We start from the raw sequence: 144179 nt of genomic DNA on the forward strand, positions 1-144179 counted from the left end.
TTACATGGTTGAATAAGAAAGGGATCAAAAATATCTTTTCAGAATCTAGAAACATGATCATCTTAAATCTTGCAACCAAAAATTATTCTCAGGGTATATAATTTTAAAAATTAGGTTTACAAGGCTCATTCAGCTTTTATTAGTCATTGCTTTAACTAATAATATCAAGATAATAAAAGTTAATCCATGGACAGGTTAAATTTCTCACTTTTAAGTTTTATTTTTTGCTTGGTGTCATTCATCTAGTTTTTAGATAAATCTACATTCAATGTTTAAGAGCTCAGACCTAATGAATCACATCCTTAGAAGTGTTTTCCCTCTAGTAAAGTCCAATAAACTATTGAAGTATTACTGCCTCGAGGAACAAAATTTTTTTTATTATACTTTAAGTTCTAGGGTACATGTGCACAATGTACAGGTTTGTTGCATATGTATACATGTGCCATGTTGGTATGCTGCACCCATTAACTCGTCATTTACATTAGGTATATCTCCTAATGCTATCCCTTCCCCCTCCCCCCTCCCCGTCCCCCCACCCCACGACAGGCCCCGGTGTGTGATGTTCCCCTTCCTGTGTCCAAGTGTTCTCATTGGAACAAAAATTTTTTATCCTAATAATTAAAATAACTTAGGAATAGAATAGTTAAGTACTGGTGTGTCTACTAAGTTCATCTCCCAAGATGAGATAAGAAAGAAAGAATAAAAGTGCTTTGTTAAATTCCCTTTGTCAGTCTTCACAGATTGGAAAAAAAGAAAAGCGTACTTTGGAAAAGCTGATATTAAATATTGTACAGACCACATATAATTTATTTATCTTTATGTCACAGGATTTAAATAGAGATAAGATACTGCAAATAAAATAATATCCAATCAAAATATTTGCCACATTTTCTAGTTAACCCTATCCATTCCCATCCTTCCTAAATTCCTTTTCTGCTTTAACAGTATATCATCTAAAAAATACTGTTTTATTTACTTATGGTAGTACATCTTAAGTTAAATGTTTTGATTTCAGCTTCAAAGGAAAAAAGAAAAGAAAAGAATTGAGCACTCGAATTTTAATAATAGAACATATTTTCTTAAATTTCATTCCAATCCTATTTAGAGTTAACAACATTTTATCAAAGACTTACACTTCAAAAAATATATGTTTCAGGCAAAAAATGGCAGAGGTTCTTAATCCTGAGTTCTAATTTGATTGTACTGTGGTCTGAGAGACAGTTTGTTGTGATGTCTATTCTTTTACATTTGCTGAGGAGTGCTTTACTTCCAATTATGTGGTCAATTTTAGAATAAGTGTGATGTGGTGCTGAGAAGAATGTATATTCTGTTGATTTGGGATGGAGAGTTCTGTAGATGTCTATTAGGTCTGCTTGTTGCAGAGCTGAGTTCAAGTCCTGGATATACTTGTTAAGCTTCTGTCTCATTGATGTGTCTAATATCTCCCATTATTATTGTGTGGGAGTCTAATAGGCCTCTAAGGACTCACTTTATGAATCTGGGTGCTCTTATATTGGATGCATACATATTTAGGATAGTTAGGTCTTGTTGCATTGATCCCTTTACCATTATGTACTGGCCTTCTTTGTCTCTTTTGATCTTTGTTGGTTTAAAGTCTGTTTCATCAGAGACTAGGATTGCAACCTCTGCTTTCTTTTCTTTCCATTTGCTTGGTAGATCTTCCTCCATCCCTTTATTTTGAGCCTATGTGTGTCTTTGCACATGAGATGGGTCTCCTGAATACAGCACACTGATGGGTCTTCACTCTTTATCCAATTTGCCAGTCTGTCTTTTAACAGGGGCATTTATCCCACTTACATTTAAGGTTAATATTGTTATGTGTGAATTCGATCCTGTCATTATGATGTTCACTGGTTATTTTGCCCATTAATTGATGCAGTTTCTTCATAGCGTTGATGGCCTTTACTAATTGGCATGTTTTTGCAGTGGCTGGTACCGGTTGTTTCTTTCCACATTTAGTGCTTCCTTCAGGAGCTCTTGTAAGGCAGGCCTGGTGGTGACAAAAATCTCTCAGCATTTCCTTGTCTGTAAAGTATTTTATTTCTCCTTCACTTAAGAAGCTTAGTTTGACTGGATATGAAATTCTGGGTTGAAAATTATTTTCTTTAAGAATGTTGAATTTTGGTCCCCACTGTCTTCTGGCTTGTAGGGTTTCTGCCGAGAGATCAGCTGTTAGTCTGTTGGGCTTCCCTTTGTGGGTAACTTGGCCTTTCTCTCTGGCTGCCCTGAACACTTTTTCCTTCATTTCAACCTTGGTGAATCTGACAATTATGTGTCTTGGGGTTGCTCTTCTCGAGGAGTATCTTTGTGGCATTCTCTGTATTTCCTGAATTTGAATGTTGGCCTGCCTTGCTAGGTTGGGGAAGTTCTTCTGGATAATATCCAATACCACCCCCATCAAGCTACCAATGACTTTCTTCACAGAATTGGAAAAAACTGCTTTAAAGTTAATATGGAACCAAAAAAGAGCCCACATTGCCAAGACAATCCTAAGCCAAAAGAACAAAGCTGGAGGCATCATACAACCTGACTTCAAACTATACTACAAGGCTATAGTAACCAAAACAGCATGGTGCCAATACCAAAACAGCATGGTACTGGTACCAAAACAGACAGATAGACCAATGGAACAGAACAGAGCCCTCAGAAATAATGCCACATATCTACAACCATCTGAGCTTTGACAAACCTCACAAAAACAAGGAATGGGGAAAGGATTCCCTATTTAATAAATGGTGCTGGGAAAACTGGCTAGCCATATGTAGAAAGCTGAAATTGGATCCCTTCCTTACACCTTATACAAAAATTAATTCCAGATGGATTAAAGACTTAAATGTTAGACCTAAAACCATAAAAACCTTAGAAGAAAACCTAGGCAATACCATTCAGGACATAGGCATGGGCAAGGGCTTCATGACTAAAACACCAAAAGCAATGGCAACAAAAGCCAAAAATAGACAAATGGGATCTAATTAAACTAAAGAGCTTCTGCATGGCAAAAGAAACTACCATCAGAATGAACAGGCAACCTACAGAATGGGAGAAAATTTTTGCAATCTTCTCATCTGACAAAGGGCTAATATCCAGAATTTACAAAGAACTCAAACAAATTTACAAGAAAAAAACAAACAACCTCATCAAAAAGTGGGCAAAGAATATGAACAGACACTTCTCAAAAGAAGACATCTATGCAGCCAACAGACACATGAGAAAATGCTCATCATCGGTCATCAGAGAAATGCAAATCAAAACCACAATGTGATACCATCTCACGCCAGTTAGAATGGCAATCATTAAAAAGTCAGGAAACAACAGATGCCAGAGAGGATGTGGTGAAATAGGACCGCTTTTACACTTTTGGTGGGACTGTAAATTGGTTCAACCATTGTGGAAGACAGTGTGGTGATTCCTCAAGGGTCTTGAACTAGAATTACCATTTGACCCAGCCATCCCATTACTGGGTATATACCCAAAGGATTATAAATCATGCTACTATAAAGACACATGCACATGTATGTTTATTGTGGCACTATTCACAATAGCAAAGACTTGGAACCAACCCAAATGTCCATCAATGATAGATTGGATTAAGAAAATGTGGCACATATACACCATGGAATACTATGCAGCCATAAAAAAGGATGAGTTCATATCCTTTGCAGGGACATGGATAAAGCTGGAAACTATCATTCTCAGCAAACTATCACAGGGACAGAAAACCAAACACCGCATTTTCACACTCATAGGTGGGAATTGAACAATAAGTTCACTTGGACACAGGGAGGGGAGCATCACACACCGAGGCCTGTTGGGGTGTGGGGGTCTAGGGGAGAGATAGGAGAAATACCTAGTGTAAATGATGAGTTGATGGGTGCAGCAAACCAACAAGGCACATGTATACCTATGTATTAAACCTGCACATTGTGCACATGTACCCTAGAACTTAAAGTGTAATAATTTAAAAAAAATTTTTAACTGCCAGAGGTTTGTAGACATGATAAAAAATAAAAGGCATTCTGAGTCTGAAAGACTACCTTACATTATAACATTTGATAAGACTATAATGTATATTATATTTTATTGAGAGGAAGCCTGTCCTCAAAATGACCCAGAACTACTAACCTTCCACACAAAAACTTTATTTTGCCAGTCTCCCTGTTTTTCTGCCCTAGTCACTACAATTGGGGTTGAATACTCGTTAAAACAACTAATCCATTCTTTCTCTTTAAACATATTTCCCTCCTCTTTCTTGAGTTAGCCAGAACTCACCTGTATCAGGGTGTCTCTAGATCTGTGATTAAGAGCCTCTTGGCTTTTTCTGATTGTATTTTATTCCTGTATGCCTTTCACTGATCACCAAATTTTATATGTAAGCTAGATCTTTAAATATCCATAGGAAGTAAGAAAAAATAACCCACAGAGTGTCCCAGAAAACAGATGAAATAGACTCATACCAAGGCACGTCATTGTAAAATTTTAGTACAGTGGAGATAGTGTTTCAGAGAGAAAAAATAGGTCACATAAAAAGAATTAAAAATCAAAATTGTTGATATTTCACACTGGAGTACAGGAAGTTCAAGGTCATTGGAAACATGCCTTTAAAATTCTGAGAGAAAATGACTTGCAACCAAACATTTTATACCAAGCCAAATTTTAAGCAAGTTTCAGAATACAATAAATACATTGTTGGCAGGAAATTTCTAAAAAACTTTTTTCCTTATTCCTTCTCTCAGGAAGCTCTTGGAGGCTGAGTTCTACCAAAATGGGGGAACAAACCAAGAAAGAGGAAGGCCTGGCAAACCAGAAGCAGTATTTTCAATCCAAGATGAAATGAAAGTAATAACGATGATGTTATGAAAGGAGATACTAGGATGAAAAATGCAGGCATAGAGGGTAACCCATACATATTGTAGCACGGCAGAAGACACTATGAGAAACACCATTAGGAACATAAAATTGGAATACCTGATGTGTTTGAACATTTTGAGAGGAGATTTAGATGATTGTGAGGAATTTGCATGGAATCAAATAAATACATGGCAAACTAAGCAAATAAGAAAAGATAATTATTAAATTCTAGACAAATAGAAGTTAAGTCATAAAGGAAGAGCAATGATTTCCTTCCTGGCCCAGTTGAGACTAGTATTTATATTAGTGTAGGCACCCCAGCTCTGTTCTGGTAACTATTTCCACAGTGTATCCTTTTTTTCCCTCTTTTTACTTTCAACTCATTTGTGTCTTTGTGAAGTGTATCTCTTGTATACAGCTCATAGTTGGATTATGTTTTTAAATCCATTCTGTCAATGTCTGCCTTTTGATTAGAGTGTTTAATCTATTTACATTTAATAGAATTTGTTGCTATCATTTGAATATGTTTTTACGTCTTTATTTGTTCCGCTATTCCTCCATTACTGCCTTTTTGTATGTTAATAGATATTTTCTAGTATACCATTTTAATTGACTTGTCATTTCTTTTACTTTTTTTGAGTTATTTCTTAGTTTGGATTAATGCCAAAACTTTTCTTCAGTTTAGCTCTGTTTCCGTCCCCTCCTTTATGCTGTTATTATCATATAAACTACAACTTTAACCCATAAACAGTTTTATAATTATTGCTTTATGCAGTTGTCTTTTAAGTCAGATAGGAAACAAAAAGAGATAGCAACAAATATAAATTTATACTGGTCTTTCAAATTTACTTATATAGTTACCTTTATGGGAGTTCTTTATTTATTTGTGTGGTTTCAAGTTACTATCTAGTGTTGTTTCACTTCAGCCTGAAGTACTCTCTTTATATTTCTTGTAGTACATGTCTTTCAGTCATAAACTCTTTCAGTTGTTTATCTGAGAACATCTTAGTTTCCCTTTGATTTTTAAGGATATTTTTGATGAACATAGAATTCTTGGATGACAATCCCTTGAAATGATGAGTCATTTTTATTTCAAGATTATCTTTTTCGGACCAGGCACAGTGGCTCACGCCTGTAATCCCAGCACTTTGGGAGGCCGAGGCAGGCGGATCACAAGGTCAGGAGATAGAGACCATCCTGGCTAACACAGTGAAACCCCGTCTCTACTAAAAATACAAAAAATTAGCCAGGCGTGGTGGCGGGCGCCTGTAGTCCCAGCAACTCAGGAATCTGAGGCAGGAGAATGGCGTGAACCAGGAGGCAGACCTTGCAGTGAGCTGAGATCGCATCACTGCACTACAGCCTGGGCGACACAGTGAGACTGGGTCTCAAAAAAAAAAAAATAAATAAATAAATAAAATAAGATTATCTTTTTTTCTTTGGCTTTTGACAATTTGGACTATGATATGTCTAAGTGTGCAATAATTTCAATTATTTTACTTGGAGTTTGTTGAGCTTTTGGGATGTGTAGATTAATGATTTTCATCAAATTGGGAATTTTTTGGTCATTACTTCTACAGATATTCTCTCCACCTCTTTATCTCCCTCCTCTCCTTCTGGGCCTTCCATTATGCATATGTTAGATGTTTGATGGTGTCCCACAGATATCTTAGGCTCTATTCCTTTTTCTTCTTTATTTTTTCTTTCTGTTCCTCAGACTGAATAATTTCAATTAATTTATCTTCTTTTTTTTGAGAGGGAGTCTCACTCTGTCACCCAGGCTGGAGTGCAGTGGCATGATCTCGGCTCATTGCAACCTCTGCCTCTCGGGTTCAAGTTATTCTCCTGCCTCAGCCTCCTGAGTAGCCAGGACTACAGGCATGTGCCACCATGCCTGGCTAATTTTTGTATTTTTAGTAGAGACAGGGTTTCCCCATGTTAGCCAGGCTGGTCTTGAACTCCTGACCTCAGGTAATTCACCCACTTCAGCCTCCCAAAGTACTGAGATTACAGGCATGGGCCACCATGCCCAGCCAATTATCTTCAAGTTCACTGCTTTTTTTCTTCTGCTAACTCTTACCTGTTCTTGAGCCTCTCTAATAAATTTCTCATTCTTGTTATTATACTTCTGAACTCTAAAATTTCTATTCAAATTATTTTATAATTTCTATCTCTTCATTGTTATTTTCTATTTGACAAAACATTCTCAGACCTTCTTTTAATGCTTTAGATGTGATTTTAGTTCATTCAACGTATTTATAAAAGCTGATTTAAAGTTTCTGTCTACTAGTCCAATATTTGGGCTTCCTTAAGGACAGTTTCTATGAACTATTATTTTTCCCTACTGTATGGACCATACTTTTCTGGGTTTTTCCCATGTCTCATAATTTTAATTGAAAGGTAGACATTGTAAAAGATGGATTGTGGCAATTCTGGAAATCAGGTATCTACTCCCTCCAGAGTTTATTGTTGTTGCTGTTTGTTATTGTTCTTTTTCACTACTTGTTTTGTTCAGTGACTTGCCTGGACTGATTCTGTGAAGTCTGTATTCCTTGTATTTAGCTGCTGATGTTTCTCCTTGATTAACTTTGTAGTCAGGTAATGATTGGACATAGATTTTCTTAAGTGCTTTAAAACAATAAGTCTTCTACTCTTCACCTAAGGTCTCCATGTGTACGGTGGGGCTCCAGTAGTTTATAACCTTGCTTTAGCCTCACGTCCTGATTGCACAGGGCCTCAGCATCAGCCACAGTTGAAATATAAGGGTGTTCTCGGGTGTTTTTTCTGGACAAGCACATTGTTCTGCCTTCTGGATTCTCAGGAATATGTTGGATTTTTCAAATCCCTCATGGAGATTTTTATTTTCTACATATTCTTTTTAAGTCTTCTGGTCTTCCTCTGTTTGCCACTACTGGTATCACCAGCTCAGGAAACTGCAATGTGAAACAATTTCCTCTGATTATTTTTGAAAAACACCCTGGGGATAGGGCTTTTCTCACTGAGCAAGATCTGAGACAAGTCAAATAATGACAAGCCCTGCAAATAAAGATTTTCCAGGAATTTCCAGATATGTCAGATAGTGACAATTCTCTGGGGATGGAATTTTTTCAATAGATACTGTTTTAGAGCAGTTTTAGGTTCACAGCAAATTTTAGTGGAAGGTACAGAGATTTCCCATAGTCTCCCTGCCCCACACATGCACAGCCTTCTTCATCATCAACATCCCCCACCAGAGTAGTACATTTCTTACAGTTGATGGACCTACATTGACACATGATTATTACCCAGAGTCCTCAGTTTACATTAGTATTCCTTCTTGGTATTCTATATTCTATAGATTTGAAGAAATCTGTAATGACGTCTATCCACCATTATAATATCATACAGTATTTTTACTGCCTTAAAATTATCCTCTGTTCTCTCTCTATTCATCCCTTTTATCTCCCCAACTCCTGTCAGCCACTGATCTTTTTACTGTCTCCATAGTTTTGCCTTTTCTAGAATGGCAATAATTGGAATTATATAGTGTATAGGCTTTTCGGATTGGATTTTTCACACTGCAATATGCATTTAAGTTTCCTCCATGCCTTTTTTGTTTTTGTTTTTGTTTGAGACAGAGTCTTCCTCTGTTGCCCAGGCTGGAGTGCAGCGGCATGACCTAGGCTCACTGTAACCTCCACCTCCCAGAGCATCCCGGGTTCAAGCGATTCTTACATCTCAGCCTCCAAGCAGCTGTGACTACAGGCATGCACCACCACCCTTGGCTAATTTTTGTATTTTTAGTAGAGATGGGGTTTCACCATGTTGGCCAGGCTGATCTCAAACTCCTGACCTCAAGCAATCCAACTGCCTCAGCCTCCTAAAATGCTGGGATTACAGGCATGTGTCACCATGCCTGGCCTTCCTCAATGTCTTTTTATGGCTTGATCGTTTATTTCTTTTTTGCTCTGAGTAATATACCATTGCCTGGATGTACCAGTTTATTTATTAATTCACCTGCTGAAGAACATACTGGTTGTTTCTAAGTTTTGGCAATCCTGAATAAATCTGCTCTAAATGTCTATGTGCAGGTATTTTGTGTAGACCTAAGTTTTCAAATCATTTGGGTAAATACCAAAGAGTAATATTGGTGGAGCAAATAATAAAGATATGGTTAGTTTGGTAAGACACAGCTAAACTGTCTTCCAAAGTGATTCTATCATTTTACATCCCTACCAGCTATGAATGAGAGTTCTTGTTGCTTCACATCCTCACCAGCATTTGGCATTGTCATTCTTCTGGATTCTGACCATTCTTATAGACGTGTAGTGGTATCTCATTGTTTTAATTTGCACGTCCTTCCTGACATATGACATGGAGCACCTTTTCATATGCTTGTTTGCTATCTGTATATCTCCTTCAGGAAAATGACTGTTAAGATCTTTGGTCCATTTTTTAATCAGATTGTTTATTCTCTTATTGTTGAGTTTTAAGAGTTGTTTGTGTATTTCAGATAACAATCTTTCATCAGACCGTCTTTTGCAAATATTTTCTTTCAGTCTATAGCTTATCTTTTAACTCTCTTGACAGTGTCTGTTGCAGAGCAGGGATGTTTAATTTTAATAAAACCCAGCTTATCAATTCTTTCTTTCATGAACCATGCCTTTGATTTTGTATTTAAAAAGTCATCACTAAACCAAGGTCATCTAGCTTTCCTCCTATGTTATCTTCTAGGAACTCCAACTCTCATACCACTTGGTCCTTCTGGTGACCATCTCTATCCTGAGGCTCTCTAGTCACCCCACCTCATAGCATAAACTCACATGTGTTAAAAAGGGGCTCATTAATAATAAAAGGCATTTCTATCACTCAGGAAATTCCAAGAGTTTTAAGGGCTCAGGCCCAGAGCCAGGGACAAAGGCCTGAGCCCTTAAAACCCTTGGCATTTATAGGCTGGAGGCACAGGAAAGTCGGTAATGGCGTCCCAATCTGAACCCAAAGCCCTGAGAATCAGAGGAGTCAACACTGTACAACCCAGTTTAAGTCTGAAGGCCTGAAAACTAGGGGGTACAGGGAGGAGGACGGAGATGGTGTAAGTCTAGATTCAAGTCTGAAGGTCTGAGAACCAGGGCAGAAAAAGATGGTGTCAGCTCAAGCAGAGAGATAAAGTTCACCCATCCTCTGCCTTTTTGTTCAATTCAGGCCTCAATTGATTGGGTGATGCCCAACCACATTGGTGAGAGCAATCTTCTTTACTCAGTCTATGGACTTAAATGCTAATCTCTTCCAGAAACATCTTCATAGACACACCCAGAAATAATGTTTTACCAGCTATCTGGGCATCCCTTAGTCCAGTCCAAGTGACACATAATATTAACCATCACAACCAGCAATCTGCTTGATGCTTCTGATGACTCTTCAGTTAGATCACCTGACATGAATTGCATTCTCACAGGCCACAGAGAAAAGATTTTGACCATAGTGGGAGGAAGGTTTGTTGAACTCCATGGCAAGGATTGTGTCATTATGGCATTCTGCCTTCTGTGCTGGTCAGGGCTGATGCAGTGTCTCCTCCTGGTTCCTTATGTTGCTCATAGGAGCAACCTAAAAGTCCCTTGACTCATGTCTTAGGAAAGGAGCCTCTCTTCTCCTTCCTCTCAGCTCATCTCTGTAACCAATGAAGTACAAAAGGCCACTGGATCTATTTAGCACCCATGTTCCCTCAGAAGTTACTCTTTGGCAGGGCTCACATGGATGCAGTTTGCTGGTGAACAGGTAGAGGTTGCCATTAACATAGACCCACTCACTGTCTGTGTGTACTGTAGCTTAAACCTCAGATGTCACCACTGCATTCCTGGACTAAGGCTTCCTCAGCACCTGCCTGGATATGCTAGACAGTCTGGAAACACTGGGAAGTTGATATTTAGTGGAGCAGACTTTGACAAAAGGGAGACATGAACTGTTAGATAATTTTTTCTCTATTTTAAATGACCTTGTTGAAGACATCTCACAAGACCAATCTGCTACACTTACTGCAAAGCTGAGACTAGCTAATTAATGCATACCCTCTTATTTGTTCCCCTTCTTTTCCTTTCTTACTTTATTTTTCCCTCACTACTGTGTTCCTGGGATTGCACCACAAAAAAATATATGTAAAACATAAACTTCTGCCTTGAACCCAGTTTTCTAGGGACCCCAAACAAGGATATTGTGATTTTTCTGCACATACCTATAAAACTATTTTTCCTTTCAAACTGAGTACATGAATAATGTTGATAAAAACAAAATATGGGTTTTTTAAAAAAGATGGAAAGGAGTAAAAAAAGATACTGAAGAATGTCCTACATCTAAATGAGAAAGTATGCTGAGAAAGAAGAAATCTGATCCAAAAAACATAGGATTCATCAGAAGGGTGACAAAGAGAAGTTTTGGAATGATACCTAAGGCATAATCTAGAGGAGAGAGATAGAGAGAGAGAGAGAGAAAAGGCTTGCATGAAAAAGGGCCAGAACAAAATGAAATGGATAAATTTTTTGATGTCTGTTATTTTGAAAAATAAAGTCCAGAGGGTTTAACCATGCAGATTTTAGAATGTTTGGGAAGAATTAGCTATATGTACATAGAGAACCAAACAAATTTTGAAAAGAAGCAGTTATTAATTTCAGTAAAAGCAAATGGTGTTCATAAAGGAAAAGTAATCAGAACACAATGTAGCTTAACAGTACATAAGATTACATAATTACAGTAAATTGAACACTGAATGTGGATTAACCAAAAGTTGTGAAAATGTAATGGGCAATGAGCAGAAGGGACATGATGGAAGAGGGCCAAGTCCTCATCTGCCATCACAGGAAGTCAGTGGATAATGTCTAGTATGAATAAATGAAAAAAAATTGCCACAAAAGCATATTATTTAGAAATATACAGTAAAGCCATAAGAAACAATTCAATGAATTGAAAACAGTTGCCACTAGGACAAAGGACTTATGGTAATCATGGACCTGCTGCTTTTCATTTTAAGTATTATAGTTAGACTGATTTTTTTCCCAGTCATCTAATTTATTTATACTATTTTTCTTTCTTAAAAAATACTATTTTTTAGGACAGTTTAAATTCACAGGAAACTTGAGAAGATAATACAAAGTTTCCATATAGCCCGTAACAATTTCCCTTACTATTGACATCTTACTTCAGGAATGATGCATTCCTTACAATTAATGAACAAACATTAGTAAGTTATTATCAACCAGAGTCCATACTTTATTCAAATTTTTAAAGTTTTTTTTTTTTTTTTTGACAGTATCTCACTCCATCACCTAGGCTGGAGTGCAGTGGCACAATCTCAGCTCACTGCAGCCTCCACCTCCTAGGTTCAAGTGATTCTCATGTCTCAGCCTCCTGAGTAGCTGGACTTACAGGGCATGCCACCACCTCTGGCTAATTTTTGTATTTTTAGTAGAGATTGGGTTTTGCCATGTTGACCTGGCTAATCTTAAACTCCTGACCTCAAGTAATCCGCCTGCTTTGGCCTCCCAAAATGCTGGAATTACAGGCGTGAGCCATTGCAGCTGGCTGAAATTTTAAGTTTTTACCTAGTGTTCTTTTTGTGTTACAGGATCCTATCCAAGACACCACATTATATTTATTTGTCTTGTCTCTTTGGGTTCCTCATGGCTGGGACAGTTGCCCAGACATTTTTGTTTTTAATAATCTTAACATTATTGTTGTAAGAAATACTCATCAGGTATTTTGTAAGATGGCTGTCTACTGGAGTTTGTCTGATGTTTTTCTCATGATTATGTTGGGGTTATAGGTTTCTGAGAGGAAGACTTTAGAGGTAAAGTGTCATTTTCATCATATTATATCAAGGGTACATACTGTCAACGTGGTTTATCACTGTTAATACTGGACTTGATAATCTGTCTGTGGTAGTGTTTGACAGATTTCTGCACTGTAAAGTTACTGTCTCCACCCACACCCACCTTTTCCTGACTGTACTCTCCATTGACTTTTAAATTATATAAATGTATTACTTTCATTGAAACTAATGAAAAATATGTTGGAGTTTTACAGATGCTTTATTTCTGAACTACATGTTATATTCCTAGAACTGTGGACAGCAGCATGGGAAAGTGTAAGACAAGTAGCCAACAAAGAGTCGTAGTGAGCATGGTGGGGCATGTACCCAGGGAGAAGCAGAGCAGCCTATGGGATGTCAGTATGAGCTGGATGCAAACCATCATCAGGCTCAAGAGTAGCTATGGATTAGAGGTGCTTGGGTGGATTAGACATTGATGGGTTATGTCCAAGGGCCCAGACAGAGAAGTGAGATAGGCCAAGATGCCACAAAACACCAAATTAGATTGGGCAGAGATAGTTCCTAGGCAAAAGATTTGAGTATAAGAAAGTTGGAGATCTAACTAGATAAGGAGATTAATAGTGAGTCAAGAATTGAGGCAAGAATCTGAATAATAAGGTTAGAACACTCCTGAGGAAAAAAAAAAAAACAAAATAAAAGTTACTATTCTAAAGACATTTTGACTCAGCTCAGAAACTATTTCTGAACATAGAAACCAGTCTCCTGTATTACCTACACTGAGGCGAGACTGGATCCCTTGGCTGGAGTAGAGAGTGTGGAAGCAGCATTCCTGATGTAGTATAAATCATATCTTGGTGATGTATATCATAAAGGTTCAATAAAATGACACAGTTAACATTTTATGTGTTTGATAAATTGAAGCTTGTATTCCTTCTATCTCCAGAAGTGTATAAGCCACTATTTTGGGCCAGAAGGAATTAAAAAACCCATTTTCTTCTGGGATATTTTTCTAGAACTGATGGCCTCTCCAACAATAATCAAAATTGCTTTCCTACATAGTTTGATAAGGGACAGTGAAGGGTGGCAATGCTTGCTGCCAGACCTTTGTCTAATCAAAATTGCCCCTTCTGGGCTTGAATGTCATTCCTATGCAGAAGGAAAGAAATAATCCCCATGTGATGTCCCCTTCCTTACCCCTAGTCCGTTTACCCACAGAAGTCAGAAACGGTTTCTCAGACCAGTTGTCCATCTTCACAGGGGAAAAGGCTGGCTGTTAATTTAATTTAAAAATTAAGTAGTTACCCTTAATTGGACTCTCAATTGTCTCAGAACTCTATGGGGGATCAGGGTTATGAGGTAAAGAGAGCCCAGAGCCTGCCCTTAGAAGTTCACATTCTAATGAGGAATTCAGGCAAGAACACAACCTTGTTCCCCAATGTGATCAGCCCTCTCAGTCCTCTGATTGGGATAATCACATGACATTATGAAATCCCTCAGAGGAGTATCTAAGGCAGTAGATACTCCTAGAAGAGTTATCTAACCCAAGACTTGCTAGAGTAATGATATTGTGAAAGAAACACAAATCTGCTTAGATAAGAAGAGATTTTATTCAAAAGAGTTATTGCAATATGAGAAAGGGGACTATTGCAATAGGGAGAGTGCTTTGACTGTGAGATCTGCAAACACCTAAAAGTCATGCAGAAGGGAATTTTTCTTTTACAGGGAGGTAGAAAAAGGCTAGAAGGAATCAGGTATGGGGGAGTGGGATGAGCAGGTGGCATGATCAGACAGTTGATCAGGGAATGTCTTTTCTTATATCTGCTGATTATCTGGAAAGGCTGCTCAGGAGGGACTGTTCTGTGTTCCAATACTCAAAAATGGGGCAAAGTTCAGGGATTTTGGGGGTGGGAGAGAAGCCTGACTACATTTTGGTCAAGTTCAGTATTTTGTCCAGATTGGTCAACGTGGACAGCTTAGGTAATTATTATGAGGCAAAAAATGGGAATTGGAGGGTCTGTGGGAGGTCTTGTCATAAGTAAACAAGAAGGACCTCAGTGAGTTTTTTTTTTTTTATATATTTCAAGTTCTAGGGTACATGTGCACAATGTGCAGGTTTGTTACATATGTATACCTGTACCATGTTGGTGTGCTGCACCCATTAACGCATCATTTACATTAGGTATATCTCCTAATGCTATCCCTCCCCACTCTCCCCACCCCACAACAGGCCCCAGTGTGTGATGTTCCCCTTCCTGTGTCCAAGTGTTCTCATTGTTCAATTCCCACCTGTGAGTGAGAACATGCAGTGTTTGGTTTTTTGTCCTTGTGATAGTTTGCTGAGAATGCCGGTTTCCAGCTTCATCCATGTCCCTGCAAAGGACATGAACTCATCCTTTTTTATGGCTGCATAGTATTCCATGGTGTATATGTGCCACATTTTCTTAATCCAGTCTATCATTGATGGACATTTGAGTTGGTTCCAAGTCTTTGCTATTGTGAATAGTGCCGCAATAAACTGTGTGCATGTGTCTTTATAGCACAATGATTTATAATCTTTTGGGTATATACCCAGTAATAGGATGTCTGGGTCAAATGGTATTTCTAGTTCTAGATCCTTGAGGAATCACCACACTGTCTTCCACAATGGTTGAACTAGTTTACAGTCCACCAACAGTGTAAAAGTGTTCCTATTTCTCCACATCCTCTCCAGCACCTGTTGTTTCCTGACTTTTTAATGATGGCCATTCTAACTGGCGTGAGATGGTATCTCATTTGTGATTTGCATTTCTCTGATGGCCAGCGATGATAAGCATGTTAGGCCGTTTTTTTGCAGTAAGCCTTGTCCTGGAATATAAAAGTATGCTCAGGGGGTGAGGGAGTAGTAATTATCAGTTGTAGCTATTTCCCAATAGCTCAGAGATCAAGGAAAGTTCCTATTGTCAATGTCTAAAATGCTATTAAGAAAATCAGGGATAAGATAAACAGCCACGGGATAGGACAAATATCCACAAGGTAGGATAAACAGGGCAAAATCAAGAAACATGAGGAATTGGTGCAGTTGATCCCAGAAGTAGGAGACTGTTCTCAGGCTAATGCAGCAATTTAGAAAGAAATGTTCACTTGAATCAAGGAGTGGTAGTCAAACACCCAGCTCAATGTTGTCCTGTGAGATGGAGTCAAGCTGTCATAAAGGGAAACCTAGGTAAAAAGTGAGCCATAAACTACTGAAGAGGCTTACCTCAGTTGAGAAAGCAGTGAAAGAGGTAATCAGATCAAGAAATTGGGCATTCAGTTTGATCTGTGACAAGATATCAGATCTTGATATCCAAAAGGCCAAGAAGTGAGACCACATGAAGCAGACATATTTTAAGCCAATTAGACAACTATGACTGCACCGTAATGTCATACTTCACAAACATGTTCATATTGTTACTATCAATAGCTTTAAATTAGGGAATGCATTCTTATAACCAGTCACATTTAAAGAATTAACAAAGTATACTCAGCACTAATCCAGAGCTTTAAGAGCATAACTGGTAGAGATCAAATATCTCCCTGACAAATTTCTTCTTTACATACAATTTGATAGTTTTCTCAATATCCCCATTCTTATCCTCAGACACAGTTTTTAGAGAAATTTTTCTAAATATTGCACACAAGGTATGAGCTTCCGTCTTCCTAAAAGTACCACAAAATCAAGACTATATTTTTTCAAAACAACAAGTAAAATAGATTTTTGTCAATATCCGTTTAACATAGTTAATGTCAACAAATATTAATATTAAACCAGTAGGTTTTTTTTTTACTGTTTACAATAATGAAATTAACTGGGAAACCATCATCTCTCTTACTGTTGAATAGATTTTGCAAATGTTATAGCAGCTAAGATTAAACTTTCTTAACAGACTTTCTGTCTTCCATCCATCTATCCAATAGTTATTGAGTAACTGTGATGTGCCAGGAAATGTGCTAGGTTTCAGGAATATAAAAATGAGTAAGTCAAGACTCTATATTCAAATATTTTGCAAAAATGAAAAATAGACACATCCATATAGTTGTAATATATTGTATATGTATTATGCACTAATTTACAAACCATGATGTGAGCCCTTTCATTATCTAAAGTCAGATTCCACTCTGGCTTGTTTTTGCACAGCTGGGGAGCTAAGAATGTTCATTGCATTTTTAAGGGTTTTTTTAAAAAACAACAAAGAACGTAAGACAGACACCTTATGTGGCCTGCAGAAGAGAGGATATTTACCAGCTGCTTCTTTCAGAAAAAATTTGCTTATTCCTGGACTAGACCAGTAATTCTTAAATGAGTGTGTCCCTCAAAATCATTTGTTCACTTCATTTGTTATTTTAAATACACATGCTAGCTGAGATCCTGGGATTTTTTTTTTTTTTTTTGCCAGATTTGGATGATTCTCATGTGTGCTGTGGTTGAGAAACTCTGCTTTACACACTTTCACTTAGTTCTCAGAACACTTACCTGGGTTTATAGAGACTCTTAGCGAAGACTTTCTTCATTAACACAGCTTACCCTGTATATCACAGAATATTCCTCTCACCCTATTTCATGTGCCTTAGGATAGTCCCCTTACCTCTTTTATAATAACATCTTAAATTAATATAGTTAGCTCTTTGACAGGCATAAAACATTCATATCTATTATATAATTTGATTCTAACAATAATAGGTCCTAGAATTACTACCTTACAGATAAAGAAACTAAAGTTCAGAGAAGTCAGGCAGCTCAAGGTCATATGGAGCTTCTAACACGGACTCCATTGTTCTTTCTCGACAGTCTCCAACTTACTTTATCCGATTCTCCACTGAAAAAGACTACAGTCTATTCTTACTACCCGGTAGCAAAATTTCATTACATTCCATAAATCTGTTAGCTAAAGAATGTAATTCCTGTTTAACTTGAGAGCCTGTATGTCTTAAGGCAGACTTGTGTTACAATAATTCCTCTAATTTGCAAGCACTTTTTCACATATATTATGTACTTGAAATAAACTAGACGCTAACTCCTACTCAGGTATAAATGGAGAAAAAAGTATCTCTCTAGAGCATTATTCAACATAAAGCTCATGAAATAATTTGCAGAGGCACAAGGTTCATCCTGCCTAAGCAAATTAAACAATTTTGTTAACCCTGATGTCTTTTGTTAGAAGTGAAATTTATGATAACTGTATTGGCTCTGTACTACACAGCACCCAGAAGCCTTTGTTTGCTCTCAGCTAGAGCTATTTATACCCCAGGATATTGATATTCTGCTACTTAATCAAAAAGTACAACTAAAAATAAATATAAAGGTCACATTCTTTGGTGTATGCAAAGAGAAAACAAAGGAAAAATAATAACCAAAGAATTATTTCTAAACATTTTGAATATATTCTTCATTTTTTCCAAAAGTCTTTAATTTTTGACCAATCATTATATTCAGAAGATGTCAGAGGCGATATAACTTTAACGCATTCCTTATTAGATTATATATTTGTCCAGTTTCTCTTAAAAGTAAATTTGGATATTATTGATGGTGGATTGAAGGAATAACATATTTTTCCCTGTATTGGCGTATCTTGGGAAGATATTTGATGTTGCGGCATAGGAAGTGTCATGATATTCACGTTTCTGTCCAAAGATGGGTGGAGGAATCATCTAGGAATAAATTTGGAGATTCATGTTGTTAGGGAAGCAGGAGCTTAGGAAAGCTGAAGTGATGCCATTTTAAGTAAAACCCCATCTTAAAACTAGCAAGGCACATTCCTTGCCAGTCACAGCCCATGGTCCTGAGATGTTTATAGCTAAGGAAGTAGCTTAGTAATGCTTGCAAGGACAAGCTCCTACAACAGAAAGTCCAGATGTTCCAATACCCATGACAATATATGCTTTCAAGATAATTATAGTTGTGCTTTGATGTACTTACACACTGAAATGTCAAGGATATAGTTTTCTTTAAATCAATAGAATAATAAATTTTGTCATGCTGTCAGCCCACCCGCACGTAGGCACAGCTTAGTTTAGTCTTTACATTTTTTTTTTTATATAAGAAAAACTTAAAACAAAGGCACTGCATTCCTCCCCTTGCTTTCTAAAGATGCCCTCCTCTGTAAGAGAGTAGCTCTCAATAAACTATCTCTTCCCACTAAACTCTGAGACTCCTTGAATTCCTTTCTGTGTGAGATCCAAGAACCCTCCCTTGGGGTCTGGATCAATACCCCCTTTTCTGGTAACAATGTCAAAGGACACAGTGGAAAGACAATTCTGGAATGTCATTGTGTGCAGAAAAAGAAGTTACCTGGCCAGAGGATTGCTTTATTTAGAAAAAAAAAAAAGAAAAAGAAGAAAAAATAGACTATTTTTAGAGCTATATGAAGTTTACAGAAAGATTGTAAAGGAATTATACTCGTTCCCCCATGCTCTCCCCACCCCCACACTGTTTTCCTCTTATTAACATCTTGCATTGGTGTAGTACCCTTATTAGTACTGATGGACCAATATTGATACATCATTGGGTACACTTTTTAGAGACAACAAATTCCAGAGTTACGTAAATCAGTGAAGCTCTTTTGGGATAATAAGTAATTAATAACAGCGTTTTGAGGAGCATATTGGAGGAAGTCAAGTATTATAGAGACTTTTTACTAATTCAAACTAGTGCAACATGAGATTAACTTTTCTGGTGGCTTCTAGGAAAGCAGGTTCCTCCATTTTCTGTGGTATCTTTCAAAAACTAGTCCTCTCTTTCTTTTTTTTCCCTTTAATTTAATTTAATTTAATTTAATTTTGTAGAGACACAGTCTTGCTTCATTGCCTAGGCTAGACCTCTCTACAGTCGTTTTACCAGGACAAGAGAAACCAATTTTAGAATGAAGATGATGATGTACAAGGCGGAGAAGAGAGACCAACGAAACAACAAAAAACAAAATAAATCAATTTTATTTTGATGTCTTTAAGTCATTGAATCAAATTTGTCCTGAAGCTTACACTGTACTACTTAACAATCTGTTGAACCAGTAAATCCTCTTTATTGTTTAAGCTAGTTTCAATTGGATTTTCAGTGCTTGCAACATAAAGCATTCTAAATGATATATAATCATATTAAAGGTAACTGCATAGTTTTGTCATCCTCTTGAATGTTCCTATCAGACATTGTTATTGATAGACATCCAGATCAACTGCTACAATCAAAAATCTATAACCGACTAGGCAAGCTCCAACCCATGTGCAAATTTCTTCCCTAATTGTCTATGTTTCTGACTGTGTGTGCTATCATATGTGTATTCACACACAATTATTGACTGTGCTGGAAAAGATCATGGTATCTGAAGGAACCATCGTAGTACAACCAAGGCCCAAGATGCAAGGATATTTTGAACATTCCTTACACCACTTAACTTCACAAAAAGACACAAGAGAGCTCATTGCCTAATACAATTTGGTGTGAAAAATAGAGGGGAGTACATATAGCATGATGCTCTTTATATAAAGTTAAAAACACAATTTTTCAACTACTATTTATAAATTCCCAAAGACTACATAAAAAGAAAAGCACTGGAATTATGAAATAGGATGCTGACTGATGGCTCCTTCCAGCTGATATGGAACCACAAGGTTAGTTACAGGTTTCGCCATGGTCCTGACTTTTGTCTTGTGTGGTGCTTTTGCAGATGTTTATTACATTATTATTTAAAAAAAACAAATAGCATCTTTAAAGATTAGAGAGTAAAATTGTGTAAAACATATTCATATATTTTGTTTCCTGTTTGAAATTAGACAGTTTCAGAAATTAAACACAGTACATCAATAAAGGGTCCTAAGTAGAAGATGGGTTTCCAAAGAACTTTTCAGATATCTCATCATTTTCTGGTTCAGCTCCTCCTTTTTCATTCACAGCATAAAGGTTTTTCATTGGTTTGTCTATTTGCTTAAGTTGGAACATGGCAGGTAATGGCTAACCATGTTAGATAGTTAAATCAAATCCCATACATTCTTTCCTGCTCTACTGTCTCCCAGGAAGCCTAGGAATATATTTTCAGTGACTAATGCTCTGAAATTATTTTATTCCTGGCAAAATTAACTAATGTAGTCATCTTAGTTCTTTAACTTACAAATTATAAATAGTTTCATCATGTGTAATGTCAGAGAACATTCTAAGAACAGTTTGGACCAAAACTTTTGATCAAACTAATTAGCTCAGTTTGTCTATACAGCAGATTACTTACAATGAAGAATATATCTGGCTCTCTGACAGTCTGGCCACCCTAGAGATGATGCATGGATGTTAGTGTTGGTGGTCAAGACTCGCTGTTCTTAGTGTCTAGACAGGGTCTAGAAGGGGAAGACCACAGCGGGATCTACAACAGACCTGCAGCCCCAAACCAAACTTCATTCATCTATACTTCCACATATGTTATTTTTCAGCCACATCTGCATGTGAGGATAGTAATCAATGTCAGCAGAATTTTTTTTGTAACAGATAATTACATATGTACATTCATACACACACACACATACACACACACACAAACATAAACATACATTTAAATTTTTTTCAGAAATCATCTTCTTTCTTCAATAAATCATTCTTCTTTGAGCACCAAAACACCAAAAACCCTTTTATGTGGTCCCAAACAAGTTGTTGTTTTTTCAAATCTAGTGGGTAATAAACCCAGTTTCTAGTGTTGTAATAAGGTCATACATGAATATTCATAAAGTCATGTCATGCATTTTAGGCAAGCAAATGGCAGACTTGGGATTTCTCTTTTGACATCCAAGTATGAAAATTACTCTCTCTATTTCATGTATAAAATGGTTACTATTCCTCCAACACTAACTTTTAATTTACTTATCAGTGGTGAAACTATTTTTCTTTTGTGAATTAAGAATAAAGTTGTTGAGCAAAAAGTGGATTCTTGCTGAGAAGTGTAGGACATTCAGGAAAGACCTGCAGTGTGTTATGACTTGGCTTAACTACTAAACACTAATTCAGTTTCAACAATAACTCTCATTAGAGGATTTTATTTCTTTTGAAATACATATGAGAGGTTTGGATATTTTCTTCTTCACGTATATTTGAGTGAGTTTTTTAAAAGATATTTACAGTTCAGGTACATTTCAATTCCTTCAAAATCGGTGTTTCAGAATGACAGGAAGAATTTAATTAAGTTAAATGTAGTCTATTTTCTCACTTGTGGCCTGCATGTATCAAAGTCTTAGCATGATTATTAGAACTTAAAATTGAGAAAAGTGTTCTAGATTCGCACTGAAGAAAATGTAAAGGCCTTTTCAATATGTCTAGTTAATAGATGTGAACAATAGACTTGTACCTGCAGTGCATGAATGAAGGAAAGTAGCTTATGTGGGGTGCAAGAACAGGATCACTGAGGGTCTTGTGGGTCAGAAATGGAATTTTAAAACCACTCCACTGCTTCAGAAGAAAACCATATAAAGAATAAAGTCATAAGATGTGCTCTGAGGCTGGGGAGTGAGCTAACAACCTGAAGGCAACCACCTTCAAAAGCTGTGCAGAAGTGCTCTCAGCCCACTCTCTAATGTATTCCAAGGCTGGGGCATGGCTTCTCCACCTACTGATACTCAATTCTCACGAAAATACAACCAAAGGACTTTGCTGACCCTGAAATGGGTTTGGGGCCCCTGAGGTTAAAGTGTAAGGTTAAAGAAGTTCTAAGTCTAGACACCAATAAATAATGACCTGAGCCTCATAAATCAGCATTTTTGCAAACTGCAGCAGGCTGTCTTTGGTTTCTTAAGCCAGCTGAAACTTTAGGCAGGCTTAGTTCATGAAAACTGTGATCACCTCACCTCAGACTGACTTTTTAGAGTTCTTAAACTGGAATAGCATGATTATGTTTAAGGAAGTCAACTTTTTTGTTTAACTATGGGGGACATCTTTTGTTTCTAATCAGTAAATTAATAATTCTAAGTATTGATAAAAAGTTATTTAGGAAGGGTCTCCCTCACTAATAGGATTTGTGTCCCACTGCTGTTCAAAATGCTTTGCTTATACAACACTGTTACAGTTAGTGCTTCAGTGATGGTCAAACAGAAGTATTTGTCAGTGATTAATAAATCAAAGCCATTAAGGATCTGTGGTTTTCGTGTATTTCTTGCTTTCTAGGATTAGTATTTAACTTGGAGGAAAGACTGAAATTATCTGATATGGACAAACTAAGGACACCTTTTAGATACATCCAAATATGCTGAAAATGAGACTAAGAGGAAGAGTTTAAGTTTCTTAAAAAAACGAAAACATTTATGTTTGCCTGATAGTGATTTCAAAGTTACCCTCACAGCAAAAATTTGAGGAAATATAATAACTCATAAGAGTGATAATTAGCTACTTGATAAAATGAATAGCATAATCCAGTTTCTGGCAAAAGATGCTCAAGCATTTGATATTTTGTATTTTCATGGGAAAATACTCATTTCTGGATTACAATTGAGTTTGGAGAGATTTTTGAAAAAGCAAAGGGCTTTCATCCATGCCTTGGTGTGTCATTTTGATTAAAAAATAGCCCCTCAAGTAAAATTTAGGTATTTTTTCCAAGAAAGTCATGTCAGCATATTTTCTGGCAAATTCAAACAATTGCTTAGAAGTGCACTCATCGGTATTAGCAATTATTAGTAATAATGGCAACTAAATATTTATATGAACAGTGAGTGCAATTATTTACCTTTAAAATTTACTTGTAATCAAGCAAGAATACTCTTCACCTAATATTAAACTGTGCACTGGTGAGTGAGCATTTTTTCATTTAATATCCTTATTCGCATTTTTCTTGATGCTTATTTGTATATTTCTATTGATGTAATAGCTTACAAGAAAAAGAGCTCATGTCTCTGCCTGAAGGTGAAATCTTATGAATATGCAAATAATGTTTTGATGAGATGAAGTTTTTCTTTGGAATGGAACTGTTCCCTCTTAAGTTATACTGAATATTAGCCATAGCTTAGGACACAAAGCACATGAAGACTGAGTTTTTAAAGAAAAAATATCTGAGAAATAGTTGCTTTCTAGTTATAAAACATGCTGTGTTGTTGAATCTGGTCTTCTCAGTTTAGCTTAATGCTTTGTTGTAAAAAAAAAAATGCCATTTAATTTTTATTGCATAGAAGAGTAGTGAACCAGTAATATGAAAAGAAGTATGGATTGTCTGCCCTGTATGTTGCCCTGTAGTTCTTAAAATGCAAATCCTGGAGGCACATCTTTTAACAGTTTTAATTTAACCTAGTACAATGTGTCCAGATGACTTAAAATGTTCCTTTGGTGAACTCTGCAGAATAAACCCAGTTTTTTATAGTATATTGTTCTGTAAAAATATTCTGCTGATGTTCAATTTCAACTCTAGACAAAAATCTTGCACACAAACCTCAGTAAAGTATTAGGTTGAGAACTTAGTGAGATAACAGCACTGGCTTCTGAAGCTATTACTGGTGTCTAGACAGGCTGAGTTCTCTATTCAGGATTAGATTGGCCCTCAGCTGGAAAGGACTGCCTCACTTTCACTTTTCTCCAAACACCAAACCAGTGGTTCTCAAACTTTGGGTGGTATCAAAAACACCTGGGGATCTTGATAAAAGTACAAAAGTCCATGCCCCATCCTAACTTAATGAGCCCGGGCCAGTGTTCTTTTCTGGCTCTCTGAGATTCTGATACACACGAAAGTTGGGGAACCACTACACTAAACAAAAGCTTAAAGGAAAATATTGGGATAATAAAAAGAAACCTATGAAGTAGGTTAAGCAGTTCGAAAATATTTGAGGTATGGCTACAGTTAAATACGGTGATTTTTTTAAAGAGAAAAAATACTTAGTATAGAACTTAATGAAGCAACAATGAAGTCATGTCCTTCTTCCTCACATTAAGAATTTGGAATCCTTCTGAGCTTTAAACTAATAAAAATTTACAGTTAAAGAAAGAGATTAGGCCCTTAGAAGTAATCCAAGATACTGAGTCTAAAAGTGAGGCAGAGATTTGGAGAATTATTAAAACACCAATCAGGATACATTAGGACAAGAATATGACCAATTAAAAAGTGTGAAACCCAGCCGACCATATTTCACCCTTAAGGAAAAACTATGCTAAAATGAAATATGGCTAAAGAAGATATATAGATGGCAAATAAGCATTTAAAAAGATGCTCAACATAATTTGTCATTAGAGAAATAGAAATTAAAATAGCAATGAGATACCACTATACACCTATTAAAATGGCTAAAATCCAAAAAACTGTCAATACCAATTGCTGGCAAGGATACCAAACAACAGGAACTCTCATTCATTGCTGATGGGACGCAAAATGGCATAGCTACTTTGGAAAACAGTTTAATAGTTTCTTATAAAGTTAGCATAGTCTTACCATACAATCCAGCAACAATGCTCCTAGGTATTTCAACTGATTTGAAAACTTATGTCCACACAAACACTTGTATAGGAATGTTTATTCATAATTCTAAAAAACTGGAAGCAATCGAGATGTCCTTTAAAAGATAAGTGGATAAACAGATTGTTGTACATCCATACAATGGAAAACTATTTAGTAATAAAAAGGAATAAACCATTAAGCTATGTAAAGACAAGGAAGAATCTTAAATGCATATTGCAAAGTGAAAGAGATCATTCTAGAAAGCTATGATTCCATTTATATAACATTCTGGAAAAGGCAAAACTATAGAGACATTAAAAAAAGGTTAGTTGTTGCCAAGGGCTTTGGGTGGTAATGGTATGGGATGTTGATTAGGAGAAGCACAGGGGAATGTTTTAAAGTGGTGAGCGTCTTTTATGTGTTACTATAATGGTGGCTACATAATGCTGTGCCTTTGTTAAAACCCATAGAACTAATGTTATGGCAAAAAGAATAAAACAATATATGCAAATTTAAAGATATTTCAGAGATTGGAGGATCCCAGAATGAAATGCAACTGTGACATAAGAATCTAATTGTACTGCAATTATATGAAATAATCTCACTAAAGGTAGTTGAATAATCAGTTGCTGACCTAAGGAATTTGAAAATGAGTGGAATCCGTAAGACTAATGGCAAAAGCAACTGTACATAAGCACCTTATTATAGTTGATCCAGTAAATTTTCCCATGGGGGTATGAATACATATACACAGCATACATGTATACTGGAATTGAACAGTTAAGTAAATGGATGATCGCTATGGTTTGAATATATCCCCTAAAGTTCACATGTTGGAAATTTAACCCCAAACGCAAGTGTTGAGATACGGGACCTTCAAGAGGTGATTAGATCATGAGAGCTCTGTCTTCATAAATGGATTAATACTGTTATCATGTGAGTGGGTTAGTTGCCATGGGCGTGGGTTCCTTAAAAAAGTGAGTTTGGCCCCCTCTTGCCTTCTCTGGCACATGCTTCCTGGCCATGTGGTGACTTCTCTCATACAACATAGTAAGAAAGCCCTCACCAGATGTGGCCCCTTGATCCTGGACTTCCCAGCCTCCAGAACAATGAGTCAAATAAACTTCCATTGTTTGTAAATTACCCAGTTGGTGGTATTTTGTTATAGTAACACAAAATGGGACTAAGACAATGATGAATGGTGGAAGCCAGGTTTCTCACCCGTTGGAGCAGGAGCTTACAGATCAGCAAGTGTAACAGGCTAGAATGATCTATATGGTAATAAATTAGAGTTGGAGACTTCAATATGAAATCATGTTTAGCTTAACATAGACACAGATGAATAAAGGAAAAAAATTAGAGGTATGTGCATATATACGTGAGTTAGTATATACACACATATTTCCTCACTTCACCTTCCCTTTTATCAAACAGCCTAGAGGCAAGGAAGCCCCAGAAGAAACTAGCACACCTAGTACCCAGATCGTGTTTTGTAATACCATTCTCCAATGAAGGGAACCAGGGCTCCTTGGGGAGATGGCTGATTCTAGAATTGAGGTAGAAAATATACAAGATAAGTGTGGAGTATCTGGTAGTTCCAGAAAGTAAGGAAGTGCTCAAGAAACAAAAACAGAAAACCACAATGGGCATATGTCAAAGAGACATAGGAACTAGTTAGAGAGGCTTCTGCGGCTTTACAGGAAGCACAGAGCTGTCATCTGCTTGCCTTCTGTGTAGGCCAAAAGAAGCTTACAATCATGGAGGAAGGCGAAGCAGGAGCAGGCATATCACATGTTCCTGCCATGTGATTTCTGGTTCTTATAAAATATTAAATCCATGAATTGACACTTCTGAAGTTATTTAAAGAAATTTGTCATAGGCCTTGAAATTATAAAGACAGCTCCAAAAATATTTTGAGTAGTTGCAACAACTTTGAGCTAAGTGCCTTACTTCTTTAAGGTGAAAGCTCTGAAGGAAAACATTCATTTGATGTTTAAGTTCTGGTAAACTTTATTTTAAACATAACAAAATGAACATTATAGTGAACTTATGTGAGTAACTGGTCAATGTACCTAGCATAAAAAAGTGAAGCAGTTATCTAAATAATTGCTTTATTTGATCACTTCTGCTTGGACTTGTTTCTTTTGTATTTTGCAACAGAGTTATATATGCATAATGTAAAATGTAAACTACATTTATAAGCCTTGCTATAGAAAAATGGAGGTTCCTGTCTTCTCTTTCCCTGTTCTATTTTCTCTTCCCCAGAAGCACTTCTATCATTTTTGGCTGATATTTTGATATTTACCTTCATGTATCCCAATAGGATGCTTGCATAGCCTCTTGTTTGTTTTTTTTTTCCACAGCTTTAGGTATTATCTACAGATCTATTGCAATAGAAGTTGAAGATCTAGCTTACTTTCCCTCCCTATGTCCCTATAACACATACACAACTTTTCCATTTCTTCATTCTGTACGTATATTTATACCCCAATTTAGTGTTTACATTATTATGACCATAGTAAATATTATTTATGTGCCACGTGTCTGCCTATGTCATCTAGTAAATAGCTGTGCCATGTAGTCAACAAGTATTTCTTTTCCTTTCCTGCACAACTTTTTGGATTAATTATTTTATATTATTGTTTGTTTTCTTGGTTTTCCCTGATTTGTTTATCACTAATGCAAGCCCAAACTCTGTCAACTGTCTAACTTTCTCTCAAGTATATTAAGATGCAGTACATATTCTATCAATTTCCTCTCTTATTCTCAATTTCATCTTATGGAAGAAATCTTTCCAGGTGTGTTGCTTCGTCAACCCTGCACGATGATAGTTTGGGATCCTCCTTTACCATCATCTTGGGATTCCCTTTGCCTTATTCTTATGCTGATTATCCTGTACTATTCTTTGGTTTTGTTTTCTCATCTTTTTAATGGAGCAAATCCTCAGGCATTCTTCTGAGAAAAGGTACATGGGCAATAATTGAGATCGTATGTGTCTGAACATGTCTTTATTTATCCTGAAATTAGATAGGTAGGTTTTCTAAGTATAGAATTCAAGGGTAGACATCATTTTTGCTTTATAATTTTAAACACATTGTTCCATTGCCTTTGACATTGAAGTATTGTTATTTAAAAATATAATGTCATTTCCATCTCTAATCTGTTTTGTGACATGCACCCTCTCATCAGAGTTTCCTGTAGCCAACAGTTTTCTCAAAGGCTGGTGTGGATCTATTTTCATTACATATGCTGGCATTTTAATGAGTTATTTCAGTCTGGAAAATCATATGTTTCAGGTCTGAATAGTTGTCTTGTACTGTTTGTTTAATGATCCCCTCCCCTCCTCTGATAGCAGAATTCTGAGATTACCCCCATGATTTCTGCCTTTATAGAAACTCCTCTCCTTGAGTATAAGTGGAAGTTTGAACTTCTAACCAATAGAATATGGCAAAGGTATCATCAGTGGAGGTTGGAAAACTGGCTGGCCATATGCAGAAAACTGAAACTGGACCCCTTCCTTACACTTTATAAAAAATTAATTCAAGATGGATTAAAGACTTAAATGTAAGACCTAAAACCATAAAAATCCTAGAAGAAAACCTAGGCAATACCATTCAGGACATAGACATGAGCAAAGACTTCATGACTAAAACACCAAAAGCAATGGCAACAAAAGCCAAGTTTGACAAATGGGATCTAACTAAACTAAAGAGCTTCTGCACAGCAAAAGAAACTATCATCAGAGTGAACAGGCAACTTACAGAATGGGAGAAAATTTTTGCAATCTACCCATCTGACAAAGGGCTAATATCCAGAATCTACAAAGAACTTAATTTACAAGAAAAAAAACAAACAACTCCATCAAAAAGTGGGCAAAGGCCACCGTCTGGGAAGTGTGGAGCGCCTCTGCCCAGCCACCCAACTGACTAGGAAGAGAGGAGCACCTCTGCCCGGCCGCCCTGTCTGGGAAGTGAGGAGCGCCTCTGCCTCGCCCCTTCACCGTCTAGGATGTGGGGTTTCAGAAGAAAGTAAAAGCAGATGTATATGTTCAATTTGCCATATTTACCAGTAAATCTGTTAATATTTTACTTGAATAATTTTCTGATTTTTCAGAGGAAAAGATACTTCAGATAACTGTTTTGGATAAAAACAAGCCAAAAACCCACCTGCCCTATGTTTTCTGGGATTTATATGAGAAAGTACATTCATTTTGTTTTTCATCAAAGCTTTGACTCAGGTCAGTAAGTTGATTAATCAATTTTAGAAAATAGTTCTTTTCTCTGGGAAGATTTTAAAAAATTGTCAATAAATATATGGACTTTGAAAGAAGTAAATACCCTTTCATTGATAATTAATTTTTCATGCTCACATAAAACCAGCAACTTCCACCTGCAAACCGATTATTTTGGAAGACTGTTGCCTGAAGCTGACGTTTCTTTGTGTTAGCACTGGCTTCATTCCAGTGTTGACACCCTAGTCCGTCAAACTAGAAGAGCCTCTGACAAAAGTGACGAAGAACAAACATTGCATCTGTCTTATTTTTTTTTTGTACTTATTCACATAGAAAGTGTCCAAGACAAAATTCAAGCTAATTTGTAGATGTGAACAAATGTTCATAATGTAAGGCATTACTCCCTAAAAGTGTTATAATTTGTATTTGGCAAATTCAAGGTTGAGAACATCATCAAAAAGATGATCACAACTGCTATTGAAAAATTTGTGTCTCTAGGAGCATTTTAAACATCTGTTGAATTTTCCCAATATTCCTAACCTTGGTAGAGATGACCCTGCAATATTTGTTTATGTTTTTGCTTGAAGAACTCTTAGGAAATTCACCTCCCTGAGCAAAGAGTCCCAATATTGTATTTGAGGGACACCCTCTAAGTCATAAATCTCCTATGTCTCTGTGTAATGTCACTTCCTTCCAAGAGGCCTTTCCTGCCCATCCTATCCAAAATAGTTTCTGGCCTGAAGCCTGCAATTCTCTCTTTCGCTTCCTTTATAACACGTATCTGAAATTATGTTGCCTATCATTTGCCTCCCTTTAACTGTCTAGATACCCTCTACCAGAGGTAAACTCCACAAAGGCAAGGGCGTTGTTTGTCCTGCTTTCTCTGCACCCCAGCTCCAGTACTGTAGTCTTTACATTTCTTCAGCCTGACTGCTTCCCCAGCTATTCATATTACTTGCTCCTTCACATTCTTCCTGCCCCAGTTCACCTTCTCAGACAGACCTCTTTAACCACAGTGTCCAAAGTCTAATGACTATCTATTTCCTTCAGGACCTTCAGTTGCAAGAGATCAAAGGTGACTTCAGTTGGTTAAGCAGAAAAAGAGTAATAAAAAGATGTTTTGTGGTTTACAGAATTGTTGAGAAGGGCTGGAGAGCTAGGCTTGGGCTCAGCTTCCAGAACAGCATCTAAAGCTATATTGCAGAAGCAGAACTTATCTGATGAAGGAGTAATTCTGGCTACCAAAGGCAAGTTGGCCGTTTTGTGCTATATATTATCTTGTAGCCCCAGCTACTATTACAGGAGGGATGGAGATAGAGAGTGAGAAGGAGATAGTGGGAAAGAGGGCTGGAGGAAGGGAAAGAAAGAGGAAGGGAGGCAGGGAAAAAGAGATTACCTGAACTATCCTTCCCTTTTGCATCAGTAGCCTCTAATTTAAATTCTAGCATGGCTGTATTATTAGTGGAGCCTAAGTAAAATGCCTGTCTCTAGCTGGAAAAGAGATACATAATAACTCTTACAGGGGGAGCTAATCTTTGCCTAACACCAAAATTCGTGCATTGGAGCATTCTTAAAGCATTAAAAAGTTGACAGATGAGTCCATTATAGTCCCATTCACATCACTTCATTCATTTCCTTCCTACCTCTTATTAGAATATTTAAATGCCCTGTTATTTATATTTAATTTTATTTTCTCTAGAATACAAGCCCAAAGAGGATGGGAATTTTATTAGTTTCCTATTGGCTGTTGTGATAAGTTACCACAAACTGAGTACCTTAAAATAACACAAAACCTATCATCTTACAGTTCTGGAGATCACAAATTTGACACAGGTCTCACTGGGACAAAAGCAAGGTGTTGTCAAGGCTGTGTTCCTTGTCTTATTGCCTCTCCTTCCACTTCAAAGCCAGCAATAGTGGATTGAATCCCTCACATTTTTTTTTTTTTTAATGTAGACAGAGTCTCACTCTGTCACCCAGGCTGGAGTGCAGTGGCGTGATCTCAGCTCACTGCAACCTCCACCTCCTGGGTTCAAGCAATCTTCTAGCCTCAGCTTCCCAAATAGCTGGGATTACAGGCACGCACCACCACACCCAGCTTATTTTTGTATTTTTAGTAGAGATGGGGTTCCACCATGTTGAGTAGGCTGGTCATGAACTCCTGAGCTCAGATGATCCACACGCCTCGGCCTCCCAAAGTGCTGGGATTACAGGTGTGAGCCACCATGCCCGGCCTCACATTTTGAATCTATCTTTCTTTTATCTCGTCTTTCTCCCAGCATGAAAAAGGTTCAGATTTTAAGGACTCATATGGTTAGATTAGGCCCACCTAATCCACGATAATTTTCCCATCTCAAAGTCCATACCCTCACATCTGCAAAGCCTTTATTTTATTTTATTTTTATTTTATTTTATTTTTTGAGACAGAGTCTCACTCTTTCGCTCAGGCTGGAGTGCAGTGGCGTGATCTAGGCTTCCTGCAATCTCCCCGTCCTGGGTTCGAGCGATTCTTGTGACTCAGCCTCGCGAGTAGCTAGAATTACAGGCATGCGCCACCATGCACATCTAATTTTAGTATTTTTATTAGAGGTGTGGTTTTGCCATATTGGTCATGCTAGTCTCAAACTCCTGGCCTTGAGTGATCCGCCAACCTCGATCTCCGAAAATACTGGGATTACAGGTGTGAGCCACCATGCCCAGCCTACTTTTATTTTTAAAGACAAGGGTCTTTCTATGTTGTCCAGGTTCATCTCAAACTCCTGAACTCAAGAGATCCTTTCACCTCAACTGGGACTACAAGTGTGTGCCACTGTGGTCAGCTAAAGACTCTAGCCATTTAAGGTAACTATTCTCAGGTTCTGAGAGAATAGTGCACAGACATCTTCGGGAGTCAGGATTCTGCCTACCACTGTAACCTTTTCTGTCTTCACTGTTTTATCCCCATTCTCAAATGATGCCTGCCACACACTCAATAAATACTGATGGGATGAAGGAACCTAGATAATAGCAGAGTTGCATCAGCTTCTCTGTGCTCTCTGTGCCTTACACTCAGTCGGACTTCTCTGGGGCCAAGTCTGGTAGTAGAGGGGGATGTTTAGAAGGCAAAATTCTATTAACAGCTTGTTGGGAGAAAAGATGAGTGTTGGGAGAGAAGCTGAGGCAGGGCTTGCATGTCTGCTAGACTTGCTGGTTCCTTGCTTCTAGTACTCCTGTTATCTCAAGCAGCCGTATGTTTCTCATTCACTTGATACACTGTTTCCTTTCAACCCCCACATCCTCACCACCTGTTTGTTTGAGCACCAATAAACAGTGTGGGCTCCCAGAGCTTGGGGCCTTTGCAGCTTTCACACTTGCGATGGCCCCCAGTCCCACTTTCTCTCTCAAACTGTCTTTTTCTCAATCCTTTGATTCTGCTGGACTTCTTCACCCCCATGACCTGGCGCTGGGTCTGATCATCCCAACAACAGCCCATATGGGGAATGGTTGCCAAGGATGCTTCACCCATATTCATTTTGACCTGGAATTCTGGGTCTCATATTTCCTACTTGTCCTGGCCATCCAAGCCCATATCATTGGCAGTCAGATGTAGATCATAGAAAAATCCTTGGAAACTTGGGGGTCCCAGTAATGAATGGGAATCTGAGACAGACCAATCACACTCTTACAAGCCAACTGAAGGTACTCTCAATTCAACTAAACCATGGCACTGTGACTGCTCAGACAACTGAACATGTGTATTCAGTGTATTCCCCAACAAAACCCTGTAAAACATCCTCGTGCATGTGCCGAAGTATGTGGGTGGACTGAGACCACACAGTTATCATGGCATCTCTTCTCAGAGAGTCAATTTGAATACTAGCAAGTATTTTAAAGGGCATTGCTTAAATGTAAGACAAACATGAGGTCGGGCGCAGTGGCTCATGCCTGCAATCCTAGCACCTGTGGAGGCTGAGGTTTGTGGATCACTCGAGGCCAGGAGTTCAAGACCAGCCTGGGCAACATGGCGAAACCTTGTCTGTAAAATAAATACAACAACAAAAAAAAATTAACCAGGCATGGTAGTGAGTGCCTGTAGTCCCAGCTACTTGGGAGGCTGAGGTGGGAGGACGCTTGAGCTGGGAGGTTGAGGCTGCAGTGATTCCTAATGGCGCCACTGCACTCCAGCCTGGGCGACAGAGCGAGACCCTGTCTGAAAACAAAAATGAAAACAATAAAAAACATGAACCTGTTATGGGGTAGTATATAACAATTGCTTAAATTTTTAAGGAAAACAACCACAAGATTTTAAAGGCATTTCAAACTTCCTGCCTTGACTTACCCTCAACAGTTCTTTTGTTCCCTGCCTTCACTGGTATAATTCTGTTGTTGGAGTTTTGCCACTCAAAACTTTCTCCTGTACTACCAGTTAGGGGTGCTTTGGTAGAAAATGTTTTTTTAAAAAACTGTTCTAAACCTACCTAAAATATCAGCTATCTGGCTCATGATATGGTCTGACATAGAACAGACAGAAAGACTGTCCTATGTCAGACCATACCATGAGCCAGAACATATAGGAACATATAACAGTCTTTCTATCTTTCTGGGGCCAGAATGATCACTCATGAAAGATTACTAAGAGGTGATATTTTGCAGACCTTATTCAAGGTTGATAAAATCCAAATTCTTGCCTTTTGGGTCCCTGAACAGCACCATGGTGGTTGGCAAGAATAAGAGTCTTATGAAAGGTGGCAAAAAGGAAGCCAAGAAGAAAGGGGTTGATCCATTTCTAAGAAAGATTGGTATCACGTGAAAGCTATGTTCAATATAAGGAATATTGGAAAGACACTAGGATTCAAGGAACAAGAATTGCACCTGATGACCTTAAGGGTCATGTGTTTGAAGTGGGTCTTGCTGATCTGCAGAATAATGAAGTTGCATTTAGAATAAACTAGCTGATTACTGAAGATGTTCAGGGCAAAAACTGCCTGACTAACTTCCATGGCATGGATCTTACCCATGACAAAATGTGTTCCATAGTCAAAAAATGGTAGACCGTGACTGAAGCTCATGTCAATGTCAAGACTACCAATGGTTATTTGCTTGGCCAGTTCTGTATTGATTTTATAGAAAATGCAACAATCAGATACAGAAGACCTCTTATGCTCAGCACCAACAGGTCTGTCAAATTCAGGAGGAGATGATGGAAATCATAAACACAGAAGAGCAGACGAATGACTTCAAAAAACTGTTCAATAAATTGATTCCATACAACATTGGAAAAGACATAGAAAATGCTTGCCAATCTATTTATCCTCTTCATGATGTATTCATTAGAAAAGTAAAAATGCTGAAGAAGCCCATGTTTGAATTGGGAAAACTAATAGAGTTTCATGATGAAGTTAGTCGTTCTGGAAAAGCTACTGGGGACAAGACAGGTGCTAACGTTGAATGAGCTGATGGATATGAGCCACAAGTCCAAGAATCTGTTTAAAGTTTGATTTTAATAGTGGCAAAAAAAAAAGCCTATTTGTCTGCATCCAATTAAGTTGACCGAGCTCTTTTCCTCTTGGGGGCTTGGTGTGCAATGGCTGCAAACAGCAGGTTCCTTGGTAGTGTATGCCTGTTTCTTGTATAGGTTGCCTCTAAGGGACCTTGAAGACAGCCCTTTCCAGTGTATGTTCATGTCTCTGACCTTATGCCGTCCCAGTGTAGGCTGTAGACAGGTATGCAAGGTGCCTTTGGAAAGCTTCACAGCATCATAGCCTGGGTTCATATTGGCCAAGTCATCGGGTCCATCTGCACCAAGCAGAACAAGGAGCATGTGATTGAGGCCCTACACAGTGCCAAGTTCAAGTTCCTGGCTGCCAGAAGATCCGCATCTCAAAGAAGTGGTGCTTTATCAAGTTCAATTTGAATGAAGTTGGAGACATGGTGGCTGAGAAGTAGCTCATCCCAGATGACTGTGGAGTCAAATACATCCCCAATTGTGGCCCTCTGGACAAATGACAAGCTCTGTACTCATGAAGGCTTCCACTGTGTGGCCATCTCCTAATGCCAACCAATAAATCCTATCCATAAAAAAAAAAAGTTCTGTTTGTGGGGAAAAAAATCCAAATTCTTTAACAAGGTTTCTAAGTTCACAGATTCCTGGGTCAATGAATTTGACACCAAGATCCTTAGGCAGTAAGAAAGCAATGTTTTCCTTGGTCACTCCTCTCCTACTTTTCTCTAGACACCCAAACCCCTAAGGTAACCATGAGCTTTTCATGGTGGCATCATTTCATGGAATTCTCAGGTCTCTAATCTAGTGCCTGACAGTAAATGAGTCCTCGATATTTGTTGGCATTGCATTCTGGGACACCCTCCCCAGATTCTCCATGTTCTAAAATGACCTCTCACTTTTTTATTGTTCTTTCTTTGTTTTCTGCCCTGCAACCTCACCATGAACAACAAAATTGAGCTGTCACTAACTAATATCCTCCCATAACAGAGAGCCAAGAAAATTGATTATCCATTTAAAGTAATTCTTACTAAAATATGAATGGCTGGAAAGTATATTAGCTTATATTTTGAAAGTAGAAAAGATATTCAAATTATTTCATTCAATACAGTAGGAATTACATCTGTTTTGTTCATTCTCAGATCTCTAATCCAATGCCTGACAGGAAATGAATGCTTGATATTTGTTGGTTGACTCGGAGAATATTTGGAGATGGTAGCTTTGAGTAAGAAAGGTATCTTAGTAGTCAAGTTTTTCTTTCACTGCCTATGTTTTTACTTATTTTGGCAAACACACAAATAAGGCCAGTAGTTTTGTAGTGTTGATTGTCTTCACTACTTATAGCTAAAGATTTCCCTCATCTATGTTGTTGCATAATTATAAATATATGTTAGGGTTTTGCTTTTTGGGGGAATGAATGTTTTGACTTAGAAATTTAGATGTTTTAAAATTTTTCTTCTAGACCTGTTTGGACATACCCTAATAAAAGAATAAGCTCACGAGTGGATAATTCTAATGCAATTCTCTATAGCATTTAACACATGGCAAGTGATCAATAAACACTGACTGAAATGATATATATATATATTTTTGACAGAGTCTCACTCTTTTGCCCAGGCTGGAGTGCAGTGGCGTGATCTTGGCTCACTGCAACCTCCGCCTCCCAGGTTCAAGTGATTCTCCTGCCTCAGTCTCCTGAGTAGGTGGGATTACAGGCACCTGCCACCATGCTCAGATAATTTTTGTATTGTAAGTAGAGACCGGGTTTCACCATGTTGGCCAGGCTGGTCTAGAACTCCTGACCTCATGTAATCCTCCCGGCTTGGCCTCCCAAAGTGCTGAGATTACAGGCATGAGACACCACGTCTGGCTGAAATGAACTTGAAAGGCAATGTGGTAAGATCCAGAGCCTAAAATAAAACTCCAAGTTCTCAATCCAGACTCAGCCAATTGTGTGATCGAGTTCAAGTCATTTAACTACTTTGATGAGTGATTTTCTCCCATTATTTCCACATCCTTCTCCAAGCCCACTAACCTGTGAGGCTTAAGATCTTCAATTAAAGTTGTACTAAATTGTTTTTGAAGAAGATAAAAATGTCAACAATGGTACAAATTATACAGGTTATAACTCTGTTACACTTCCAGAAGGAGATTTAGGATGCAATACATAAAATATCAGCTATGTGGTTGCAATGAGCAATGATAGAATTTAATTTTGTTATATTTTCTGATGAGCTCATCCATGTTCTAGGTAAAAGCTAAACACAGAAAATAACATGACCTCATGCTTAAGGGGAAATGTGTAATAGTGCCCACTGGGGAAATGGAACAATCGAGACGTGGCTCTAACAGTGACCTTGCTTGCCAGGCCTTTCCTGCCCACGTTCTCCTTCCTTTGGTCGTCTTCTTCTTCTGGGGGTATACTTTCACTGGCAAGGAGTATAAAAAGCTATTACAAAAAGAAACTGGTAAAGTAATAAAATACTGACCCAGTGGGCAAGGGAATGAATTCTGTAACTACAGAATGGTGTGTGGGAAAATATGTACAGACAGGAGATGGATAAAAAGAGGCACTGTGCCTGTTATGAACTTGAACAGGAATTTTTTAAAACCCTATCATCTCACTTTTTCCCTGCGTTATTTTTCTGGATATATTTGACAGCTCAGAATTCCTCAGTGACTCTTTTTAAAAATTTCACATATTTTTGGTTCATCTTTTTTCCCTCCCTTTCGCAGTTTTTAAGCTCTCATCCTAACTTTTAAAAAGAAAAGAAAAGAAAAGAAAAAGAATCACAGGGCTGGAGCTGGCATGTAACTGTTTATGTCAGAGGAGCCTCAACTTCTCTGCATTTGTGTCTCTTTATCTGTATAGTGGGCATAATAATGCCTGTCTCAACTGTGAAACAAGAACATGTGACTAGCAAGTGGGAGGACATGTGCAAAAATTAACCTCTTCAGTGGCATCGTCACTATCTCTCCTCTCAAATCTCTCCTCAACTAGGTATAAGACTAGTTGCATGCCTCCAGGACCCATGTCTTTTCATACTTTTCTATGGCCACATCCTCTTACTTGCCCACCCTGTAAATATTACTTTGTCTGTGCTGCCATCCCATTTTATTTTTTCTATTTCTCTACTGTTTTTAGTTCAAATGAATTAATAGCTTATCAGTATGTACAGTCTATTTATCAATAATTTTTTAAAGCCATATATAATTCCATTCCTGTGTGAAATTAAAATGGCCATTCTAACTCTTTCTCAAATTGGAGCCATGTGAAATTTTCTTTAAAACCTATTAATCATATTTACATCATATTTTTTTAAATTAAGCTTTCTTATTAATCATATTTACAAATAGGAAAGCTTGATTTTAATATTCTTATATATTCACTATAGTTACTGATTTCCTCTTTGCTCTAACTGCCCTCTTTTGAAATTGCCCCTAAAAAAACACCTTTAGTGTTTATAGACATAGAGTAGGATAAGTAGAACCAATTCCCCAAACTCCTAAAAATTTCTGTAGGAAACATATTTCCTTCACACTGTCCACACCAACTCAGTACTATGAAAACATTTTTTTCCTTTCATCTCTACAATGTGAAGAAAAAATAAAAATTAAAAGTTTGGTTCCCACGTTACTTCAAGAATATAATTTTTTTTTGTTAGATAAGGATCCCAAAATACTTCCTACAGCATAGCCCCTACTGTTCCTTGTTTAGTCCAGACTATTGTTTTAAAGACAGCAAATTAAACAAAGCTATTGGTGACACTGGACTGGAGTTCTCTGATGCAAAATTATAGATCTCAGGAGATATTTCAAATATGTCTTACCTAGTTGCTATTTATCATCAAACATACCCAAATGTTTGTAGTGTGTGAATATTTTAAAACAAACCTAGCATAGTGTCTGAGTACAGAGTTAATAGTTTGCAAACACCCCTTTGTTTCTTTATATGCATTTAGCTACTGCTATACCTTTTTCAATGAATGAAGCAGACCTGAGCACACACAATAAAAGAAAGCAAAAATTACCAGGTTTGGACTTCACTTCCCAGCTGGAAAGATTCTGTTGAGGCTGCCAGCAGGGGATCTTGTGTATTAATACCCTACCTGGAAGAGCTGACATGTTGGAAATGAGATTAACACCTTCCTGTTTTTACATTAACTAAGGCTAAAGTGTCATTTGCCTTATCAGGAGAAAAAATTTAATACTGAAATGATGGGGTTGCAAACAAGGTATGGTTTTAAGAAAATGTTAAAATATGAGGTAGGGTTTTTGTGGTGGTGGTGGTGATCCTTTCAAGATAAATACCTGTACAAATAAAAGCCAAAACTATCAGGACAGCTCAAAAGCTGAACATAAACACATGTAGCACAACAACTCCTTTTCAGGCCAATGCTAATTGACACAGTAAATAACTTGTCAGACTGCTTAAAAAATAAAAATAAATGAATACACTATGTCAAAGAGTACTGATGCTTAGGTATTTGTTGCCAATTCCAGACTAGCCTAGAAACAGAAGAGCTAATATAAATGATTTATTCATTCACATATAAGATAGCACTTTTTAATTCTCTCACTTCACAATTCATCTAGTTACATATTTACTAAAGATGAGCATTTAGATGAAAAAAATATTAAAAATTCTAATGTGAGGAAGCCTCAAAATCATTGTCATGTATAAGTGGGAATGAGGTGGGAGAAGGGGGCCAGGAGTGGCTTGACATCTCCCTCATCCAGACATGCTCAAAGCAGGTAGTGGTGGCCTTTTCTCAGGCTCAGAAGGCTGAGATATCATCCATACATATATCATCTTCAGTGGACAGAGTCACTCTGTTGTGCCAGGCCCTGTTGTAGGAGCGATAGAGAAACCAGTAAGGACAGATAAGTTCTTTGTGCTCCAGGCCTCCTGGTCTGGGTGCAGACAGACATCAACAGTGGCTAGAATACAAAACTAACTCCAGTGGGTGAGAGAGGAAAGACATCAACATCCTCACTAGAAGCCCTGCGGAAGGGAGAATAACTCTTCTGGGAGGATCTGGGAAAATTTCCTAGAGGAGATGTGGTGTAAGTTGGATCCCACAGAACGGGTAGGGTTTTAACAGGTGGGAAGGAAAAATGGTGGAGAGGACTTTCTAGGGAGAATGGACCAATTCATCATATTTTGACACCACGATCACATAGAGAATTATGGTGAAATAGACACCCAAAATGTATCAGTGAAAAATATGTTGTTATGGAGATTATAGGAAGTAATCCACTTTTTTTCTTTTTCTTTTCTTTTTTTTTTGGGGGGGATGGTGTCTCACTCTGTCGCCCAGGCTGGAGAGCAGTGGCATGATCTCCGCTCACTGCAACCTCTGCCTCCTGGATTCAAGCCATTCTCCTGCCTCAGCCTCCCGAGTAGCTGGGACTACAGGCGCTCACCACCATGCCCAGCTAATTTTTGTATTTTTAGTAGAGACGGGGCTTCACCATGTTGGCCAGCATGGTCTCGATCTCTTGACCTCATGATCCAACCGCCTCAGCCTCCCAAAGTTCTGGGATTACAGGCTTGAGCAGCTGCTCCCAGCGAGTAATCTACTTTAAAAAAAAAAACTATACATATATACTGAATATACAAGTGATGAGAAAGAGGAATAAAATCGGCCTTTATTCTGCTTGCTAAATGTCTACTATTCGAGTTTTAAGAATAACACACACTGGCAGCTATTGTTTCTATTCATTTCAGAGCTTCTAATTGCTGCTATGGGGTCTCAATGAGAAAGAAGGCAAGTTGGGAGGAGGCAATGAAAATGCATGAGATTTTCAGGAATGCCAACAATGTGAAGTTGGAATCCTACTCTGACTACTTTCATTCATTCTTCCAAAGGTGACAGTGGTCCGTTGTGTTCAAAAGGAGCTGGAAGAGGAAAAGCAGTTTTAAGGTAGCACAAGGGAAGGCAACTTGATGCCTCCCTAAGGAGAAACCACATGGGCTGTGCTGGTGGAGAGGATAATAATAGCAATAATAAAAATAAAAAAGAATGTAGAGGTGGGGTGGCAAGTGTGGGGAAGGAGTCCTGATAACTTGGAATGAGGTGGGAGGAAGAGGTGGAGGTAACCTTTGCAGGTGTTTAAGGAGGATTTGTAAGGGATGCAAAAATAAGGACAACTGAAGCTGTGAGGCGGGATACAGGAACACATCCAGTGAGCTCCCAGGAATAATGGAGAGCACACATTGCATCATCAGGATCACTGAGACCCGAATCCTCTGGGGAAGTCATGTCTTTTTTGTACTAGATGTTTTGAAGCTTGAGCTGGGGCGGGGGGTGAGGCGGGGAGAGTGAAAGAGGAGGGGAAAATCACTGGGAAAAATTAAGCAGTCTGAAAGGAGGGTAAGATTATGAAGATAAATGTTTACATCTCTGCTGCATTGTATCTCTTGAAATGAAACTGTTTTTGAATAGTGCTGCATCTGTACTGTAAGAATGTGGGCATTGTGAACAAATTGACTGCCTCAGATGATTTGACACATTTTGATTTCTGCTTAGGAAAATATCTGTTAATCCTATTAGATAGAGAAGGAGAGGGTCCTGAGCAGGAATGCAAAAGATCAAATCCTTCCCCGTCTTGTGCACACTCTCCCAGTGCCAAGGTATTAAAGTCTCAGCTATTTCCAAAGACCCGGTGCCTCATCCCTGACCTGCTTGGCATTACATCAAAATCCCTTCTTCTCCACCTTCCCATCCTTGCCTGGCACTAGCTAAAATCATGACAAAAGTGGTTGGCTGCCCTCTTTCTCTGGCAAGCTAAAGCAGAAAAGAGATCTTATTTTATGCTCTCCTCTTCACGTAATTTTGCTTCCTTTCTTCCATCCTTCTTCCTATTCTTTTCTTCCTTCTCCCTCTCCCCGCCCCCCCGCCTTTTTTTTTTTTTGTCTTCTTTATGTGGTTTGCTGTTTGCTAATATCCAACTCCAGACCATTCTTTGTGTTTGGCAAAGGAAGCAGTTTTATTGTTTGGTAACTCCAGGGGGGATATAGTGTCTATGATGTTGTCTAGGCCAAACCTCCCCCAGGAAGGTTAACTACCTCTACCCTACTCTCAAAAGGGAAAGGATGGCAACCACACACTTGAGCACCAGCCATTCTCTTTCGTGAGAAAGTGGATCTGTTCCTGCCCAGAAGTACTTTTTCTTTCCACAATGGTGTAACTCAATGTTGCAATGCAATTAATTTACTGAGATCAGGACCAGTTATCTGGAATCTGAATCTATAGAGTGCACATTAGGAATAAGGGCAACAGAAGACAATTTTTTTTCCTAACGACTTTCTGAGAAAAGGTTCTTCTTGGAGCAACACCCAAGTCTGATCAAAGGCTCTGTTCGTCTGTCTCAAGAGCCAACGCTGAAGCCCAGCATGGAGCTAAAAATATGCACTCACAGTCCTAGAAAATTGTATTCATTAAACTCTACCTACAGGTCCTCACCCAGAATCTGCTCTATGCCAAAGCAGCGTGCTGCTGTTAATCCTCCTTTATAGATTAGGCAGTAAAATAAAGAGGGTGGGGCTGAAATGCAGGGGAAGTCTGCACACGTGTTTGGAAAAGAAGAAAAGGAAAAGCACAGGGAATTCTTGTTCTCTCCTTCATGTTCCGAGTTGCCAGAGTTGTCCAGACACCACCGAGAGACACAGGGCTTTTTAGCGTTCACTGTATTTTCACTTCCACCGGGTAAGTGCTACATGTAAAATGGAAATTTAGAGACAAGATCAAATAAATGCCTTTCAAACTGTGGCACACTGTTATTTTTGGATCCCCTCCTTCTTTGTGTGTTAAGAAGCAAATAATAATAATCATAGCTGACATTATTTAGCACTTACTATGTGCCAAGCACTGTGGTAAGTTGTTATTTACATATTCTCATTTCATTCTTTAAGATCTCTGAGCTAGGTGCTTGTGTTGCCACCATTTTGCAGATGATGACATTACAGTTTAGAAAGGCAAAGTAACTTGAGCAAGTAAGTGGCAAAGCTGGGATTTGAACCCCAAGCTTCCAAAGCCTTACTCTTAACGTCTATGCCACAAATATGCCATCTCTAAATACTTCCCTTAAAAGTACGTTTTTTGGTTTTCATTTATGATTTTGGTGACTGCTCCTTAATAACAGTTCCACTATTATCTTAATGTTTACCACTTTCTGCAATCAAGTAATAGGGTTCCTTGGAAGCCGGAAGTGTGTTCTTCCTCACCTTTGTATCCCCTGCAGCTCTTAAAGCAAAGTATCTTGCACAGAATAGGAGCTAAATAATTATTTGTTGAAATGCACTTTACATTATCTCTGTATCTAAATAAAACCCATCTAAACAAGTCCACTTCCCAAACATTGGAGTTTTCCTCCTCCTTGTAGCCATCCCTTTCTCCTTGTTTTGTTTTCGAAAGGTTGATTTTGAACTGGAGGGACATTGCAGTTGTCTTCTCACTTAGCGGGATTTGAAAGTGAGAGTCTGTGTAGTGTTTTAGCCTGCCCTCAGCAATCAGGCCTCACACTCGCGAGGCTCTGATTGTAGGAGTTGCCTTATTTGCATTGATGAGGATGAGCCAGCTGCTAGAGCATACAGAACTGCACCTGACACAATCACCGAGTTCAGGATTAGCACGGGGAATCAGGAATCCACTGCGCTGGCTGCGTGGCAATCTCAGCCCTACATTAGAGTCACTCATGCAAAATGACCCAAATTTGCAATGAGCACAATTAGCAATCCAAAGATGCATGTTAATTTGGGGGCCTGATATTTTCTTACATTTCCCTAAATTAAAAATAATAAATACACTCTTTCCTAGACAAGTCTGGGCATGAAAACAATTCAGGGGATTATGAGTTTGTAAAAAATGTGCAAACCCCAGAAAATGTGAATTTCTTTGGGTAACTAGCCACTGCCCACACCCTCCCCCAAAGTATTAAGTCTGGCATCAAATAGGGTAAGAGCTTTGTGGTATCATGCCCCTTTTTCAATCAGTAGAAAACAACTATTTACAAGGATAAAAATAATTATAGCTATAATAGGCAGAAAAGAAAAATTTAAGCATTAAAGAAAGGATTTGATATTTTAGATAATATACTAATATTTCTGAGACTATGTTTGGGTCACACATAACCACAGATATACTCAACTGTTTCAGAATTTACTAAAAGTACAAGAGATTGTGTTGAATTTTTATTAAACAGAGTTTATAAATCAAATTGAACATTCTCCAACTCTGGGCTGTGTTTCCATATGTTTGCAATCTATAGGTATAGAAATGCTCACCTATACTTTAGGAAAAAACAAACCACAACATTTTGCAAAGATTGAATAAATGATCATTGGAAGCAAAAGCATGCAGTTCAAAAGCTAAACCTCCCATTGGAGAACAGAAAATTTAATGAGCTTTTAATGGAATGCAATGCTCAGAGTAGTAAATTATTTGTTAGTTGACGATGCAATCAGCATGCTGATTAAGGTTGCTTGGTTTTTTACTAAACATTAACTGAATGAAAACGGGTAGTCCTTGTTCTGCTTGGGGGGCTTTAAGGAAGCAAATGGACTTTCAGAACAGAGATTGTCAATAAAGGTGAGTGCACTCCAGGTGTCATTTGAATATGATGATAAAATACTAGTGATAAATATTTAAAAGCATTTTAAATCCACAATGTTCGCCTAGGGTATTATGGACTCTGTTTAAAGAAACAGTGGGCCTTAGCAGGCCTAACAACAATCCCTCTATCTCTCTCTAGAAAGAAATATCTAGATCTGCTTTCTTTTATTGCAAAAGAAAAAAGAGGGGTGGGTATGCTTTGAAAATATGAACCAGCATGGATGCAGAGACCAGGAACGTTTGGGAGTTTGGAATGTAAACCTAAAAAGAGACAAAAAGGACAAAAATCAAAACAAAGAAAAAATATTCTGACAGCAAATAAAAGAAACATCTGTTTCTCTGGATAGATTAAGATAAAAATTTAATTAAGCAGTTTCAATATTCCAATGTTTAAAAATAATTGCTATTAGAATATATATATTTAAATTTATAAATGATGGCATTCTGAGGGCAAGAAGTATTGTGATATGGAGTTATATTCTGTCTAATTTAGACGGTCTGAAAAGGAACAAAGAAAAAGAACAAAACTTGGAAATACCTTATATAATGCTTATTTTTGTTGTTAGATTGTTAATACAGAATTTATTTTAAAAATCACTTACTATATATTAATCGATATGTACATTAGTCATAAATTATTGATTTTGAGAGAGATTTTGTTACTGTTTAAATTGCCAGATTTATTTCTCTCCCAAAAGAGGGGTTTTTTGTTTGTTTTTCTCCCTACCAATTGAAGAATTGTGGGTTTGTAGGTTAATTTTCTTTGAACAGCTACAAAGTTCTTTTTCTATAAATCCCAATTAGTTTCATCATCGGTGATTCTCTGGCAATGATCAGGTACCCTTAAAATCCGATAAATAACTACCTCTCACTTTTAACTATTCCTGTTTATGACCCAAGAGGTTAAAAGCCTTTGACTGGCATTTGACTTCTGACCTCATATAAATGTTATCTTATCAGTTCCTGCTTGTTAACTTGTATTGAGTGCTTGTCCCTGATGGCTTTTAGATAAAGGGTTGTGGGGTTTTTTCCTTTTTTTTCTTTTTAATATATTTCCTATAGGAACTAAACCATTTGCTTTGTTCTTTGCCTAGTGCAGTCAAATCTGCTCAGTAACCTACTATAAATCTATTAGAAAGAGCCAAATGTGCTTTTATTTATTTCCTACATTATTTTTAGTTTAGCTTTATGGGTGGAATTTTATGATAAAATATATTTATTATAATTAATAGTATTAATTACTAGTGATCTTAATCTTTTAACATGTTTGTCAGGAAGATGGTTAGCTTAGTATTTTCTCTTTTTAAAAAAATATTAAAAATTAAAAAAAAATTTAGCTTTGCATTTTGCACCAGCATGAGATGAGTTAGAGAGATAATTTATGGAAATCTTGTCTCCCCAGACTTGGAAGTCTGGCTAATGAGAGAGTTATCAGTAAGATATATCTTTTTTAAAACATCGAATCCAGACCATGAACAGTGCATTTTCTAACCTTTGGGGAGAAAGGTGGTGGCCTGGCGCCTTCCTTTGCCCTTCTGTTCTAAGAATTAAGAAGGATTTTGGCCTTTTATTCCATTTGCAGCTGTGTGTGTTGTTCACACATTCAAGTGTGTATGTGTGTGAGTCTAGTCACTATGTAGAAACCTAAATACATTTGAATGTTTGCATTTTAATCTCTTTCCATACCTCGATGGCATCATGAGGGTATTCTAGGCAGATGTGGGTGCCTCAGAGGCTGCCTCATTTGCAAATGACCTACAATGTGATTTCTAAACAAAATATTACATTAATTTTCATGTGGAAAACAGGCAGTAAGGAGGGGGAAGAAGGAAGAGGCAGCCATCTTGGAGTCGTTTTGCCTTTTAGCCTCATTCTTTCGCCTCCTAAGGCTCGACAGTCAGAATATTATCTTTATTTTTAATTAGCCCTCAACATAAAGCAAGAGGCATATACAAGAGACCTTTGTATTCATGTTTAGAGTAGAAGAAAAGTTGTAACCTCTTTGGACTTTAAATAATAACTGCTACTATAGCAAAGCTACACCTATTATTCTCTAACCTTCTAAATAAATATACATATAAATGAAGCATATGCCACAGCTTGTAAGAGACCTGTATAAAACTTATTAAGGGAAACAAATGTCTATTTGGCCCATTCATTTACCGCTATCTAAAGAATTAATATGTCAGTAAAGTTATCTGCCTTCCTCCTCCCCATTCTTTCTTTTCTCCCCAAACACACACTCACATGCACGCACATAAACACGCACATTCAGACACCCCCACTATGGAGAAATGGCAACCCTGGAAACTTTTTTTAAAACGGGAATTCCCTTTCTCTTAGATCATAGGTATTTAAGAAAGAGAGAGAGAGAGAAACAAAAACAGCTTTTACGTTTTATTTTATTTTAATTTTCTGTGTGTGGAGAGCTGCTATGGCTCCATAAAATGTCCCAACCCTGCTTTCATCATGCTCATATTCTGGCGACACACAGGTTTAATGCAATTTGTCCTAACTTTTCATTTCGACCATTGCTTTTCTCAAAGTGGTCAGAGTTTAAAGACTGCAAAAGCAGAGGGAAAAGAAATACCACGGCAGGGGGAAAAAACAAACCAACCCCCAAACTGGTGCTGGTATTCAGTGCATTGACACATTCTCAAATGTTTTCTCTGTAGTTATAACACAAAAGCGCTTTCTTCCCTGTTTTGATGTGTTAAAGACGGAAAGAGAGAGGACACTTCGAAGTGGTAAAATAAGTATTTGGAAAGCACAGGGAATGTATTTCTCTTTTGAATGTCCAGAATGTGTCAATAACGTGTAGATATTCTACCATTTAATATTAATTAAATTTTTAAAAATGGAAAAGGGATGAAAAGTTAAATTTAGGCACATTGTCTCTCATGTGCCAAACTTTTAGCTATCAATGTTGCCTTCTGTTTTGTGTAATTAGAAGTGCATCCAAAGCCAGTCACTTTACTGTCTATAAAATAAGGATAACAAGGATGCTAAGTCCCCCTGAGAAGGGTGTGAGTGGATCAATAATACATTATTGTCTAATTTTGACATTTGGCAGAAGAAACTTTTACTCCTGTAATGTCAGTAATCTAATTTTCCTAGGCAATATTATTTGCAGATTGTTTTGCTGAGTGAAACAAATAAGAATTGGAAAGACAAAGATGACCTGGTTCTTAAACACTGGCTCCTATCTAAGGACCAAATTCTCTGAGTTGAATCCCAGAGTCCTTTACAATTGTACTGGTACCCTGGCTTTTTAAAAAAATTTTAAAATGTTAAGCTAGATGATTTCAAAACTGATGAAAGTTATGCCACCATTCTTATTTATATCTAATTCACATTTTAATAGTCATAAGTTTTAGTATACCTAAAGTACAAAGAAGTGTTTACTTAAACCAGTTTCTATACCAGTAGAAACTAACTGCCCCAGAATATTTTTGATGTAATTATTTTAAATCATTGTAATTAGAAGAACAATAAGATGACGAGAAATCAAGGCCCTCGGGTTTTCTGTATGGCTGTATCATCTAGCTTCATAAAGTTACTTAACGATGTATTTTAAAATATTGTTTATATGAATGTAAACTTACCCTAATTATATACTAAGAAATGTAGTCCATTTGATTTCTTCCCATTCCTGGCCTCAAAAATCAAACCTGCTCTGTTTGGAAAAAGCTGAGGCTTCTGTCATATCATGGACCTTTTTATATTTCAGCAGGAAAGTGGAGGTCATGGAGTCATAAATATCAAAATTTTCAGGACCCAAGTTATTGCTGTAAGGTTTTATCCTTTCCTTTGTGAAGGCTGATGCAGATGGATTTCTAATTTCCTTTGGTTTCTGTCCTCTTGTCTGTGTGTTTTCTTTATTTGTATAAATTGCATTGTCCTTTCTATAAGAATGTTTGAGCACACTCTCCCTGATAGATTCTCATTCTCACTCCCCTCAGCTTGTTTGAGGTTTAGAATGGGGGTGCTTTTCCTTATTTTAAAAGCTTTGCAATTTAGACTCCGAGAGCCAGGACTGGTTTTCTATCCATCGGGACCTGCTCAAAGGTCACACTCAAGATCATAAGCCATGTTCACATCCTTCTTATGGGAAAATGATAAAATAATATCCACAGGCATCTGATACTAGGGGCATGGCCTGGACACACACCTTGCCCTCTTCCCCTTGGCCTTGTCTGCCTTGAAGAATGAATACATCCATCCCCAAAGTTGATGCTTCGAAGTGACCAGTCAGATGCTAGCAGGTCAGCTGGCTATCCTCTTGGATAGAGGGTCCATAAATTAAAGAAATGTTGGTGTGGTTGAAAGAGGAAGGTAGTCCAGCCCAAGGGAAGTCACGTAAATCTCTCCTGGAGCTTTGTTCCCAGTAGGGAGTTGGGGTGAGAGTTGGGGTAGCTCGGGGCTGTGGGCTGTTATTAATGCCCTGGCCCTCCTGCAGTGGGTGCTAACTTGTTGTGCATGAGAGCTGCCACCATCCTTCCCAAACATCGGGCGCTTGGAAAAGTCAAGCACAGTTGAGCCCTGATTTTCATTTAATAGTCAAAACCAAGATGCATTTGGGCTATGATGATAGGACAGCTCCCTTGAAAAGATTATTTGAACTACAAAGGCATTCATTTAGGGCTAGCAATGTTGCAAAAGGGCCCGCTAGAAATTAGCAGCCTGTCCTGGTATTTGGAGAGCAAGAGTGACAACTTATTGGAAGTTCTCAAGGAATCATTTATATTTCACACTCCACTAGGCAGCTGATTTGAGATTGTCTGTTAGCATAACAAAGGCTCTGAGCCTGTGAACTTCAGAAACCTTTCGACCTCTTAGCTGCTGGCATGAATAGCCCCCAGTCCTGCCTATAGAGATCTCCCAAAGCTCCCCTGTTCGTGGCTAAATTGTTAATCAGGGTAATTTAATATAGTTTTCAATATGCCTCATCTCTTATTGGGAAAGGTATTCACAGCTTCCCTACCCCTGAAAAAAAGTTCTTTTATTCAAGTGTGAGAGGGGCAGCTGCAGACAGACCCCCATCCCTTGCTTCTCCCCCCACTCCTTCACAGCAGCAATGTTCTGAGCAACAACCATAGAGAAGGGCCAGAAAGAGAAACTCAGAACGACGATCCGATCCCCTGGCATGCACTCCACCCTGAACCTGAAACTTCAGCCTATTTATGCTGGGAACCGCCAAAACAAAAACCCAAGGCTCGGCCATAACTGAAACCTCAGAGTCACACACACACACACACACACACACACACGCCACACCTCCTTCTCCACCCTCCCTTCACCAACACCCTTCCCCTCCCCCCTCATCTCCCAACTAAGCTTCTCTTGTGGTTCTGGACAAAACGCTCCAGACCCCAAGGCCTGCTAATTTTCATTTCTCTCACTCTGTCCAGAGAGCCCACACCGTCCTGCACGCTCCTTCACACAGTCGCACTCGGCCTGGCCCCTGCATCCACTCCCGGTGTCATATACACTTGCTCTCGTCTGCTCCCTCCACACTATCAATTCACATGCACATTAGTTAGCTGAAAAGAGCCGGAGCACAAATATATTCATTTTAATCCAGTTAAGACCTAAGAGGTCTCACAGGATATTATTCAATAGTTTGAAAACTAAGTATAAAACTCAGATTTTGCTACGCTGTTTCATCTCACAGAGGCCTACAGTATGCCTTTCTTTCACTTTATACCATGCATGTATTCTAAAAAAGTAAAATAAAACCGAATTAAAAAAAAAAAACAATCACAAGCAAAATACCCAGCTTCAGGCAGGCACTGTGCTCAAATATTATTATCTTTTTAATGACTGTTTCTAGTACTCATGTGCACATCAGAATAGCAATTTTATACAAAGAAGGAAAAAGTATGAAGTCACTAATTACATTTTTAAAAATTAAAAATAAAAGGATACAATCTCTTAAACTTATTTTCTCTTTCTTTTCCACGTGAGCATTTTAAGGCATCTCTAAAGCATATCTGAGTGTTTCTGGGTTCCTTTGGTGGTGGTTTTCTGTGTAATTGGTGCTCTGTCTTTGTGCGAGTTGAGGCTCTGTGTGTTGCTTCTTTCTGGAACAGCCATTTCTCGCTTGTGCTCCGTTTTGGTTAGTGTGTTTGTCTCTCAGCCTCCTGAAGTTGGATAAAGGCAGGATGTAGTGCCTGAAGTATTTTCTTTGATTTTTCTCTAGTTAGAGTAGTCCCTGATGGGGGTTGGGAGATTTCTTCACTCACTTGGGTTCCTAATCTAGAATCTCAAAACTGCTGGGAGGTGGGAGACCAATTTCTATTTACAGCATCAAGGAAAGGATTATTAAACCTCCAAAATCAGAAGTACAAACATAGATTTACACTTAATAAAACAAGACAAAACAAACAGCCTAGCTTCTTTCCCAAAATAATTTTTTTTGGAATTAAAAAAAAATTAAGAAATAGGTTTACTGCCCAACTTTAACATCTAAACAATGCCCAGAGGTGACATGTTGAAATAGAAAATAAAATAAATGTATCTGGTGGTTATATTATATGGTAATCCTAAAGACTGCATTTTCCTTTAAAAAAAAAAAAGGAATCTGACAGTTTTAATTTCAACGTTGTGGAAGTTTTTAGATTATAAATGTTTTTGCCAATAATCTGTGTATTATTCATGTTAATAATGTGCTTTTTGGTTTATTGTATTTTGTAAGTAGTGATTTTCATTTTCCCAGTGTTTTAAACCAAAATATTTTAAAAATATTAATTGATAGTTATCGTAAATTGATGGGTAAATATGGCTGGTTTCTTTTTTAAAAAGCCAAAAATATGAAGTTGTTCATATATAAATATCACAAATTCAACTTTCGGAAAATGTTTAGATTAAAAAAATTATGACCTTAAGCCCAAGAAAGAAAAAATACACAATTTGCATTTTTTCAATGCTTTTGCTTAACATTTTTTTCATTAGGTTTTTTCCTCATTAGAATTTATGATCCATGTCGATCATTACACTTTCACATCTCTGATTTCTGTTAAATTTTCTGACAGAGGCTAATAAATATAAAAGAGTAAAAAGGCCTATTTGCTTTCATCTAAGGTGCTCAGTATTTTCAGGTTGTTTGTATTTGCATTGAAATCTATTCCATGTTCTTAATTTAAATTATTAAAATTTGACCGAAATTAATTCTATTTGGATCTAAGATGTAACCAAGGTTTTTTTTTTTCAGGGAATTAAGCAATATGATTTTGCTAAATTATAACGTTTTCTTTGGCTTGAGCCATCTAACACCCTCTCCAACATGGCACAGTTTGGGCTTCATATTTGTGGAACAAGAAGGGTTGGGGGGAGAAGGATGTATATTTGGAATGGTGTTTGACAGGGAGAATGAACGCAGACACCAGAACAATTATATTACAATCCCGTTGGGAATGCCAGCACCAAATTTAGCCAGACTGATGGGGTACTGTCTAGACGGTCCCTTTTGTGTATCAGCTGTTTTTTCCCTGCTTTATTGCACTGCCTGAATGTGTGAGTTGAACATGCATATGGATCCCAAGCATAACCATTCCTGCAACCATACATTGCTATTAAACTTCCTCTCATTTGGCTAGGAATCAAAGGTTGTGTATTCCTACTATATTCCCTTTACAATATTTTGTAATTAAAATGCAGCTTCCAGATTAGTGGCTTAACAAAGGTCATAAGACAAAGTAGAAGGTGCCTAGGCTCTCTTTCTTTATATGAAAAAAAAAAATGTACAAATGTACTAGGTAAACATTTCTATCTTCTCAAACATGTCCACCTCTTTTCTATACAAGTAAAAAGAAGCCAGAAAGAAAGGAATTAAAACAATGAGAGGAAAGAGGCACAGTACATGTAAATTACCGCCTTTCCTTTTGAAAAGGGCAAAGGATAGAAAGAAAGAATATTTATTTAATGTTTACAGTGTAATTAATGGCAGTGTGTGTGGTTTTCCTTTTTTTTCTTTCCCCTCTTTATTTGGTAAACCAAATGGAGTTCAGTAATCAGTTCTTGTGAAGTCTTAGAAATGGATTTTCAAACTCTTTTAAATACACACTTATACAATTGCTTTTGTGTGGTTGAGCATATAGGAAATCCTAGAGACATCTCAGATCTGGGCAACTGTCAGGATTTTGTTTTGTTTGTCAAGATGGTGCAGGAAGGGTAGGGCTTACTTATATACAAATACAGTAGCCACATAAAACATTCATTGTTCAAAGGAGCAGAAATGCACCCCTAAATAGGAAGCACACTCCATGGGTGATGGGTACTAAGGTTGGATGCCTTTGCTAACAACCAAGAATTTGAAACGAACTCAAATTCATTATTCCAATTAGAAAGTGAGAAATAGAATAATGCCTTAATGTTAATAAATGTAGTTGTCAGATCCGCCTCTTTCTGTAAAAGTTTATCAACAACTTTTGTCTTCAGTCACCAAAAATTGAAAGATATGAGAAATTGGAATTCCACAGGATGTAAGTCATTATAAATAAAATCATTGTCTTGTAGTAGTATCTAAAATGAATCCACTCTTTCAGGAAACTGGATCCCACTTTTCACAGCACAAATAACTTTTGTTAATATGTACACACAAACTTTGTTTGGAAAAGGAATTCTACTTTCCATTTGCTGAAATTGTTTTCCCTTAGTAAAGAGAGGAGGCAAAAGTTTTGCCGTAAAGAAAAAAAATCAAGGTTAAAAGTGATAAAAAAAATTTGTACAGTTACATCCTTGTTTCATGCATTAAATTTTGTCTGACTAAATGATGGAATTTAGATTTTTTAAATAGTAATTTTCTATGCTTTACTGCTGAAATTTAATAACTACCATCTACTATGGACAACGAAGATTTTATTCATCTTTTGAGGACTGGATATTGAAGAGAGGTCTGTAGGAAAGATAAAGTAAATTGTAGTCCCAATTTTACTGAACAGGATAAGACAAGAAGTGATCTATTGTTTGGTTTGAAACATTATGTCAGCAAATCCACAATCATAAAATATGACCAGTGACACAGGATTGGGGAAATTCACTGTCTGGAAGAGGGGAGGAGATTGAACAAATGACATTAAACATGGAGACCTTGAGTAGGCACTTGTAGGCATTGGTGTTAGCAATCTCTGAGGCCTAACTTTGGTACTATTAAGAAAAAATATAACCAAAGGCAGGGGCAGAGAGCAAAAGAAACCAAGACTGAGAGAGAAAGCAAGAGGAAAATGGTGGTGGGTGGGTGGGTTGGGGGTGGGTGGCAATGCAGGGGTAGTGAGAGAGAAAGAAACAAAAGGGGAGCAGAGAATGAATATTCTAAGCATTGTTTTAATCTAAAACAGAGACCCTTCCAGGAGAATGAATTTCAATGGAGCTGAGCCAAAAATAATTATAGAGATTTTCTTGTTTTGTTTTGTGAATGAAGAGCATCTCTTTTCTCTGGAGATGCGAGAGTGAGAAAGAACCAGAGCCAAGAGATTGAAGTGATGCCCCTCTGCCCCTTCACTTCCACACACCACAGTGGCAGACCTTTCTTTCTTCCCTTTTCCAAAAGCTATTGGCACCGAATTGTGCTAGGAAGAGAGGGACATGGCAGCAGCCCTCAAACTTTAGCTGTTTTTTCTATTCTAACAATAGCTTGTTTACTTGATAAGGCCGAAGTATTGAAATTGGAAGCAAGATTGGGGTTGGTGGGGGGAGGGATACATATTTTAGGTTCTAGAAATAAAATTGAGCTATTTACAACTAAGAATATTCCCCTATTTGAGACACTTGAAACTTCCTTTGGGATTTGTTTCACCAATTATATTTGTTTCCTTGTTTTTCATCATCAATAGCAAGCTACTAAAGGAAATAAAGTATTCTCTCAATTTTCCTCCATTTTCTCTGTGTTGTAAAATCTTTATCTTGGAATCTTTTTTACAGGGAAAAATTGTCATTTGTTAAAATAGCTTGAGCTATGACTGAGTTGTTGTGAAAGCAATATAATATACTCTTCATGAAAGCAGGAATAAAAGGCTTTATACTAATATGAAATACACAGGATTGGAGGAGAAACCCACTAACATTAATAGACTTTTGTGACAGAGTAATCATAAACAACTCAGAATTAATACCTAAAGACTATTAATTTTCTTAAGTTAAATTGACTCACATAAAAATCACACCAGTAAGTACTGTCAGAGCCTGGATATTCTCTCCAAATCTCTTATTTTAGGTGTTATGTTGTGTTAAAGACCCTGTTGTCATTTTTATCATTCAGAGATATTAATTCTACGAGTAGGTTTAAGGTATCACTTTTGTCTTTGTGTTGTTGCCTGAGTTTGGTTTTTTTTAAATATATTTCAGAAACTTAAGAACCAGTTATTTTCCTCTACATCATATTTCACAACTTGTAAAACTTAACATTTATTCTTATAAATATTTGACCTGCTAAGTTTTAACAGTTTAGTGACCCAGTAGACGAACAGCATAGAGAGTTGTAAATTTAATGGCTTAACACCAAAACAAGCTTGATATGAATTAAAAACAAGAAAAAGTGTTTATGTTATATTTGTAGCCAAGATTATCGATAGGCTTAAGGATAAACCTCTCAGAAAGTAGCAAAACTGGATATATTTTCCTTTAAAAGTTTTACATCTTAAAATCGTTCCTGTTTTTCTGTCAAAGAGCTATTAACATATATAGTAGTTAGCAGTAAAGATATATGATTTTATTACGTAGATACATTTTTTTATTTTTTAAAGATGAAAAATGTCTTCATGTACGTGGGACTTTATTTAGGGATTTCCAAACATGTTCTAAATGTCACTGTGAATATATTGTGTAAATCTGTGAATATGAGCTTTATGAATCCACATTTAATTTAATTAATCATATTGATTCACTTGACATTTTTCTCCTCCTGAATCCCTCCTCCCCACTTTTTTTCATCTCTCTATTAAAAGCATTTCTTTCACAGTGGTAGACTAATTTTTGAAAAGGATTTTACAAAATAAAACTGACAATGGTTTTTGAAGAACTTTTAAAAGCATTCAACTTAGATTTTTTTTAGGAGTGGTTAAATGAGTATTTAAGAATTCAAAGTACTTAATTACACTAATCTTAACATTATATTTAAGAACTCAATCCCCCTAATGAGTAGATCGACTTTTTAAAGAGAACAATTATTAATAATCACTATGCTGTATGCCAAAATAAATGTATGAAATTAGCAACAAATATTTATTTTACCACATTTTAAAAGAAAACATTACCTTTTTAAAAATAAAATAGCTTGCAAAGTAGCAACAGATTTAATAATATTTTTCCATTCAAAATCTCAATAGATACAATTTCAGAATTTGTTTGGTTATGCTGTATCATTAAAATTGCCAAGAGAAAATGTTAGTCTGCTAAAACATTTAGAATATGGTATATAATAATTTGTTATTAATGGCAATGTAATATATCACACTAACGTGTATTTACTATCAAGCTCTACAATTGATTAGAAAATGAGGAGATAAAGATAGATTTACAATGGATAAATGTCCCAAAGATATTAATGATAATAACTAAGCAAAGATGAATACAGAGCCTTTGGTATGTGCACCAAGGTTTCTATATTTCACAAGAGTATACAGATATATGTATGCAGGTATGTGCAATATAGATAGATTTGTCATTATTTTAACATCGATCATCATATAATAAAATGGATTTTTAAAGGTTCTATCTTGACAAATTCTTTTCTACACCCAAATTACTAAACCAGTTTTAGAGTTTAGTAACTCAAATTACTAAACGCAGAAAAGTTGCATTTCACTTGAAAGCAACCATGGAAATTGCCCCAAAGGTAGTCTTATTTGTTTTCTCTTTTCATTTTGTAGTGGTATGGAGTCCAGTATATGGCTGTAGGGAGGAGGAAGGAGCAAGAAGCAATTGAAAGGATTAGGACGAAAACTTCCTCGAGCTTCATGGGCTCGTTTGCTGGCCACAGATGCCATTATGGTATACAGATAAGATATGCTTAATATTAAGACTTTAAAAAGAGCCTCCACACTCCTGAAAATTCTGAGGCAAAGCTGAGCCTCTTTCTTCAGACCATATACTTCACTCCCGTTGGCCCAGGAAACCTGGCTAAAGATAGTCTCATCCAGCTCACACGCTTGGGTTTTGTCATTTCATGTCATAACCTCCACATTCTTTAAATGTAGTTTTAAAATGTGTTAAACGGAAATGCTGATATAAGCCTAAATGTAGCTGTACTTGCTGTTTCTGCTGTAACTTCATTCATGGTAGTGGATTTAGTTAAAAGGCCCAGAACAGCCATGCTTAACAGTAAGGAAGCAAAATCCTCTTGGCTTCAATGAGGGTTAGGTGTATGTAAGAGCAGAATGAACACTAGATATTTGAGATAAATACCTTCTGTGGAAATGTACACATTTCATTGATGTCTTCTCTAATGTATAGAAAAATATGCCGCATTATGAATAAAGCCCCATTTGCTTTTTTTTCCTATATTAAATGCTGTCTTATATATCTTGAACACATGGAATATGCAGTAACATTTATGATAGTAATAGCTGACACCAAATAAGAACTGTTAGTGATCCTTGGTGTCTATTTAATCATAATCAAGGACTACCTGGTAAGCATTAAGTGACAATAAAAGGTATTCTTGCTAAAATATTAGATGAATTGGTAATAGAGAAAATGGTCACTTAGACAGAAAAGTCAACAGAAAATAGCAGTAATTATATGTGCCTTGTACACGAGCATACTATATTACATTCAATGTACCATTGTACAATGTGCTATTATGAAAAAAAAGCATGGTACCTCTCTTTGGTGATACAGCTGCATTTGGAAGTTTCCCAGAGCACAACATTTAGCTTTTCCAAATGCTTTTTTGGTAGAATTTCCCCTCCCAGTTAAAAACTGGGTTTCATCACACAACTGCATAATTATTTTTCTGCAACTAACTGTAATTACTTGTTTTGTGCATCTCTACTAGTGTAATTCAGTGTTTGCTGTTCTACCTCATAAAATGTATCTGTATTAGAGGCATGTGAAAAGGAGTATTGACCTTATATAATATATTGCTATATTGGTAGGCGCACACGGCTCTAATTCTTTGTAAAGGGCACAGAAGTCTATATTGCTTTGAGTTTTCCTTTTTGAATGCTATGTGAGTTTTCTGACTAAAGCATAAAATTGGAGGTATCTGAAGACAAGAAACCTCACAACATGGAAATTACTTAGTACACAAAGAGACTTTCTCTCATATAGAGATACAATGGGTAACTGAATAAAAAAGGCTGTTGGAGGGATTTGTTGATAGTGGCATCATAGAAAACTCTGGAATCATTGATTGTGAGATTTGTCAAGCCGGAAAATCAGACACAGATTTTAAATCATTCAAGAATATCTAATCATTTTATGTCATTCACAAAGCTCTCCACAAATAAAAATGAAAATTAAGCCCCTCCTGCCACAGTCTTCTTTTATCTACAACAGTCATTCTCTTTCTGTCTTTTCCTTCCAACTCCTATTTGTCTATCATTCTTTTTTCTTTCAAGTTCTCTTTAATCCTTGCTTTCCCATGTCCCTCCTTAGTCTTACTCACCACTGGTGCTGATAAAAATAAACAGTCTATTTAAAACAGATGAGTCAAAGCCAAAAAATAAATGACTGGTGTGTGCTTTATTATTATTTTTAAAGTAAAACTACACCTGTGGCATTGCCTTAAAATTTTTTTATAATTTTAAAAACAAGCTACAAAGAAAATGGAGAACTGAAATACTGTTTAATGTCTCTGAATTTATTTGTAAATATACATAATGTTAAATGCAGTGAAGCCCTAGTGAGACTACTTTTGTGCTTATTGATCCCAGGGTGCAGAAAGAATTAGCTTATCCAGGAAAACTCAAAGTCATAATTAGTCTTGTGAGTTATAATAATCGGGTCTCATCCTGCATTTCTTTCTCATGTGGTACTCCCAGTGGGAGTTCTTCATGAAAAAGGACTACGGGATTGGGCATTAATAATGGTATACCTGTGAAATATGAGCATTTTCCTACAGTGCCAATCAGTAAAATTAGAAATCTGCCCCATCTTGGTCTTATATCCTTCAGTTAAAAGAATATCATCAATAGATTTTTCCAATTCCAAAAAAAAACTCTTAGTTTTAAAAATGCCTCTCAAAATTAGAAAATAAAAATGAGTTTACCCCCTAACTATCTTTTACTCTTAGCTTAGTTATAAATATGACTGTAATTAATTTTTGTTCAAAAAGTTAGTAACACCTAAGTTTTACATAGTTTCTTCAAACAAACAGAAACAAAAGATTAAGAAAAGAATCAATGAAACTCAGTGGAAAACTATCTTCATTCCCAAAGATCTCAGATAAACTTTCAATACTTTTTCCTAATTTGGCTATTCAGGTCTCTCAAACACTGTTGACTGACTAAGCTGACCAAACCAGCCTAAATTAAAGGGGAAAAAAAAGTGCAATAGCTTGCAAACCCTAAGATGTTGACGTTTTGTGAAATAGAAATATTCCTTCAAAGAATTACATAATGAGGGACTGCTAAGTAGGGTTAGAAAAATAGGCTAACTGGAATAATAGTTGTACATTCATCTAAAGCTCAACACTGCACAGCTTAATAACCCTAAAAATTTAGACAATAGTCCATCGACAAGTGAATAGATAAACAAATCATGGTATAGTCCAATAATGAAATATTACCCAGCAATACAAAAGAATAAACCACTGATACATTTTACAACATGGAAGAATCAACATAATTATTCTGAGTGAAAGGTGCTAGACAAAAATGAATACAAATCATTTATGTAACATTCTAGGAAATTCAAACTAATGTATAGGGACAAAAGCACATCAGCAGTTATCGTTGGGGAGGGTTAGGAGGCAGGAATTACAAAGAGGCATGAGGAAACTTTGGGAGGGGTGATGGATGTGTTCATTATCTTGATTGTGATAATGGCTTCACAGGTGAATACCTAGAGATACATTTAAATTACATAGTTAAAATATGAGCAGTCTGTTACATATCAATTTTACCTCAATAAAGCTGTTAAGGCCCAGCATGGTGGCTCACATCCATAATCTCAGAATTTTGGGAAGCCAAGGTGGTAGAATTCCTTAAGGGCCAGAGTTTGGGACCAGCCTGGGCAACATAGCAAGACCCCACCTCAAAAAAAAAAAAAAGGCCAAGCATAGTGACACATGCCTGTAGTCCTAGCTGCTTAGGAGACTAAGGCGGGAGGATCACTTGAGCCCAGGAGTCGAAGGTTACAGTGAGCTACGTTTGTGTCACTGCACTCCAGCCTGGGTGACAGAGTGAGACTTTGTTTCTAAAATAAGTAAATAAAGTTGTTAAATATAAATAGACCAGTTAAAATGGATATAGCAACCAATCAGAATGGATGCTAGCCAGTAACCAAAAATTTCAAACCATACGTTTCAGAGTTATCTGGGCATCTGGGACCATGCATAGTTGAATATAAACAATTTGGGGATTCAGACTGCCCTCTTCAACCCCTCGTTGATGTTTATGAACTCTGTTTTAACTTAAAATCTTTTTCCATTTTTTCCTGTTAAAAAAAGATACAGTCTTGAATGAGGTGAGGATCACGTTTTAGATTCTTTCTCTAGCAGTGCTACAAACTGTGTGACTTAACGGCAAGCGACGAAACTAATGTCAGAATATGACCAGACAATTGTTCGAGGCAGAAGTAAATTGAAATATACTTTTTTCTAGAGAAAATAGAATCTCTCCACCAAGCATTTTGACTTTACAATTGTGTGTTTTGTCACAAAATCTCCAAAGATTTTTCTCTTCCCTTTCTTTACCACCACATGTGTGACAAAAACAGAGTGGGGGTGTTCACTGGAGGATGTTGTTAGCCAAACAGAAATTCCCTGAATATATTTGCCTATTGTGGATATCACTATTTAGGCTGATAAATTTCAATTTGTTTCAGCCAAAAATTTATTAAAATCCACAATAAGGTGCAAAAACATCGTATTGAGACTATTCTGAAATGAAGCACTAATAACTGATTTACCTAACAAATGTCTTGTTTGGTACAGAGCACATAACTCAGATAACTCCAGGTTGTTGTTTTTATTGTTCTATTTTTTACTTACAACTAAGTTTTTAGGTGCATAACTTGAGCTACATCAGTCCCCATCTTAAGGGAGGAGAAAATAATTTGTAAGAACCTCAGGGAGTAAGCTAAAAGTCAATAAACATATGGGAAAAAAGACTGGAAGCAAATTGAATATATGTGCAAATTGACATTTTACTAAAAGAACATGCTTAGAACTTTGGGTTTATTAAGCATATGTCAGGAAAATCGAAACCAAAATCTATTTAGCAAGTGGAATGTATTTGTGAATGCAGAAATACATGTATTTTACATTACCTGAAAACACATTTTTCCATATTATCATATTATGACTTAAACTTACCCTGATTTTAGAGATATAATATTTAAAATGTGTTGATGAAAACATTTTTATTTAGAGAATTAGGTGTATTTTTGTTTTGTAAAATGTTTATCTTTTTGCCAGGGCCAATCCTCATACCTCATAGTTAGGTTTCTAAATATAAGATTTGCAATAAGAAAAAGGTATCATTGACCTTGGACGTGAACTTCTAACTGGTCTTATGTTGATGTGTAACTAACTCCTGCATGTTAAACCTTTATACAGTAGGTATGGTTATAATCTTTGTTCCGAATGTTTTATCAAAGTGGAAAAAAATGAGAAAGATTCAACTTCTTTTACTTTTCCTTTGTACTTTGCTCATGTCTTCTGCTTTCCTTTTTAGTGTGTTCTTTCCTCTCACCTTCCTTCACTCCTGTCACTTCATTATTTAGCTAATGATTTTTTTTCTTCTATTAATGTTGGTCAGTGACCCAGACATTGTCTTCATTCTGAAGTGAAATTGATTTAGGCAAGTCCCCTCAACTATTTCTTGACTATGCTTAGGATTAAAAAGCTCTTCAGATACATGAACTATTTCTTTTTGTTCAGTATCTGTGATATTGTTTTCTTTTGTTTAATCTCTTTGCTCAGGATTTTAGCTTTAACTAGACACAGTTCAGTGACGAAGGAATTCAAAAGACTTTTAAGAGATTTCACCACTGCCACCCCACCTGATTTCTGATGTTCCATATAATCTAATGAAATAAGTACGCCTCCTTTCCCTTCAGACTGTGTGAGAAGGGATCCAAAACCAAGCAGTCTGGAAGCCATTACACAGAGAGTTTGCCCTGTGTTTGGCTTCCTGGAACTGGGGACTCCTGCTAGAAAAACTCAAAAGGGCCTTTTGGTATTGAGATGAAGATCTCTGTCCAAGCTGATTTCTTTTCTTGGTGGAATCAACTCTTGCTGTTCAGCTGTGACTTCCTGTTCCTGAGATGCTCAGCTCAATTAACTTCTCATCCCTCCCCAGCTCCTAATCTGAGGGGAGATACAAATCAGCATCGTATTTATTATATGTTATGGCCACATTCTAGATGTCTATATTTCTTATAAGTATATCATTGACAAAAATCTGCCCTACTAATCTCACTGGATTTTCTTTCAGATCTAATGTGATAATTTCTGTGAAATCTTTCTGCAAACTATACAGTATGATAAAAATATAAGGTAGTTTTACTGGAAACAACGGAAGACTAGAAGCTGATGTGACATGGCAATATCAACCAGGTACATATTTGTTGATTCAGGCCCTTCATACTTTTATTAATAGATCCTGACATCACCTTGTTTGTGCAAATACACTTTTTTTTTTTTTTTTTTTAGCTCACAGAGAATCAGATCATTAGGTAGCATCAGTGAGTTGCTCCTTGTGGCATTTTACCATGTTAATATGGAGGTGATGTTGGGATAATTGTCAGCACCGAACCATTTGGATGTAGAGAATATTATAATTTTAAAAATCTTGTCTTCTCAGAAGAAATGTGAAAAAAGTATCTATGGTCAAGACATTTAGATGATATCTTTAACAGGTTTTATCCTCTACTACATTTCCACACACCCACTCTCCCCAAAACCTAGACTCTCTGGCTAGGTGCAATTGCCCTTGCCTGTAATTCCAGCAATTTGGGAGGCTGAGGTACAGGATTGCTTGAGGATAGGGATCGGATACCAGCCTGGGCAACAGAGAGATACCCTGTCTCTACAAAAAAATTAAAACATTAATTGGCCGGGCGCAGTGGCTCATGCCTGTAATCCTAGCACTTTGGGAGGCCGAGGCGGGTGGATCACCTGAGGTCGGGAGTTTGAGACCAGCCTGACCAACATGAAGAAACCCTGTCTCTGCTAAAAATACAAGATTAGCTGGGCATGGTGGCACATGCCTGTAATCCCAGCTACTTGGGAGGCTGAGGCAGGAGAATTGCTTGAACCCAGGAGGTGGAGGTTGCAGTGAGCCGAGATTTCACCATTGCACTCCAGCCTGGGTAACAAGAGCAAAACTCCATCTCAAAAAAAAAAAAAAAAAATTATCTGGGTGTGGTGGCACACCTGTAGTCCCAGCTACTTGGGGGGGCTGAGGCAGGAAGATCCGTTGAGCTCAGGAGCTCAAGGCTGCAGTAAGCTATCATCATGCCACTGCTCTCCAGCCTGGGTGGCAGAATGAGACCTTGTCTCAAAAAAAAAAAAAAAAACTTTTCTTTTTCTCTCATGATCCATTAACATAAAGTCACTTTCTATTTCACTATTATAAATAGTTACAAATAGAATGAATTCATTAATTAGTGGCTCTCATAATCATTACTATTCTTAACTATACAGCATTTCATATAATCTGTTCCATAATTCTTGCATAACTTTATGTTTATTTTGCCCGTATCAGATTGAATTTCTTAAAACTGAAAAAAGCAAGCCCGGCATGGTGGCTCACTTTGGGAGGATGAGGCAGGCGGATCACCCTGAGGTCGGGAGTTCAAGACCAGCCTGACCAACATGGAGAAACCCTGCCTCTACTAAAAATACAAAATTAGCCAGGTGTGATGACACATGCCTGTTATCCCAGCTACTCGGGAAGCTGAGGCAGGAGAATCGCTTGAACCCGGGAGGCAGAGGTTGCAGTGAGCCAAAATCAAGCCATTACACTCCAGCCTGGGCAACAAGAGCAAGACTAAAAAAAAAAAAGTAAAAATAAAAACAAAACAAAATAAAAACCAACATCAACAACAACAAAAAAATTGAAAAAAACAGAATACAATCTTAGTATTTTATTGTGTACATTTCTTGTATTTATCAACTAAGCAAGGGATGTGGTGACCTGACATTTTTATCTATACAAGTTTATAACATTTGGATAGACAAAGAACAATTTTATCTACTTTCATTAACATTTTCACAAAAAACTAAGAGAAGATAGTTTTCAAAGCCTAAGAATTATTTGCAAGAAGTTGATATTGATTGGAAAACAAAACATTATTTTATTTTATTATTATTTTATTTTTTATTTTTGTGGGTACATAGTAGGTATATATATCTCAAAACATTATTTTAATTTATGCCTAAAGAAACTTATTGCTTAGAATCTACCAATTTCCATGTATTTACTTTAGCTAAAATGACATCCTTTGTTATATGCATTATTTACCTGTAACTAATTATTTTTACAGACTGTTTACTACCTAAAGAACAACATATCATGTCAACACTTTGTCTAATACAATGGCAAGCAGCAAGAACAAATTGTACAAAGTCCTGTTTCAAAATAAACAAAATTATGCTAAGGGGAGACCAATGTAGCCTAAGCAGATATCAAAGCAGAAACAGATAGTTATATATGAGATAAAGGCAAAGTTCTTTGCCTTAAGATCTCCTAGAGTGAAGTTGAGGTAGAGGCGCTAAAATCGACATATAATTAGACATATATTTTATCTTTTTCCAGAATAGTTTACTCAATTATTCCCTCCTGTTGACCACTTGTGACTCAGTAGAGTCGTCTCTAACTGTGGATACAGTTAAAATATTTTACCCCACTTCTTAAGACCATGTATCTCAAGGAAGATGCTGCACGACATCTTTCAAGATGCCATTGTATAAGAACCTGCAAGTGTACACCTGGTTTATGAAAAATGGCCTGGATAAAAATAAGATATTCTGCAGAATCCTATAAATCCCTCTACTGCTGCTCCCTGGTTTCTGTCTGTAATTCTGGTTGGTTTCAGTAGTTGCTGATCCTTGGTTCTTGTCCTTGCCTTAGAATTTGGCTTTTTCCTTATGACACTCGGTAGTCACATTTAGCTGCCTTTTATATCCCACCTGAACCAAGGTCCCCTGGCTCTTTGGTAGTACTCTCATTGCCTTCTTCCTGCAGTCTTGTTGTACCTAGTTCCACACTGTACACTGTCTTGACAGCTGTGTCAGGTGTCTTATCTATTTTAGCATACATGATTGGTCAGTTCAGAAAAATAAGCACTTTATTTTTATACTTAGCTGACCACCTGGGAGGCCAATTAGGAAACTGCTGCATAAAGTAGTCAAAGGCTGTGAGATTCAGAACTAAGGTGGTAGCAGCCAGGATGGAGAAATAAAAGGTTTAAGAGCTATTAAAGACAGAATATCAACAGATTTGATGACTGGTTGGTTAAAGGAGCAAAGAACAGGGAAATTCATGGATCATGCTTTATTTCTGGCTCAAAACATTGAGGTGATATGAAGCCATTTATTGAAGTGGTGAACAGAGGAGGAAAAGCAGATTTGGGGTGAGGAAGATGTGATGAATTCAGTCACATAATTGAATCATAGGTGTGTCTGTAAGATATCTAAGTTGTGATGCCCGGTATTTAGTTGAATATTGCGTCTGCAGATCAGGCAAGAATTTTGGCTTGGGATAAACATTTGAGAATAGAGTATTTTTAAAAGGACCTAATGGTCAAAAGTGTTAAAGAAAGTCAAGAAATCACATACAATAAGGAGTAAAACCTGTTGGATTCACCACAAGAGGCTATTGATGAATATGGCAAATGGAGTTTTAGTGATATGGTGGGCGCAGAAGCTAGAATTCAGTGGATGGAGAAATAAATTGGAAAGTAAGGGAACAAAATGTCCTACCTTACAATAATACGCAGATTTTTATCTCCTGTCAGAGTTAAGAGCCAGAATTACTTACATATTTTCCAAAAAATTTAAAATGAGATCTTCTACCTCTCTTCCACATCTATTCTCTATTTTTCCTGTCTAGGTATGTTTGCTGGTGTTTATTTTAAAGAAAAAAGATATACAAAATGTGTAGCACAAAGCTTTACATAAGTGCTCAAATAATGTAACTATAGCCATTTCTAATTATCTAAATCTAATCCACTCCTGAAAACATGTGAGAAGGCAAATTTTTGTGTAACAGAAGCAAATAACTTATATTGTAAATGGGAAAAATAATAATGCATTCTTAGTACATGCAAAAACCCAAACAATTTCTCCAATAATCAATAAAACTCTCTTAAACATTTGTTTAATAATCTACTAAGAATGTATGAATTATAAAAAGCACCTAATACTTGATTATTTAACATTTAATGAACACATTATTGGATACATTTGTGTAAATTATAGACAGCTTCAGATATGAACTGCATTTTCCACCTACACTGCAATTAGAACATGTGTTCTAATATAGACAAACAAGAAGATAATATAATATGTAAAAAATACATATTGACGTAATTTACATAACAAAATAAAAGAGGACTTTTTAAAAAACTGTTACTTTCCTGAGGATTAATGGTGAAGGAGATCTTTTCATTTAATAATACGTACCGCCTTTAAAGAAGGAAAACATGAAGCACCACCCCATCCAGATGATTTTTGAAAAATGAATGCAATGTGTTCGGCATTCTCTTGTACAACTCTCTGGAAATTACATGGAGAATCCTTATAACAGATTTAGATTCAAATGCTAAATGTGGGATAAATGTTCTAAAAAGTCCCTGGTACGATAATGTGCACCTATAGTGTAATCTGAGAGTGCAGTTGTTATGGGATATGGGCAAATCATAGCAGAGGAGTGGTTCTAAATTGGGGATGATTTTGCCCCCTGCCCTGGGAGAGTGGGCAATGTTTGGGGACATTTTTGGTTGTCACAAAATAGAAGTCAGGGATGCTGCTGAACATCCTACAATGCACAGGACAGTCCCTCACAACAAAGAATAATGCCACCCAAATATTGATAGTCCTGAGGCTCACAAACTCTGAAAGAGAATAAAGTTCAAAGGCATGTTCTAAGTAGAGAACAATAATGAAGTAAATTTGTATACAGGACAGGGCCAAGCTAGGGCCTTTAGGATATTCAGAACTGATGTTGGAGAAATAAAGTGCTGGATGGAGGTGCAGTTGGTTACAATTTCATGCAGAGTCCTGAATGTAACATGAAGAATTTAGATTAAAGGCTTTATTTTTTATTTTATGTATTGTTTATTTATTTTAAGAGACAGGGTCTGACTGTGTCACCCAGGCTGGAGGGCAGCTGGAGTGGGTGTTGCAATCACAGCTCACAGCAGTCTCCAACTCCTAGGCTCAAGCAATCCTCCTGCCTTAGCCTCCTGAGTAACTGGGAATACAGGCTTGCCACCACACCCAGCTAGTTTTTCAATTTTTTTGTAGAGACAGGATCTCACTATGTTGCCCAGGCTGGTCTCTAGCTCCTGTTCTCAAGTGATCCTTCCACCTTGGCCTCCCAAAGTGCTGGGATTATAGGCATGAGCCACCACACTCAGCTGAGATTGAAGGCTTCAATGAAAAAGAGTGATGTGATGAGAATGAAGTTTGAAGATTTGTAGGCCACTTGAATATGTTCGGGAGAAGAGACACTGACATCATAAAAATCCATGTGGGGCCGGGCGCAGTGGCTCATGCCTGTAATCCCAGCAGGCGTGGGAGGCTGAGGCGGGTGGATCACCTGACATCAGGAGTTCAACACCAGCCTGGCCAACATGGTGAAACCCTATCTGTACTAGAAATACCAAAATTAGCCGGGCATTCTGGCGTGCACCTCTAATCCCAGCTACATGGGAGGCTGAGGCAGGAGAATGACTTGAACCCAGGAAGTAGAGGTTGCAGTGAGCCGAGATCGCACCACTGCACTCCAACCTGGGCGACAGAGCAAGACTCCATCTCAAAAAAAAAAAGTTTAAAAATCCATTTGGAGTGGGAAAAGAGCAGCATATGCCAGGACTGTCAATGGAAATATAGACAAAGGGTGGAGCTAAACCAATATTTCAGAGAAAACCTCAATTGGAATAAGGAACCAATTGAATATTGCAAAATCAAGGGTTGGAATAAATCTATATTATTAACATGGGGAAATACACTACAGGGGAACTTTTCATCAACAGTATAATAAATACAAGAAAGGGAGCTGGTTTTGGTGGGGAAAACAAGAAAAAATATATTACATTTAGTTTTTACCATGTTACACATCAGGTATGGATGAGACATGCAAGTGCATGAAATAATGTTAATTAGTACAGGAGTTTTTGTCTAAGTTTTCTGATTAATTCTTTTTTAAAAGCGTTTAAGTGCTCCTCAGATTATAAGTCAACTGACTTATAATCTGAGCACTAACTCTGCACAATGTGTCATACATTTTTTACATGCAATCTCCCTTAAATTTCAAGGAATTACTTGGAATTACAAGGAGAATGATCTTACTACTCCCATTTTATTGATAAGAAGACTGAGGCTTAGCAAGGTTAAATGACCAAGGTCCTACAACTACCAAATCAGTGAACTAGACTTTAACCCAATGTCTTCTAGCTCTAAGTCCTGGGCTTTTTACTAAAATAATTTTCTTTCAGTAGTCTTGTCTGTTTCAGTTACTTTCACACAGTCTCCTACAACCGTGTCTTTATTGATTTTATTACATCACTTCCTCTAGCTATACACTCTCATACACACACACACACTTTTTAAATACCTTTTTTGTTCTTTGAAAAGCAATACTTGCTAATGTAGAAATTTGGAAAACACAAAAAAGCACAAGTCAAAAGAATAAAAATCATCATTAATTCTACCACATAGAAATAGCTACTAATAAATATCTCTTAGGTCATGATATAAATTTTTACCATTTTTCTTTTTCTTTTTTTTCTCTGTTGATGGCTTTCTTGATATACAGTGATATTTCCAAAGTAAATCATGAGGAATTAGAAAGAGGATATTAAGGAAAAGCATGGTACACAAGCTAGAGAATTAGCTCTCAAATCCATAAAGAAGAAACTTGTGTGGGTTGGGGGTGGGGAGAGAGAATGGGGAGAGGGTAATTTCTAGAATCTCTTTTTGCCCAAGGATCACTAGGAACTTAATAAATCTTAGTTCATTTGTCATCTTTATGCTCAGCTAATGACAAGATTAAATTGAAGCTACACTTTCCTGAGTGCTTATCATTTGCCAGGCGCAGTACTAAGAGCTTTACTCACATTATCTCATTTTATCCCTGCAGCATATTTCCAACTTAGAGAAGAAGAAACTTAGGCTTAAAAAGGTTTTTAAGAACATACCCAAGTTCCACATCTAGTGAGTGGGGAAGTGAGGATTCAGAAACAAATTTGTGTGGCTACGGAGGCAGTATTATTCTTTGCTCTGCTGCCTCCTCTTGATGAAGAAATCAGGTGTGAAGTATATAATTCAGGAAAGTGAGTCAGAGAAGAGCTGAAGGAGATCTTGGGATCTCTAGTACAGAACACATTCTCATGGTTTTTAGTCTCAGACTCTCTTTTCTGTTCTTTTGTAGGAGTAGGTGGACATTTGGCGTCCAGGATGTGGTTCCAAGCTTGAGCCATGGGATGGTTTTTATCTATCTTCATCAGAAAGGAGTATGCTAAAGAACACATATGAGATTACTGTGTGTCTGACACATAGTAGGCCCTTAATATTAATTTGCTGAATGCACAGAGAAGGGAACTTCACCAAACTGAAGATCATTTCTCAGGAGTAACTTTAATAACAAGCTGAGGCACAAAATCCCACTAAAGTTTACCAGCTACCTGTTTAGAATGGCTGAATTTTAACAGATGTTGACTGACTCTCTGAGGAACTTAATATTATCTACTACATTTCTTTTTTTTCTTTTTTTTTTTTTTTTTGAGATGGAGTTTCACTTTTGTTTCCCCAGGTGTTAGTGCAATGGCACGATCTTGGCTCACTGCAACCTCCGCCCCCAAGTTCAAGCAATTCTCCTGTCTCAGCCTCCCAAGTAGCTGAGATTATAGGCATGCGCTACCACGCCCAGCTAATTTTGTATTTTTAGTAGATACGGGGTTTCTCTATGTTGGTCTGGTTGGTCTCTAACTCCCGACCTCAGGTGATCCACCTGCCTCAGCCTCCCAAAGTGCTGGGATTACAGGTGTGAGCCACCATGTCTGGCCTACATTTCTTAAAGTCAGAATACTGCTCTTGGAAAAAAAAAAAAAGAAAAAAATATTACAATAGCATTGTGTGATTAGAAGTTATCACATTTTGGCTGAAATTTAAAATAAATAGAGATAGTCTTTTGTTTTTGAAAAAAATATTTGGGAAACATAGTCTTTGGTTTTCAGTTTTACACTGTTGATGGAGTTGTTATGGAAAAGTAAAGACTTTAAGTGAATAAAGTTTGGGTGCCTTTTCTCAGCTAGTCCTCCAGCTTGGGAATATTCCACCTGTCTGTGGAAACATGCCCTTCCTGTGAAGCTTGATGTTAGCCATTGATTTTACATGAAGGCCTGTATTAAGGTGAGTGCAGTGGCTTGTGCTTGTAACCCCAGCTACTCTGGAGGCTAAGGTGGAAACATCACTTGAAGCCAGGAGTTTGAGACCAGCCTAGGCAACATAGTAAAACACTGTCTCTACAAAAAATGCTTAAGGATTAGCCAGGTGTGGTGGCATGTGCCTGTAGTCCCAGAAACTTGGGAGGCTGAGGCAGGAGGATTCCTTGAGCCTAGGAGTTTGAGGCTGCAGCAAACTATGATCACTCCACTGCACTCTGGCCTGGGAGACAGAGCGAGACCTTGTCTCTTTAAAAAACAAAAGAAAATTAACAAAATATGAAGGCCTCTATTGGCCTAGTCACTCAAATGTATTTTTATACATAATCGTTGGGCACCTAGCCTGCATTTATTTTAATGATAAATGTATCAATGCTACTGTTCCCTGAGGACTTCACATAAAGGAAGATATTTATCTCTGGAATTTTAGCCACATTACGATGAAAATAAAATGCAATTAACAAAATATTAATGCAAGTGTATTTGAAGATCAACTGCTTAATGGTTAGGTCTGTATTATTCTCTAACTTCCTGAAAGTCAATACATAGCAGAGGCAATGAGTTAACCAGCCAATCAAAATCACAATATCTATCTACTTGTGAGTCTATTATTAATTCTTTAATAAAATGCATGACTGGATAAGAGTTCATGCTTCCTGCTCTTTTAAAAACTTTAGTCAGACTGAGTTGCTACTCTGAAGTCTGAGATTATTTAACATTATTTTTTAACACTAGACAACTACTGTAACACTATAGGAAGTAGACAGAATCATGGAACGTTAGAGCAACAAATGACTATCTAGATCCCTTCTCGCCTTTTCCCTTAGAGATGGGAATACTGAAGCCCAGTAAATACAGGAGAGTTGCTCAGTGTCACACAGTTAGTGGTAGAGCTGGGCCTGGAGCCCAGGGCTCCTGATTCCCAGGCCACTGCTCTCCACAACACCAAGTCACAGAATTTCAAGATCCCACCCAGGGTCTGATTTTGCAGATCCTGTGAGGAACTTGCCTTGCAGTCTGTGGACCCAGACTTTTCATAAATGAACCCAGTGTTCATTTATTTTTTTTCTAGACAAGATAAAGTAGGAATTAAGTAGGTGAAGGCATAAAGGAGCAACTGGAGCTTACATGAACTTGAAATTCTCTCACAATGGCAGATGCCATGGGGATTTTTTGAGACTGCTTCTGGTGAAGGTGAACCACCCATCTCCTACTCAGAAGTGAGTGTCAGAAATGGCTAGCACTAGATTTAATCTTAGGAATTGTCTTTAAGACTCAAGATGGATAGGTTTCCTTGCAGTAACTGCCAAGCAAAATGGAGTATTAAAAATATTGATATCTCAATTGCCATTATGCTGTTTTATGTTGGCAGTAGAAGTAAAAACCAAAAAAAAAAAAAAACAGTGAATTATTCCACTAATTTTCTATTGTTACTTTCAATATGAGTCTGCTTTAATTATTATTTTTACTTCATGCTGGATAATGAAAAGATAATAAACTTTGGTCATTTGTGTAACTCTAGCAGCAAAGGGGAAAGTAAAGTTTTTGAACAGAAGTTTTACTTTGTGTTTAACTATACAAGTTTACGACAAAAAACCACAGACATACAAACAAAACTATGAACAAGTATAGCAGACATAGCTATTCATTTCAGCTTTTAAAACATTCACTTTTACTATATGAGTGGCTACTGTTAGTTATAACATGTTAAAGATGGTCGAGTAATTTTGCAGTATTACCAAAACTGCACCAATCCTCTATTAAAATACAACTACTTTGTCAAGTTGATCCCAGCATTTGCCTTTCAGCTCTGACAAAAATAGTTTTGATTTATTTAATGACATTTTTCAATCTGATTGTTAGATAAAGGTCTTTTACAACAACCAAATCAAGTTGACCAGTTGGATTCTCATTCCTGCCCTTATTCACACTTCCTTATTATCTTTTCGTGTCCGAACAAGTTACCCAGAGTCATGGAGTATAGAGAGGAGTCAGCTCTTTTTACAAGATGCTTGCGTTTCAGCTTTTTGAGCACCAGAAGAGGAATGTACCTCTCCTCTGTGTCTTTTGTGTGTCTGTAAACTGAAATTACAGATCTGCAATATAATAAACTGTTAAGAACAACGTTCAGTCCAGTTTTTTTCTGGGATGAGGAATATGGATCACTAATGTGTACAAGATAGTTTTAGGAAGCGTATGGATAGTGAATAACGCAATGAGAAAATTAGCCTCTTTCAGGCTTTTTGAGACTTCTAATTATGTCAAGAAGAAAGTCTCAGTCTGGTGCTAACAAAGAAGTCTCTAACACTTTTATCTTCCTTTTTGAGAAATAGAAGACAAGCCTCAGGCTCAGCGTCTTTAGCAGATAACTATGTAGAGCCAGAATTTAATAATACTGTATGGTTTTCATTAAAAATATAATTTTTTGGGTTACCAACTATATGGATGACACTTTTTTAAATGGAAGATACACAAAGCTTCCTTTTAAAACACTTTTAACTTTAAAGTTAAAAATAAAAATAGAGTTAGTTTAAAGATAAACATTAAGTGAAATTTAGTGCAGTGAATATAGCAGTGGAAATATGACATAATGGCTGTAGTCAGTGACATGGTAAAAAGCACGAGGCTGCTGTGGTAATGACTATATCTTGGGGAGTTGGCCACCAACTCCCTCACTGGACAGATGGGAAACCCAAAGCCCAGAGAGGTCAGAAAATCATAAAATCAGTACTGCTATCCATAGGCCAGCTACCAAATGGATGTTACCACTTTATTTGACAGCTTGAATCATTTTTTCAAAATGACCTTTTTTCCATCACTTTGTGAACAATATACATTAAGTTTGCAGTTGAAAAACAATAAAACTTTATTTCTTCATCCCCACATTATGACAAGATTGACTTGGCAAGGTTATTGAAGAGGAACTGTAAATATTAGAAAAATGAAGCCAGAATTGTGAGACATGAGTTAGTGAGAAGGTGAATGGAAAAGAATTGCTTCAATATAAAATTTAACTTTAAATTCAAAGCTAAAGTAGGGTTATTTTCTCTTTTGAGGCTGGTTTGCAAAGGTAAAAGTGGGTTTTGTTTTAAGTTTACAAGTCTCGAATTCTTGAAAACATGGCAAGACAAACATTCTAATGAATCTTTTTTTTAAAAAGTACAGGCTTTTACAGAAATGAAAAACTGAAATGCTCCTAGAAAAAGAAAGCTTTAAATTAAGAGGAAATTCTGTGTCTTAAAAATATCATAATTAAATGCAGTTGAGGAAAGAAATTGACAGGTTTTTGTGAAATCCTTGTGTTTCTGTGAGGTTTGAGAAGGATGCAGGAGCAACTTCCTCCTGCTGTGCAGGGACTCCAACCACACTGATGCTCCAGCCAAGTAAACAAACATTCCCAAGGACAAAGAACAAAATTTCAGAATGACAGAATGGTCACTTCTGAATTAAAATGGACTTTTTAAAGTCAGTCTTTAATTGACTTAAAAAATTAAAAACTTTCATATTTGGCTGGGTGTGGTTGTTCATACCTGTAATCCTAGCACTTTGGAAGGCTGAGGTGGGAGGATCGCTTGAGGCCAGAATTTCAAGACCAGCCTGGGCATCATAGTGAGACCCTGTCTCCATAAAACATTTTACTTTTTTTTTTTTTTTTTTTTTTGAGACGGAACCTTGCTGTGTCGCCCAGGCTGGAGGGCAGTGGAGGGCAGTGGTACAATCTTGGCTCACTGCAACCTCCGCCTCCTGGGTTCAAGCTATTCTCCTGGCTCAGCCTCCTGAGTAGCTGGGATTACAGGTACGCACCACCACACCCAGCTGATTTTTGTATTTTTAGTAGAGACAGGGTTTCACCATGTTGGTCATGTTGGTCTCAAACTCCTGACCTCAAGTGATCTGCACACCGTGGCCTCCCAAAGTGCTGGGATTACAGGCGTGAGCCACCGCACCTGGACAAAACGTTAAAAAAATCTAGCTGAGCATGGTGGCAGATGCCTGTAGTCCCACATACTCCAGAGGCTGAGGCAGGAGGATCTCTTAAGCCCAAGAAGTTGAGGCTGCCATGAGCCATAATTGTTCTGCTGCACTCCAGCCTGGGCAATGAAGCAAGATCCTGCCTCAAAAATTAAATTAAATTAGATTGAAAACTTTTCTCTTATCACCTTGTCTACTTATTATCTATTTATTGAAGCCTGTCTCTTGTTGGAGTGGAAGGAGTGAAAAGGTGGGCAGCAAAGTCAAGCTAGTTCATGCATTGATTGGATGTCAAAATAAATGTATATGGAAAGAGGTAAAATAGAGTAAGACATTTAACACATTTTAAAATCCCAGCCAGATGGGAACTAATTTTTTATCCTTTCTCTGCCTCAGTTTTCTTTATTCAAATAATGAGACCAATAGACCTCTGTGTTATTGGGTTATCTAAAGAAATAACTAACAGCAATCAGTGAAGTATAAAACCAAGGGTTGAAATGGGAAATTAGACGGCGTATCCTAATGTCTAAATCACTCCCAGGTTGTGAACTAGGGACAGAGAAAAGTTATCACCCTTTCCAACCAACTAATACTGTTTATCTTGAGAATTTCCATTTTTAGACCCCACCCTCTGGCTCTGACATGTTTATTCCTAATTCTGAGAGCCCAACTGAATAGTCATTGGAGAAGTTTCAGTCCCTGGGAAATTCCAAGAAATATCATTCCATGCACACCATGGACTCTCGAATGGATATTCCTGGGCATTAGCTCACCAGGAAAGGGAACACTCTGCTGTACTCTGTTAGATTTTCTTGCAAGGATTCATGAGCAGATCTGTTTCGGATGCAGAATGTCTGAGCAGAAACAGAAATGACAATCATTTGAAATTGGGGATCACTTGTGAGCCATTTGCACAAAGGCCTGAAATTCATCTTTGCAGTTCCTTGATTCACTCATGAGACTGCCATTCATCTAGTAGCATCATGTCATGCAGCCCAGCCCAGGCGATCTGAGAGTTTAAGTGTCCAACCTTTAGAAATGTCTCTCCTGTAATCTCCTCTGAAAAGAGGATGGTAGGGTAGACTAGAAGCAACACTGTTTGTGTGTGGATTCCACAATGTTTCTTTAGCAATCCATGTCAGTGTGAGTTAATTTGATTTATGTAACCCACAAATTATTTTTAGGACTTTGCTCAGGGTCAACTGCTTTATGTGTATTGCAAATCTCCCTTGTTTCATCAGGGAGGAATCTGACACAAAGAGCTATTTACTTAATTTATCAACACCAAGTCACAGTTGTGTTATAATTGGAATACACCCTAATACTCAGCCTCCCATTTGGATGTTTCTTTTTATTTCTTTTTATTTATTATTACTACTATTTTGGGACAGGATCTCACTCTACCACCCAGGTTGGAGTGCAGTGTCTCCATCTCAGCTCACTGCAGCCTCAACCTTCCAGGGCTCAGGTGATCCTCCCACCTCAGCCTCCCAAGTGGCTGGGACTACAGACATACACAACACACCTGGTTAATTTTTGTAGAGATGGGGTTTCACCACATTGCCCAGGCTGGTCTCAAACTCCTAGGCTCAAGCCATCCATCCGCCTTGGCCTCCCCAAGTGTTAGGATTACATCTGCGTCCAACAAGTTGTTTCTTTTTGCAATGTAATTCCCAGTAGCATTCTGTATCTCAGCTTTTACCCTGTATGACTGAGCTCAGGAAGGACTGTTATTTCAGGTCTGCCTATCCTGGTCATTTATGAAGGGTATTACAATGGTCACATTTTACAGAAAAGGAAACAGTCTTAAGGAGAGGAAAGAATATGCCCTAGTTGGTGGAAGAAAAGCCAACTAAGTTAGCCATAAAGGTATTGATTCCTTTTGGTTAAAAAAAAAAAAAAAAAAGTCATTTATCTTTGCTTCCAGAGTTTCAGACCCAACGATCTCCCATCTTTCATGTCATCCTCTATAACTGGCATCCTGCTTAGTTCTCCTACTCATCAAGTATGGGTTCACATTATTAGTCTTAATTAAAATCACTTGGCAGATGTTTCCATATTGTCAATAGCACACATACCTCTGCTCTTTAACCAATCACAGAAGAATTTTCTTGTTCTCTATTATCCTTTAGGTACTTAAAAAGAGCTTTAAATAATGTTCAAAGGAAGCCTCTATCAATTGCAACTTGAATAATTCATTTGTAAAAAATTAAAAATTTGTAGTGAGATATTATAAATGGAAAATGTTATTGGATCCTTTGTTTCAGAATATTTGCTTGAGGAAATGACCAAAAACTTAAAATCTGTTATAACATTGACCCCTTAGAGACATAATAAACATGGAAAGAGTGAAGAGTGTAGAATTGTTTAAAACCTGGTTTTGTCAAGGTAGGTACCTTTACGTTGTGTATATTTTCCTCTTCCTTATTAATGGTACCAGCAGATAATTATGTTAGATGTTAAATGGCTCCGGGACAATGAGAATTAAATTGGCCTTAATAATAATGTGTTTGATTTTTGCCCACTCTGACAATATAAGGACATGCCCTCCCTGGGAAAGTTCAAATGAGAAAATTGTCTATCTTCTATTCCTTCCTAAATAGTGGCTCCTTTAATAATAATAATGAATATCAAATTTGAAGATGGCTTCCTCTACCATGACTTCAGTTTATATTCCACTTTAGGGAGAAGTTGAAATCTCTGGAAGGTGGTTGCACTCATTAACTATTTATATTTAACATATATTTGCTGAGTACCTGACATGTACTAATCAGATACTCTACTAAATGTTAGGGACAGGCAAATGAGTAAGACACAGGCCTTGGACTTGGACCAAGGAGAAATATGTTAAGAAAAATTAATTAAAGCACATGTTTTAGTGAAGAAGTTAGGAAAGATTTCATATCAGATATGGTCCCAGAAGACTGAGTTGACGTTTATTGCTTGGAAGAGGGAAGAATTATGCAAAAGGGAAGAAGTAAGAAAGTTGGACATTTTAAGTTCAGGTGGTAAATATCTCAAAGTGTTTCAGGATAAATGACAACTGGTCTTAGAGTTTTACAAAATTTGAAGCCAAAGTTCATCAGTAAATTTTCTTTTCTCCATTGCTATAAGAAATTGTTTGTTATAACAGTGATGTCATTTTAATCTGATGCACTGTCTAATTGCTTCAATGACCCGACTTAAATAGTCTTTTCACCATATTTTTTCTCTTAAATTCCTGGTAGGCTAAAGAGATGCCAGTAGAGAAGTGAGCTGAAATTAGGAGATCTGAATGGTGACAAAGACTGGTCACTTTTTCCCCAAACACTCTCATCAAAGAGCATGTTGTAAGATGCATGAGCACTGTAATGAAGATGCTAGTCTAAAATTTCATAGAATTGGGCACTGAAGCCTAAAGTTAGTAAGTCTAACCTTGGGATTGAGAGCAGCTTTTTAAATTCACATGGAATCATATATGTTAGGCAGGGGTGCGATGATATGAAACTGGAGGCCATTGTTCTGTTGTAAATGATTATATATGATAGTGAGAAGGGGTCTTTATATCAGCAGACATTTTGGCATGGTTTGACATGGTTGTACATTTACATGCTTTTTCACTTTCCTTATGAGTCCTTTTTCTATTTTTATTTATTTGAACTACCCATCCATATCCACAGCGTATTTTTATTTTCTTTTTTTAAATTTATTATTATTTTTTGAGATGGAGTCTCACTCTGTCACCCAGGCTGGAGTGTAGTGGCATAGTCTTGGCTCACTGCAACCTCCACCTCCCGGGTTCAAGTGATTCTCCTGCCTCAGCCTCCCCAGTAGCTGAGATTATAGGCATGTGCCACCACGCCCGGCTAATTTTTGTATTTTTAGTAGAGACGGGGTTTCACCATGTTGGCCAGGCTGGTCTCGAATTCCTGACCTCAGGTGATTCACCCGCCTCAGCCTCCCAAAGTGCTGGGATTACAGGTGTGAGCCTCCATGCCCGGCCTCATTTTCCTTATGATAGTAATTTTACATATAGGTGATCAAGTATCACTGTACCTCAAAATCACTCACTTTAGGTATCTCCATGCATTCATTCAAATAGACTTCTATAGAACAAATTCTTAGGCACCAAGGATGAGAAAGAAAAGAGAGAGAGAGAGGGAGGTAGGGGAGAAGGGAGGGAGTAAGGAAAGAAAGAAAGAAGAAATGAAGGAAAGAGGGAGGGAAGAAAAGAAGGAAAATAAAGAAAAATATCCCTGCACTTAAGGTGCTCTTATTGTGGGATTGTGAAGAGTATGTTAATGTGCTGAAAGGCAGTCTGAAGACTTTATGAACTATGCTTACTTTTGGAAGGTACTGTAGCAATGAGAGTGGTTAAGGATTAAGATTAAGAGAAATCACTTCAGTGGAAATTGTACACTATATAGTCATTTGAAGCCTATCTCCTTTAGAATGTGCAAACTTTTTTTTCGTCAAATGCAGGATCAGTTAATCATCACATCTTCAGTAGTCTGGAAATGTCAGCATGCCATGAAAGTAGGCGTTCAAGAACATGACTGGAAAAATACTTCAATCCTCAGCCCACTTGGATGAAGCCAAAGAATCCACTATCTTTTCTATTCCAGCTGTACCTGTCAAAGTAATTTATCAGAATTAGTGCTCTTCTTGATGATGTAATAGTGAACTGACACATAATTCTACTATATCTGTTAAGTAAATTATTAGCTCATGCCAGAACAAAAAGGATGGACATTGCCACTCAAAATTGATTATATTACATAACACAGGGACCGCCCATAGACTACATAGGATTTTCACGGAACTTCAGAAATTCTTGAATCTCATTTTGAGTACCACTTTTCTATTGTACTTTATTCTGGTGTTTTCTTGGATACCGTATATCTGGGATATATAGCCAGAAAGTTTATGCTTCTAGTAAGGCCAGAGATGGAAACTTGAGCTGTGTGGATACAGGAATACTTCAGAAAAGCCTCAGGCTAATATAGTCAGACTTTACTCACTGGATTGCCTGGAAATAATTTTTGGTCAGTGCTATGAACTGAATGTTTTTGTCCCTCTGTGAGGCCATAGCAAGAAGGTGGCAGTCTGCAAGCCAGGAAGAGGGCCCTCAGCAGAAACTAAATGGGCCAACACTTAAATCTCAGACTTCCTAGCCTCCAGAACTGTGAGAAAATAAATTTCTGTTATTAAAGCCATCCACTCTATAGTATTTCGTTACGGCAGCCCAAGCAGACCAATACAATCAGAATAGGGTTTTGAGAGGGGGAAGTGTAGAAAGTTGCTTTTTTTTCAATATGATGTTAGCATTCCAGCTATATGTGCACATCTTATAAGAGATGCTAAATCAGTTTTTGGATTACTTTTCAAGAAGCCTAAAATGAGACTGGGTTTTCTAGGACTTTGGTAGATAAACATGCAATACAGAAAAAGTTCACCTCATTTTAAACTTTCATTTTTCCCCTTTTTAGCCAGTTCCTACTACCAAATATTTGTCATCACTGCAATAGTCTCCAGTTGGGCACATGCATAAACTACACACAGACACATACACACACAGACACACACACACACACAGACTCCCATGCATATGCTCCCTGACCATGCCGTAAATTTTAGGAGTTTGCCTATTTAATTGCCACTGATCTAAATTGATTTCAAAATGAAATGAAACAAATTAAGTAATCTTTAGGTTTTATTTCATCCAATCACCAAGAAAGAGCAGTAAGCTTAATTTAAAGAATGGTGGTATGGCCTAGATTTCCTGTCTAGCAAGGAGATTTATAGCATAAATGACAGCAAAAAAAATGAACCAATAGGGTACTATATGTGATTCTATGTTAAAAAGGGGAAAATATTTTACAGGACTCATGAGCCATTATTTTAAGTCCTTCTGTAAACATGATTTAGTTCATCATCTTTTCTGATTATATTTATGTTCAGCTCCCAAGTATAGCTTCTGCTTCCTTTTTTGAAATGCCACCAACAGCAGTACCATTTTCACTAATGCAAACAATGTTTACAGTGCCCAGAAATGGTGTTAGGAATATAGGACTCTTTCATTATTTGTCAACTAGACGTTCCTCAAAGAGGTGCCCTATTTAGTTCTGGCTTAGCTTTTTGAACAAAACCATTTAAATATCAAAATTTTTAAGTTCTTCATGAAATTTTCATGTTTCTATAATAATTGACATTCTGTAGATAAAAGAATATTATAATCTTTTATTTCTAAAAAATATAATTTGCATACCTAAATGGATTAGGAATTAAATCATAGATTAATAATATGAAACAATTTTGGCTTTTTAGGTCAGTGATGGGTTCACTAAATTCTTAGAAACATAACTATAACTTTGTTTGTACTGAACTTTTATCCTTAGAAGACTAAAATATTTTAACTCCATGAAATATCTAAGCAAGACATTATTGTGTGATGCTTAGGAAGAAGGATTTGGAGAAGACTAACTGAGTTTAAACCCTAACTTTACTAACTAACTACACAACCTTGGGAAAGTCACCAGGGCTTTCTCTTGCATCGTTTCCATATTTGTAAAATGGGGATAATAATAAATTTGATCTCACACGTTTGCTTTGATGATTAAATTAGTAAAGATTTGTTACGGAGAACAGTAAAATAAAAGTGTTCACTCTTGGTAATAAGGCATTGCACAACAGTCAACGAAGATTTGAGAAGGAAAAAAATAAAAAATATGCACTATCTGGCACAGCCAAATAGAAAGGAGCCTTACAGGTCCTAAATTATGACATACACTATAACATCCACTGCAGGAACCAGGATATTAACTACAAATATTATTGGGTCTTCCTAATTCAGCATCATTTCTTAGTAATACCTGAAGACAATCTTTATAACACTTAGAGATAATAAAAAGATAACTAAGACTAATTAAGAATAATGGAGTAAACTGCCTTGACTTTCATCTTTATTATCTAGGGTTCTCTGGTCTTCAAAGTTGACACTTGGCATTTGACCCCTTTTCTCTCACATGTTTAGCTGTTGACTCGTTTGATCATTCTTTCTGTCCTAATTTAGCCCAAACTTGGATCATCATCTTTCTTCTTTGTCACCTACTCCTTTCTGTTCTTTCTGCTGCTCACCATAATCCCACCTTTCCCAAACTCAAGAAGAGTTTTTTCAAGGAATATATGCTATCCCACCTCACCTGGTTGCTTATATCCAGCAGTCCTGCTTCTAATAGCATAAGAGATGCACCGTGTGTCATTGGAGCGAATGATGGTTACTGTTCTGCTAGTTCTCAATGGTAACAACCCCAGGTGATTCCTCACCAGTACCTTCAATGAAGGTAGGGAGGAACAGTTTTATGGTAGGTCATGCCAGTTTAAAGGTATTGGTCTGGTCTTCCTGCTTAAAATAATGAGTAGCAGAAGAGAGAACCATATATCTTGGGATCTGAACTGGTGACCTAAACATAAGTTTCAGCACCTGTTAAATACCCCAGAGCTATTCTAGCCCTTAAAGCTATTCTTTGCTGCTCATTTGAAAATGAACATTAAGGAGGAGAAAAAGGGCATGCTGAACACCAAGCATGAACTGAAGACCTTTAGAAAATCTCTTTAATATTTACTTGCCCAAGCATGCTCAATGGAAGTCTTGTCTTATTGAATTCATACTGTATCAAAATGACTTCTCAGAAGACACCTGTTGAAAAAAAGTATTTGTTCAGAAGAGAGTAATTTAGATAAAGGAAGTAAGAAGGGCTAAAGACAGTGATTAGTCCATGCCTTGTATTAGTCTGTTTTCACACTGCTATAAAGAATTACCTGAGACTGGGCAAATTGCAAAGGAAAGAGGCTTAATTGACTCCCAGTTCTGCATGGTTGGGGAGACCTCAGGAAACCTACAATCATGACAGAAGGCAAAGAGGAAGTGAGCACATCTTACATCGTGGCAGGAGAGAGCAAAGAAGGAAGTGCCGCACTTTTAAACCATCAGATCTTGTGAGAACTCACACACTATCATGAGAACTGCATGGGGAAAACTGCCCCAATGATCCAATCACCTCTCACCAGGTCCCTCCTTCCACATGTGGGGATTAAAATTCAAGATAAGATTTGGGTGGGGATACAGAGCCTAAACATATAATTCCACCCCTGGTCCTTCCAAAATCTCATGTCCTTTTCACATTTCAAAATCAATCATGCCTTCTAACAGTCCCCCAAAGTCTTAACTTACTCCAGCATTAACTTAAAAGTCCAAGTCCAAATATCGTCTGATACAAGGCAAGTCCCATCTGAGGTAAGGCAAGTCCCATCTGAGGCAAGGCAAGTCTCTTCCACCTATGGGCCTGTAAAATAAAAAATAAAAAGTTAGTTACTTCCAATACAGTGGGGGTACAGGCAATGTTCCCATTCCAAAAGGAAGAAATTGTTCAAAACGAAGGGGCCACAGGCCCCATGCCAGTCTGAAATCCAGCAAGGCAGCCATTAAATTGTAATGCTCCAAAATAAACTCCTTTGACTCCATGACAAATTCAGGTAATGCTGATGCAGGAGGTGGGCTCCTAAAACCTTGGGCAGCTCTTCCCTTGTGGCTCTGCAGGGTACAGTCCCTGCGGCTGCTTTTACAAGCTGATGTTGAGTGCCTGTGGCTTTTCCAGGCAAACAGTGCAACATGTTGGGTATGGAGGATGGTGGCCCTCTTCTCACAGTTCTAGTAGGCAGTGCCCCAGTGGGGACTCTGTGTGGGGGCTCCAATCTCACATTTCCCCTTTGCACTGCCCTAGTAGAGAGGTTCTCCATGAGGGCTCTGCCCTTGCAGCAGATTTCCGCCTGGACATCCAGGCATTTTCCTACATCCTCTGAAATCTAAGCAGAGGATCCCAAAGCTCAACTCTTGTCTTCTGCACACACACACAGGCCCAACACCATGTGGAAGCCACCAAGGCTTGGGACTTGCACCCTCTGAAGCAATGGCCTAAGCTATAGCTTGGCCTCTTTTAGCCACAGCTGAAGCTGGAGCAGCTGGGATGCAGCGTGCCATGTCTCAAGGCTGTGCAGAGCAGCGGGGCCCTGGGCCCAGCCCATGAAACCATTTTTCCCTCCCAAGCCATGAAGTTCTCTGAAATGGCCTGGAGATATTTTCTCCATTGTCTTAGCTATTAACATTTGGTTTCTCATTACTTATGCAAATTTCTGCATCCAGCTTGAATTTCTCCCCAGAAAATTGGATTTTCTTTTCTACCACGTGGTCAGGCTGCAAATTTTCCAAACTTTTATGCTTTGTTTCCCTTTTAAACATAAGTTCCAATTTCAAACCATCTCTTTGTGAGCACATATGACTGTATGCTTTCAGAAAAAGCCAGGTCACTTCTTCATGCTTTGCTGTTTAGAAATTTATTCTGTCAGATGCCCTAAATCATCTTTCTCAAATTTAAAGTTCCACAGATCTCTGGACAAAATTCTACCAGTCTCTTTGCGAAAGCATAACATGAGTGGCCTTTGCTCCAGTTCCCAATAAGTTCCTCATTTCTATCTGAGACCACCTCAACCTGTACTTCAATATCCATATCACTATCAGCATTTTGGTCATAACCGTTCAACAAGTCTCTAGGAAGTTCCAAATTTTCGCACATCTTCCTGTCTTCTTCTGGGCCCTCTAAGCTGTTCCAACCTCTGTTACCCAGCTCAAAGTCACTTTCACATTTTCAGGTTATTTTTATAACAATACTTCTCTCCTAGTACCAATTTTCTATATTAGTCTGTTTTCATACAACTGTAAAGAACTACCTAAGACTGGGTAATTTACAAATGAAAGAGATTTAATTGACTCACAGTTCTGCATGGCTGGGGAGGGGGAGGCCTCAAGAAACTTACAATCATGGCAGAAGGTGAAGGGGAAGCAAGGCATATCTTACATGATGGCAGGGGAGAGAGAGAGCAAAGAAGGAGGTGCCACAGTTTTAAACCATCAGATCTTGTGAGAACTCACTCACTATCATGAGAACAGCATGGAGGAAACCGTCCCTATGATCCAATCACCTCCTACCAGGTCCCTCCCTTGACACATGGGGATTACAATTTGAGATGAGATTTGGGTGGGGACACAGAGCCAAAACATGACACCCTTCATCCATTTCTTTATCCTTTTTTCATTGAAACTCAAGCAAAATAACACAGGAAGTATAATATCGTGGTGTGGTGGAAAGAACTCTTATCATGAGGCCAGGGTGTGGGTTCAAGATTTGTTATCTAGAAAAGTCATTTATTTCTCTGAATTTCAACATCTATTCATATGAAAAGGTAATAATATCTACCTTACAGAAATGTTGTAAAGATTAAATGAGAACTTTATATGTTGCTTTAAAAATATTTGTTATTTTATTGTTTATTTTATAAACAACAATTAATTTTGATGCTATGGATCTGAATAATTAAGATCCCAAAATGTTGCTTTCTATCAAACTATGTGGACATTTTTGACTTTTCTTCCCCAGAAATTCATAATCTGCATGTCTTCTGCTCTGCAGCATGTGAAGTACAAAGAACTCAAACGCTGGAACATAAAAGATCTGAATTCACACTCTGGCTACAGTGTTCTGGATTCACTTAGCAGTTAGTCCTAGTCAAGTCTTGTATCCTTGGTTATCCTTTCCATAATATGGAGCTAGCAACACCTACTTTGCAGAGTTTTAGAAAGGATGATTGGTAAAGTATGAAGGTGCTTAGCATAGTGAATAGTTCATAGTAAACAACCATTATATTATAAGTTACATTGGGATTCTTTTCTTTTTGGTATGCCTTCATATTATCATCAAAAATATGGGTTTGTCTATGTTTAGAACTACTTTGTAGGTCCTCAAGCATTGTGCTTATTGGGTGGTAAATGCTGACAAGATTGTACCTTGAAAAACAGGAGTCATTTGGATTGATAAAAATTATTTAAAAATTAAATAGCTCAAAATTCTTTTCTTTTCAGATAGTGTAGTTGGAAATTCTTTAGAAACTCAAGTTCTGGAAGGGACATAGACATTTTAAGTCATGGTTACTGCCTTCAAGAAACTTATACCCTGGTTGGAGGCATTGTTTTCACTAATATCTGTGTCCAACGAAATTATGTCTTTATATAGTGACTGGGCTGTGAGGTAAGAAAAGGAAAAATGCTTTCAGAGATTAGACAGATGTCGGGCCGAGCACTGTGGCTCACGCTTGTAATCCCAGCACTTTGGGAGGCCGAGGTGGGCGGATCACGAGGTCAGCAGATCGAGACCACGGTGAAACCCCGTCTATACTAAAAATAAAAATAAAAAAAAATTAGCCGGGCGTGGTGGCGGGTGCCTGCAGTCCCAGCTACTCGGAGAGGCTGAGGCAGGAGAATGGCGGAAACCTGGGAGGCGGAGCTTGCAGTGAGCAGAGATTGCACCACTGCACTCCAGCCTGGGCGACAGAGTGAGACTCCGTCTCAAAAAAAAAAAAAAAAAAAAAAAAAAAAAGAGATTAGACAGATGTCTTTAAAATCATTCTTCTGTCAATGGAGATGAGCCGTGGGGAATCGGGTAGCGGGGAGGCAGAGGGAATGAAAGTCTGCTAACTTTATGTTTTGTGTCAAGTGCAGTATTAGGCAATTCACATCCATTGTTTTAGTTAATCCTAAAAATAATACTATGAGATGGATTGTAGAATATTGACTTTATGGCTAAAAAAATATAGTAACCTCAGAGAGGTGAAACAACCTTGTCTAAGATCACATACCCAATAAGTGTTGGAAATGGGATTTCAATCATTAACAGGGGGAGATTGGAAAGTGGGTTTTATTAAATTTAATTGAAAAATATTTATAAAATTTAAGTATCTCACCTTCTCCAAAAATTCCTTAATTTATCTCCTGGATTTCCTCCTTTTCTTCTCTGTGGGACCCCCAGTGAGTTCAATGCTAGTTTATGAAACCCTCTGATCAGGGCAAGAGCTATAGCCATTCTTTCAGTGCACATGGCCCAGATGGCTTATCTTATTTTTTAATCTGTGTACTTTTAGCAAGGGGAAAAACTGACAACTATTTCAGATGTGCTAGTGTTTAGTATCAAATAGAAATAAACTCATTCAACATTAACTTATTGTAAAAATGTTGTACAGAATATACCACAATTAAGATACACAATTCAATCATTTATCCTTTCACTTAACGAATATTAGTGATCATTGCTCCCACCCCCTAGTCACAAAACTTTATAAAGCAGTTTTAGATAATCAGTATAGTCAGCTGCAAGTAGCAGAAAACCAAATTAACATGGCCGAGCCAAAAATAATTTTTTTGTGTATCAAGAAGTCTGAGGATGGACAATTCAAGACAGGCAGAAGAAGGGTGAAGAGATCATGAGTCTGTCACTTTTTAAAAGTGTTTTTAGGAGTCCCAATCAGCAACTTCAGCTTGCATCTCGTTGGTCAGAATCCATCACATGGCCACTCCTGGCTGCAAGGAGAGCTGTGTTGTGGTTTGGAATATAAAAATTATAAGAAAAAGAAAAATATTATCAGAAAGGCAGAAAGAAGTCTTTCTAGAATATCAAGAAATTTTAGTTTTCCATCCTCTATAAAAGCAACTCAATAGCATGAAAACAAAAAACCTGATTTAAAAGTGGGCAAAAGGCCTGAATAGACATTTTTTAGTAGAAGACATACAAATGGCCAACAGGTACTGTATATGAAAAAACATTCAACATCACTAACCACACAGGAAACACAAATGAAAAAAACCACCAGATATCACCTCACACCTATCAGGGTGACTATTATCAAAAAAAAAAAAAAAAAACAAGATAACAAGTATTAGTGAGGATGTGGAGACAAGAGAACCCTTGCACACTTCTGATGAAATTTAAATTAGTACAGCAATTACACAGTCAATAAGGAGGTTCCTCGAAAACCTCAAAATATGATCCAGCAATCTCACTACTGAATATATATCCAAAGAAAAAGGAAATGGATGTGTTGATGATACAGCTGCATTCCCATGTTTCTTGCAGCACTATTCACAATAGCCAAGGTATGGAATCAATCTAAATGTCCATCAACAGTGGAATGAATAAAGAAAATGTGGTATATATACAAACAATGGAATACTATTCAGCCATTAAAAAAAGGAAATCCTGTCATTTCTGATAACATGGATTAATTTGGAGGGCATTATGTTAAGTAAAATAAGCCAGGCACAGAAAGACAAGTACTACATGATCTGTTACATGTGGAATCTAAAAAAGATGATTTCATAGAAGTGGAGAGTATAAGGCTGGGCACAGTGGCTCACGCCTGTAATCCCAGCACTTTGGGAGGCTGAGGCGGGTGGATCACCTGAGATCAGGAGTTTGAGACCAGCCTGGCCAAAGTGGTGAAACCCGGTCTCTACTAAAAATACAAAAAAAAAATTAGCTGGGAGTGGTGTCAGGCGCCTATAATCCCAGTTACTCAGGAGGCTGAGGCGAGAGAATCTCTTGAGCCCAGAAGGCAAAGGTTGAAGTGAGCTGAGATCATGCCATTTGGTACTCCAGCCTGGGCAACAATAGTGAAACTCTGTCTCAAAACAAAAAAAAAAAAAAAAGAAAAGAAAGAGAGAGAGAGAAGGAAGGAAGGAAGGAAGCAAGGAAGGAAGGGAGGGAGGGAGGGAAAGAAAAAAATAAAGAAGAAGAAAGAAAGAAAGAAAAAGAAAGAAGAAAGAAAAAAAAAAAAAAAAAAAAAAAAAAAAAAAAAAAAAAAAAAAGAAAGAAAGAAAGAAAAAGAAAGAAGAAAGCAAGAAAGAAAGAAAGAAAGAAAGAAAGAAAGAAAGAAAGAAAGAAAAGAAAGAACAGTGGAGAGTATAATGATAGTTACCAGAGGCTGAGTGGTTAGGTGGTTGAGGGTGAGGGGAAGTTGTTAGTTAAAGGCTACATATTTATAGTTAGATCGGTGGAATAAATTCAAGAGGTCTATTGTACAGCCTGGTAACTATAGTTAATGATGATAGATTGTATCTTGGAAAATTCTAAGAGAGTAGATGTTAAGTGTTCTCACCACAAAAATGGTAAATACATGAGGTAATAAATTTGTTAATTAGCTAAGTTTAACTATTCCACAATGTATATATACTTCCAAACATCACGACATACACAGTAAATATAAAACATTTTATATATCAATTTAAAAAATAAATTTGAAAGAAAGAGAGAAAGACATGGCAGAAAAAAAGGTGTGAGTGCCTTTGAAGAAACTATTAGTTCATTACAATGTTGGGTGAAGGAAGCTACTAGTCTTACCTGAGCTGTGTTTGATGATGCAAAGGGTACCCTGCTTCTATCACTTTTTCAAGTTTCTTGGCCTCTGGAGCAGAGACAATTTTCGTAGTTATAGGGTTCTTATGTCCATTTTATGAGCTAGTGAATGTAAAGTGCTGAACACTATGCCTGGCACATAGTATACTTTAAGATCTATGGGCAACTATAACAATAACATTAATATTCGTTGGTATCATTATTAAGTAGTATAACACTCATACTTCCCCATGACTAGAATGAGCCTTTTCACATTATCTGCATTATTTTTTGTCCCAGGAATACCCATCTCGAGTTCTGGATATGTCCTCTGAGAAGGTGCCCATGTCACCGACCACACTGGAGGCCAATGCAGATACTGGGGGAAGGTTCCATGGTAGCTAAGTGTGGACAAGCTAATCACTGAAGTTCCCTGATGCAGAGCTGATAATCTCTCTGGAGTTGGATGGAAGACTGTGCTGCCTTGAAGCTCTGAGAGATGCCATGCCAATTCAAGGCAAGGTCTTTATTGTTGAAACTCTTGTGTAATGACATCTTTATTCAGGTGAAAATACAGGATGAATTTCAACTGTATGATATTGTTTATGTTCATCAGACATGTTATTTGTCTTTACAAAGATTGGTTTCAATAAACTGGCTGTGTGACTGATATTAAATAAACATGGAATTTTACACATTCATAATATTTGGTTTCTTGTGATTTTGATGAACTATACTTTCAAGCATTGTCAGTTCATCCTCATTTACAAGGAAACATTTGCTGTAGCAGAGTGATGTAGTGACTTGCTTTACTTAAGATAAGCCAACTTTTCTATTCAATGTTTAATGTGAAACTGACTTAAAAATGTTCTTTTAGGCCCCATTTACATTTCTCTTTGTATAGCATGCATTATACTATTTTAACTTAATAATGTGGCTATATAAACCAAAGACATCCTAATTCTGTTTTTAATTTATTGTTTTGCAAGATAAATAATTTTAATGCACTAATAAAGCTAAGGAGTTCATATTAAACGACATATTATATGACCTACTGAAGTTGATCTATGGAAATTGACTATCTTAAAAGTAATTTTGTAAAATTATTTTGTATAAAATTGACTTTCTTGTATGAATTCTTGACAACAAATATAAAACAAAAGGAAGTTGAAACTCCTACATCCTTCTACACACTGAGGAGAGTTAATTGAATTCTTTCTAATGTCATGATTTTTGTGTTTCTTAGAAAAAGAAATCAGATGAATAGTAAACATTTCAGTTGCACATATCTGCTTCTGGCTACCTATGTAAAATGAAAATCTTTTTCAAAGTACACCTAGTTTTTTCACATCTTTAAAGTGATATCATTTTATTTGTGGATTTATTCATGAAATGTTTTCATTTTGCCATCCAGGAAAAGAAATGTCATGGATTTTTTTTTTTTTTTTGAGGTGGGGAAGCCTGAAAATATGCAACCCTTAGCCCATGCCTCTTTCCATTCCAGGCACCCTGTAAGCACTCATCTACATCTCAAAGATAAAAACTATGAAAGGGCAAATAAATATGCCAAGAATTAAAGTTCCTTTAATCTTAAAAGGGGTTATTTAAAACAGGCACTCTTGGCATACCATGACCAACTAAGGTCCACATACTGGCATGCGTTGGATATGCTGCCTTTATAGAAAGGCACCAGGAAGATGTTGAGGAGGGGAAGGTCAACCAGCTAGTTCAGAGCAAGTTTCAAACAACAGGGTAATGGTGTCTTCATACCTAACATCTGATTTTTAGTTTTGAAATTGCAGTGGTGGTGATGGGGAGGAAAACCAGGGAGGGGAGAGGGGAATTGATGAACCTAAAAAGCGGAAGTAAAAAAACAAAGTCTGTAGGCATTTCAGTGACAAAATGCTGATTCTTATGGCCACACTTCAAAGCATGCTAGGACAAGCTTGCAAGGGCCAGCAGGATTATTTAAAAGGCTTGGAATTTTGAATATACATTTTTTAAAAACCCTTTTCTTTCCCTTTTATTTTTTCCCCAACTACTAGACTACCAGAAAAAAAAAATACTTTCTATGCCATCTTTTAGATTGGGTTACTTTGGTGGATGAGTAACCTCACCCATTCCTAGGATTCTTTTCTTTTGACTAGTTTCATTTTTCAGGCAGTGACCTTTCCCTGACCTCGGCCCCAAACTCCAGGTCACCTTTCTGTAGCCCTGGTGTAGCACTGAATAGAGGGCTTACCAGATTGTTGGCATTGGATAAGTGGTACTGAGCACAATCGTCCTCTTTCATAAGCAGGAGGGAAGTTTCCTTTCCTAGGATTGAGAGAGCTGGCTGACTTATGCCTCCTTTTCATTTTGTTGTCCAGTAATTTCCCCTCTGGCCATATCTGCAAACTAGTTGCCTTGCAGGAAGGTGACATGCACCACTGATGCAAAAAGACAAACAAAAAGACTGTTATTGGCATCAGCACAACTTTCCATGGTACTTCAAAACAGATTCATTTGATAGTGAAAAGTTAGTTATTTGCCCCAAATAACTAAAAAGTTTAATTGATTAAAGCTTAATCTGAGCTATTTGAATATTTCTATGCTTTTTTAAAATTACACTCTCCTGAACAAAATCATTATGTGAACACCTAGCTATGCCAGTCTTCAATCCACCCTCAAATTACCCTAGGAAAGATTTCCTTTTACCTCAGCATGAAAACAAGTTTTTCCCAAGTTTTCAAATAGTGGGAAAAACATCATCTGATTAGACTTCAGTAGGAGACCTTAAATACCCTCTATCATTTGGCCTTCATGTTGCCACATAGCCATGGCCCTACCAACAGGATGGGCATTTCTGATGTTCTCGAATGTTCTGCTGTTTCTTTTCCAGGAAGAAACCTGCTTAATGGGTCCTAATGCTGAGATCCCAGAGCTACAGTGTTTTAGTCCATTTGAGCTACTATAAAAAAATACCTTCAACTGGGCAGTTAATAAACAGTAGAAATTTATTTCTCACAGTTCTAGAGGCTGGGAAGTCCAAATCAAAGCACCAGGAGATTTCATGTCTGCTGAGGGCCTGCTTTCTGCTTCATAGATGGTGACTTCTAGGTGGGTCCTCACACGGAGGAAGGGGCAAACAAAATTCTTTTGGCCTCTTTTATGAGGGTGCTAATCTCATTCATAAGGTCTCTGCCCTTATGACCTAATCACCTCTTAAAGGTCCTATCTCTCAATACTATTGCATTGAGGATTAGGTTTCAACGTAAGAATTTTAGGGGAACACAAATATTTAGATGACAGCATACAGTGAATGGCAAACTCTAGCATGTCACATTGTAATGCAAGACCAGTGTACCAGCCTGTCTCTTTTGAATAAATCAATGTGGCAATATTGATGATTTCCAAAGCCTCCCTTTTGTATTCTGTATTTGCTACCATTATAAGGATGTCAGCACTAAAGAACAAAAAAAGAAGAAAAAAGAAAAAGAAGGAGGATCTCAATAGCTAATGGGAAGCATTAAGCTAATCCCTTATCTTGCCATCCAACTTTGTCAGATTTTGGAAAAATAGTGCTTCAAATTATTTTTCCAATGAATAGACTCATGTCTTATGTTTGGGCATTTAATTAGGCCCAAGGGGGAAAAAGGTAGAAGTTTTTAATACTATTTTGCTATGCAAAATACACATGAATATTTCCACTATATTAGGTAGTTCTATATCAAATATACTTGTGATTCTAAGCAGCCTGGCTTTGGTTCGGCAGAATGCAGCCATCAGTCAATGTTAGCTCCATGCAGCCGCATTGTTCCCTGTGCGCTCTAAAGCAATCAAACGAGTCTGCAAATGTTCTTCAAAGAATACATCTAGACTGTTACTTCGTTAAACATCTCCTTGGCATTCATTCTATTTTCCACTTTGAATTGCTGCATTTAGTTTTGTAATGACCTTCTATAGCTAGGAGGTTTTATTAACTCTTTGATCTTCTAGCTTTGGGATGAAAACAAAGAAAATATAAATGAGCACTTTGTGCACTGTCTTATAGAGGAGACCAGAAGAAAAAAGGAAATATGTTTTCATCAAAAAGATTGGTTTGTGTAGAGACTTTCAGCCCTTCCCGTTCTTTTCTCCCTTTGAGTAAAATGCTTATCAATGTTGTACATGTGTTTGTTTTAATGTCTTCTTTATAACAAAGTCTTTGTTTCTCTTCTCTGTAGCTCTGGTAGCTGAGGTTAGGGTCAGATATCTCTTTATGGATTTTCTTTTTAAGAACATTTTCCATCGTTGGTTTCCTCTAACCCAGAGTATAATTCTTGGGAAATCTGTCATTGTATTTATGAGACACTGGAAGCCCTGCTCTGTTTCCAAGTATTCCTTTGTGTGTGTCTACGTGAGTGGTGAAGGGGAGAGCATCCCCAAGCCGGTAGTCACCTAATACTATGCTGAGAAAAAGATTGAGAACTGTCTGTATCCAAATCTCAGTTCTGCACTTCATTGTAACTGTGTCTGTATATTCTGGAGCATTTGGAGTAGAATCTCACCATTGAGTTATCTTGCTTTCTAAGTCCTGAACTCATACCATTATTAACATATGGATGAAATACTGCCTTTCAAATTGACTGTATTTTTATCTTTTGTCACCCTCTTGTTTCCCTTTTTTTACATACTTATCTGACTTTACCTTTTTTGGTCTTTTATCAGAACTTCGGAACAAAACTTTAGGTAAAAGATTATAAAATACTGAAGTCCTACTCCTAGCTTGAAAAAGTAAAATAAATAAATAAATATAAATAAATAAATAAAAGATTATCAAATACCAACACTTATGATACAAATTAAATACAAAGGGTGGAAATAGTTACTCATCAGAACAAGCCTTTTCTTTTCCCCAGTCTCATAATCAGCCATTTATTATGTCAAACACTTTCTTTAGCATCTTGAAATTTGAAACTCCTCTTTGTTGTTAAATCTAAAGCAATCTGAACTAAGAGCCCGGAGACTTTTTTGATTTGCTTAATCTAGACTCTAGAACAGCAGGTGAACTAGCTGTGTGTTGATAATATTATCTGGTTATTTTGCAGTGCCTTAGGTTAATTGGAAGTGGAAAGCCATTATTCATCTCAAAGTGGCTTCATTTCATTTTGGCTAAGTTTTCCTTTTGTTTGACTCATTTAACACTAATTGTGGTAGTGATGTGCTAAAACTATAAAATTATATAATTCCACTAGTCTGATCTCTTTTCAGAGATGAAAAAATAATGAGTGACAGCTTACTTAGGGGCCTTGACCAAGTAAGGTAAACTTAACATTAGAACCTGCACCTTTTCATTTCCAGTCAGCTTTCATTTGCTTTCCTGGGTCAGACAAAGAATAAGGGAAAATGATCAACTATATGGGAGACTCAGCTCTTCTTGGTGAAACTCAAATGACCTCTTCACCTGAAAGAGCAGTGGTAACTAGCTTAGCAAATCTTTCTCTTATCTTCACTTGATGCCTTTCCATTGCTTTCTCCTTCTGGGAATATCCCTTCCTCATCTTAGTAATTCCTTATATTGTTCTGTACTTACTTGTTTGTCATGCTTTAATTTATAATTTCCCTAAGCTGAAAACTTGCTTATTTCTAGAATAAAGTCCAGGGGTAGAGGAGTCCATTGGCCTAGGTGACTGTGTGGCTTGAGTATCATTGGTACCTGTATCACAGGAAGAATAATGCTCCCCTAAAGGTGTTCATGCCCTGACACTAGAAACTGTGAAATGCTACCTTATATAGCAAAAGAGACTTTGCAGATGTGATTAAGGGTTAAGGAGATTATCCTGGGCCCAATCTAATCACACAAGTGCTTAAAAGTGAAAGAGGAATACATAAGGGTTGGTCAGAGAAATGGACATGATAAGGCCTAAGCCCACCGTTGATGGCTTTGGAAATGAAGGAAAGGAGACACGAGCCAAGGAATGTGCTGGCCTTTAGAACTTGGGAACAACCCTCAATTGAACAGGCAGAAAGTAACTGGGGCCTTGGTCCTACAGTAGCAACCCAAAGGAGCAGAAATTAGATTCTCCTTTAGTGCTTCCAGAAAGAAACACAGCCCTGCCCACTCCTTGATTTTACTCTAGTGACCTATAACATACTTTGACTTCCAGAACTGTAGGATCACAAATTTGTGTTGCTTTAAGCCACTATGTTTGTGGTAATTTGTTACAGCAGCAACAGAAAACTAATACAAGTTGGTGCTTTTCATCTCCGGATTCTGCATCTTTGTCAGTTCCTTTCACAAGCCGGGTGCTTCCAACAGTTTCAATCTCCTTCCTATTGTCTTAATAGCATTTTTGGAAAGAAAAGGCTTCTTTCCTAGTAAATTCTGGAAACATTCTTGGCCTGCTTTCCATTCACTGGAAATGGATCATGTGTCCACCACATGCTGTTGATATAAATCACATGCCTATTTCTAGTACTGAGGTCAGCTCCTTCCCAACCACATGCAGTGAGATTGGGGAGGAAGGAGTTCCATAAAAAATAAATGGAATACAGATAGAACTCATGCTGGACAGCCAAAACAAGTGTCCACTAAGAATGACTCTGAAAAATTCTCTGTGAAATAAATAGAAACAATTTTCTCTATCAGGATTTCTTAAAGCCTGTAATATACATAATGAATATCCAAGAAGAGGAATATACTCTTCTATAACTCCCCAAATATATTAGTTTTCAATTACTGCTGTAAACGAATTGCCACACATTTACTGGCTTAAAACCATACAAATTTATTATCTTACAGTTTTGGAATTCACAACTACGCAATGGGTCTTCATGGCTACAATCCTTTTAGAGGCTTTGGGAGAGAATCTGTTTCCTTGCTTTTTTCAGCTTATAGAAGCTGCCTGCATTCCTGGGCTAGTGGGCCCTTGTTTCATCTTCAAAGCCAGCAGTGGAGCATCTTCAAGTCTGTCTCTCTGACTGACTCTAGTCCTCTGTCTCCCTCTCATAAGAACCCTTGTGATTACATTGGGGCCATCTGGCTCATCCCCCAACCTCAAGATCTTTAATTTAATAAGATTTATAAAGTCCCCTTTGCCATGAAAGGTAACATATTCTCTGGTCCCCAGGATTAGGGTATGGACATCTTTGGGAGCCATTATTCTATCTGCCACATCAAACATTTTATGATGTAAAGCAGCCTGCAGTAAACTATGGCCCATGAACCAGATTCCACCAGTTGCCTGTTTTTATCTAGTCCATGAGCTAAAAATAACTTCTACATTTTAAAAGGGTAAAAAATAATACAAAGAAGAATATGCAACAAAGACCATATGTGGCCTGCAATACCTAAAATATTTACTATCTGGCTCTTTACGGAAAAAATTTGCTTATTCCTGATGTAGAGTGTCTTACAGGATTAGTGCTTTTTGGAACACAGATACAAAAAAAATAGACTAGATTATTGTTTCTAGTTGCTTTCCCCCTCTATCATTTTCATTTGTGTGTTAAATGAACAGTTACTGATCACCTATTTGTGTGAGGTGCTGTTCTAGCCACTGGGGATATTAAAATATAAGTCATAGCCCCTGCTTCAAGCTACTTACAGTCTATTAGAAAAATAATCTACGGCCGGGAGCAATGGCTCACACACGTAATCCCAATAGTTCGAGGGGTAGAGGCAGGCAGATCACTTGAGCTCAGGAGTTCCAGATCAGTCTGGGCAACATGGAAACACCTGGTCTCTACAAAAGAATACAAAAATTAGCCAAGCGTGTTGGCACACACCATATGTCCCACTACTTGGGAGGCTAAGGTGGGAGGATGGCTGGAGCCTGGGAAGCTGAGGTTGCAGTGAACCGAGATCATGCCACTGCACTCCAGCCTGGGTAATAGAATGAGACTCTGTCTCCAAATACATATATATATATGTATATATACATACACACACACACGCATAAATATATATATATATATATATATATATATATTTCAGTAAGTGCAAAAGAGTACTTTAGGCTGCTTTAGCATCCTGGGCTGGGTTCAGGGGAGTAAAGAAGATGCCTTTTGGTGGGAGCACTCCAGCCTGGGTAATAGAATGAGACTCTGTCTCCAAATACATATATATATGTATATATACATACACACACACACACACACACATGCATGCATATATATATATATATATATATATATATATTTCAGTGAGTGCAAAAGAGTACTTTAGGCTGCTTTAGCATCCTGGGCTGGGTTCAGGGGAGTAAAGAAGATGCCTTTTGGTGGGAGCTTAGCCCATGTCTCTTTCTCTGGGAACTGTCCACTGCGGGTATAGAGTTGGACACATGCAATAATTTCTGCAATGTGTGACCCTGCTCTGTGGTCACTGGTGAATAGTCCAGGATTGACACCCATTTTAAGCCAGACTTTTTCTCCCTGGAATTTAAATTAGCAGTCACATTGGATTTTAACTTGTTCACAAACCACTAATTCCCGGCATCATGACTGGCACATAGGAGACCTCGTTATGTGTTTGTGGAATGAATGAGTGAGTGCTGCCATATGTTCTCATTGCTCAGTTGGCAAAGCTAACATCGAAGGACTTGTAACTGTAAAAGAAATTCGAAACACCTTAGTAACTGCTTTCACCCCCATAGAGATGGGGCTAGCACTGAAAAGTAAAAGTTCTCTCTACAAAAGAGTGAGGCACAGAATACATGAGATTTAGACTGACCAGAGCTCTCTTTCCCTCTTGGTCATTGCGTTTTGGGTTCAGGCCTACACTAACAGGCCTGAGTCTAACCCTATGCTGCCCAGATCTTTAATCCAGGACTCAATCCTCCATGCAAAGTTAATTCCTCATTTGTGTTCCCATGATACTGTGTCCATATTTTTATGTACCACTTAGACTGAACTGCAATTAACTGTTTACTAGACAGTTTCTCTCACTGGCTTAGGAGTTCATATACTGCCTCTGTATGATAAAATTCAATAACGTGTGATAAAGGAAGGAAAAAATAAATTATCTAATAAAAATATTTAAAAAATTAACAATGACAGTTGCTAGTCTCTGTAGGTGTTGGGAAGGAATAGGAAGTTGGGGTGGCTACATCTGCCTTCGTGTACTTAAAGATACATAAAAGTCTATGGGCAAAGAATAAAAAATATGAGCAGATATGCAGAGAGAAGAAGAGGTCTGAGACCATGTATTTCTGGATTAATAGAGATTTTGCCATGCTCTAGGGCCTCATGACCACTATCCATGGTGCTGGAGCAGATACTGGGGATCTCATGGTGGTTAGTTTCTGTTTGTACAGAGAGATCCAGGGAGAGTGGCTGCAGTGGCTGGGCTGGCTCTTGTAGGAACACAGGTTGTGGCTATTTAGCAACTATTATGGAAATGTTTCAAGATTTTAGCCAATGCTATGGCTGTATCTGAGCATACCTGCTTTTATCTGCATTATAAAGCCTCACTTTCACTGAAAATAGTTGAAATCCATTTCTGCTACTTGCAGACAATCTTCAAGAAGGGCAGGGATTTTAAAGAAGAAAGGAATGCATTCTACCTTTCAGGTCAAAAAAAAATGTATAGTGCAAGTAACACTTGAGCTGATGCAGGAATGTTGAGAAAATGTGTGCCACTGGGAAGGTAAAGGTTACAGTTCAAACAGCAAGGATGCGGGTAGACACATGAAATGGCTTATGCCTGCCATTGTATTAGGGATTGTGAGTACAAAGACAGGTACAACAGATATAATCCCTGCCTTCATGTAGCTTAAAGGCTAGTGTTTGAGACAGACAAACTTACAATTACAATACAATATGATGAGCATCTGTGATAGAAAAATATCTATGACTGATTTCTGATAAAATGTGTAAGAAGGGCCCTTTATTCAGACTTTGAGGGTCAAGGAATTTTCCAGGATTAGGTTACACCTAAATCAGAAACCTTAGGATTAGTAACAACTAACTGAACAAAGATAGCAGCGTGGCAGGAGCTGGGGAGTGGGGAAAGGACTTCAGATGGAAGGAACATCATGTGCAGAGGCCCTAAATTATATTCCTTCTACTTAAGACACTTAGACTGCTGTCTTTTTCATGCATCAACCTTTCATGGATGGGCCCTTTTACATGGACCCATTCATTAAACCAGGAACACAACAGGAAGAATATCTGAGGAAGGGAAAGATGATGGTTCAATGTTGAACACATTGAGTTGAAATTGTCGGTGAACATCTGGCTGTTTTTTTCAAAAACAAAAAAGACATCTCAATATTTGGGTGTGAAACTTTGAAGAGTGGCCTGGATTGGAGAAAAGACTTGAGAATAACCCACATGTAGATCATGAGTAAAAGCCTAAGAGTGCATGAGATTACCTGAGTAGTAAATGTAGACGGGGAAAAAGCCAAGTACATAACTCCAAAGAACAATTAATGCAGAAAAAGAACTGAGACTTAAAAATTTTAAATGTTAAGAAAAATCAGGAGAGTAGAGTGTCACAGATGCCAAGCTACACAAACATTTCAATGAGGAGAGATGGTTGACTGTGTCAAATCCTGCTAAGATGGTCGAGTAAGAGAAGGCTAAAAGTGTCTACTGGATTTAGCAAAAAGGAGGTTTTGGTCATCTTGATAAGAACAGTTCAGAGAATTTATGGGAACAAAAGTTAGACTGCAATAGTTTCATAGTCATTTGCAAAGAAGTAGGAGCTGAAACCATGAGCTCCATGTATAACTCAGGGAAACAATGAAACAGAGGTGGGCACGTTTTTCAACTTCTGATTAAATTCCAGAAACAGAGAACTATTAATTGGGTGTAATTTTCAATTCAAGATTAAAGTAATTTAATTAAATTCCTTAGGAAAAAAAGTGAATTTCTACATTTAGGTTACCTGTTTTATTGAATAAAAAATTATAAATGAAAAAATCAAACATTTTCTTTCGGTCATCAAATTAGTAATATCTAGGCACATTTATTAATAACATGGAGGTAATTCCCTAATCTTTTAACCTTGACATCTGCATAACACCTCAGGCTTCAAAAATATTTGTTCAGCCTTAAAATTAAATTTCCAGGAAAGTACTGTTATTATTATTTTCTCTGTTTTACACATGGGGAATCTGAGGTCCAGAAGAAAGTTCGAAGTGACTTTTCTGAGGTCACTCAGCACCTCAGAGTGGTATGGTTAACATCATTCATTCAATTCAATGAGATAGTCCCCCAATACTTATTGTGTACCAGGCCTTGTGACAAGTGTTAGTTATGAACATGGATGAGATGCTCCTTGTCACCACCAACTGTCTCCATACTACAGCCCTATGGCTTCTCTAGGACAGACAGTAATGGATAGAGTAGTGCACAGATAGTGGGATGAACAAAGAAAACAAGTGCAGCACTAATGCCTCACTCCCAGAGTATCCTACCTCTTCCACCAAGGGCTGGGTTGGAATCTTTCCTCACATCCAGAGATTTCAGTCTGCTATAGGTCTTAGACCAAACCTCATGTAGTGTCATTTACGGATTGCTCATTATTGGTATGTAGTGAGAAAAAAGAGCGCTTGACACAGATAGACCCTAGAAGAAGCTAGAGGAAGGGAAGAAGAGCCTGTGAAGAAAACTAAGAGAAACTGTCAAACTTTAGGAAGGGAATCAGGAGATATTGGTATCAGCTTCACTAAGGAGGGGAGATTTGTTCTGTGAAGGAATTCTCAGCATTGTCAAATGTCACAAGGAATTTAAACAAGATGAAGTTTTAAAGTGTCCATTGGATTTTGCCAATAAAAGGTCATTGATGACTTTGCCAAAGCAGTGTTCACTGGCCAAATATAGTTGTACAAGTTGTTGACTGAACAAAGACACCAACCTACATTTCACTCATGTAGCCATCTTTAGAGGAAGAGATGCACTTTTCCTAATTGGATCAAACTCCTGTTACAGAGAGTTGAAGATGAAATAGAAGGAGAACAAGAGGGCTTATCCTAGGATCTAAGCTCAGTTCTCCTGCTGGGCAACTTTAAACAGCCAGAAATAAGAATTTTCACTGTGGCAGGAAGAGATTAATCGGAAGAGAGGGGTTAGAGGAATAAATGGAAAGGGAGAAAAGGAAAAAGGAACTGTGATGAAATGTGGGTTCTGGCTTTTCTTGCTAATAACTCCTAGCTTTGTATACCCTTAATCCTTAAGTTTGTAGAGGGCCACATAATTTTAAAGGTTGTTTTACATTGCAACTGATTCTTTGAAAACCTTAGGAGATGTGTAATCGAGCATTCTTTTCTCCCTTCCACACATGAGCAAACTAATAGGCAAGAAGTTCAATGCAAGTGATGGAGCCAGAGAATGTATGTTGTAATGGATTGAGGATGGACCTTGTTTGCAAATTCAGGTGCTCGTTCTAGCACAGTCACTAGCAGTAAGTTGCATCAAACCACAGGGTCTCTGTTTGCACAGTTGTTAAATGGAATATGTAATGCATATTCTATAAGGTTGTGAGGATAAACCAAACACCTAGGATAGAGCCAAGCACAATCAATGTACACAACCCCTTCTTCATCTAGAACTCATATTCAGGTTATCTGACTCCAGGTTGATAGTTATAAACTTCATGGCTACTCTGGTCTTTTACTCATTTATTTATTTTCAAATCTGTGTAGGCTTTGGCTTAATGAGAGTCCAAGAGAGTTACTTGTAGAAATTAAGTTTCTTACTGTTTTTCAGACAGAATCTCTCCAATTGTGACATTACAATTTGGAATACCTCTAAAAATTACCTATCTTGCTTCCTGCAGATGTTCTCAGAGAACTAGTAGAGTTTTGTGGCTTTCAGGGAATGGAGAAGGAAGAAAGAATTATTTTTGTGTTAAACTATGGTATTATTAAGATGTAAGACTTGTTGCTGATTTTATAGCGCATATTTTATTGTACATCACATACAATTCTACTTATATGATTAGAGAACAAGAATACTAGGGGGAAAATCAGCATGCATATAATCTAAGAAATTGTCATTATAATTTTAAAATCTTTTGCAAAATCAGTAAATATGAGTTTTATATAATGATACACACACACACTGATATGATGCTTTATTGTCTAAACAGTGGCTGCTTGTGGAGATGTATTCTGGTAACAAAGAATATAGCATCTTAAAATTGATGTTAGCATTGTATATCCAAATAGAGAGTAAATGCAACCAGAATATTTTTATATGTTTAATATTGTAGTGTTGCTGACATCATTATATATTTGGTTATGTTAATCTCAAAACGCACAATATAGCTGTATGCTCTGTATAATGCAAAAAATGTACAGCTTCATTTTGATATTTATTATCGGATTATCATCGTGTATCAGCCTTAAAGAATCTGATCTTGAGAACAATATGTACTTTTTCTTCCAGTATTGTACCACAGGATATGGTAGATTTGGCTGTAGAGAATTCTCTCTGCATTTCTGGGTCTATGTAAAAACCCTCTTGCAGGTAAACAATGAAACAAAAAAGAAGCATGTAAACAGCTGGTTTATATAGATTTTTCAAAATGCTTGTATTCTGATCCAAAATATGTGTGGAATTTTAGGCTTTGGGAAAGAAAAATGGAAGTTACTCCAGCTGTGAGCCAAGAAATTAATTCCAGGAAAAAGAAAGAATACTTCCTTTCCTAAAATATAGCAACAAAATATGTTCTTGGTTTAGATGTGTTTCTTGATTTTGTGTTATTGGCTAAGAAATATACCTGCCCAGAAGAGCAATAGCATCTAATATGAAATTATTAACCTATTTCATATCTCTAATATGGGAACATCCCCATTCATAATGTTCCAGTTTATAAAGATGATTGACTACAGTATTTCTCTTCAAAGTAGTAAAGAAAGGATTTGCAAAAATGGGTGTGTGTGTCTGTGTGTGTGAGTGTGTGTGTGTGTGTGCGTGTGTGTGTTTCATACCGTTTAGTGTCCATGAAAATTGGGTAGTAAAGTGAGAAGTCTTATTTATCAGGGATAGAAAAAGCACAGCACAAAGTTTTACATACAATAAACTCATTAGAAAAATCCTTGTTTACTAACAAATTCAGTTATTCCATGGTTAAAATCAGTTCATTAGTGCTTTCACTGTATCTCAGAAACTGTATTTATTTGGGTTTTATTCTCATTCCCTAACTCCACATTTGAATAGTGCTCTACCACATCTTTCTGTTTAGCCATTGTTAACAGCTGTTGTAGCTGAGCAGTCTGTGTTCCTTTCCCCTGTTAAAAAATTTTTAATGTTTCCCAACAGGTGCTGGAGAGGATGTGGACAAATAAAAACACTTTTACACTGTTGGTGGGACTGTAAACTAGTTCAACCATTGTGGAAGACAGTGTGGCGATTCCTCAGGGAACTAGAGCTAGAAATACCATTTGACCCAGCCTTCCCATTACTGGGTATATACCCAAAGGATTATAAATCAATGACGCTATAAAGACACATGCACACATATGTTTATTGCGGCACTATTCACAATAGCAAAGACTTGGAACCAACTCAAATGTCCATCAATGATAGACTGGATTAAGAAAATGTGGCACATATACACCATGGAATACTATGCAGCCATAAAAAATGATGAGTTTATGTCCTTTGCAGGGACATGGATGAAGCTGGAAACCACCATTCTCAGCAAACTATCACAAGGACAAAAAACCAAACACCGCATATTCTCACTCATAGGTGGGAATTGAACAATGAGAACACATGGACACAGGAAGGTGAATATCACACACTGGGGCCTGTTGTGGGGTGGGGGGAGGGGGGAGGGATAGCATTAAGAGATACACCTAACGTAAATGACGAGTTAATGGGTGCAGCACACCAACATGGCACATGGATACATATGTAACAAACCTTCATGTTGTGCACATGTACCCTAAAACTTAAAGTATAATAAAAAAAGTTAAAAAAAAGTTTTAATGTTTCCTAATTCATGCTTTTTACTAAACATTGCAATATCGTATTTAAATTAACAATTTGATCCAAGAATGGCATCAAAACATTTTTATTAGGACATAAAATGGGCCTATAACTTTTTGCCAATTTCAAGCCAACCTCAATGCCTCTGGTATTTAGTAGGCTGCTAAAGAATATATTGGACCTGCATAACACAAGCTTACCTATATAACAAACCTGCACATGTACCCTTGAACTTAAAGCTAAAAAATGGAAGACACATGTACCTTGTACTTAAAGCTAAAAAAAAAAGGAAGATATTAAAACAAACTTTGTAGATATCACTGAGAATAAAAACTTTCACAAAAAGAAATGTGCTGGTTGTTCTAAGATTATGATTACATCCAGAATCATATCTCGGATTCTATCTATATATGTATATATAGATATAGATATATCATATATATATATAAGTATTTTAGTATACTACAGCTAATTTAATGATTCACTCAATATTATATTATGCTATGCCAAACTGACAAAAGACACTTTTTATAACCTCTGTAATGCTTTATTCTAATGAGCATATTTATTCATAAAAATAAAATAGATGCTTCTTCCTTAATTATTCTTACTTTATTTGGTATCCTTATTTGAAAAGAAAAACAGAATGCCAAAGAATAAAATTAATCTGCTGACATTATAAATAATTGTGAGAAATAAAACAGTCTGGGGCACTAATTATTGAAGACTGGTTAAGTAAATTATAGTACATTCATATAATGGAATAGCATGCAGCCATTTAAGAGATGTTATAGAAGAATACTTACTGAAATGGGAAATTAGCTCTGCCAAGGAAAGTATAAATGGAATATATAATATGACTATATAGTAAAGATATGCCAAGATCTTAGTAGGAATTATATTTAGGTGGTCACATTAGTGGTGATTAAAAAAACTTTTTTAAAAATCTTTCCTTTGTGCTTGTCTGCATTTTAAAAATTATCTTCATTGGCTATTTAATATTTTTTAAATTAGAAGGATGTTATAAAGATATCCTCATTAAAAAGGAGAGGGAAAAACTATTCAGTTCACTCTTGTCGGTGGTCATGATGTTCATTTCATGCCAATCCACCATTAAACTCTGCCATTAAACTCTCTGGTGACAAGGAGTCACCAAGACTCCTTGAGAGCAAGGAACACCGGTATTAATGGCAATAGGCCGACAAGAAATGGAATGAGTGACTTTGTTCTCAAGCTCCTGGTTATGAGTTTATACTTAAAATATTCTCAGGTTGATTATGATTGCTCAACCTACTTGAAGAAATTCATCATCTGATTATAATTACTTAATTTTTCCCCAAGTATTGGGGTTTAAATGCCTCCCATTACTACTAAACATATACTGATCAAAATTGCTTTGTGATTATCAGGTATATAATGGTATTTTTACAGAACATATATAAAACCACTATCTTCATTTTAAAGCATACTTTGTAAAGTATTTTACAAAGGCAAAAGCACTTTTAACTTATTTTGCAAACGAAGAAGAAAAGATCATTTCTGTTAACCTTTATCTTTACTCGATATTAAATCACCTGACACATTTGTCATATCCCCCGCATTTGGCATTTTCTGCACATTGTTAATGCTGATTCTATCTGGTCATCTGACAAAGGGAAATCAGGTGTCAACAGTCACTTTTGTGTTTGAGTCCCTACAGGAAATGAAGAAATATTCTTTCGGTTTCAAAAAATCCATAAAAAGTGACAAATTCTTATAGCATATTTAAAACATATATTTTTAGGATGCTGAACTTACAAGTGTAATTTTTCCATAGTTGCATAAACCAGAGAATAAAGACAGATCTGGAGCCCAAGAATATGTCCTTCAAATATTAGGGTTTTAAAAATCAAATCATTATACATACAGTGTTGGAAAACATGGCCAAAACTTCCTGCCTTTTTCGTAACAGGTAATTTTAGAAGACAATAAAAAAGTAATTCAAATGGTACTGAAAATTTAAAAAATGATACTGAAAGTAAAAATTACTTGATAGAGAAATAATCTATTCAAATAGTCCTAAGCAAATCAGTTTGAATTACCTAATGGTACAAATGGAGATGTATGTTTCTTAGCGGGCCAGTACTGTGAGTCAAGAGCCATGCCAGTTCCACTCTCAATCAATACTGTGACTTTGGTCAAAACCCAGGACCTCTCAGGGCTAAGGTACCTTGGCCACACTTTACACAGCAATTTTGATCAGTGTATGATTAATGGTAAAGGAAAGAATATTTAAGCCCATAATAATGAAGGATTGGACCTGATAATCTATCAGGTGCATTGTAGCCTGAAATTTATGTGTACACACGCACACACACAAACATGTGCACACACACATACACATATGTATAACATTTATAAATTTTAAAACATAAAGCTATACTAGAAATGAAAGCTTATATATTGAGCTGCCCCACCTTTCTATTTGCAGCCAGTTACCACCCCAGTCTAATGTTTCACTTTATATAAATTCACTTATTCTTTTACTCATTTCAAATATATGATGATATAACTATAAAATCAACGTTTAGTTACTCTGAATAACCCAAAATAGCAAATAATTTAAAAATCACTTCCACTTGACTTTAGAATCTATTACATGCATTGTTTTTCCAGAAAATTTACCTCATAATTATGTTGTGTGAGAGTGAAATGAGTTTCAATTCCAAATTCACACATTGAATTCTGACTGCCGCTTGATGAGAAGCATCCCTGGGTTAACATTTGCCATGTTGCCATGGATAATTAGGACTGATTGCATGTGTTTTTAACTCTAAATTTGGTATCATCTCTTATGAGCCCAGGTTACCATTTACTGCTTTATATCGTTTTTCTGGACTTTGTCAGGATCTCATCTTTTCCTTTTACAATTTTTTTAGAATGTGTGTATTCTGCAGAAGGCTTTTCGTTTCCATACTCCATATAAGCATTATCTTCTCTGTTTCAGTGAGACTTACCTAACTTAATAAAAAAGTAGAAAATTCTTTAAAGAGAGTGCTCTCACTGAAGCTTACTGTATTTATAAGATGTTATTATATAAGAATAATTCTTAACTGCACCCCACCCCACTAAACCTTCATTGTAAACTGAACTCAATTCAGGTCCACCCAGGTGAAGTCTGCTCTTCTTGCCTAGTGACTTTCTCACTTCCCGGGTCATCTTTCACCATCAGAACTTTGAACAACTCTCACTCTATTCACTCTGTATGTAGGTGCCTTTGTCAGCCTATTTTACTCTATCCCTGGATATTTTTTTTTTTAATTTTAGAGTTCCTCTCAACCAACAACCTCAGAAAGTTTGCTTTGTGTATAACAATACTTCAAAGACCCACTTCCCAGAGGTAGTATAATGTATTTTGACTACTGAAATACTATCACCTGGATTTATTAGCCCCTTTGTAAGCTGAAACATTAATAATTGATTATGTCACAAAGGTTCAGCCTAATGTTACTTTTAGTATAGTGTTATTAATTACTACATTTCTAAATATAATTTTTTAAAATATCTGAGGCTTCATTTATGTATTCATTCAACAAATATTAATGACTGCTTGTTACAGACCACCACTGTTCTAGCTGCTATGGGAACAGTGGTTAACATAGCAGATCAAATGCCTGTTCTCCTGGATAATATTTTCTACTTGAGCAAGTTGAACAACAAACAAAAAGGGAAAATATCACATAGTGATATGAGCTATGAAGGAAGAAAAACAATAGGGTAATGGATAGAATGTGTGCAGGTTAAGATTTAGATTAAGTGGTCTTGAAAGACATCTGAAGAGGTGACATTTAAGCTGACTTCCAAATGACCAAAAAAAAAGGCAAAACAAATGACCAAATGTAAGATCTGGGGCATTAGAGCAGATGCTAAGGCTGTAAGGAGGTGTGAACTTGGCTTGTAAATGGGCAGACTCTCTGGTTGGGACCCAGTGAGTAAGGGGAAGAGTGGGATGGAATGTGGTCGAGGAGGGAAGCAGGGTCCCAAACCCATAGGGCATTGTAGGCTGTGGAAAGAGAAAGCAGGGATAAGCCATCAGATGATTTAATGGAGTGAGGCACACTCTATTGTTTTTAAAAGATGATTCGCTGAGTGGGGACTAGACTGTGGAGTGGCAAAGGCGGAGCCGATAGATCAGTTTTAGGAGGTCTTTGGCATCACTCAGGTGAGAGACAGTGGTCTGGGACTGAGATGGTAGCTGTGGCATGCTGAGGAGTAGACATATTCAGGATATGTTTTGAAAGTAACACTAATACAACTTGCTGCAGGATTGATTGAATGTAAAAGAAATACAAAATTAGGCTGATTCTGAGATTTCTTGCCTGGGCTGCAGGGTAGATAATGGTGCAGTTTGCTGCAGGGAAGGTGACTATAGGAAAGGAGCATTGTTGGAAAGCACAGGGAACCTCTTCAAGTTTTGGTATGCTAACTTTGAGATGCCTATTAAACTGCCAGCAAAGATCTCAAGCAGGCAGTTGGACTGTAAGTCTAGAAGTCAGGTGAGGTTAGGGCTAGACATATAACCATAGAAGCATACATGAGATCAAATAAAATAATACATTTAAAAATCTTCCAATTTTCAAATAGTACTCAATATGATCTCATGTTTTCTCTTTCATGGGGAGAGAGTCAGAAATGGAGGCTAATTGTTCCACTTTGAAGGCGGAGCTGCAGAAAGCCATCTTTCTTTGACGTAGTCTTTTTCCAAACTCATTTATTTTATATTTCTATTTTTTCTTTGTTCTGATTCTTTACTCTCTCTTTTTTCATTTCAATAGATTTGGGGGTACAGGTGGCTTTTGGTTACATGGATAAGTTATTTAGTGGTGATTTCTGAGATTTTAGTGCACCTGTCACCGGAGCAGTGTACATTGTACCCAACGTGTAGTCTTTTATCCCTCACCCCCTCCCAACATTTCCCCCCCACAGACAGAGTCCCCAAATTCCATTACATCATTCTTATGACTTTGCATCCTCATAGCTTAGCTCTCACTTATAAGTGAGGACATATGCTATTTGGTTTTCCACTCCTGAGTTACTTTACTCAGAATAATGGCCTCCAGCTCCATCCAAGTTGCTGCGAAGACATTATTTCTTTCCTTTTTACGTCTCAGTAGTATTCCATGGTGTATATATACATTTTCTTTATCCATTATTTGGCTGATGGGCACTTAGGTTGGTTCCATATCTTTGCAATTGCGAGTTGTGCTGCTGTAAACATGTGTGTGCATGTGTCTTTTTCATATGATGACTTCCTTTGTGTAGATGCCAAGTAATGGGATTGCTAGATTGAGTGGTAGTTCTAGTTTTAGTTTGTTAAGGAATCACCACACTGTTTTCCATAGTGGTTGTACTAATTTACAATACCACCAGTAGTGTAAAAGTGTTCCTTTTTCATCACATCCATGTCAATATCCATAGTTTTTTTACTTTTTACTTATGGCCATTCTTGCAGGAGTAAGGTGGTATCTCACTGTGGTTTTAATTTGCATTTCCCTGATGTTGTGATGTTGGCCATTTTTTAATATGTTTGCTGGCTATTTGTATATCTTTTTATTTATTTTTTTTTTGAGATGGAGTCTCTTTCTATTGCCAAGGCCAGAGTGCAGTGGCATAATCTTGGCTCACTGCAACTTCTGCCGCCCAAGTTCAAGTGATTCTCCTGCCTCAGCCTCCTGAGTAGCTGGGATTACAGAAGCACACCATCACACCCATCTAATTTTTATATTTTTAGTAGAGACAGGGTTTCACCATGTTGACCAGGCTGGTCTTGAACTGCTGACCTCATGATCTGCCCGCCTCGGCCTCCCAAACTGCTGGGATTACAGACGTGAGCGACTGCGCCTGGCCATATTATCTTCTTTTAAGAAAAGTCTATTCATGTCCGTTGCAAACTTTTTGATGGGATTATTTTTTTTTCTTGCTGATTTGTTTGAAAACCTCATTTATTTTACGGATGAAAAACTCATTGTGGCAACTTCATTTTGATGTTCTTATATGGTCAGAGAAAAGGCACCTTTTCCTTATCCTCAGATTCTTACTTAAGAATCTGGAGGAAAAGATGCTCATGCAGTAGCTGCAAATATTATTGGCATCACAGTATATCATCCAAGAACAAGAGTCAGAAATTCCACAAGCAAACATTCTTGTGTGGTTTCCTGGAATATGTTAGAAATAGAAATGTTTACTCAGAATTCCAATAAGCAGATAAATTTTACATGGTCTTCTGTAGAAAAAAAAAACATGTTATGTCTTTTAAATTGCTTTTTTGCTTGTTATCACTAGAGATGTGATATCAGGACCTGGCTTCCAAAAGATGTATGATGATGTAATAAATAAATGGATGACCATGTTCATTCCTTGACACTTTTTAGTGGAGTCTCTTAAGTATTGCAGGGTTGTATAAACTTGGTTATCCTACATAATCATACTAAAGATCATCATTCCATATTTTAAAATTGAACAAGTATTTTTGGGGGCATATTATCCAGGTTTTTAAAATGTTAACCAAGTGAATATTGCCACATTAAAAGTTTTTTTTTTTATTTGTTTGAGACGGAGTCTCACTCTTGTTGCCCAGGCTGGAGAGCAGTGGCGCAATCTTGGCTCACTGCAATCTCTGCCTCCTGGGTTCAAGTGATTCTCCTGCCTAAGCCTCCCAAGTAGCTGAGATTACAGGCGCCCGCCACCACACCTAGCTAATTTTTGTATTTTTGGTAAAGATAGGGTTTCACCATGTTGGCCAGGCTGGTCTCGAACTCCTGACCACAGGCGATCCACCCGCCTCGGCCTCCCAAAGTGTTGGGATTACAGGCGTGAGCCACCATACTCCGCAAAAAAGTTTTTTAGAATATGAAAATTAGGTTTTATCTTTCCGTACATCCTTATTAATTGTAATCATTAATAGATCAGAATCACTTTAAATTTCTCATTTCCCTTTTCATCATAACTATAGATAGAGTTGGACAAGTAAATAAATGTCCAAGTCAGTGAATTTAACTAATGGTATGTATGTATGTTATTCTTTGTCGTTGCTGTTGCTGTTTAAAGTTTGTTTTGTTATGCTTTGTTTTAGTGAAGCAGGAACTTTGACCTGAGTGGGTCCACTTGTGATCTCTGAGGAGCTAGGAAGCTATAAAAATGTAACTACTACAAGCAAAGAAAACTGTCCTCATTCTCTCCTCCAGCAATATGCAATCCAATTACTCTTGTAAAATGTCAAATAATAAGCTTTGAAGTTATGGAGTCTTCTCTCAGTAGAACTGCTTCTACAGATTCACTGTTCTCTTCTTCCTTTTAATGCACATAACTATTACTCCATATCAGGCTCTATTTTAGCCTAAAAAATTATATTGCACTAACAATCTCACTCATCAATGTTTCAAATTCTGAAGAAAAGCATTCTTGTTATTACTTGACATATGTGCAACATTTAATGTCTGTTATTTAACTGCTGTTTATTTGCTCTTTGCATTTCAAATGAATTGTGACATTTTCTTTTCCATTGTCTTATTAATAACATTCCAAATGCATTATGGGGAACATAGTAATCCTTAACTATAAGCTAGCAGAAAAATCCCAGTTCTTATTGCATAAATGGAAATTCAGAATGAGACTAATAGATACATTTGGGTAAATAATTAAAATTCATTCATTTATTCAATGCATTTATTAAGTCCCAGTTATTGTACTATTGATTGGGGACATAAAAATGTGTATGATACAGTCCCTCTCTCAAGAGGCTTAGTGTGTAGTGGAGGGAAATGTACATACAAAAGAGTAAGCACACCACTGTTAGATGAATTGTGAGAGTAGGGTGGGGATAAAGAGAAGCATTTTCAATTCTGTGTAATCGACTTCACAGAAAAGGTGTCTTTTTGAGGCTTTGTGTTGTTAAGGAAAAAAAACCATATTATCTGCATAATCCTCATTTCTTTTATTGAATAATTTTATTTTTTAAAAAGTTATCTTTAACAGTATTTTTGCCTCTGTGATGCCAAAGCAATCTTTTGAAAAATAAAAATTTAAACAACTCATTCTTTGGTTTACCAGGATGTTCTCCTCAAACCATTTGGTTGATAATTGCAATACGTATTTCGGACATAATTTAGACATAGCCTAGACTCCTGCCTGGAAGCCTCAAAGTTTTTGAAGTTGCAATCATTGTTCAGCCAAGTGATTCTCTGAATATAATTAAATTCAATTCAACTACGATTTGAGTGCTCACTTGTTGCTATGAAAATGTACATCTGTAAGTTTATGTTTTGTGACACAATGTAAATTCTACTGCTTTTAGTTTCTATGTAGGCCTAATGATTTTCATTGCAGATTTTTTTCTTCTGATTTTTCTTTTAGAGAAAAAAAAACAGAATGTCACTAAATAATAAGAAGAAATAAACAGGGTTTCCAAGGTAAATGAAAGGAGAATGGGTACAAGAAAGGGTAAAAGTTAATTAACCTATTTTGAAAAACACAAAATAAATTATGGTTATTAACCTTGGAATTAGCTAAAAAAATGGATTTTCTTATTTTGAAGTTTGATGGTCTTCTCTCTCACCTCTCATTTACCCCTCAGCATGAAGATTTCTGTTCCAACCAGTTCATTTTAAATTGCTCTTGACAAGGTCACAACAACCACCTGAAGGTAAGTTCATTTTCCTTTTATTTTGAGCTTCTGGCAATATTTGACATAACTGCCAATACCCATATTCTTGAACATTGTCACCCCTTGACTATATGATTCTAGATTTCCTTTCACCTATTTGGTCACTCTTTTAAGATTATTTCTTAAATATTTATATGCTTCAGTGTTTGGTCCCATGCCCTCTTCTCCTGTTAATTTATACTGGTAGTTCTCAACTTCTTTTTTTGAGCCACTGATGCATTTGAGAATCTGAGAAAAGCTATGGGCTTACTCCAGAAAAAAACAGATAGATATGTACAAAAAAGTTTTGTGCATTATTTAAGCTGATTCACTGTATAAGACACCTCTCCCTGTTCTACCCAATTTCATAATATAATCTTCTCCACTTGCCATCAGTATTCATAGTTCTCAAATTTATGCTTCCAGCTAAGATCTGTTTGCCCCATGTGCCAGATTCATATATCCAACTGCCTAGTGGATTTCTCTCATACGTTCCTCAGATGCCTAAAATTCAACATGTCCAGACTCCTCATCTTCTTCCCCTAAACCCATGTGTGCCTCCTCCTTTGATCCCCATCTTAGTACATGGTACCACCATCAATCCAATTATGGGCAGAAACCTCTCCTTTAATTTCCTTTGCACAATCCACCACAAGAATGTCTTTTCGGTACTTCCATTGCTCTGTGTCCCGATGTCTGCCAACCTCACCAAGGGCCACCATTTTCTCTCTTGACCTCCTGCGATTGCCTACTATCTGCTTCTCCTACCTCCAACTTGTTTCTCCTACAATATATTCTCTGTGTTCCTGCAAACGAAAATTTGATTATGTCACCTCCCTCAAAGCTTCACATCATCCTTAGGAAAAAAATCAAATTTCTAAGCATTTGTTCACCAGAAACTAGAACAGTCTCGAAAGCATAGTAGATTTTCAGAATATGAGCTTCCTAGGCCTGCTGTAACAAAGTGCCACAAACTGGGTGGCTTAAAACCACAGAAATGTATTCTCTCACAGTTCTGAAGGCTGTAAGTCCAATATCCCCTGAAGTCTCTAGGGGAGGATATTTCTTTGTCTCTCAGCTTCTTGCCACCCGAGGCACTCTTTAGCTGCAATTGCTCCCTCCAACTTCACATGCTGGTCTTCTCTCTGTGCATCCAAATTTACCTCTTGTTGTTAGGACACAAGTTACACTGAATTAAGGCCCACCTTAATGACCTCATCTTAACTTGATTACATCTGTAAGAATCCTATTTGCAAATGAAGTACCATTCACAGGTACTGGGGTTAGGACTTCAACATATCTTTTGGGGAGCACAATTTAACCCATAACACTTAGTAAATAGGAGGAATATTTGGATTTATTGACTTTATTTTCTCATATTGATTTCCTTTTAAATGTCATATGCTGTTCTAAGGACTTTACATGTCTCAACTCATGCAATGCTCACAATAAATCTGTGAGTTAGATACTATTTGTCTCTATTTAACTAATGAAAAAAAAACCGAGGCAGAGAGGTTAAGTAATTTGCCTAAAGTCACATAGCTAGTAAGTGACATAATAGGGATTCCAATCCAAGTAGTAAATATTTGTTGAATGAATGAATTAAATAATGAAGTAATTGCTTACATAGTCTTATAATAAGTATAAGTCGGATGATGAATGAGGGCTTAAAAGTCTCTTTTGATGCATATTTGTTGAATGAAAGAATGGATGTTTTATGAGGCTTTTTAGAAGCTACCTCATACCAGGCCTTCTGTTTTAAGGACCCTGTCTTCCTCTTCCTGGTTCCTATCTTAATGCTATACTCATTCTGATCTTTTGTTTCCTTGAACTATTCTCAATCACTTTCCATTTTTCTCCATTTTCCCCAACTCTGATGCTTAGTAGATACTGCAGCTCTAATCTTCAGTATTCTTCTGGCCTTTTAATTTGAGGTTTAAAATTGATGTCCTTGGTATTTGATCTTGACTCTAAAAGCATTCTCCTTTGGATTCCTGCTAACTCTTAACACTCTTTCTTAACTCTCACCTGGTGTCACTGATCCCCAACCTGGCTATGTGGCTAGCACCCAGCTTCTCCATAAGGTGCTGGTAGAGTGAGGCAGGCAGATATTGAGTGAATGATCAGGCATTGGGTTTGGTCTATGTTCTGGGAAGAAACATCAAGAACTGTACGGAGGGAGGGACAGTAATTAGGGTTCACAATGATGCCCCAACAGCCATTCTGGGGATGCAAGACTCTGAAGAACAAACTAGAATCTTAAACTACAAGCAGAGTCAAGCACAGGCTGCAAGAGGCAAGGTGAAATTACACAGTACCTCAAACACATGTCGAAGACTGCAGTTCTCACTCAGCTTTAACTGGGTCGCCTACAGATGCAAGTTTTTCTTCCTCTGAGCATTTTAAAGGTACCACTTGGCCTCTGACATTTGTACAAAGGGTAAGCAAAGTTCTCCTTATAGTCTTAAAATGTGGATAAAACTAGTAAAATGTATTTTTAAGAGTTTGTGTTCACCATGGACATATTATTTGAACTGAAATATTTGAGATGAAGAGCTCTAGTGGTAAGAGAGAGAGAAGAGTTTATAACTCTACATGTTTAAGTATATAAATAATTTTTTAGGATGATAAAGAACAAGTTGAAGATAAAATGTTTCTAATAAATCAAGAGAGATATAAAAATCTGAGTTTTGAATTATTAGTAATTTTTATTCAGATGTTTTTCATTTATTTTTTATTTGCAAATTATTTTAAGTATGTTTGTTTTCATTGCTTAGTAATGTTTCACTGCACCAGTCAATTACAATAAAAATTTTTATATTTTTAAATAAATTATTTTGTGAATACAGTCACATACTTTTAAAATTCAATTACTGCCAGGAGATTTTTAATAAAATATAGTAGTTCTCTGCCTCATCCCCTATTTATCCAGGACTCTCTCATAGATGCATATGCTTTCAACTCTTTTAGCTATTTCATCCAACATTTACACATCTACATATGCCCAAATAATGTGTATACTGTCTTTTGATTCATCATTTTAAGATACTATCTCTTGACTTTCTATTAATATAAATGATGATTTAACATTTACACTGTTCTCCTCTGTTTCTCTTCCCTATCTCCAAATAGTACAATAGTTGGTACTTATAACGACTATCAAATATTTTCACAGTCACGTGTCAGAGAGTACAGTACAATTATTCTATTTCCTTTTTTATTTTTATGTGTTTCTGAAGTTATTGATTGCCTTGCCTTTTTCACCTATTTAATTTTCTTTGCACCTATTGCTAATTTTCCGTATCTTCTAATAACTTCTTAGTACAAGTTTCTACAAGTTCAATCATATCACATTTCTAAAAGTATGTATTATTTCTTGAAGCCTTCATTCCTGGAACCAACATTCTACTATCATCTGGTTGCTCTTCATGCCCATTTCTTAGTTGTCTTTCTATGCCTTTGCTATCATCTATAGAAATTCCTTTGCCTTCTGAATTGTTTCTCATTTCCTGGACCTAATGTCTTCTCTTTCTGGGTCTGCTCCTTTATTTTAATGAAATCTATTGTTTTTTTTATTATACTTTAGGTTTTAGGGTACATGTGCACAATGTGCAGGTTTGTTACATATGTATCCATGTGCCATTTTGATTTCCTGCACCCATTAACTCGTCATTTAGCATTAGGTATATCTCCTAATGCTGTCCCTCCCCCCTCCCCCCACCCCACAACAGTCCCTGGAATGTGATGTTCCCCTTCCTGTGTCCATGAGTTCTCATTGTTCAATTCCCACCTATGAGTGAGAACAGGTGGTGTTTGGTTTTTTGTCCTTGCGATAGTTTACTGAGAATGATGTTTTCCAGTTTCATCCATGTCCCTACAAAGGACACGAACTCATCATTTTTTATGGCTGCATAGTATTCCATGGTGTATATGTGCCACATTTTCTTAATCCAGTCTATCGTTGTTGGACATTTGGGTTGGTATATACCCAAAGGACTATAAATCATGCTGCTATAAAGACACATGCACACGTATGTTTATTGCGGCACTATTCACAATAGCAATGAAATCTATTTTTTAGAAGTTTTTCAGGTAGAAAAGAGGCAAAGAGTACAAGTATGAGAACCTTCAACATACCTGTCTTTAGACTCACACTGTCAATTACGGACTGGTTGCCTTTTATACCTGGTGCACAATTTTTATCTTGATATGTCCAGGACAATCAACATCATCTATAAGATTCTGTTCAATTCTTTTTTGTGTGGATATCCTGTTTTCTGTAACTCATGTAATTCTTTATATAAATGTGTGTGTGTGTGTGTGTGTGTATAGAAATATATTTATTTTAAGAGATTGGCTCATTCAGTTGTAGAGGCTGGCAGATCTGAAATCCAGCAGGCTGAAAATTCTGGCAAGAGTAAATGTTGCAAGTCTCCGAGTCCAAAGTCTGGAGTCTAGAGGCAGAATTCCTTCCTCTTCTGGGATCCTCAGTCTTTATATATCTCTTTTTTAAAAACATATTTTTTAAATTGATAAGTAAAAATTACATATATTTATGGTATACAACATGATGTTTGATATATATATATATATAATATGTACATATATATATCCATTGTGGAATGGTTAAATCAAGCTATTTAACATATGCATTACTTCACCTATCATTTTTTGTGTGATTTTAAGAACACTTCAAATCACTCTTTTAGTAATTTTCAAGTACACAGTATATTACTACTTAACTATAGTCACCATGATATACAATAGACGAATAAAAGGTAAAAATTTTGAGACTATATATCTGAATGTGTATATATATACTATTTATTTATTTATTTATTTATTTATTTATTTATTTATTTTTGAGACAGAGTCTCACACCATCACCCGGGCTGGAGTGCAATGGCACGATCTTGGCTCACTGCAACCTCCGCCTCCTGGGTTCAAGCAATTCTCCTGCCTCAGCCTCCCAAGTAGCTGAGATTACAGGTGCCCACCACTGCACCCAGCTAATTTTTTTTTTGCATTTTTAGTAGAGACAGGGTTTGGCCAGGCTGATCTCGAACTCATGAACCTCGTGAACTGCCCACCTCAACCTCCCAAAGTGCTAGGATTACAGGCATGAGCCACTACACCCGGTCCTGAAAATATTTTTATAGTAACTTTGTATTTGATTGAAAATTGGGTAGAATATAGAATTTTAGATTAGAAACATTCGTTTTTTCTTTAGAATTTTGAATACATTATTGTTGTTTTCTTGCTTCTAGTGCTGTTGTTGAGAAGATCAAAGCCATGCTTAATCCTGATCTTTTGAGTTGTCTGTTTTCCTCTCCTCTGAAAGCTATTTATTTATTTATTTATTTATTTATTTAGTCCTCAGTGTTTTCAAATTTCAGAGACTTGGTGTTGTCATCCAGGTTAAGCACAGGAGCTTTATTAGTTTGGAAAATCATGTCCTTTAATTCTTGGAAATTTTCTTAAAATATTTCTTTGATGATTTTCTCTTCTCTTTTTTAGGGACTATAGTACTATATTTTTGGAGGCTGTACCACCTGGAACAATATTCGAATTTTTCTTCCTTTTCTTTAATATTTTCCATTTCTCTATCTTTTTGAACTTCTTTCTTGGGTATTTCTTCACCTTTAGCTTTGAATCTGTACTTCTATCAAGTTTTATATCATAAAGTAAGAACGAGAGACTCCATAAAAAGAACAATCAGCATAAAAATATTAAAAGCGCAATATCTGAAATTGAAAAACTCAATAGAAGTTTAGTTGAAAGTTTCTTACTTTTTTTTTACCTCTCTGAGGTTAATAATTATAGTCTTAAAAATTTTCTTCTCCTCTAGAGCCTTTCTTTCCTTAAAATGCTTTTTTGCTTCTCTTCCTTCTGTTAGATTTCCTTAGATGTCTGGTAATCTTTAGTTGTATGCCCATGATTAAGAGTTGAAGACTGAAATACTATTGCACTCTGAGCATGTAGGTGGAATTTCTTTACTTTGATCTTCCTTTTGGGATGATATAGGTAGGTTACATTTGGGAACCCTTCAACATCAGTTTTAGGCTTTTGTTCAGCAGCTGGTCAGATATCCCTCTAAGTACTCCATCAATACCCTTCCTGGAGTCTGAATTTTTGGCTTCTATAGATCAGTGGGTGGAGTGGAAGGAGAAAGCTAGACATCTCAGCATTTAGTATGCTGCTTACAGAATGCAGGTATCACCTTATTCTTATGTTTTTGACATGGTACTCATGGCCCTAAATGTACCTAACATCCCTCAATCTAGAGATCCCCTTCTCAGCTTCTGCAGAGACACCAATGACATGGATTTAGGTATTTCATATTTCTAAAACAAGTTTCCATCGATCACAAGACACACCATTATTTCCCGTCTAAGAAAGAAAGAATTCTTCTAGTTCCAATTGTAAATGCCATCAGCTGAAATGTGCACACCCATTTCAAATATGTAAAAAGGGGAAAAAATGTAGAACTTAGCAATGAATACAATATAATGTTGGCACCCTCCTTTCCTTCACACCCTATCCTGTGAGTACTTGGTACTGCTAACTTCTAAGCCTTAGTTCTTCATTTTCCCCATTATTAGCTTAGGATTCAGTTTTCTTGTATCTGCTAAAGCAGGTATACGTATCTGTCTGCTTTCCAGGTTCCAAATTTTTGTTCCTATAATATACTGTTGTTCTTTTCCATTTTTGCAGTTCATATATTTTAAAAAAATTATTCATAGTTATACCAAGATTTGAAAGGGAGTAAAACTTGCATTGGAAAAATAATTTAAGAGGGTGATATATTCATAAATATATGAAAAGAGCTGGCCACTACTAACACAAAGTAATACGAATGTGGGCAGATCACACTGAAGAAATCTTTGCTTCAGTTGTAGCTAAGGAGCATCCAACCCATGGTATAGTTAGAGAAGAGTTGATACATAGAATGCTTAACTGGCTCTCTCTAATCCCCAAATCATTCACTAAAAGGACACAAAGCCAATGTCTTCTATTCTTGTTCCAACTTCTTTATATCTTGAGGGTTGTGATAACACTTGCCTTTTCTGGGATTTTACGAGAAAATATGAGACAGTGACAATCCTAATAACATTTTTTTTGCATAGTGCTTTACAACTTATAAGATGCTTTCATATGTGTTTATTTTTAATAAATGTGAGAGTGCTTTGAAACACTGAAACTACAAGGCAAACAGAACATTTAAAAATTTCCCATAAAATATTTTATATATTGAAAGTCACCTCAGGGCCTTTTATATATGAAATATTATATGGGAATATAATATTCTATCACCATGAAGGTGATCAGACAGGAAAGAAAACTAGTGTTTCTGAAGTTTGAACGTCAGTAAGCTCTTTCCAAATGACACAGACCACCCTATGTGTCGTTGGAGGTCTTCCTAGAGGTCCATTGCTCCCTCCCATCTGCAGATAGCCTAGGTAATTTTATCGTCTGGACTGTCTACACCAGCCCTTGAAAAGTCACATTTAGTAGAATCTTTAAAAAAGCATCCATTTTGTTCAGAAGCGATTCAATCTGGAATATGATCTTTCTGCAGCTTCCCATTACTTATGGCAGTAATTTTATCTTTCGGTAGAAAGCATGCAATAATATTACGTTCTTGGAGGAAAAGGGGAAGGAGAAAAAGTCCATATTACAGTGAGTGATTCAAAAAATACAAAAAAAAATTTAATATCATAAAACCTTTAGAAAAGACATAGAAATATATGTAGAAAACTGTTCTTTTCCTTTTTTAAAGGGCTTTACTTGCCTGTTGTGGAAGATTTTAAAAAGACCAAGGCAAAAGCATTTCTGCTTCTCTCTAATCTACTTGAAGCCAGCTGTTTGGAGTAGGCTGACTTTGTAGTGGGAAAACATGGGCCTGGAATATTTTAATCCTCCCCTTCCCCAACAAAGTCTGACCACAGCTTCCTAAGAGTTCTTGAAGGCAGTTTGTACCTATGTCCAAAAGGAAAGTGATTTATGTTACCACCAAGAAAATTCACAGGGTCTTTTCATGAGAAACAGCAGCTGCAATTGAAGTTACTGAGTGTTGTAATACAGTAAGTACAAGCTTCACTGAAGGTCTATGAAACCTCTGTGATATTTAGACAGACGTACAACTGCTTCCGTAAGGCTCATCCAGCTAGTTGCAGAGTCGTTTTGGGGAGAGAGTAGAAGGGCCTTTTGACCCTGAGACTCACAATCACAGAGATCTTGAATTCAGACTTTGGACATTATTTCTAAATGAGGTCACACATACAGCTGCAGAGCTACACTGACAAGATTGAAAGAAGTTCATTGTGTCACTTTAAACTCATGCCTTGCTGCAAAGACATCAGTGCTGACAGCCCAAATCGAACCCCCAGCATTTTCCACCTGAATTACTGCAGGAGACTCTGAAATTGTCTCCCTGCTTCCACTCTTGCACCCTACCACCTATTCTCCAAAAAGCAGACAGAATGATCTTTCTGAAGAGCAAATATTATAACCCTGATCACAACCTTCTGATGCATTCCCATCAAACTAAGAAAAAGATAAATCCTAAGTCCTTAGCACAACCTATACAACCCTACATCATCTGAATCTTAGCTATCTCCCCGACTTCATTTCAATCAATTTCACTGCATTCCAAGCAAACTAACATTCTTACTGTTTTTTTGAACACGGCAGGGATGTCTCCATTTCAGGGTCTTTGCACGTGCTATTCCTTTTACTTGGAAAACTCTTCCCCTTAAGTATTTACATGACTTGCTTCTTCCTTTCATTTGGGTCTTTATTCAAAAATAACTTTCTTAGAAAGATTGTACAGAGAACACCTTATTTAAAAGAACACCTTTGTCACTATTCTTTCAGGATGCTTTAATTTTCTTTACAGCACACACATACATACACACACACCTTTATTGTGCCTATTTGCTTCTTGTCTGCCTCACAAGAATATAAGCCCCATGAAGGCAAGGGCTGATGTTGTTCAGTGCTGTGAGACTAGAACACTACCTGGAATACAGTAGGTGCTCGATAAGTATTTGGTGAGTGAATGAATGATCATTGAACCATTCCACGTGTGGTGTACTAAGAATTAATCTATTTCTTGCATATGTTTTGTGATAAAACCACTAACCTGGAACATGGCAACTTAGGGAAAGTTGCACCATTTACTCTCTTATATCCAGCTTCCTGTCCCATCCTCTGGCACTTCAAGAGGTCTCGTGAGCATGTATGGGACAGTCAGCTACATGTGTAAGACCTGTTCATGGTGTCTCTACCCAGTCACCCTCTGCAGCAAACTGCCATTCCTTGGACACTGCTTTGGTATAGGATGTTCATACCAGCAGCAAGGTCTGTCCTCGGGAAGATAGACCAGGCAAGAAGACCAAACAGCCCTGGACATGAGTACATAGTAGGCAGGGAATTCTGGAGTTCTGAATATCTGAAGGCCTGGTCTGTAGGGGGAGCACAGGCTATCATGGACCGGTCCTCTGTCATGGGAAGGGACATGGTTGAAGGACTAAAGCTGCCCAGCCACTAGTCACTCATAGCTATTTAATTAGAATTCAAATTAATGTAATTTAGTGAAATTGTAATTCAGTTCCTCGGTTGGACTAGCTACATGTCAAATGTTCAATAGCACATATGACTAGTAGTTACTTTATTGCCCTGGATGCAGATATAGAACCTTTTCACAATTGCAAAAATTTCTATTGGACAACACTGCTCTAAAGCATGGTGCCCTGGACCCTCTTGCCCAGCTTTAACTGCAATACTCTGTAAGATTTGTTAAATCTACTTGATTTATTCAGAGAACATTTATTGAGCACCCACTGTGTTCCATGTGCCGTATGAGTTACTGGGAAATCAGAAATCAACAAGGCACAATTTCTGTCTCCAAAGAACTCACCACTACTGACACAAAGTAATATGAGTGTGGGCAGATCACGTCGATGAAATCTTTGCTGCAGTTGTAATCAAGGAGTCTCAAGCAGAATATAGGTGTTCCACTCAGGGAAATGGGATACAGGAAAAACGGAGATGAAGAAATACAAAAATCAAAAAATACAAAAATATGGAAATCAAAGGAGCCCTTATTAGCTTGGAGACCCAGCACCTTGTAAGTAACAGAGACTTCTGCCTTTTGAATTAGATTAGATGTTACAAGAGCACAGAAATGACGAGAAGTGGCTCATCTTACTTCACGAAGGTTTTAAAATTTTATTTTGTTTTTTAGGATAACTGAAGAAATTTTGTTTTTTAAAATAACTAAAGAGATTTTTTTAATCTATATTTTTAAAGTTTTATTTATCTGTGGTTTAACTTTATTTTTTTAAATGACCCATTTGTAATTCAAAATTTCCTGAAGTATATATTTTTCAAGATTTCTCAATTTTTTCATCAGTTCAGAACATACAGAAAATTAGAACTCAACCGTAATCATGCATTTTTCTGCTCAAACTGAGGAAATCTGTTTTAGAAAAAAATTACCTTAGAAAGTTAAGCCTAAATTAATTTTTCTGAATTGGACTTATTTCATTTTTGCAATTTTGTCATCTCACAAATATATAGACAATTTTGTCATCTCACAAATACATAGACAGTTTTGTATAGATAGTGTATGACAAAAAACACAGGGTTTTTAACAAAGTGCTTACCTAACTTCCAAAATGGTTTCAAGTTTTCCTTCTTACTGTTGCCTGACCATCATATCTAAAAACTAAAAGGCCCTCCCAGGAGCTTTTGAGAAATTGAAACTAAGGAAGTAATAAGTTTCTCCAGAACCTCTGGGACTTTGGGACTTTGTTAAGTTTACTGGATCATTAGTTTTGTTTATGCTTCTAATTAGTGTTAAATTGTTAACTTGATTCTTCATTTCACATAAACTTTTGATAAGTGGCAGCTGTCAGTAAGGCAAGTTTGAAACATGTTATTCTGAAAGTGTAAAGATACATTTTCAAATACACTTTCCCCCTTGGAGAGGAATGCTCATTCCAAGAGATCACCAGGCTAATTGCTGTAAATCATCCCTCATTATCATAAATGCAATATTTCATCCAAAGATATTGTCTAAATAAACTAAATTGCCATTTATAATCTACTAGCAATTCCACCTGTGTTTCCCAGAACGCATTTTTGCCTTTGTTTGGTCTAGATTCTAGACTCTGAAATTTCTACATGCTTCACAGAGGTACGTATTGTATATTGTGGTGCTATGTGTCTGCATCACCTTATGTATTTCTAGTACGTCAACATGCACATTTCTGTTATTGCAGATTATTTACTCAATCTCAAAATATTTATTTTTATAGATTTTAAGTATATGTAATATGCACAGACAATTAAATCCTTTAATTTCATTTTCTAATGGGCTGGCTATAATGAGTTTATTCTGCAGGAAAACAAATGGAAACATTATAAACCGGTTTAATTCTATTTATATGACCTATAAGGAAGACTTATTTGAGGTGAAGAGAAATTGCCTTTGGAGAATTGGTAAACGTATTTCATTTTCAGTAGAATATCAGAAAGATAATAGTAATAGCTCCATGGTGAAGTCTTTTTGGAAGATTCATAAACTCCAATTGGATCCTTCTTCATAAATCATGTAAATCTATAGAATATCATTGTTACTGTCACATTCTTTTGAGTACATATTTTAATTTCCTACAGTATGGCATCAGAAGTTGAACTGATAGCCAAAATTGCCAGTTACCCTGAGCACTAATTTATGAGGTCCATAAAAATAGTTATGCACAAAGAAGACATATTTCATTGTAAAGTTACCTCTCATGGAATAAAAGCAAAACTTTAAAATTAAAAAGTAAGAAGTTGAGAATATCCTGTTATCTTAGTCTGTCTCTAGACACTGGCTAGACAAGTTTCAGGATTTTTTTATTGATCACTCAAACATCAACTTCTAAGAATTTAACATATCTCTACATTTTTAAGAGAGGTTCAATATGTTGTTGAAAGAAAGCTTTATGTCTTAGCAGAACACGTCATATCAATTTTTACAAGAAATAAATTCTACCTTTGTCTGCCTGGTTGAATCAGTTGATCAAAATTTATTTATATTTAAAAATCAGTTTTGTAATCTACAGTATTCTCACAATGTGCTCATTAGTTCTAAGATTCTAGTTTTCAAACTTGACACATCCAGAATTTTTACTTTTTAAAGAACCCGGATTCAAGAAGTATAATGCCCCTATTTTCCTACTAATGTTACTCTGGGTAACAAGTCTGCTAGAATTACTATTAGAAATGAATGCGACAGAGCCGGGCATGGTGGCTCATGCCTATAATCACAGCACTTTGGGAGGTTGAGGCGGGCGGATCATGAGGTCAGGAGATCGAGACCATCCTGGCCAACACGGTGAAACCCCGTCTCTACTAAAAATATGAAAAATTAGCCAGGTGTGGTGGTGGGTGCCTGTACTCCCAGCTACTGGGGAGGCTGAGGCAGGAGAATGGCGTGAACCCTTGAGGCAGTGCTTGCAGTGAGTGAAGATCGTGTCACTGTACTCCAGCCTGGACGACAGAGCGAGACTCCGTCTCAAAAAAAAAAGAAAGAAATGAATGCAACAAGAATTGTTCTAACTGCCATTCTTTTGTCTGTATTACACAAATGAATGTCAAGCTTCATCTTTCAGTACTCTAGGATTCCAATGTTACGACTTTATTTTGTTTTGGAGAGGGGGGTTGGAGGGAAAAATAAGTTCTAATAATTATGGGAAAATATAAGTGAAATAAAGGATTTTTCAGAGTATTAATATAACGGAACAGGGCCTGCCTGATACATAGCATGTGCTTATTATATCTCAAAGAAGGGAAATATAATATGCAGTGTTTCCCAAACTTATTAGACAACAGAACTCATTTTTTGAGATGCCCCTATTAACATTTTTCAGAATAGGTGCTTAGCACGTGGTAGATTCTCAGGAACTGTTTGAATGAATGAACAAATGAACAAATTGAGTTTGAGAAGTGCTAACTGATAAGCATACAATTTTATAGAATTTCTCTAAGGTCAGAGAGCATTTCTAATTTATGTTTTCAGATGCCTGCTGCATCCAGTAGTTTCCTGTAACCTGTGGATACAAAATAAATATTTGCTATTGTTACTGAAAAAAGAAGTTAAGAAAATTTTTTTTGTTTTTTGTTTTTTGTTTTTTGTTTTTTGAGACGGAGTCTCACTCTGATGCCCAGGCCAGAGTGCAGTGGCACGATCTCGGCTCATTGCAACCTCCGCCTCCCAGGTTCAAGCAATTCTCCTGCCTCAGCCTCCTGATTATAGGCGCCCGCTACCACGCCCAGCTAATTTTTGTATTTTTAGTAGAGATGGGGTTTCACCATGTTGGTCAGGCTGGTCTCGAACCTCTGATCTCATGATCCACCTGCCTCAGCCTCCCAAAGTGCTGGGATTTTTTTTTAATAATAATATTTTTTAAATGGCATATGAGGAGAGGCTCACTGCCCTTTAAGCCTGTTCACACACAAACTAGTTTTCAAGGGTGTATAAACGTATCTTCACAGTTTCTATACAGAAGTGAAAAGTTTGATTAATGGTACCAAAATGAAAGTGATGATTGCATCTGGATGGTGCATTATTTATGGCTAATATTTTAATTATCAAAAATATTACAGAAACACATGATCACAAATGGGCTGCAGAAAGGATCTGATATACTGAAACATTCTTATTGAGGCCCTCCTTGGTGGAGAATAGATAGAAACCCCCTTAACTTCATGTCCACATTCTCTCTTTAGTAGCAAACATGAGTGCCAGCTTCAACACCCTGCACCACTGCTCTGAGAAGACCATAGAATGGAACCAAGTGGATATTTTCTGGCCACCTCTATCTTTCCAGGAAAATGCCCTGGAGTGCACACGCTTCATTACGGCCTTGGCAAAACACCAGCATGCACCAGCTGCGCGTGGACTGCTCAGCCCCTGCCTGGTGGAGAGGAATAGAAGTCATCAGTCTTCCTCTGCAGGTTTTCATTAACTCTCTGCTAATCTAGAGCATTAATTCTTGGACTTCTGGGAAAACAGAGTTGTCTAATCCTAAAATCTTAAAGGCAAACATATTCCTTTTCAAATCTACTTCTGGAATTTGTGGGCTTTTGAAAGTAACATTCACAGCAGATTTGAAATATCCACTATTTGTACAGGACAAGTCAATAATGGTGTGAGTTCCATCTATTACCTGTTATCTGAATGCACCAAATTAGAAGGAAAACTAGAGGGAGCTAGGATGGGGGGCAGGGTGGGAATCTGTTACTTCAGTTAGGTTTACAGGGAGTCCTTGTAAACAGGGTGCTAAAAAGTGTGTTGGGTTTTTTTTAACCTTTTGTGACACACAACAGAGCTGTGAAATCAGTGAATTAAATAGTTCCAGTCCCCTGGGCACACATGAGCAATAGCATAAAAATGGACAGCACCCATTATAACATTACTGTTATGGAGCAGATGGACAGCTTTGGTTTCAGTCTTTTGTCCTTACTTTAGAATGGGGCAGAACTGGGAAACGACTGTAAATTTTCTCAAAAGAGATGAATAGGAAAGCTGTTAACTTTTTTCTTATTAAAAAAAGAAACCTGGAAAAATTCCAAATTACACATTTTACAGCTCTTTGACTGCAATTCTTTAGCTTTTGATGCAAAACATCTGTAGGTGGTTAAGCATTTCCCACCCTCATTCCCCAAAATGGAATATCTCATTCCTGGCAAGACATCCAATGCCTGCAAAGACATATGTTTACCAAACCAGTTCATTGCCATATGTGTGCCAGTGTCTCCAGAGCGTGCTGCCTATGAGTTGATTGGCTTAGCTTAAGAGGCTCAGAAAGGAGAAATAAGCAGGAAACAGAGGTCGAGAAAGAAGTAAAAGATGGGAGAGAGCAAGAGAGAGGGAGAAAAATGGGGGAGGGGAAGACAATTATTTTTCATTATACTTTCAAAACTTAATCTCTTCATTTTGCAGTAAATATTGATGAGACATTTTGCAGTCATATCACAATTGCTTTTCTACTATTAGGTAATTTCCAGAAACACCGAATGTCAAGATAATGATGGTACCAAATAGGCGAGCCATCAGATTTGAGGTATGTTGACATCTAGTCATCTCCAAATTTAATTCTATGATGAGTGACAGAATTAGCTAATGAAACAAACATTAATAATCACTTGAGTTCAAATTTTAAATTTGGATTTAGTAAAGCTTAGCATATTTTGAAATATTCCAAAATAGAACTTTAAATAGAATCTTGTTAGACTCGATGAGTAATTTTAGTGACCAATGAGGGGGAAAATGGTTATTTACACAATACTTAGGTTCTTTGAAATAATTACACATTTCAAAATAATTCTGCAGAATAAGAAAAACTTACCTCTTTAGCAAACAAAAAAGGAAATTTTACATTTTATTTTTTAAAAGTTTCTGTCCTGTACATTAATTAAAATATTCTAATTTAATATATAAAATATCAGCATTAGGAGATAAACCTAATGCTAAATGACGAGTTAATGGATTCAGCAAAACAACATGGCACATGGATACATATGTAACAAACCTGCACATTGTGCACATGTACCCTAAAACCTAAAGTATAATAATAAAAAATAAAAATAAAAAATAAAAATAAAATAAAATAAAATATAAAATATCAATAGGGACAAACTGTTGGCCATAAATGGCTTTTAAATGTTAATTGACCAATATGTTAATAATCCCCTGGAGTATCTAACAGTTTTCTTTAAGAGAACTTTACATAGGAAAGATAACTTGAAGCTTTCAAAGAGGACCAGTGTTTGATATAAGTATTAGCTGTGAAACTGATATTATTAATGATTCAATTTTGACCCAGCCAAATTACATTATTTGCATTATGAAACAATCTGAGAATTTCCAAAGTTTTATCTATCCTAATTTTTCTAACATTTATAACTATTTATAGTCAGTATGAACCTGGATAAAGCTTTGAAATAGCAGAAATGTATCACCACAACTTTTATATGTTCCCATAAAGTTTATGTTTTATCTTTGAAAAGCTTCTGCTGTTTAATAAGATTTAGCTTCTTACTTTTAATCTCATATTGCAGTTGCAAAAAACAAAAAGAAGAAGAAAGATCTAGTACTGCTCTGCATATTGCAGTGTTGTCTTGGATACATAAGTATGGTACATCACTTCCTCCAATAAGTAAACAAGATTCTCAAAGAGCACTTGGGAGGACATACTGACCTTGTAGTATTGTTGGCCACACAGAACTTTAAATAAGCAAATGGCTTGTGGTTTTAAAACATCACATTTTATTAGAAGAAAAGAAAGACTAATAGGCACTTTTTGTATGTGTTCGTTCAACAATTTTAAAGGAATTTAAAATTGTGTAACTTATTTTCAACTTTCATATTGCCTATCAATTGTTATATTATTAATAGATAATGTCATTAAGATGACCAGTTTCTGCTTTCTATGGCTATAGTAGTACTTCACAAGTACTAATTACTTATAAAGAGAACAATAAGATGTTCTTTATGTTATATGAGAGACTCGGTAAGTATTTGGAAGATTACTTTTAACATTACAGCTTTTAATGGTATTTTATATTCATTGTACTTTTTTGCTTTGTTTTATTTTTTGTTTCTTTTTTATTGCCTTCAAATGAAATTTTACTATGCATTGTGGTCTAAAAAGCTAAATTTTCCTTACAATGATGAACACAGGTTTTCTTAATTATAACAAATTAGTGTCTTATAATGAGGAGGGAATAGTGATTAAAAGCTTTAAACTTGTATTTCAAAAGAGAAGAAAAAATACATGGATTATTCAGAATGGGCTATTTAGTTCTATGTATCAAACTTAGCAAGAATGAAAGTCTGTCCCATGATTAATTTTACCAACTCATGTAATGGAGAACATTCTAACAATGGAGATAGCTTAAACTTTAAACACTTTTATCAGACAAAATAATGTGCAATCATGTCTCTGTGCATCTTGTAAAAAAAAACATGCACAATATTTTCATTTGAAAAGTTTTTCCCCTGCGTAGTTATAGCAAGGTCCCAACACAAGTCAGTTTACATGTATTGATTTCCACTGAGCTGGTTTGTTTGTTTGAATGAATGTATCAGCAATTGGCAAAATTATCAAAACATTTATCTAGTGAGTTGCACAAACTTTGTTTAAAATAGTGCGTAAAGTTTCGCAGATTAGAAAAAAAGTGTATTTTGTTATAGCCAAGATTGAACTGACATATTAAACTAAAATAGTTTAAATTTTGTGCAACTTTAGAAATCATCTTATTCTAAATCTCATGGCAAAGAATAATCTGGGGGAGTAGGAAAGGGGATGAGGTTAGTACCCTGATAAGGGTAAAAACCTAGCTGACACACAGATTACAAATGACAAGATTTTGCAACAAATCTGGATCTATACAAAAAATTGCACGAGAAAATAAAGACTTGTTTCTAGTGTTTCCAAATAGATCTTTCTAAATTTAATCTATAAAAGGCTGTTTCACCTCAGGCCTGCATGAGAACCACTGCTGTCCCTTGTGGTGACTACCTTATTTCCATTTTCCAGACACATGTTTTCCCCTTTCTCAACTATTTTAAGAATTATAAGTAAGCAGGACTCTAAAATTCAAGTTCAGTGTGCAGAGAGTTAATTTAAATATGATAACAAATGGCTCTGCTTTTGAAATGAATGTAGCCTGGCAACTTCAACTGGGAACCCTTCGGAGGGCCTCAATTATGTATGCAGCTTCTTTGAGAAATAGTTTCACACATCTGACCCAAGGACCACTATGTTGTTGCCATGAAATAAAACTGTACGTAGGCATTGTTTCATTGCTGCACCCTCCACACACTGCAGGCCTCCACTCCCTTCCCCCACCCCGCACATGCATGTACACACACATACACACACTCACACAAACTCTTTTATTGTCATTCCGCTTCTATTTTTCTAGTAGAGTGAATGTATCAACGTAATTATCATGAACATAATGGCCCGTGATTACTTTTATTTGCTATAAAAATATTCTGATTCTAACTGCCAAACTGTTCCTGTCAAAATCAGGAGTGGGAAACCTACAAGATAAGTAAAGGGTTAAACCACCCACACCATTTCAATTTTTTTCAAAATGGCTGCTTTGTCTGTGTGCATACACCAATAGCAAATGTCCTTCTGTTATTGTACAGCCAATTTGATGTGTCAAGTATTCATATGCTAATAACGGTACAGTTTCTCACTTTTTCACAGATAAATGGTAAAGATTGTTACAGACAGTGAAACACAAGAATAAACAGCTTTTATTTCAGACGCGATAAATTACTTTCCATTCAAATAACATGCGACACACGCTGCTGACCATTTTGTTTCTATTCACTGTTAGTTTGCCTTCTGGGTGTGTTTTTTTAGAATAGTTTGAAAATATTTAGCAGATATGGACAGAGTTGTTACTAATGACTTGATTGCATTAATTTGCTTTGTAGTCATTTCATCACTCGAAGTTCATTTTTATGCTCAGTTATTACAGTGGGAGAAAGTTTGATGGAAAATCTGACACTGTTTCCCTAACATGGTACAATCAAGTCTTTTTAAAGCTTGGTAATGACAGTATTTGAAGAATGGATATCTTCCTTTCCAGGTTAGCAGAAATGTCATTCAGTAAATAAAATCCCTTGCTAAGAGTATCACCTAAAAAAAGACACTTGAATGAAATGTACGTTGTTCTGTCAGAACAAAGTGAAATCATTTTGGTTTTCTAAGACATAAATACGTCCTTTTAGAAAGGCTGAGAAGGTCAAATATATATGATTAAGGCATACACTTATTGCTAGGGTAGACAAATTAATGCAAAGATGAGGGTGGGGGAGGGGACTGAAGTATGAGAGAGAATTAACCAGTCCTTAAAGAAATATTTTAAAAATAATGTACCCATGAACATGCATGCACTGATGACAGTTATAAATCAAAAGAAACATTTCTGATTTATTCCTCCTCAATTTAACAAGATGCACTTATCTATTCTTGAGTTGCAATACTTTTAGGGACAAAAATTAGAATACCTACAAATTAAGCTAATGATTCTTCTAGCTACTTCTTACATTCACCTTATTGTGCCTAAATCTTTTGTCTGAGCTTTACATATGACAATTTTTTGGTTTATATTTGGTCCCCTCTGAATGTTACATATACTTGAATTGCTTGCTTGGATGGGGAGCATACAAAATAAATAAGTAAACACGAAGAAAAGTAAATTGATTCGTTGCTAGGCTGAAGGATCACATAGAAAAGTTTTTTTTCTAATTGCCCAAAATTAAGTACAAACACACACATGCACTTCCATATACACAGATGCAGACAAAATCAAACTAGAGAATTTTTAGAAGCACTACACTGGATCATGCCTTAAGACATTAAGGATTCAAAAGGTAACTATGACATTAGGTCAATGAGGCTGCAGCTCCCTAATAGTGTAATCAGCAGATTGTAAATTTTTACATAATTCTAGGACAAAAGCTAGCTATTTTGAAGCAGTCTTATAATCTCAGGCCTTTTCTCTGAGCTCCAAAATACCAGAGAAGATTATTGTATCATATGAAGGAGGAACAGTAAATGCAAGTGACCAGTTTTATATTAAACATGGACAATCAAGAGATTTTTCTACTATAAGGCTACACAAATAAGCTCATAAAACTTATTACCCTTTCTTCCTCTCTAACACCATTGTTAAAAATACAAATTAATAGGATCAACTTCAAATATCTATTTTAAATTCTGCCTTTTATATATGTTATTTTTTTTTCTACAGGAAAAGTAGTTAATGGCAGATGAAATACTAATTTTTACTTTATGGGACACCCATCAAAAAGTGACTGTAAGCTAATTTATCAGAATTGAAATAAAGTAGGACACCAGTAACTATTTCAAGAATTAATTTAAAATGTGCTATATGCCACACATGCTGCATTACTCAGAATGTGTTATTAATTTAAATGTTTCTTAACTAATTATAAAGACTAAATGGAGAACTTTTTACCCGTTGTTTCTTTTCTTCCCCCATCTAGTCTCTTTATCTGTGTAAATACAATTAGGCCTCACTCAGAGCTCTGGGTCTTTGTCTTTCTCCTTTTAATTCCTGTCCTTAGTGTAATTAGCACCTTGGGCACAATCATAGGAATACACACAGGGAGTTTATTTTCACTGACTATTTTGATATTGCTTCTATCACTTTACCCTCGAACACCATTTTCATTTGCTCCGGGAACTTTCTTTCTAAGTACAGAGGTTTAAATCACTAACTCAAATTTTATACTGTGGACAGACAGTTATACATGGACATACAGGACCTGTTCAGAACGTGTCAGCTGCACATGATATTTGATCTTTCATCATACACTCATGCCCATGAACTCCAGGCACACTTATCTGGGTTAAAGCAGTGGCATTCTACCTTCACTCACAACTCTTTAATTATACTGAGGTTTCAATTAAAAATAAATAGAATGGAGTGCCAGAATGCCGAGGGGCTGCTAATGGGCTGGAGGAAACAAGGATTAGAAACAAGGCTTTTGTCTTCTTGCCTCAAAAGGTACAGGTTTGAGGTGTATGTTATGAAACATCCTGAAATGTACATTGACTGACTAATTTTCAGGTAAGAATTATAGTTTTCTTTTTCAAAAAGTATGAGAATTATTAGTGTTTTGAGTTTTTGAGTTACTTATACACAACTTTTCTAATTTATTTATACTCTCTGCCAAGTTTTCGACCTGTTATTTAAAGGGAAAAGTATTCCACAGACAGTGTGAGCAAGATTTGAAGGGATGGTTAAGTGCCACGCAGTCACTGAGTTTCTCAATTCCACCAGTAAAATTACGTTCAAGAACTGAGGATGCACTCTCTGCTTTGAATTGCCTACATCTGTCTGCGGCTACCAGCTGAATGGGATAGTGTGACACGCTCGCTTCTTTTTCTTATAATCAAATCAACCATAAGGTGTTTCATGATATTTTGGTGTAAATGACCACAAAAATAAATTTTACATACTCATGTTGTCTTGGGTTTTCGCAGAGGTCACAGTGTTTCTGAGTATGGTATCAATATATAGTTTAGGCTATTATTAAACATACAAAGGAAAATGAAGACTCAAGGCAACGATCAAAATAAATCATATGGAAAAACCTTACCTTAGACCTAAAGTATCGCATATTTTAAGAAAGGAACTTATTTCACCTTTATCTAGAAATCGATTTAATTTTGAATTCTGTTTCTCCACAGGCTCTATATTACTAAAATATGATGAAATTGTGAATGTTTAATTATAAATTATGTCTCAAATAAATGAAATGCAGTGTGAATTTTAGTCCCTGAATATTAAGATAAGAAAACATTACCATTAAGGCTGAGTCTACATGTTAATGAAACAAAGAATTGAAGCATTATTTGAATCTTGAAAGCACCAAATATACAGGGGCCCCAAGTTATCTGGATAAAGCTCCTACATATTCACTTCATTTGTATAGATACAGCCTGACTGCCTGCATCCTAATGGAATCAATTTAGATTTCCAGTGGTTTGAGGTTTATTAAACACAGTGAACTTAGCAAACATGCATTCCCCTCAAGCTTTCACGTTGGTATTTCCTGCAACCATCTTTGAAGAAGCAAAATCCCGACCTCTCATAGGCATAGAGGCAAGAGATCAAGTTCCTGTGCTGCTCTTCGCCATGTATAAAAACTGATGGTTTTGGTGATGTGGGCCATAACATGAAAGTCATGTTTTTTCTACTGTTTAGTCAAAGGAATGATGGGTACTGTGAGTCAACAACAAGCACGGCTACAAAAGAGAGCAGGATTAATGAAAAGAGGATACAGGACTTCTCTGATTGCTCCCACAATGATGCACCACCCTGGATAGCTCATTAGGGTACTCAGAAGAGCACAAAGAGTCTTTTAAATAAAGCTTCCTTGTTCCAAGAGTGTATTCATCACCTCATGCCTATCCAGGATAGGAGGGCTTTCTCCTTCGAGTCTGAATGAAACAACCTGTAATCATTTGTATGGAGATGTTGCTAAACATATTTGTAACGTCAAAGAAGTCTTCATTCACCGGAACAGGGACAACCTCAGAAGAAATGGATTTTTTTCCCAAGGGTACCATTTCTATTTAGCGTGTTAGTACCTTTGTAACCTTATTGGATGGAGGACACTGTGGGAAAAGCCTGGAGAGACTTCCCCCTTCACAAATAAAAAAGAAATCTAAAGGGATAGGAGCCTTGTGACAACAAAAAAGAAAAGAACAAAAGTGACTCATGTATGTCAAATGGAGCAGGCACCTAACTAAGCAATAATTACAACTTTGCCCACAATTCTCTCAGACGAGGCAGTCACAGGCTGGATTTTGGCATAGGGTGTATAATGTGTGAAAGTAAAAGTCTCAAATAGAAGAAAAGCTTAGGAACATAAGGCAGAGCGTCGTGACTGCATTATAGTAAAGGCAACAGGGCCTCTTTAGTTAGATGAACTATACTCAGTTGTGTCTTGGCTGTGCTGCTTTCTTCTTTTAAGTTTGAAGTTAAAATGCTACAGGATTAGTCTTACCTGCCACAGAGAACAATGTGGCTAAAATGACGCAAGCCAGGAGAGCTTTCCTGAATGAATGATGCTGTGCTCAATTTACAATAGCTAGAAAATAACAGTAATTATTATAGGCTGAGGGGAAAACGTTCTGTAGAATTGTGTTGCAAAGTTGTAAACTTTATGCGGCTAGCAAAAAATCCTGCAAAGGTTTTCAACTTAAAGTGAAAATAAAAGACTTAAATCATTAGAGTGGTCTTGCGCTCTGGATCTCACATGTTTTCACATGTGAGAAATCTCAAATGATAAAGTATGTACTTTTGCAAAAGCATCCTGTAGATTTAATTGGAAACTAAGTTTAGCAATGTTTTTGGGGGCTGGCTGCCCCAATGTACAGTGACAGACTAATCAATTCTTCTTTCTTCATTGTTGAAACTCAGCTAATGAATAGTGAGCCAGAGCAAACAGTGAGTGAGAACGCTTGATGAGGACACAGAATGTAGATACATACACTTTATAAATCATCTTTAGATTGAAGACATTTTACAAATATTGTTGTTAAAAATAATTATTTAGGACAACATTTTTCAATTGTTCTCATTTTTGGATGAGGTTCAAAGATTGTCTAAAGGAAGAAAGGGTGGGGCCTTATCTACAAAGAGGGTCTCTCTGACCCTGGGCTCTGCTGCTGCTGCTGCAGGAATTCCACCTGGCCAGGCCACTAGCGTGTACTTTGCCTTCAGGAAAGAGAGAGTTGCAACTGAACAGGTGCTTTACATTAGCAAATGGACAAGCTACAGACTAATCAATGGCACTTATTTATCAGCATATACCAACTCATACCAGCTTATACCACAGTTGGCACACACACTCTTAAGGCAATGTGAAACATGACAGAATAGAATATTTAGTTGTTATTTTGCAATTAGCATTTTACCATAATGAAGACTCTAGATGTAACTCTTTCTAAATTTAAACTTTAGTAGAATTTTCCATTTTCATATTAAGAAAATCATAATTAACTAATCTTTCAAATGTGTTGCTGCCTAAACATTGGAAAGACTGGAGGACTAAATTCAGTGCTGATGAATTAAACATAACGTGTTTGTACATACATAGTTATAGTTACAATTATACAGAAAAATATACATGTATATGTACATATAGATATGTAGGAAAAGATATGAAGCTAGATATATAGATAGGTAAATATATACACATATAGGTATATATGTATACATACACATGCATATATGTCTATAACTATCTACCTATCTATCTAAATATATATATAGCGCTACACATCTTGTGTACATGCATATAACCCCTTTAATGTATATCTCATAACTTGAGTGCTTGTATTATATTTTATGCTTAGTATAATTCTAGACTGTGTTTTTGTTATATATAAACTTTAAATAACTAGAGATTCTGTTTCAATGACATATTTTAAAGTCTTCAAAAAGGAAAAAAATCAGTATGTATGTAAAAAGGAAGAATATTGGCAACCATTAATTATTTTTATTAAGAAAATAAATCCCTGCTGAGTTCCTAAAACTTGTATTAGTTGCTACTTGGTGTGCATGTTTGTGTGAGTGTTGGTAAGAAATCCTATTTTGACTAATGCCTGAACAATGGAAATATATTAGGTTTTAGATATGCAAATGTTTATTATAATACTGGCATTGGAATAACAATAATCCTAGCAACTGTAAATGTGAACTTCCTGCTATTGAAGGAGGCTTGTAACTTTAAAGGCTCATAATTTTAAAGAACCATGTGACTTTGAAAGCACAAATAAATTTCCCTTAGACCTTTCTTCTAGCTCAGTGGCAAAAGAAAAAAAAAGTAGAGGTATTTTTTCATTATTATTTTAAAGAAATTCTATAGCTAGACTCAGAAAAACTGCCAAATTATATTATGGATCTCTGAAATAGGAATACTTCCACTGATAGGAGATACCTTTCTTAGTGACGTAAGAATCTGCACCAGAAGAAGCACTAAGAGAAAATGAGGAAGACTAATGGAGAAAACCATGGAAGCTAATTGTAGATTCTGGATATTAGCCCTTTGTCAGATGAGTAGGTTGCAAAAATTTTCTCCCATTCTGTAGGTTGCCTGTTCACTCTGATGGTAGTTTCTTTTGCTGTGCAGAAGCTCTTTAGTTTAATTAGATCCCACTTGTCAATTTTGGCTTTTGTTGCCATTGCTTTTGGTGTTTTAGACATGAAGTCCTTGCCCACGCCTATGTCCTGAATGGTATTGCCTGGTCTTTCTTCTAGGGTTTTTATGGTTTTAGGTCTAACATTTAAGTCTTTAATCCATCTTGAATTAATTTTTGTATAAGGTGTAAGGAAGGGATCCAGTTTCAGCTTTCTACATATGGCTAGCCAGTTTTCCCAGCACCATTTATTAAATGGGGAATCCTTTCCCCATTGCTTGTTTTTGTCAGGTTTGTCAAAGATCAGATAGTTGTAGATATGCGGCATTATTTCTGAGGGCTCTGTTCTATTCCATTGATCTATGTCTCTGTTGTGGTACCAGTACCATGCTGTTTTGGTTACTGTAGCTTTGTAGTATAGTTTGAAGTCAGGTAGCGTGATGCCTCCAGCCAACCCCATCAAAAAGTGGGCGAAGGACATGAACAGACACTTCTCAAAAGAAGACATTTATGCAGCCAAAAAACACATGAAAAAATGCTCATCATCACTGGCCATCAGAGAAATGCAAATCAAAACCACAGTGAGATACCATCTCACACCAGTTAGAATGGCCATCATTAAAAAGTCAGGAAACAACAGGTGCTGGAGAGGATGTGGAGAAATAGGAACACTTTTACACTGTTGGTGCGACTGTAAACTAGTTCAACCATTGTGGAAGTCACTGTGGCCACTCCTCAGGGATCTAGAACTAGAAATACCATTTGACCCAGCCATCCCATTACTGGGTATACACCCAAAGGACTATAAATCATGCTGCTATAAAGACACATGCACACGTATGTTTATTTCGGCACTATTCACAATAGCAAAGAATTGGAACCAACCCAAATGTCCAACAACGATAGACTGGATTAAGAAAATGTGGCACATATACACCATGGAATACTATGCAGCCATAAAAATGATGAGTTCATGTCCTTTGTAGGGACATGGATGAAACTGGAAAACATCATTCTCAGTAAACTGTCGCAAGGACAAAAAACCAAACACTGCATGTTCTCCCTCATAGGTGGGAATTGAACAATGAGAACTCATGGACACAGGAAGGGGAACATCACACTCCGGGGACTGTTGTGGGTTGGGGGGACGGGGGAGGGACAGCATTAGGAGATATAGCTAATGCTAAATGACGAGATAATGGGTGCAGCAAACCAACACGGCACATGGATACATATGTAACAAACCTGCGCATGTACCCTAAAACCTAAAGTATAATAATAAAAAAAAAAAAAAACCATGGAAGCTAGATATGTGAGTGATTTGTTTAAAGCAGAAGGGAGAAAGGAGCCCACACTCTCCCTCAAACACACAGCCCCAAGTTCTTCACACATAACTTTCTAAAGTATACGTCATGAGAGAGGGACACAACAGGATCACAGCAGGGAAAACGCTACAAACCCAGAGCTCCATTCTTGGGGGGATAAGAAGAAATCCTGACGTCTTTACCAAACTGACAAAGTAGCTGGAAACAGCTGAATGTTGTTAATAGAGATAATTGTCTCAAGTTGTGTTTTTATTAAAATCAATTCTAAGATTGGTAAAAGATATTTTAAATGCCTAAAATCCTAAAATTCTTTTTTGATGTGGGTTGATTTTCCTAACTAATCATAAAGTTTTTAAAACTGAATTTAAACCCACTGATTAGAATAGTGGAAATGTCTTTCTGAGGCTGGAAGCACATATACTTTGTAAGTGACTTCTTATTAATAATACATTCAAATATAGGAAGCTTTATAACATGCAAGGTCTTCCAACTAAAAGAGCTTTCCTGTAGGTATGTAATTTAGAGACAGCATTGTTAACAATGTTGACATTTAAGTGGCCATAGCTAAAGCTTTGCAAAGAACATTCCATTACAATGAATGCAAAAATCTACAACTTTTCCTGGTGTTCAATTTAACAGGATATAAGTGTGATGGTTGACAGTGTGAAAGCTGAAACAACCTTCATAACTGGAAAGTTTACCTGCTAATTTTAAACAGAGCCTCTTAAAGAAAGCCTTCAGTAGAACAGGGATACAATAGAAATGGGAGATTTACGGCATACTCAGTCTACTTTACTGAGTTCTGTATCTGAGACCATGGTTAGCAATACCAGCCTACACTTTTTCCTTCACAGAACTAGTCCACTGTCAAGACTCCAGCCCTAGTCTGCTACGAAACTGACCTAATCAGATTAACCCAACATTTCTATACCTGTGTTGACCTTACCAACCACAATGCCCCTACTTTTCCGTCTGGAGAAAAAAAAAAAAAAATCTTTTTTTCTGACTTCCCTGTATTCCATTTGGATCAGTTGGCAAGTACAATTAGTTTTAATTTTTTTAAATAACTCATTTCCTAACCTTTTATCTATTGCTGTCATTATATTCATTCTAGGCCCTTAACAAGTCATACTCAAACTACAGATATTCTAGAAGTTTTCCTGTCTTTCCACTCCATTCAACTCTGAACTCCACTGACAAGTTAATCTCCCAGAACGTCCCTTTTAAGTTGGTAATTCTTTTGCTAAAAACACTCAATGTCTGTCCACTCTCTCCTTAGTCTGGAAAACAATGACAGCCACAAGCAACATGTTTCCTATTTCTTCTCATCACCAGTGCCTGACTATACCTCACAATATCCATTTTTCTCTGAAAATGCCTGGCCATTCCCAGCTCTCCTTTACACAGGCCACTGCCCTCTTATTTCCCATCCTCTTTGCCTTCAATATCTCACTTGAGTATCAATTTCTCCATGGATATTTTATTGACAATGTCAGTCTTGCCTGTCTTCTATCTTACTTCATACCTAAGCTTCCTCGGGGCAGGGACCTTGTAATCGAGATTACTTTGCGGGCAGCTTCATCCAAAGGATTAATCAATATTTCTAATTTGTTCATTTTAATTACAGAAAAACATTTTACACAGTGAGATTGTAAAAGGCAATGTAAAATGGAACTTTACTAATCAAATCACATATTTAACATAAAGTAGATCTTACTGATTAAAAGAAACTTGTAACAAAACACTTTTAAAATGTAAAAAATTGTGATTTTAATAATCATTAGCAGATATGTTCGGCTTCCTAGAAATTTAAATATTCACAAATTAGTTTTTTTTAAATACAGGGTCATGATTGATAACATTCAACAATGTAATGATTTAATTAAGTTTGAGAGCGCAGCAAACACTTTATATGTTTAGAGAATAAATGTTTACTGATCAGAAATAAATCTAATGTTTCTAGAACTTTTCATAACAAAAATTAATATTTGTACAATACTTACCAGATTTTAAAAAATTATTTCCAGATGCATTCTCTAAATTGGCCTTCATAACATTTTAAGATATGTAATGAATAAAATTCCCATTTTAGAGATTAAGAAGTAAAATCAAAGAACCTCATGCATTCATTAACACATTTGATTCTCAACACTGAAGGGTAGTTCTTTTTTTTATTTTAGAGAAGAAACAACTGAAGTTGTCAGAGTTTGAATAACATGTCCATAGTCTCTAAATTGAGGGTTTTTTTAAATACTTCTTCCAACATGTATCATGATACATACAAATAGCACACACCATGACTGGGAATGAAAATATTTTTTATTGAGTGTCTACTTTACGTGTCAAGCTTTGTCAGTTATCCTAATGATAATCCTTTAAAGTCGTTTTATTTAGAATGAGACTCTTTAATTACACTTAATATATGGCAGGCATTGCGTTAGCAGATGGGAATAAAAGTTTGAAATGCTTTACAGATGACAAAACAGAGGACAATTAAATAAATTGTCCAATCATACTACAATAAATGGGAGACAGGATTTGAAACCAAGTCTTTAAGTATACAAAGAAATAATTAGTACAAAATCCTCCTTATAGCTTTAATCACGGCCAAAAGAAAATACAAAATTCATATACATTCCATAATTCCACTAAAAATTTTTGTGTAGGATTACAACTCTCACAAGTATACTTTCTATAATTTTTTTTTGCATGAGACTGTTATAAATTATGGGCCCATGAAGTTTGATTCCCCACTAAATACCATATTGGGAAAGTAATAATTGGATTCTCTTTCCACCCTTGACTACACAGGACCAGCTACATATTCCGATGTTAAAAATTATTCTTTGTAGGCTAAACTTTTTCGCATATAACTTGAGTTAGCTTATCATCCAAAGTTACAGTGGTTAATTATACTGGATTTTGTATCGCTACATTAGATATCAAAACGAACATCATTGGGCATGTATACTGTATATAAAATCTTTGAGTTACAGGACACAATCCATAAAGGAGAAAATACTTCTTTTTTAACTATGCCAAATTTCTTGTCATGCAGTTTAAATATGAGAAGGTCAGATTATGTGGGGTGCCTCTATCTCCAGTAAAGTATATTTTATTGTAGCAATTTTGATGACTGGATCACATTGTATACATAGCTCCTAAGTAACCAAAAAATATTTGTGTTTGTGTGAACAGAAGTAATGCATACAAAACAGAAAAAAAAAATTTGGATTATAATCCAGATTCTCTCAAAAACTTGATGCGTCATCTTAAGCAAGAAAAATCTCTGAGCCTTTTTTATATGATAAAAATGGTGTTAAACTCTACCTGTATATAAATGCTTGGTGTCCACCTTAAAAAGAAACATTAATAATAAGAAATCCACCATGCCTCTTTAGAAAGAGCACCATGTAACAATTCTGCTTACTTAGCCTTCTAGACAAGTTAGACACAGTTGAGTAGCTGAAGGAGCAGAGTAGAGGCTGAGGCAGGAAATGTTTTCTACATTTTTCCCTATCTTATTAAATGGCCATAGGCAGGTTAGATTTTTCTCTGTCCAGGTTTGCCCTTCTGTGACATCAGGGAGCTATCTCAATTTTTTTTTCTAATTCTCAGAAACCTAGGAAAATGAAGTCCCTTGAAAAACTCCGAATAAGTCTAATCAGTAATTTTATTGTATGCTTTCCCCTCCCTGCCCTACTTTCCCACTCCCCTAAGGCATTTTCTGGGATCACCTACCAAATCAACTGCTTAAACATGAATCTCTATTTCAGGGTCTTTTTCTAAGGGAATCCAAATTATACAGTGCCAGTTTTATAAGAGCTGATGATGGGCTACATTATGGGTTGATTCATGTCCCCCTCTCTGGCCCCAAAATATATTGAAGTCCTAACCCCACCGTCAGCCCCAATACCTCAAAGTGTGACCTTATTTGGAAATAAGAGTTGTTGCAGATGTCATTACTTAAGGTAAAATCATTGGAGTGGGCATTAATTCAATATGACTGGTGTCCTTATAAGAAGAACACAGAGAAGGGACATGGAGTGAGAGACACAGAAAGAAGGCCAAGCTCTGACAGAGGCAGAGCTTGGAATGTTGTAGCTGCAAGCCAAGGAATGCCAAGAAATGGAAGACCACCGCCAGAAGCTAGGAAAAGACCAGGAAGGAGTTTATCTAGAGTCTCAGAAGGATCACAGCCCTGCTGACACCTTGATTTCAGACTTGGAGTCGCCAGAACTATGAGAGAATAAATTGTGGTTATTTTTGCTTTTGTTTTGAGACAGGGTCTCTCTCCAGTTGCCCAGGCTGGAGTGCAGTGGCACAGTCTTGGCTCGCTGCAGCCTCAATCTCCCAGGCTCAGGTGATCCTCCTGCCTCAGCCTCCCAAGTAGCTACAGGCATTTGCCATCATGACCAGCTAATTTTTGTATTTTTTGGCAGAGATGGGGTTTCCCTATGTTGCCCAGGCTGGTCTTGAACTCCTGAGCTCAAGCGATCAGCCCACCTCGGCCTCCAAAATGCTGGAATTACAGGTGTGAGGGTGGTGCCCAGCAAAATTTCTGTTGTTTTAAGCAATCTGCTTTGTGGTACTTTGTTACAGCAGCCCTGGGAAACTAACATAGGCTGCAGTACCTATTTCAGGTGTTTTTCAAAGCTGTATCATATCAAATGCTTATTTTCTCAATCAGAGGCTCCTTCCTCTTGTCTTCGGGGAGCCCCAGATTCCTTTGGCTTTAGTGTTTACTTCAATTTCTTCAGTTTGGTGGCATATTCATCACTATTCTCTGATTTACTAACTTTGATTTCCCATTTAATTTTTACCTCTGCACTATACTTTGAATCAGGACAGCAGTTATCAAACAATAGTATGTATCAGAATTGCCTGGAAGTCTAGTAAAAACAGATTGTTGGACCTCCACCCCCAGAGTTTCTGATTCAGTGGGTCTACATACAGCCAAGAATTTGCATTTCTATCAAGTTCAGATTCCCAGATGCTGCTGATGCTGCCGGTCTGGGACCATACTTCAGGAATCAGATTTAGGGAGTTGTCAGAACTTCCTGCTCTAAATCGCCATCTCTGACTCAGCCCGACTCCTCAACACAGTGATATCTTCTTCCACTCCATTTTCCAAAATCAGCAGAGGATGACTTCCAACAACAATATTAAATTCATATTCTTTTAAAATTAGCGTCACAAAAGATCTCACGGCTTTATGGTGCTAGAGGTTACAAGGAGCTCCTGGATACATCTCATAGCCCTGATTAACATCTTAAACACTGCTGCCCAGTTCATATTTCTTTTTTGTGTGTATAAACTCATGGGGTACAAGTGCAATTTTGTTACATGCATAGATTGCATAGTGGTGAAGTCAGGGTTTTTCGAGTACCCATCACCCAATTGATGTTCATTATATGCATTAAGTAATTTCTCATCACCCACCCTCCTCCACCCCTTCCCTGATGCAAGTCTCCACTGTCTATCATTCCACACTCTATGCCCATGTGTACACATTATTTAGCTCCTCTTGATATGTGAGAATATGCGGTATTTGTCTTTCTACGCTAGATTTATATTTCTCGAGCTCCTTGCCTCAAGCAATCCTCCTGCCTCCACCTCCCAAAGTGCAGGGATTACAGGCATGAACCATGATGCCTGGCCCAGAATCATATTTCTAAAGCACAAACATGATTAGGAAATTTATCTGCCTAATTATCTTTTTTCAGGCCAAAATTCAAACTCCTTGGCATGATCTTTGCAATCTGTGGTAATCCCACTGGCCTAATCCTCCAACCTCGTATCCCATTTCTGGCCTATGGTGGGAAGAGTACACAAAAAGAATCAATATTTTTTGAGCACATACTAGAGGCCGGCATTGTGTCAGTGGTATTATTTCTGTTATCTCATTTTGTCATCACACAAATCTACAAGGAAGAAATTATTAATTTCAAGCAATTCATTTTGATTTAAAGGAAGACATTGAGGCATAATCAGCTACAAAGATGACTGAACACAGACACTGCCTCTGATCATCCACACCTGGATTCAAACTCAAGTCTAAGTAATTCCAACACCCTTTCCATCCTGTAGTCTCCTTACTTGGAGTGACCAAACATCCTG

The 144179-nt window shown here is 36.9% G+C and overlaps 1 long non-coding RNA gene, 1 other non-coding gene and 1 pseudogene across 2 annotated transcripts; all 3 read left to right on the forward strand.

The window, feature by feature from the left end:
* The first annotated feature begins 33787 nt into the window (after positions 1–33787).
* On the forward strand, positions 33788–36387 carry LOC115836308 (annotated as a pseudogene).
* On the forward strand, positions 34807–34939 carry LOC115831881. Its single transcript, XR_004027372.1, has one exon. It is a non-coding gene; the product is annotated as a small nucleolar RNA SNORA70 (small nucleolar RNA).
* Positions 36388–44141: 7754 nt separating the features above from the next.
* LOC105739474 lies at positions 44142–89099 on the forward strand. The gene is made up of 2 exons (XR_004031254.1): positions 44142–44368; positions 88696–89099. It is a non-coding gene; the product is annotated as an uncharacterized LOC105739474 (long non-coding RNA).
* Positions 89100–144179: the final 55080 nt, after the last annotated feature.

Source organism: Nomascus leucogenys, chromosome 2 (genome assembly GCF_006542625.1).
Source record: "Nomascus leucogenys isolate Asia chromosome 2, Asia_NLE_v1, whole genome shotgun sequence".
NCBI lineage: Eukaryota > Metazoa > Chordata > Mammalia > Primates > Hylobatidae > Nomascus > Nomascus leucogenys.